The sequence below is a fragment of the Gavia stellata genome, chromosome Z (assembly GCF_030936135.1).
Source record: "Gavia stellata isolate bGavSte3 chromosome Z, bGavSte3.hap2, whole genome shotgun sequence".
Taxonomy (NCBI): Eukaryota; Metazoa; Chordata; class Aves; order Gaviiformes; family Gaviidae; genus Gavia; species Gavia stellata.
The window spans coordinates 6,820,530-6,964,708 of NC_082637.1; the positions used below are offsets into that span (position 1 = coordinate 6,820,530).

At 39.6% G+C, this 144,179-nt stretch overlaps 1 protein-coding gene across 1 annotated transcript; it reads right to left on the reverse strand.

The window, feature by feature from the left end:
* Positions 1–17,319: 17,319 nt before the first annotated feature.
* On the reverse strand, positions 17,320–101,271 carry PIK3C3 (phosphatidylinositol 3-kinase catalytic subunit type 3). Its single transcript, XM_059833327.1, has 25 exons — positions 101,204–101,271; positions 99,168–99,356; positions 98,532–98,675; positions 96,181–96,310; positions 90,203–90,289; positions 87,989–88,084; positions 81,496–81,567; positions 80,300–80,404; positions 79,724–79,816; positions 78,881–79,066; positions 77,433–77,587; positions 76,077–76,164; positions 74,801–74,868; positions 70,112–70,217; positions 69,137–69,253; positions 67,414–67,545; positions 62,956–63,084; positions 62,576–62,645; positions 61,854–61,918; positions 59,163–59,247; positions 57,974–58,048; positions 47,048–47,216; positions 40,866–40,956; positions 23,435–23,560; positions 17,320–18,109 (listed from the first exon to the last, which is right to left on the reverse strand). Exons 1-25 carry the CDS (start codon positions 101,269–101,271, stop codon positions 18,095–18,097), a joined length of 2,661 nt encoding a protein of 886 aa, XP_059689310.1. The 3' UTR covers positions 17,320–18,094.
* Between the last annotated feature and the right edge of the window lie 42,908 nt (positions 101,272–144,179).

Sequence of the window (144,179 nt, forward strand, 5' to 3'; positions counted from 1 at the left end):
TGAATTATACGTCTCAAGACCTCAGCAACAGATTCACCAAGAATCAGCATTATACATGCCGTCACCTAGTTTCTAAATGATGACCCCTTTTAGATGTAGCCAAACTTTGAGGTCATGTGAAGTGTCACAGAATCACAGAACCATTAAGGTTGGAAAAGACCTGTAAGATCATCAAGTCCAACCATCAACCAACACCACCATGCCCATTAAACCATGTCCCACAATGCCACGTCCACACGCTTCTTGAACACCTCCAGTAATGGTGACTCCACTACCTCCCTGGGCAGCCTCTTCCAGTGTTTCACCACTCCCTCAGTAAAGAAATTTTTCCTAATATCCAGCCTGAACCTCCCCTGGTGCAGCTTGAGGCCGTTTCCTCTTGTCCTGTCGCTAGTCACTTGGGAGAAGAGACCAACACCCACTGTCCTAGGTGTATTTTCTCCTATTCTTAGAAGAAAAAGATGATGCTGCTAAATAAGACTTCAGGATTACTGTTGTTGATTAATTTTTCTTGTTGCCATTTTCTTCTATCATGGCTGGTTTATTGCCTCTAACTTACAAAAAACACATCAAGTCTCTTCTTCCACAAAACAGAAATTGAGTTGCTTATGCAAAACAGGCCTCTGGAGCCCAAAAGCTCTCCTTGCATCCATTGGGTTGCTCTTTTTCTGACTTTTTTCTCCTTTTGTGACTAATTCTGGGGTATTTTGCTTACCTTCTTTCACATGTGCATGTCTCCTAGAAAACAGCTTTAGTTCACCAATTTCAAACTCCAGAGCCATCTCCTACAACTTTGCTGGCATGCCTGAGGCAAATAGTGAAGCCTAATGGCTTTTAACGGCTATTAAACCCCTTGTTTCCAAGAAGTTTAATCCATCTCATTAAAGGCCTTTGAGTTATCCCATTGGATTATTTGATTATTAAAATTAAATGACTAAGTGTCAAGCTGAACGGGAGCCAATCTTCTAAACCACTTTCAGCCCACGATGAAATTTCTGCAAAGCATTTCTGCCGCTGCCAGAAAGCCCTTAGAAGGCAACAGGATAATGGAGAAAGGACTGGAGCTGTTTGGAAAGGGAGAGTTCATCTGTCTTTAGAGGAGGGAAGCACCACGTTGCTGCATTCAATTGCTTTCGCACTAACAGGCAGAACTCAAGCAATGGTGCTCTTCGGGGACTGGGCAAAACGGACAGCAGATGCTTGCAGGCTGCTGTATGGCAAGAGCAGACATCTCCTGGGCTCTGAACTGCCACATCCTTATTATTATTGCTAAGAAGCAATGTGTGACCAGGAATAGCTGCATGCTTCCAAAGCAGAGAGATGTTCCCCAAGGGCTGGGGTTGGAGGAGCTCTGGGCTCTCCCTTTCCTCCCATAGTACTGCTCAGTGGGTACCTGCATTCCTTGTCACATAGGGAGCCTTCTCCACTTGCATCACAGCTTTTTGGGGCTCTAAGCAGCGCACAGGAATTGACTTATGTGCACTTAAATGCTAACAAGGTCTATCTTCCTTTCAACTGTAAGTACTTTAACTATGTTCCTCACCTCTCTGAGTTAAATTCTTCTCTCATCCTATTTCTTTACCCATTCTCCTGTCACCATTTCTTCATTTGAAAGAGTCCTGGATTTTTTTATTGTATTTTGTGTTAATTTAGATGATTTCACCACACACAATCTTACAGTAACACACACAGGCGAGAATGAGCCCTTGGGACAATGGAAAGAAAAGGCTATCCTAAACTGGTTGTGCTGCTAGAGAAAATCTCACATGGAAAGTCGCTATGAGTAAGATTTGAAATAGTTAATCTGCACCACAGCACTGGTGTCCTCACCTCAACCTTTAGGAAGAAACAGAATCAAACAAGTCCTTTTTCTTTGGCCCCTGTGCTGAGCCAGTAAATCATTCCCCCTGGAAGTAATGCATCATTTTTCATGTCTCTCGAACTATGTGATCTGCAGACAGTAATTTCCTTTTGACAGGGGTCTCTTTACACACTGAGAGACCACAGCACATGCTTAGAGTGGAAACCCAGCATGAGCTCTACCACCTTCAGGGGAAAACAATTCCTCCCAGAGCAGCCTCTCATGTACCACTGTGTCACTCTGGATTTTTTTGCTGCAGCAAATATTAGTTCCATATACTACAGTTAATCTGCTGAAGAGCAGCTCCACCAGTTGAAAACATTGCTCTGAAACCAAACCTGAACTAAATATACATGTACAAATGTACCTACAGTTTTGACTTCTTTCAGGAAAGGGAAAAAAAACCCCAACATCCTCAATTCCATTTGTCAGCAGGGCCAGGGTTTGCTTTCATAGCAAGTTCCTCCACAGAAAAATGATTAAAGAGAACAAAATCACTATATGCTGAGTTTCAGAAAAGTCTGTCCAAACTGTATGAGAGGCAATTGACTCACTGGAGTGTAGGCTTGCCTTGACTGCTATGGACTAAAAGTGGTTTTTCAAAGCTTTTTGTGTTCATAAATGCTGTCTGTAACATCTTTCATGGTGCCTTTTCTGCAATGTATGATAATGTGAACTCACACACAGTGAATAATTAGCAGCCAATGGGCTAAGAATAATGGATATGAAAGCAGTTTCCAAGAGGGGATTTCTCCTCTTTTCTCTCTCGACTTTTCAGGCGAGTATTTGAATAGTCAGAGACGGGAGGGATTATATCCTAAAGGTAATTAATATCAATCAGTCACCAAAACTAGCTGCTTTTGTGAGCTCTAATTACCAAGGAGTCCAACAGCTTGGTGGATCATGCCACATGTGGGGGTTCTGGCCATCTCCTTGCTCTAGCCCCTGGAGTGATGGTGGACTTTCACTTAGTCATCCAGTAGACAGTTCTCCAAGGGAAATCACAGAACAGTCTATGGAAACCAACAGTGCTCAGAGAAAGGACTTCAGCCCCTGGTTTGCAGCCTGGAGCCCAGAAAGGGAACAGACTTTGGCCTTCTTTCTTCTGTAAAAGTTTTATCGGTAGCAGACAACTGGTGTGATGTGGCTGGTGTGACTCTGCGCGACATCCGAGTTTCCCGAAGGGCGCTTTTTTGTATTTCCTCGGAGCAAACCCGTCAGATTGAGCCTGTCACAAACTGAGAGGGTCACCTGCTCTCAGAGTCCTGATTTAAGTTTCGTTGTTGTTTAAATCTAGCAAAACAGGCATAATATCATGCTCATCCTGAAGCACAAACTTTAAGGTCAAAGAGAGCAATTGAGAGATTTGTCAAAGTCCTGCCTGGCTCAGTGGGTGGTGTCGGCACCACAGACATTCAAATTCTGCTTAAAAGCCATTTTAAGCACTCAGCTTCCTACTTTTCCTTTCCCTGAGATCTCACTATTTAAATGAAAGCATTTTTTTTCTGCATCCAGCACTACTCCTTCATGTTTCTTTTGCCCCTGATGCTTTAAATGTTCTTGAACTGTCATCACACATGGTGGAAGAATATTATCAAAGCAATCAAACTATAGACAAAGGGACTTAGAATATTTACAGTTGCCTTCAGCCCTCCAGACAAAGCTCATGACAGTTTGAAGGCACAGCAAGCATCAGGCTCTGTTGCCAACCACAGGAGGTCAGTACTCACCCAGGGCAGATGGGGGGGGGGGGGGGCAAAAAAAAAAAAAAAAGCTGGACTATCCTAAATTAACTTAGAGGAAGAAACAGATGTGATATTCCATGGGGCTTTTCCTACCCAAACAAAACTAACAGCATTTCCAGACTAGTAACCTGGAGTTCCTCCATTTTACCATCTCATTCCAAAGGCTTGCAATGCAGGCAACAGCAGGAAAAAAGCAGTCTTAAACCAATACCGACATATAATTGATCTGGGTTCCTAATCACTGCTCCACAGGGAGCGGCACCGCTTTAAAAACAAGATGTATTTAATCACAGTGTCCCACTGACATCAGTTCAAAGGCAGCTTCTGCTGCTCTCATCTTCAAGAGCGAACTTTCTTGCCCAGACTTCAATTAATCCCCACGCCATCTAATTTTTCAACATTTTCAACCTTGTACAGATTCTTCGCACAAAATCCTGTCGCTTCCACTTGTTCTTTCTTCTCAGTTTGAATACACAGGTCTTCAGCCAAAAAGGAAATAAGAAAACTCTCTTACCCAGACTTTTCCGTCCCTGCACTAGAAGTCAAGACTGTAGCTGCTTTTTGATTTGCTTTATTTGTCATAATCAAAATAAAAAATAACCCCCAGGGCTCAATCTCCTCAATTTTAGTCCATTATGGAGATTGTCAGTTTTCTGGCTTGTGCAAATCAAGTTCTTCACTATTTTGCTTAAGAATTAATTTGGATGAACAATTTCTTCAGCATATGCTCCAGATTTTCCTAAAAGTGTATGATTTGCTTTTTAAATATGGGAAACTCTTCGGTCTCCTAATATACAGCTATACTCCTGTGTTTTGCAAAAGGAACAGATTTCCTAATTCCCATTTGACTCTAAGTCATTTAAGTAATTTTATTTATACTTGTATACCTTAGAATTACATGAAGCCTCTGAAAAGCACATTAATTTTTCACTTGTGCTTGAATAGCTTTTAGTATTATACATTAAATATCAATTAAGAAAAAAGTCTTAAAATACAGTATTCATCAAAAGCAGACGTGAGAATGGAACTTCCTTGCTCATCAAATCTGCCCTCTATGCAAATAATTTCTCTGTTCAAGGCATATTTCCTTTTTCTAAGATAGTCACCCATTTCTCTCATAATCTTTTCACAGGGCATTTGCAATGAAATGGATCACAAAGTGCACATGCACTATACTTCTAAACATACGACCAACTATGCCAGGACAGCTGTACTGTGTCATGTCTTCAGCTGTGACCAGTAACAAAAGTCAAAAGAAGAGTGAGGAGAAGAGTAAGAATATATTAATATTCCTCTGTTACATTCTCTCAGTTTCCAGTGACTTGTAGGTTCAGGAAATTCAAGAACTGTGGGTAATACTGTGTTTAACTGACCTTGATGACTGTTTTCTTCCATGCATTTATCCAATTGCTATTTAGCATCCTCAAAACACTGTGATAAGGAACTCTGTAGTTCAGTCATGCACTGTGTAAAAAGCACTTCCTTTTATTTGTTTCAAACCTTTGTCTTGCTAATTTCCTTTTGAAATAATCTGTTTGTTAAGAAAGAAAAAACAATCCTTTCTTGTTTACTCCACCTCTCCATATTACTCAGGATTTTCCATAGAATAGCTTAGGATAGAAGGGGCCTCCTGAGACCACCTAGTCCAACCCTCCTGCTCAAGCAGGGTCACCTGGAGCAGGTGTTGTCCAGTTGGGTTTTGTGCATCTCCACTGATGGAGACTTCAAAGGTTCTCTGGGCAACCTGCCACCAAATTTGACTACCCTCACAGTCAAAAAAAAAAAAAAAAGACAATGCTTTCTTGTGCTCAGACTGAATTTCCTGTGTTTTAATTTGTGCCCGTTACCTCTTGTCCTGTCACTGGGCACTACTGAGAAGAGTCTGATACCCTCTTCTTCATTCCCCCCACCAGGTATTTATACATATTGACAAGATCCCCTCTCAGCCTTCTCTTCTCCACGCTGAACAGTCCCAGCTCTCTCAGCCCTTCTCATAGGAGAGAGGGACCAAGCCCTTAATCATCTTTGTGTCCCTTCGCTGGACTTGCTTCTGTAAGTCTGTATGTATCTTTCTTGTACTGGGGAGCCCGGAACTGGACACTGTACTGCAGATTTTAAAGACCTCCATCACATCCTTCTTCAGCCACCTCTTTTCTAGAGATGATCCTGTGTTGGGAGTCATTTTCTTCCCTTGCTCATCCTTCTTACTCATCTTTATATTCTCTAGATCCAATATATCCATTTTGGGATGGGACAAACATATCTTTGCTTGCGTTCAGTGTGTGGATGCACATGCACATGTGCAGTGGCATGAGGATGTCTTCTGTACATTATCTGTTCCTTTGCTAACAAATCTTAATGTTCAATTGCTCTTTGACTGCTACTGAGCATGAAAAGATGTTTTCCTACTTGTTAGAACTGTGAGATCTCTTCCCTGAATAAGCCTTTTAACAGATGGGGTTGTATAATGCCAGTTTTTCCTTATGGTATTATTATTATTAGAATCACTTTCAAATGCTTCCCCCTATTCTTCCTTCAGTTTTTGTTTTGCTTTCTTAAACAAAAACTGAAAAAGGAATTTATTTTGCATTAGCATTTTTGCCCCCTTTCAATTATTTTCCTACAACAAGAGAGAAAATTGAATGAAAGGGCAGAAAAAAGAGAAGGATAAAAAGGGTAGAAATGTATGTGTAAAGATGGAATATTGAAGTAAAGTATTGACCTTACAAGTGATTTGCTTTTTGAGATGGTTACAGCATAGCTTATGGGAATGCCTTCTACACTCACATGCTGGTCTATGCAATGACAGAAGAATTCAGACACCTCTATCAACACCGTGGGCACGATTTTAGCAATATATAAAGTAAGCAGTCCAAGGGCTGAAGAATTCTGGCTTTCACTACCTACTTCTACTATGTAACTTGCTTTTCAAAGCCAGATTGGCTACCATGACCTATGACTAGATGCCTGGAGGGATCTGAAGTAGTTGGATCTCCTTGTACAAGACAGACGAGCATAGAGACTGCTTTATTGTGAGTCTTTGCATTGTTTTCTTTCTTTCCCCATTTCCAATAAAGTTTTGTTTAACTGCTGACATGCTGATTAGTGGATGCAAAATCCCATGCGATTTGATCAGAAACAGCTGTTTGTTAAGAGACAGAAGAGATGTGTCACGCTATGAATGAGTTAGGACTTGGAGCATTTTAGGATTTCATTCCACAAGGATGAGAAGCACTCAAAATACACCTGGGGCCAAAGACACAACAATTTTGTTACAACGCTTGGGTATACATTTTTGCAATCCAACACATGGCTTCTTGGCGTGGGGTCAGAAATTCACAGGGATGCGTTACTGCCGCCTTAACAATAACATTTTTCTGACTGAAGTTTTAGACAAGGCATTTCCTTCCAGCTTTATCTTACATAAAATGGAAAGTTATCTGAATATATTAACCATTTTGTTCTCCACCAGAAGTTATTCGGCACAGTCTAGCAGGCAGACTAGAAGGATTTCACTGAGTGATTATACAGTTCGGTTTAACAACAATAGTTGACAGTTCTCACTTTGATTTAGAAACCAAACCCAACATTTTTTCTCATGTTTTCAGGTAGACCAAAGTGGAACAGTGGGAGGTTAATTATCTCTAGGAGAAGGTATACATTTTCTTCAGAGGGCTTCTTCTGTGCAGCTATCTAGTGTCCCTTCTCATTTTACAGTTAATTTAACTATCAAGATCCAGCTATGTTATTTACATGTGCCTTTTCATTTGGGCTTGAATTGCTGGTTTCTTCCATAATTATTTCTGTTATAGGAACGCTCAGAGATTCTACAGCTATGGTGAGAATCACTATGCAGACATAACGATACGATCCTTGCTCAGAAGAGCTTACAAATTTAAGAGGTCAAGAGAAGACAACACAGATGGATGCAACAGATGAAATAAAAAAACATTTGGATCCCTGATGCCAGATATATAGGATTTAAAGGAGACTGGATAAACTGTTCATACATATGAAATAGCAAACAGCTGGCACGGTATCTATGGAGCACTAGGATCAAGACTGTCCTTTATTGTGCCAGCAGAAATTCACTGTAATGATTCCAAATTCAAGTAAAGCTCCTTTCTTAAATTATTTAGATTGAAAATAAATAAATAAAAAAAGAAAATTAAAGTAGCCTCCTTCCCACCCTCAATCATGCTGGATTTTACAGAATTAAACAAAATAGGAGGGGAATAATCAATAAAATCCTCAAGAGACATTCGAAAACTGCAGCATCAGTACAAATTCATGTTTAACTTCAGATAATTCATGCAAATCTCTACCTTAAAAAAGTTAATAATTTATGCCTCACTTGGCATCTTTCCACTACCAGGACCTGATCACATTTGTTATTTTAAGCTTCACAAAACACCTGAAAGCAGGTAAAGATTAGAGATCAGAGCAAGCACATCTGAAGCCTAGCTACCATGGCAATTGGATGCTACATGAAGATTTAGAGCTCAGAGCTGGGCATAACAGAACAGCTAGTTGATTTCCTAGGGCAATGTAATTATCTACTCTGTGATTTAAGCTTGGCTGATGTGCCTAGTTGTGTGAAATGCATTTGACTCTGCTCCAGTTTCTGAGAAGATGGCATTTCCAGAAAGCTAGTACTCTCTGCTGCAACATCATCCACTAATAAATTTAGGCAAAGGCAGTCTGTCTTTTTGGAACACCACCATCTCCTATGGTTCTGGGGGGAGACCTCTCGTTCGCATGATTCTAGTTAAGTTTATGGGCATTTGAGTGTCGGAAAAGTATCTCAGTGTTCAGTGATGGGGCTGTACTCCTAATACTTTACTATAGGTGAAGCTCTGAACTTCTGCAGAAGTTGGGCTCATGGCAACAACAATCTTTTCAAGGTAACCAGCTGGGTGAAAATGTGAGGTACATTGCTGTACCTATGACTCCTCTCAGAAAACGAGTGTGTGACCATACAACCAAATGAAAGCCTAAAAGTGACCTGGATGCACACTTAATCCACAACTCTCAGTCAATTCCACTACTCAGACAGTAACATAAAGTTTGCATGTCAATGACTGTGACCTCCTCTTAGAGAAAGAGATGCCTTGAACTTCTCCCCTGCCAACTAGTAGGACCTCAGAATCCCATAAAATTATCCAAACTTCCCATGATTGGCAGATCCCGTTAGGGATGCCCTCTGTTTGGTCCTTGCAAGGAACATGCCAGTACCGGAAAACGGAACTGCCATGTGTGTGTTTCAGCTTCATATAAATACCTGCATCTAAGTTCCCAGCATGGTCCATGGAAATCTACACAGTACGGTCAGCGGAACCTAGTAATTTCAGAGTCAGCTCATCCTAAAGTAGGCACATAAGCCTGGATTCAATTTGGCTAAAACTAAGTACACAGTGCCATTGGAAATGGCCTGGGGTAGCAAAGACCTCCATGGCAGGCTGGCAAATATAACATGGAAAATATGGGTAACCCATGCTCTTCTGGAGCAATAGCTAGAGTCCAGGAGGGATATTAGCCAGATCTGGGACCTACCTGTGGAATTTGGATAATGAGGTGGGATTCCTGTGCACAAAGAACCATTAAGACTGCCCTTGCTATCTCCACCCGGGGGAGTGGAGACTCGCCTGCTAACACAGGGTGCAGACAAGGAGGGGCCCTGTGGAGGCAGGACAGCCCTGCTTGTGGTCAGCAAAGACAGCAAAATAACAGGAATCTGAGGGGTCCTTGGTTTCTTTGAAAGGCTTCGTGTCCGATAACTGACCTTTGCCTCGTTACTGGTGAAATGCATATTACAACTCACACCCCTGCATATGCTAATGAAGATTATAGAGATCATGCTAAACATGTATGACTATAGCACTCGTCTCTCCACCCAAATCATGCTACATGTCACATATCGGGGGGGAACCTCGTAGTTTTGGGGATAAAAGAGAAAATGATTGTTAAAGTGGGAGAGAAGCAGCTCGATACCTGACGGACCAGTCGACGGGCTGTGTTCTCTTCCCCCACCCCAGGCAGGGACGATCTGCACCTCTCACCCTCCGGGTGAAAGTTATCCCCGGGTTCTTGTATTACTATCAAGTTTGCTAGCAATGTTAACCTTAATTAGTAGCACTATTGTAGTCAGTGAATTTATCAACAGCAATCTCAAACCTGTTCTGTCGCTCTCAATAAAATAACTGATTTTGATTTTTGTGCATCTGCTCAGTGCAAGCCCTTTTACTGGGGCTCTGATAAACGAATCAGTGAGAGTCCTGGGACTCTGAAGACAAATTCTGAAACTACATTCCTTTTAATGCAACACTTCCTTAAACAAACTTCCTTTAGAAATCCTAATCTGTGGTCCAAACATCACAATACAAAGCTAAGGCTGAGGATCCTTACCTGCTTGCTTAGCAAGACAAATGGAAAGGAAGAGATTATTCAATAGTTTTCAAAGGGCAGCAAATAACTGACCAGAATCATGTAGATACACTAATCTACAGGATTCGAGCACGCATACACCTGGCAGCTTTAATCTAGTAAGGTTAATTGCCCCAAATCTGTGTCTCTATGGCACCAAGTGCAATGGTCCCAGATTCCTTTTTCATGTTGCCATATCACAGTACAAGTACGTTGCTCAACTACTTGACCACAGTTTACACAGTGACTGCATCTTCAGAGATATTCTAGTCCAAGGTCAACACTCTGCAATCACAAAAAATAGGATAGCTGGTAACCCTACCACAACACTGGCACTTGCCTTCGCACTAGTACCAATGCCATGGCTGAAAAATGGCAAGCTGCAATAGAACTCAATAGGCAATAAACTGAGAAAAAAGAGAACAATCTTTATGACTGAACAAAAGGCTCAACACTAAAATGGCTCTTGAGGAGCACTGGTAGGTACATGATGAGAGATATTAACATGGGCAACAAATTAATGAAATAGTGGAAAAATATATGCTAAGTAATCCTTTTGTATATATACATAATGGAGATGTAGGACTGAACTGTGGGTGTCCTGATTTATGCTCATTTACAAGCCTTAAATGAGTTGGTCTTCCTGCTTATTCTATAGCGCTAACTGCATATGAGAAAATAAGCCTTGGAACTCGTAATTCTCAGGTGTTCTTGTACACACCCATTTACAATTCATATGGTGATAAACTAGAAAGCAAGTACAGTTTTTAGCTATCCTCCTGGCTATATCTCTTCATTGAATAGAAGAATTTATCTGTTGCAGCATATTAAATCAGGATCAGGTACCCATTAAGATGGATGATGCGGATGCAGAAAACATGGACCCTGATAGAAAGGCCTGACAATGTGTCTTGTGGCTATTGCTTGCTTAAGCTGAAAAACTGATCACCTTATTTTGCTGTATTTCAGTTAAGCTTTCTTTTTGTACGTACAGAACTTTAGGATTAGTTAATGAAAGGAAAGAAACATTTTCATTCTCCCTATTTTTAGTACAGCTTTCTAAGACAGAAGGATGGAGAGAACCGGCAGAACAGTGTTTGACAGGAACAGGAGATCCAGCAAGTACATTTCTTCAGGCATCTTTCAATTCTAACGTATGGAACAAACACAAGCCAACAAACCAAGGCTGAATGCAAAATGCAATCAGAACACATTGCTATATGGCAGATTATACTGGCACTTCCCAGATCCATCTGAAATTAAAGCCCCAAGCTACAGTACTACTTGTGAGACAAGTTAAAAATGGGTCCTGCACCACCGAGTTTACAGAGCTGGGAGGGAAATGAAGTTCAAAAAGTGAAAAATCTTCAAGGCCAACGGACAACAAAAGCCACAGTCAGGACTGTAACAGAGTCTCTCAGCTCTCATTTCAAAAAGCAGCGTCTGTCAAGTTAGAAGCAGAACGAGAGCTAAGACTTGTCATCTCCTCGTTTGCAGAGTAAGCACCGTGCCACTCAGCACCTTGTTATTGGCATGTCGTTTGCAACTTGGAAAAGATAAATGCAATATGGCCCAATATCCTTGAAAAGATACCACCTACAGGTTTTAGTAAATTGTGTGGACTAACCACACCACACCACACACCTCCAAACTACATAACCACTTTATTTTTCCCCATTCAGGATTTCAACAAATACCGCTCTTGTGGTAGCCAGCTCTCTACCATGTACTTCATTTCTCAAACGACCTCATTTGTTATCCCGAGGTCTGTTGCTGTGCTTTCCCTCGGAAACGAAACCGAATTAACTTCCAGCGTAACGCTGCCTTGGCAGAATCTGGTCAGAGACCTCAGCTGAATCACTCCTTTAAAGAAAGAGCTTCCTGCCATGCACGCTGCTGTCCCTGCGCTTGAGGCTGGCGAAGGAGTCAGATAATCATTACAGCATCAACCATCTCCCCCTTCACCTCTGCCGGCTTGGAAAACTCAGTATCCCAGTCAGCCACTGCATGATCAAACCAGAGTGTCAGAAGCAAAACAGTTATCCACACAAAAACGGCTTCCAGCAGGGACAGCCAAAGGGAAAGAAGCTGAAATGGAAGCTGCCTACCTGAGGGAATAGACGCTGCTGTGCTTTCATCAGAAATCTCTCCCCGGTATGCCAGTTGATGATGATGCGGCATTAGAAAGGTGACAGACGGCTGACTGGACTGAATGAGTACAGTTGACATCACCAGACATGGGAAAAAAACAAGCCAGTATTTACTGGAAGAGGGTAAAAAGCCCTGTCCCTGTCCTGGGGACACAGTGGCCCTGTCACAGAGTGCTACACCACCACTAGGAAAGGTAAGTAGGCACCTCTCGACACATGCATGCAGACACAGAGCTTGTTACCCCACCTAAAGTTCAAAGGGAAGTAGTTTGTGAAGGGTTTGTTAAAAGCAAATTTTCCTTAATTACTTTCCCATCTTCTCAGCTAGAAAGCTGTTTATATATGACTGCGCCAGGAAATAAATCTTATTAAAAAAAGCCATTTTTCTTTCGCAATACGGGTTCTTCAGTCTCTGATCAGCCAGAGATGTTACGTTAAACAGACATGGGAGAGAGAAGCTTTTGGTTACAATTAACTTCATAATCTGATTCCCAGTGAAAGAAGACACACTGAAGAAAGGACTGTGCAAGAAGTCTCCCTGTTTTATAGATCAAGGACAGACGAAGCAGTTTGTTTGACCCTGTGGAATATGTATCTATATGATTTACCCATTACATATTCCAATTAATGTCTAAGTACCTAGCGAGACGGGAAAGTGCCAGTATCTGACTGTCACTGTGAGGACTACAGGCTGGAGTAAAATGAATGGCTTGCCCACGGAAAAACTGATCCCAGAGCTCCCCAGAGTCCCCACCTTGGCTCAGCTCTCCCTCTACATCGCTTTACTTTACATGCACTGTAGTTTATGAATCCCCCCTTGAGTGAGTCTGTAGAAATCGGCATCTTCTGATCCCTTACCATTCATAAGCGGGATGGGGAAAAAATTAGGTGTGCTGGTTTTGGCTGGGGTAGAGTTAATTTTCTTCATAGTAGCTAGTATGGGGCTGTGATTTTGATTTTTTGCTGAAAACAGTGTTGATAGCACAGGAATGTTTTAGTTACTGCTGAGCAGTGCTTACACAGAGTCAAGGCCTTTTCTGCTTCTCACACCACCCCACCAGTGAGTAGGCTGGGGGTGCACAAGAAGTTGGGAGGGGACACAGCCGGGACAGCTGACCCCAACTGACCAAAGGGATATTCCATACCATTTCATGTCATGCTCAGCATATAAAGCTGGGGGAAGAAGGAAGGGAGGATGTTGGGAGTGATGGTGTTTTGTCTTCCCAAGTAACCGTTACGCGTGACGGAGCCCTGCTTTCCTGGAGATGGCTGAACAACTGCCTGCCGATGGGAAGTAGTGAACGAATTCCTTGTTTTGCTTTGCTTGTGCACGCGGCCTTCACTTTACCTATTAAATTGCCTTTGTCTCAATCCACGAGTTTTCTCACTTTTATCCTTCCGATTCTCTCCCTCATCCCAACCGAGGGGAGTGAGCGAGCGGCTGTGTGGGGCTTAGTTGCCGGCTGGGGTTAAACCACAACATTAAGACAAACATGTTTCTGTCAAGAGAAGGAATTCAAAGTGGCTCTGTTAAATTTTGCACAACATCTAATTGTGGAGAGGCTTTATTCAGAATTTAAGTACCTCCCTGTGGTATAGCTTAATCCACTTTGGAAAGGACCATCCCAGACACAGCTTAACTGATTAACGTCTGTGTGTAGATGGGCTATGAATTTCTCCCCAAGCAACACTCCTGCCATTTCAGGTTTGAACCCATGCAAGTGAACTGCATCACTGCTCGATACTCTAGAAGCAACTGGGGTTAGGTATTTTACCCTCCAAAGTGGAATTTCTTCCTCCCCAGCAGAGTCCTTTCTAAATCATGGATGCTTGGGAGGACAGGAGGACACCAATACTGCACTTCAAGTAGCTTCACTATTGCAAAGAACCATCACATCAGCTGAAGAGGTTACAAAAATCTATTTTAACACAATCCACCTGCAATCTGTTTTCAATGACTCCCTTAAGACTCCTTAAATGTAAGCGCTTCAGATACCTCATAATAACCATGGTATTTTACCATCCACTGATGATACTGGGTCTTGTGAGTAAAACCTTTGCTGACTACAAAAGGAAGGCCATTTAGCCATACTACTTCTCTTTGCTGCTACCCCACACTGTGAGGAGGCGTTAAGATTCCCATTCTCTGTTCCTCCTTCCCTTTTCCAAAGCCATTATTCCCCCAAAGCCCTGCAAAAGTGCTTTTTATTTTCGATTGCACACAGGAAGAACAAAGCCAGGTAACTGTCTGTAAGAACAAGGACATTTCTTGCCAAAAGGATACATGCCTTTTATATTAAAGCAAAGAGCCCATCCCTCTCTTTCGCACCCCCATACCCCAACCCCCCAAAAATACTACTTTGGCAATTACTGCTTCTTCCCCCCAAAAAGAAAAAAAGACGACTGTGCCACTTTCTGCTCCTGAAGCACTGGCAGTCGAAAACATCCAATGACAGTGTATAGGTAGGGGAGATAAAAAAAAAAAAGATGGCACAATTTCTTTTCTTCCTTCACCTTCAATCCCAACAGAAAGACAACCAGAGATTCCAGAAGAAAATAAAATCAGGATGAAACCAAGATGAACGTTGAAAGGCAACCACAATGTTGAATGTACCCACAAGCTGGCTTTATAATACTTTTTATCTCTAGTTATACAAAATACAACTGCTGGGTGAAACAAGCCCATGGCAAAATTATTTTTTGACTGTTCTGTTTCTTTTTCTCTGCTATGCTTCCTGGAGAGACTTAACAGAACGACTTTTGACAAGTTATTCTGCGACACAACTGGTACAGCTTGGTTTCCTACCAATTACTGCATCATGCTTTGATACACATGATGGGAGTTCACAGCCTTACTCCACATAGAAATTTGTGTGTGTATGCACCCCTGGCGTATGCATACACACAAATACATGTGCAGGGTGAAACTGCTGTCTGACATTCCCTGGGGACCTTCCTCTGACTGGGGATCTACCTTTGTGAAACATGTAGGAATTTCACCTTTAAGATTTGTACCCCTCAAGTCAACATTGGTAGTAGTTATTCAAGGGATTCAGAAGTTATTAGAGACAGACACATAATATACTCACAGTATTGACTGCATAGAGATATTGAGCTGTGCTAGATAACCCACTAAATTAAACATTCTTACTCCAGTTAGTCAAAGCTTTAGACTCACATATCAAAGGAAAAAAATCCTTCATTCAAAACAAAATAGCTTATTCCCCCCAGGTTTTTGGTTTTTTTTTTTTTTTTTACTTTAAAAAGATGATACTGGACAAAGTGCTAAGAGCCACTAGATTTTACAAAATAAAGTCAGAACTTATTTTGTGTATCAGGATTTTAAAAAAATATGTATTCATATGTGGACTTCTAAATACCAAATATTGTTGAAAATGGTTCTCAGAAGACAAGACTTAAAAGTAACAAATTTACTTACATCTAGTATGTTGTAGCAGTCCCGGTGCTGTCCTGTTCTTCATGCTGCAAGGATTCATAGGAGCTGGGGACAGAATATGCAGATCATCCCAAAAACAGTCACTAGGTCGACCAGAAATATATCCAGACAGTTTGTCAGCACTCAGCTAGTGTTTTACAAAATTCTTTGGAAAATACACTGAAAAAACCCACGAGGTCACTCAACAAGCAGAAACACAGATGAACACACAGTTTAGATTATGTTCCACTGACTCAGGCAAGCTTTTCCATTTCTGTGCCTGAGGGCCTCAATTTATAAAGTGGTCAGTGATTTACAGTGAAGTCAGGGTCTTCCTAAGCCTTATGTATCACTCAGATTCCATTTGAGTTCACGTGCTAACATTTATAACTGACTTAGTATATAGTTTTAATAGGGTGTTACATAGTCCAGCATATGAATAGGTTATTATATTCATTTTAAACCACAAGACATAGTGAACAACCATGCATTCATTCATAATGTGTTTATAAAAGTTAGATTTAACATTTTATAAACCTCTTTGCAAAGTGGAATGTGCTGTAGGATCAGGTTGAGGATGTCTTTTGGGTTTTAACAAGGAGTCATCCTGAGCTTGTCTGGTCAACTGGTGCAGAGTGGCTTATGCCCATCTTCATAATTAGTCTTGGGCAAGGAGAAGAGGAAGTTTTCTTCAAAAGAAGAGTTTTCTTCCAAAGAATTGGAGGGGAAGTCCTAGAATATATACAGTGGAAAGGGCTGAGGAGCAGGAATCAAGAACTGAGCCAAATGAAGTGTGGCTACATCATACAAATCAACAAGTTGCATGAGTACATAGGATATCCCTTCAAAACAAATTAAAGACAACAAATCTTTTTGTAGAATTTTCTTTGAATGTCTGAAAATTCCATGCTCTCAAAGATATCCTTTTAAGATACAACACAGTACTGTATGAAGAATGAGTTCATGGGAAATGGAGGCAGTAGAGAAATATATATTTTTGCCAGATGAAGCAAGACCAAAAAAACCCCAGAAGAAAATGATAATTGCTACTTCTCCAAAGAAGAGTCAACTAAAGAAAAGAGGTACTACTGTGGCTCCTCTGTGGCATTGTGTTTTGCCAGCTAACACAAGCACTAAGTAACTAAGGTAATACAATTCCTCTAAGTCACACATACAGGGCAAAAAGAGGGGCTGAACCAATGTTGTGCTTAACTAGGAAATTTGGGTAATATGCTGAAACAACTAAGGGTCCATCACAGCCTTAGTGGGTTTTCCTCCATCAAAGTTTTTCTGGTGTTTGCTAGCAAAAGCAGCACAAAGCAAGACTGACTCACAAATATCAGTCAGATTCAGATTCAAATCAGCCCTTATCATCTTTATAATCGGGAAGGATTTCTTCCTGACTTAAGATTATCATTAAAAAAAAAATACTGGAGTATAAGAGCACCCTTTGAAGAGATCCACACATTTATGAAGAGCTAATTACATCATTGATCATTCAAAACAGATTCATTATGAACTCAACATGTGGCACAAAAGTCATTTTATGAGTGGCCGTATTCCTGCATCAAGCAAACTGAGGAGTGAAAATCCTTGCAAAAAGCCAAGAGTTATGAACATAATCCTCTAGTATGCCATGTCTCAGCAGGTAAGATTACAAAGACAAAACAGAACACCTCAAGACTGCAACAACAAAGAGTTTATTAGCATCAAGAATATATAACCACTGTACAGAAAACAGTCAGAGTTAAAGTGTGGAAATACTGAACCGCTCACTGTGCATTCTGGTTGCTGAGCCTGTTAGTGATGATTTAATTGGCTGCCTACAGCTGGCTAACTTATCAGCACTTAAAAACATTTTTGTAAGCAGGGAAGAAATGATTGTCCTTTCTAAATGATAACATTGCCCAAGGTGGGAAGTAAAGGATCATACAAATTACATTTAAAATTTACTCAAGGAACAAAGCTGGTGGGAAGGGAAGAGAGGAGATTGCCATAGTTTTGGGGTTTTTTTTCTGCACGGAGGAACTGTAGCCTCACTGCTGTAACTTTGTCTGTACTCGTGTTCAGTACAGCAATGATTTATATTTTTAAATAAGAAAAATATATTAACACGTACAAGAATTTACCATCAAATCCAGCCTCTTCTAGTTATCTTTGGCTCAAGTTGCTTACTTCAACCTTTGAGGCGCAAAGGTTTTCACTGGAAAGAAAAGCCATAGCATCTGAGCCCCACGGATGGTATAAACAACCATTTTCCTTCCAAAAAATAGTTGTTTTTAAACCACTTTAAAAAGTTGTTTTTAAGCCTCCAGTGAATGGAGACTTCAAAAGTTTATCCACCTCCTGAGCTCTCAATTCTCCATGCTACCAAACCTGCAGCTTTTGCCTTCCAAAACTGTTTGGTGAAGTCCACAAGGGCTTGAGAAAGTCTCTTTCTTGAGCATTTGCTTGTTTCCACCACAGGTAGGCAGAAGGCTTATTTTCTCCAATACTAAAAGAAAACAAAAAACACATAGCATAGCATTTATTCAACTTGGATTACTCTGGAATAACAAAAGTTATGCGCAAATTAAACTCTGTGTTTAAAAACATGGTGAAATGCCTAAAGGCAGGCGATTTTCACAACCCTTCAGAACAAACAGCATGGAAACCAACTCCATCTGCCCCTTGACAAATGGTTTCATCCAATCCTCACAATCCTGCTAGCAGATGTTCCCTATTTTATTCTGGCATCCAACAGGAGGAAAACAGAAGCCCTGTCCTGAGGGAAAGGAACCACAGCTTGAAGATATTGTAAAGCCACATAACATTTACAGCTTAAACTGAGTTTGCTCCTAAGCAGAGAGCAGTCAAGCATTAGTACAACCCCAGCTACATTTTAGGTAGGACACCCGTCATCCCCCAAGCTTTCACTTTTTTTAAATCACTGCTTAATATGAGCCCTGAATGCAGCTGACTTGACTTGTAAATTTACAAGGGAAATAAAATGTGAAATTAGTCACTTCAACTGGAGATTGTTTCCATCCTCTGCAGAAATAAACAATGCTGCTAAAACAAAAATTACTCTCCAGGGAGAAATGGCTATCCAGTCTTCATTAGTATCAACTAAAATTAGTATGCATTTTTTCTCCTCTTAAGCACTATTGTACAACACCATTAACTTATTCTAAATTTATTTACTTTTGAGACAACAGTTTTTTGATAACCATTAAGAAGGAGACAAGTACTACATAAAAAGGTTTGTAAAATATCTGATTCAATAATAGATTAGAGATGCATTAGAAACTAAACTAAAGGCTTCATAACACAGCTTTGAACTGAACTCAATTTACAATATCGTTACAAAAGAACAACACCAAGCTGAAGGCAAAATATCTAGATTGCTTTATCCAAAAGCTTTACTTATGTGCACATTCGTAAAGTGACATATAGAATGCTGATACACAACAGTTACTATAATAACCAACCTTATTAAAAAGCTCTTAACTGCTGCAGTAGATAGCACAGATTCCTCGTAGGCCTGTGCTGGAGGCAGTAAGAGAATAAATATCTATCGATAAACAAGAAAACATGCTGAAGGGCATTTCAAATGAAAAATTGTAGAGCATTAGGCCAAAATCTGCTGTTCAAGCATGTGTCATAATACCTGTGTAATAGTTGTTGGTTGGTTGGTTGGTTGTTGTTTTTTTTTTTTAAGACAACTTATATTACTATTAAAAGCAAGGCCATAAGAAATTCAGTGCAGCATTATACATGAACAAATTGAAAGCTTCAACTGGCCATTGTGTAAGATGACTCCTTTACAGCAAATTCAATGATGCATTAATTGTTCATTTATTCAATGATTTACAGACTCTGTGAAGACTCCAGCAGCAAATTCTTAAGACCGCCTCAGACAGAAAGGAAAGATAATGCTTTTGACTAATGAAGTACTAAATATCACTAAAAAGTGTCCTATCTCACTCATAATATAAAGAGAAGAGACATTAATTACATTTTATTTTGATGGCATTTTTGTAAGTTTTTTAAAAAAGATATATAAATAGAGCTCAGATTCTTAAGATTTGTCAATTGCTGATTAATTTGTGACTATGCTTTCTGCATCCTCCTCACACTTACAAGCATCCAGTATTCTTTCAGGGGGAAGCCTGCAAGTGTAATTGTTTACAGGACGTGAATGAAGGCAATAATCTGAACTCCAGAACTAGCAGAAGAATCCGACATCACATGGAGCCAAGAGGTGCCTTAAACACTTACAAAGCAACACACTATTGTTGTCATTTCAGGCACCCGGTCCCAAAGGTAGAAAGGAAAGCTAAAAGCACATAGGTAGCAAATGCTGCAGCAGCACATGGGGAGAGTTCAGGGCCTCAGGAAAAACAGCCCAAAATGAGAGAAGTGGATCAGTCCCCCATTAGTGGCTGTAACATCTGCTTATTTGGTATCCAAAGTGCAATACACACTGTTGGCTTGCTTTTTAACTCCCAAAATACGAACGGAAGATGCAATCGGTGCCTGCTGCTGTATGCCTGTTGCTCAGAACACTATTCCTGGGAGCTGGAAGCCTGGGGTTCAAATTCTTGGGTACTTTTAAATATTCTGAACAAATCTGTCCTGTGATTTTAAAAGCAGTTGTAAGTGCTGAAGAAAGGTCAAGCAAGAACAAGTCTGAATGGAAAAAGAAAAGGTCACCTAAATCAAACCTGTAAACTCTGACTTACTAATACAGCTTCAGAAATGCAATAACAATTATCTGGGAGAGTCTGGCAGTCACCTAAACCCAATGAAGTAAAAAGATACGTCTTAAAAAAAAGTGACTGTCAGTATGTGATTAAAAGAAAGGTCTACACACATATTGGATGCACTTAAAATTTTAATCTTGAATCTTTATAATGGCTTTTTTTTTTGAACCCTAAGGTAGATGTTAGGCATTTTTCATTTTGTCTTAGGAAATTACTGTCCTCCATCCTCTGATCAAAGTAATCCATAATGAATGACAAAAATTTTGCAACATTTTCATATAACTGCACTCCTTTTTTTTCACATCACGTAAAAGATCACCTTTATTAAATATATATGCAGATGGAAATGGCATTTTTGCCTCTTACCCTGCACTGTAGTGCAATTCTTCAAAATAAAAATTAAGTTTGCAGGAAATAACAGATTAGTTGGAAGACCTTTAGCAAAATGGATAGCCATAAAAATAGTTTTCCTCAGTTTCCAGCAGAATTTGATCAGTCTTTTGAAGAAAGAATCAATAAAAAAATGCCAGATAATGACTGGCTTTTCAGATCAGTTCCATTTTTCCTCTCAATTCCATTTCTTGTCATGAGTCTAATACTTAAGGCAAACACTGTAATATCTTAAATCCCTGATAAACACAAACCAAGTATGTCAGATGGCTTTAAGGGAAGAATATTGTAAATTCAAAGAAGATATGCTTTTGTGAATACAGTTTTATTCAACATGAGAATTAAACATTTTATTGCCTCACTGTGGCTTGTAGCAAGACAGCATACATACGTGTGGTTAAACATTTCATTCTCTATATTAGAACAAGGGTAAATTTTAATTATAAAAATAGTGGAGACAATAATCTATTGCCACCCCACACCATTAGCAAGAATCAGATAATGTGTGAGGGTGGATGGGACCTCTGGAGGTCGTTTAGTCCAATCCCCCTGCTCAAGCAGGATAAGACACAACAGGTTGCTCAGAACATTGTGCTGTTGGATTTTAAGTACCTCCACAGATGGAGACTCCGCCACCCCTCTGGGAAACCTGTCCCAGTGTTTGATTACCCTCGCAGTAAAAAAAAAAAAAAGTTCTTTATGTTTAGATGAAGTTTCCTGTCTTTTAGTTTGTGCCCATTGTCTCTTGTCTGACTGAAAAGAGTCTGACTCCCTGTTCTTTATTCCCTTTCATTAGGTATTTACATGCATTGGTAAGATTCCCCCTGAGCCTTCTCTTCTGCAGGCTGAACAGTCCCAGCTGTCTCAGCCTCTCCTTGTATGACAGATGCTCCAAGCACTTGATCATCTCCATGGCCCTTTGCTGACTCGCTCCAGCATGTCCACATCTCTCTTGTACTGGGGAGCCCAAAAGGGGCACAACACTCCAAATGCATCTCACCCAGCACTGGGCAGAGGGGAAGGATCACCTCCCTCCACCTGCCAGCAACACTCTGCGTAACACAGCCAAGGAAACTGGTGGTCCTTTGCCACAAGATCACACTGCTGCATCACGTGCAACTTGTCCACCAGAACATTCAGGGCTTGCTTTCTTTGAAAAGCTGCTTTCCACATCAACGTGCCCCCACCGCCCCCCAGCCTGTGCTTGTGCATGGGGTTATTCCTCACCAGGTGCAGGACCTGGCACTTCCCTTTGTTGAACTTCAGGAGGTTACTGTGGGCTCATTTCTCCAGCCTGTCAAGGTCCCTGTGAATGGCAGCACATGCTTCTGGTGTATCAGCTACACCTCCCAGTTTTGCATTGTCTGAAAACTTCCTGAGGGTGCACTTCGTCCCATCAACCAGGTCATTAATGAGAATGTTGAATAGTTTGGCCTCAGTATCAACCCTTGGAGTACACCACTAGTGACTGGCCTCTACATAAGAGTGTGCCACTGAGCGCAACCTTCTAATCCCAGCACACCAGCCAGTTTCTAGTCCATGCCAGTGTCCATTTCTCTGGTCTACAGTGCTCCAGTTTGTTTATAACAGTATTATGGAAGGAAGTGTTACAGCCTTGCAAAAGTCAAGAGAAAGAATAGCTACAGCTCTCATCCAGTCCACTGAGCTAGCCATTTTATCATAGAAGGCTATCAGGCTGGTCAGGCATGCTTTCCCTTTTGTAAATCCATGCTGACTACTCCCTATCACCTTGAATCTATTCTACAGGTGCAGATCTGGAGGCAGAGAAAAAGCCATCCCTCCTAACACCAGAAGTCTCAAGCTTCTAGCTGTCACTATCCTGGGAGTCTCCATTTCTTAACTCAGTAAGCACAATGTATCCTGCTTCTACTTCAGCGCAGCTGGAGGTTCAGGCTATTCCATCTGCAAGGTCTTGGAGAAGATCCGGTCAATCCTTCTTGTCAGCCCTGATACTGTGCAGTTTGCTGACCTCCTCCCACAGCTCCTTTAGTTGGTGCTGTAGATATTCCACCACTGCACACCACCTGCAAGCAAGGAGCCCAATTCCCACTGCCCCAGCAAGAGGTCTCAGCCACCTCCCTACAGCCCCAAATCTGAAAAACTCTCCATTATCCCTCAGGATCTCCATCTGGGTTGAGGCCTCTGACATAGGGGATAGCTGCTCATGTAGCTGCTGGGGACCATGTTCTGGGGTACAGTGTCAACACTGCAGAAGATGTGGATGCCATTATGAGCAGAATTCCTGGCCCCTTCTGTGCAAGCTGCTGTGTCTGTTAACGATCAAAATAACTAGCTGGAATGCACAGTTAAGGAAGTCTAGCAAAGGTAGGAAAGAAAGGAAGTGTATTTTCACTCATTTACTTTGGGAATGAAAGCTAAGGAAGTTCTGGATCCTTCCCTCAGAACTCCAGCTTTCCAATTTGCAGTTCTTACCCTTGGTAATACAACCAATTACATCCCACTTTGTATGTTTGCTAAGGTGCTTTAAAGAATTTTCTAGGACCATAACAGCTTGCTCTCCAGTCCTGGCAGCAAGAACATGCTTTTAACTTGTCGGAAAAATGAACATCATCAACAATGAAGTTAAGTCTTGAACTTAACCACTCACAACCTCTCACGTTACTCAGCTTGCACTGTGACCACCAACTCAGAAGATATCTCACCTGTGCAAACTTGTGTATCTGCTCCACCACAGCTGCAAAGAGGGCATGGACACTTTCATCAATTAGACTCTGCATATAATGGACAGCTTCTTCATCAGACAGGTCCAAACGAAACTTGTCCTGAACCTGGAATGGGGGCAGAGATGACAAAAATTAATTCAACAATTAAAACATACACTATTCTATCTGACATAGACAGTAGCAGACATAATGATATCAGTTATGGAAATTTAGTAGAGAATCTCTCTTTTACTTCTAAGTTAACAGCAGATTACTAGAAATCTACCACATTACATAAAACACCTATTTTAAACTGTTTTGTAAAAATGAGTATTTAAATAAACTAGAAACAGTCCCCTACACCTCATCCCCCCAACTAGTAATTTCAAAGCTCGAGGCCAGAAAGAGAAAATACTCAACATTCACTAAATGAGAATGAAATCCCACTTCAGAAAAAAAAAACAACTTTGCATATTAAATACAAAGTTGGAAGAGTCTGGATGATCCTAACCAGTTTTGAAAGTATGTAAACACTTCGTTATTCTAAGCTTATTTTCAGGTAAAATTGTCTTTCAAGAACTGTAAGGCAATTAAGTAAAGAATACAAAATCACAGGAAGGGGAAAGCAAATCAACCCTGTCAAAACTGACCTTTATATGGCAGGTGAGAATTTCATTACTTTGATTATATCTGCCATCCATGTACAGTTGGTTGGAAACACTGCTACCCCTTACATTTTTTCTTTTGACAGCAACATAATTTGAACTATTGTACCAAGAACGCATTTTGCTTAGTACTTGCAATTTGTATATGAATTAAAAAGCTGAAAGCATTATAATTAAGAATACAGCAACAACATCTACACTTTCCTATTTCAGCCTTGGCAAAGCCTTCACCCATGAATATTTATAGAGGTGCAGTGGATGCCTTTCTGTGAATTCCAACTAATTCCATGGCAATTGTTCAGGACTGCTCCAGATGGCAACATCTCACAAGCACCATTACCACAGACATTCCTTTGGTAATACTCAAAAAACCTGTGTACCTAGAACTGGCAAGAGCTTAAACAGCTCCTTAGAGGAAAAAATGGAAGAAAAAGGTTTTGCTTTACAGGAACCAAATAAGTTTTGCAGACATGCCTTATTCCTCACAACATTTATGAGAGGAAGATGCACAAATAAGCATTTTGGATGATTCAAATAATCTGATGCATGGATCTGAGGAAGCACTACAGGTATCAAAACATCATTTTCTAAGTTTTCTGAAGTGCTGCCTGTGCAGCAAGGTCTGCATATGGGAATGGCAAGTGTTCAGATTCTTTCTGAAAAAAAAAGATCAAATTTTTGGGATAACAATGCTAACTTTGGGTGCTCAATTTGGAAGAACCATTTGTGCTGTTTAAGACCTCCTAGCGAGTCTATGTTCTCTCAGAATTAAGGAGTCTAAGCTCCTAGAGTTCTCTAAATGCTATCCCCAAAGTTTAAAACTACTAGTTACCTTGCAAAGTAGTGCTGATCACATGAAAATAGCCCAGCAAATTCATATTACTTGCAGAAAATTAATTGCTGCCATCTAATCACATACTTTATTCTCATAAAGATAAACCTCAAATGATGCGAGCTCTTGTGCAAACCATCATATCCATCTACTTCAGTTTCTTGCATAATGAGCTAGGTAAAATTGCATCAAAGAATTTTTGCATCAAGTCTGTAACTTCTGTTTTATCTCTAAGAATCTCTTTTACAGACTCTTTATACTGAAACAGAATGCTTCACATTCTAGGTAAATTGTTCCAGTGATTAATTGCCCTATTTAACAATTGTGACTTATTTCCTATCTGAATTTGTCCAATTTCCATCTCAAACAGTGCAGCTCATTAAAACTTTTTTACATTAAAGAACTGTCTGTCAGAAATATCTCTGGTGTAGGCAAATATCAAATGATTTAAGTTGCTTCTCAACCTTCTCCTGGATATGACTAAGGAGACTGATTGTAAAACAGAATCAAGTCTCTCCTGAACATTTTCCATGCATTCACTTTTTTGAAGCATTGACAAAAATGCGAATCAAATTATTTCAACAATGTTCTTAACAAGGTCGTATTAGTGAGATTATATTATCTTCTCTTCCCATTTTGTATTCTTTCTATGCACCAAGGATACTGCATATGCAACCACCCTCTTTATGACAGCAAAATACTCGGAGACTTCACTTTAGTATTACTCTGCATTCTTTTCAAAGGCAATGTATTCCAGTATAGTGCCCTTCAGCACTACCATAAAAAGCATAAGTTAGCCTGCCAAGTATGGAAACATAATGCTGGTTCCCTCAAAATACTGTTATAACTCGGTTGCTGATACGTTTGAAGTAAGCATAAATTGAGTTTTACCTCAACTTCCCCTCAAAAAGAACTTTGATTAATATGAAAGAATAGATTAAGCCAAAAAAAGTTCAAACTCTCAAGGAAGCAAGTAGCAGGGAGAGATCTAGAAGATATTGCAGGCTAATATTATAGAACTTTTATCTTCACAACAAACATGATGAGAAGGAAGTTTATTATCTCCCACAGACACATGAGAAGTCTGACAGCCAATGAAGCACACAGAATCCAACTGAATTTAATGGACTATTCACATGCTTGCAATTATGCACAAGCTTAAATACCTCCCCAAATTAGAGCACAGACCTATCAGATCTATTTTCACGCTCATTAGAAAAGGTGATGTAATGAGAATTCAGCAAAATTGCTAACTGCAATTTAAAAAAAAAAAAACAACCAGTGTAACCCTCTTTTACACAACTCTAGTAATCAGGCACTTCTGCGATCTTTTAATTTGTTCATAGAGGAACTTCTCAAAGTCTTGCAGTTACTGATGTTAAGATGCAGTTTCATTATGGAATTAATGACTATTTAAGTCTACTTCCCACCTTCCCCAGGAACAGACCGGCACACTGATAAACGTGGGAAGAAATTTACCCAGTTAGACCTTAAAATCAGTTTGCAATTAACAGCAGGATCAAATGCTGCCGAGTACTAGATCTTTGCATGAAAGTTTTTCAGCGCTGCAATTAAAACTGAATGCTGCAACCTAGCTGAGAAGAAAGACGGCAAGATGACAAATCACCTCTTGAGTTGCAACGGCAGCAACAAGATTAATATACATTGACTTATGGTTCTTTTAACAAAACCAATAGTAAATCTTATTTGAAATCTCCGAGTTCCAAAGTATTCTAAAAGCCAATAGTTTCTCACAGAGGAGGTGAAACTAGGAAGAGATTTTTGCATGGTGTAAAAAAAAAAAGTGAATTGGGGGGGGTCAAATTCTGATGAGTTATACAATTACCTCATTCTACACACTCAAGAAGAATGGCCACCATGAAGGCATCAAAAATGTCCCACCTGAATGTTTTACTTAAGAGTTCTCACTTTGGCATTTATATTAAGTGAATAGTTTTAGTTTAGTTTAGTCATTAGCATTTGTCAAAGAGAAAAGAAACATACTTGATGAATCCGGTTAAACTTTTGCTTTCTTTCCAGAAAGGAGAGTTTTAAACCCCACACCGTATACACACAATGATTTTAAACATCAGGTCTCAACAGTAGAATTTGAATGTTTAAGGATGAAAAGGTTGGATAAAGAACTGAAGAGTATGAAAATACTGACATTCAACTTTAAGGTTTCAAGTTGTCCACCACTTCCTATCCCCCCGCACAGTGGACAGTTTAGTAATAAGTTGTAAAAGAACAGGATTGCATAGTTACGTGAATCTGCATGACTAGAAGTGTTATTACACTTCAGTTAAATTTGAAGTGTCCTGTAAGAAAGCTACTGTCAGTTGTCATGATAGAGCTTTTCTTTTTCAAAAGGCAAAATAAAAATTAAAAGGGGAAGAGGCCATAAACCACAAGGGACAGTTCAGAAGAAAATATGGGGGGTGGGGGCGAGGGGACAAGCATTTAAGTATAAATTACTTGGAGCTGAACTGATGATGAGAATAGAAACAAAAGCTGATCATCACCTGTTACAGAATCACACAGAGGATGAGAAGTTAGCAAGGTAACAAGCCAAAAAAGGAAAAAAATATATTTTACAGTAAAACCATCAAGAAATACTACTTTGCACCATGATTATCCCATCTAAAATTAAAGGTTTATCAACTACAGTTGAAACAAACTCAAGAGAAAAGCACTACAAGAGCAGTAACTGGATACTTCGTAGCTCCCTCCCCTTGTGCAAAAACAATACAGTAACAGATATAGTGTTTTTTTGTTTTCCTGTAACTGATATACATCGAAGTCCTTCATACATTCCATTACTGCTGCCCCATGCAATGAATTTCTCAGTATCTGGAGAGATTGCAGATTAAAGCATTAACTAAAAAAACCTTTTTTTTTTAAATGCAAAGATTAACTTATAGAGCACTTATTTTTAATATGGTCTAAAGTTGTATTTAGACATTTTATGTATAATCAGATCACAGTTTGAAGACACATTATTATGCTTTCTAGAATAGTTTAAACATAAGGATTAAGATGCTAAGATACAGGAGGGTGGGGGGTGAAATGACAAAAACAGATACTAGTTTTGACTATACCTTTGCTAAAAAACCCCAAACCCAAACCACAAACACCCTGTGAGACCCCAGTCAAAATTAGAATTAACTTCTTCTCTTCTTCTACCTGCCAAAAGCAAACAGAGCATCTCAACCCAAAATCAAGTGATCACTTCATACATGTGTTGTAAAAAAAACCTGTGGATCCTATGATGACACAGCCTCATCAGAGCCAACACTAACTAGAATCCCACATCTTAAATTCTGGGGTAAGTAAAGGAAGTCCCACACCATAAATGTTGTTATGGGGAAGTAGAACACCATGATAGATGAAACTACTGTAGAAATTACAGAATCACAGAATGACAGGGGTTGGAAGGGACCACTGGAGATCATCTAGTCCAACCCCCCGCCAGAGCAGGATTGAAATTAAACCGTTTCATGGAAAACACTGATATTTCCCACCAAAAAAACAACCACCCGCCAAAACACCTGTTTTAAAGATATGAAATCTCAAAACCTGTAAACTTTATGTTTATTTACATCTGATGTGACATTTCACTAGAAAAAGGAGTTGTGAAGTTAACCGAGAGGGAAAGCATAACATCTACCAGAGTAATGGGCAGTGTTTATTGCTGCTAAACTCTCACTTCATTTTCGCTTGAAGTGTCTTCAAGGAGTATTAAAAAGACTATCGTTTTGAAAATGGTATCAAACAGGTTGTATGAAGCTGATTTCATAGAAAACTTTCAGTCAGGTCCACAGAGCTGTGTACAGTGTAAAAATGAGGATGGCAATAAAGAGGAGATGAAATTCTCAAAAAAACCCCAATCATCATCTTAAAAATTGCAGTTAAAGGACTAAGGTAATGGCAGGCCTGTGTCTTCATTCAGTTAAATGAATCTCCAGGTGTACCCTTCTCCCTTTCAGTATTTTGTATTTTTGGAAGTGTGACAGGTTTAGGATTGAGAGATGATACACAAACCCGGCCAGGAACAGTGCTAGCACAGGTAAGTGCACTTCAGTGCAAAGTTCCAAGATTTTCACTTACGCTTTCTGCTCCTTAACCACAAGACTGCCCTTTCCCTCTCAAAGAGCAAATTTGTATGGATGATTTTTTTTTTTTGTCCTCAAGTTTGGTCTACTGTATAGTATAGGCTATAGTTATTCTTGTATTAAACTTAGGATTTTTTTCTTTTTCACTAGCAAGCATCTTCTCACTGCTAAAACATTACCTAAAATGGATTAGGTACTTAAGGCTCAAGGTTAAGATAGACTTTTATGAAATTCTTGGGAAGCTTTTATAAACTTCAGGGCAGCATCTGAATCCATACTTCATGAACAGCTGTAGCTAAGTTTTTCATAATTACCGAAGAAGGTAGTTTTGAGCTAGCATATCACATGTACATAGGAGAACCCTTTCTCAATCCTGTTTAGTTTTCAGACAAACTGCAAGCCAGCCATTCTGAAGACTGGTGGCTGCACTAGTATTTATTCTTCCAGCAACATTAAGCAGCACTACTTGTGTTTTCTATGACTACTAGGCTACATACATAATTTTATCACTCCAATATGGGATTGCTCATTGCAAAGTCATCTATTTAAATTTAAAGAGAAACCTCAGCGTCCTTTTTCGTTGGGTCATAAGACGCACTGGATGTGTAAGCATCCTGACTACTACCAAAACCTGAGATAAAAATCAATTGATGGCCAAAAAAGAAAACAACAATGTTTAGTGGGGTTTTCATTATTATTTTTATTATTTTGCCTTATAATTGTTACCAGCAGTCAGCATTCAATGTTCATGCAGCAGAAATTGGCATTAAATTCTTGGCTTAACTCTTATCACATTTCATCTTTTTCAGCAAAAGACTTTCTTGCTTTCCCTGTTGCTTGCAGTCTAAACAACTAACAGTACAAACTATTCAGATGCTCTATTTCCATGAACAATTTTATTTGAAAGACTATTCTGACAACAGCTTTTGTTTTCAAGGCTTTGATTTGAACAAACTGCAGTTTCTCAACAAGCCTCTGTAGGCTTCTCTAATTTTTTTTTTTAAAATGGAAGCCAGTAAAGGTGTTAGTGAACATCTCTAAGTAGAACTTCCACGAAAATAAGGGTTTCAGCTGCTACAGTATGCAAAGATGATACTGTTCCAGCTCAGAATTTCATTATATTGGCCAAAAACTTGTAATCAAATAGACTGTATGATATAAAGCAACAGGATCACAGGGGTGTTCTCACACTCTGTTCATGTTGTGATGTTTATTCCACCTTTTTTTTGATTTTGAAATGAATTAATATACATGCAAAATCAGCAGCCTAGAAACAGAAAAGCTGGGTGTGCAGCTGCAGTGTCATTAGCTAAATGGACAGAAAGATGAACGTCTGCCTAGGCAAAATAAGCTCCATATCAATGTGACACTTTCATAAAGAATAAACCTCCCCAGAGCAGCAAGCAGATATAAATACTGAAACAAACTGACTCTGACTAAAGAAAACTGAGTTTATTTCTCCTATAAAAGTAAATTTCCTCTCAGCATTAGTAAGTCTCAGAAACATTTCCTAGCTCCATCTTCTAACAAATACTTGTATTTTCAGTCAGGTGAAAAGGGACAGATATGCACTGCCTAAAAAGGTGTGTCAAGCACCAAATTAGAAGTCCTTTCCATTTCACTAACTTGTGAACTCAACTCTCAATTATCCATTGACTGACTCCTAGGAAGGACAGAGGAGGTAGGAAGAACACAGGGAGTTTTACTACAAGTCAGATGAAGAAAACAGCACAATTAGCTCAAACTTAGAAACAAGCTAGCTCAGAAATTCTTTCTGTACCTCAAGTCACATTGTACCTCTGATTCAGCTTTTCTAGCTGTAGAACAAGAACCATTTTACTTTAAGATGTTAGAGGAACAAAACATGTCTGCTCTCTCTTCTTGCTAGTTTCTAAACATTTATACTACCCATTTTCTTATCAAGGGGGATGAGACCTAGTCAATGTTTGCACAGACTTGGAAACACAGAAGGTGCTCTCGGTGTTACACTCCATAAGAAGAAAATTCTCCACTCTGCTGAATGGTTTGAATTCAGCCTTTTCCTGTGTATACCCAAAGGCACTATCCAAACTGAATGGGGCTACTTTCACAAACAGCAGTTACCTACTGTTTGCTGGAAGCCGGGTATTTGTGCTGTCTGTGTTCACAATAACCTCGCCTGTAAATGAAACAGTTGTAGCATCTTTGCAGCACCTTCTTTAATCAATTGGCATCTGAAACACAGCTCAGTCAATTAGGACACTGTCCTTTAATGCCTGCCGAGTCCTTTGTGCACCAATGAATCACTGGTCCCTGATGTTTTCCAATTTAAAGGTCAAATTTGCTATGAAGGACAGATAGAAACCATCTGGCTTTCCTGTAGAAAAATCAAAAGCTTTTTTTGTTAGGAGGTGACAATGCTGAATGCATTAGCTACATCTGAAGAGTGATGGTCTACCTCGTCCTTACGCAAAACTGGCTGTATAATTGACTCCAGATTTTAGTCATTACTACTTAAATTTATAGCACTAGCTAATTTAAAAAAGCCCAACAATTAGCAATTAGTGTTGCAGCTGTACTGGAAATAAAAAAAGCAAGTAGCACTGGCAGAAATAAAAGTGGGGGGGGGGGAAAATCTTCATTTTATTATCAGTTATGCATTGACTAGTTAACATAAAGAGATTTCAGCCCAGCCCTCTTCCTGAAAACTGAGAAGTGGAAAAGTGTAAGTGAAGAGTGGAAAATTTAAAGGCAATTACCTCAGAGGCTACAGAATGGGAGAGGCAAACTGGGGAGAATCTTCCGCTACTTTTCAATTTCATTTCATTTTGTGACATTTTTGAGCCAAAGTGGGTTTTCAGAAAAGCCTAAATCAGAGGGTGACAGTAGGAGACGGTGTCACGAACCATGAGGTAAAGCACACTAGACTGACGGTTTTCTTTATAAATAGTATGGAGAGGACAAAAGGAGATGAAAGGATCAAAAAGACAACTAATTTCAAGCTCTGCAGTTACTTTTTCTTGGTCAAAAATTGACAAATGCTTTACTGTTAAACAAAACACCAAGAATTTGAAGAGGGTTCCTATGTTTTTGAGGATGGGGACAATTTTGAGTAATGGACAACCACCATTTTCTGGGTTTTTCTATGAGGAAAAGTAGTGATTGAAACTGGAGTGAGCGAAGCGAGTCACTAAAACAAGCTTTTCTTACAACTGAAAGGTACTAGGCAATTTATCTAGTAATACCGGATACACATACTGAAAGTGGGTAGCTGGTTTTTCCATACGCTGTCAAAGAACAGTTGTGAAACTTCAGACAGCACTGATTTAATTTCTGAAAACAAATGTTATGCAAAGCAAGTAAGAAGGTAATGTCAAATTTTGGTATGCTCTAAATCCCCACTAAAGTCATTGGGAGTTTCTGGTTCTTTTCACACTAACAGGAAGAAAACATCCACCTTGTCATGCTTCTCCAGCAAGTAAAATCAGTTTGTGTAGCACTTATTCTCTTTTGAACAAGAAGAATGTGAAAGTACCTTCACAGATGACAGGAACAGAGCACCCAGCTCCGCTCACACCATCCTGTGCCATAAACCATGTCAAACAGGTGTAATCCACACTTATTTTTACAGAAAGTTGTACATGACAAGTTCCTGTTTCAATTTTGCCTTGACACATTTCTCCCAAGACATTTCACAACTATTGGACAGAAACGACACCCAGACAATATGCTTTCAGTTAGATTTTAAGTTTGATTATACAATTACATTCTGCCAATTAGCTCCTTGGGATGTAACACTGTTACTGGAAAGCAGATGATATTTTGGCAAAAACAGTCTCCAACTATATAGATCCTGCCTTCCCTTTCGTTCCTCAGGTTAGTAATAATATTCCTTAGGAGTGCTTTCTGCACTCAGATTTTTCGGAAAAGTCTCATTTAACACACCAGTCTGAAATTCTTAAAATTAAAAAAAAAAAATCACAATTCAAATCATCCAATGCCTCACTGCAGAGGACATGTTCCACATACTTTCTTTCATGATCTTATTTTGTTTCACGATTTGTCTGAACATAAGTCCAAGGACTGCTGACTTCCAACCATCTTTTCAGTCTAACTAGTGAGTATCCTGTTGCAATACACATATGTATCACAGAAAGTGATAAAAGAGAGCACAAGAAATCAAGCCATACAAAATGATAGTAGTGTTCTTTATTCTAGTTCAATTTAGTCTAGCCATCATTATCATATGATATATGCAAATGTTATTTTTATTTAAAGTACGTATATGATTACAAAAATTAAACCCTCATTCTGGCTCTAAAAACTCGGTAGATTACTTTCTGAAAGTTTAGAAAAAGGGAACACCAAAAAAATATTTCCAAAGGCAGCTTTACTCACTAGCATGTTTTTACATCTTGCTGTATTTTTCACCAGCGGGCAGGTATTTCCTGTAACATAAAGCACCTCCCCTGCCTACCAGAAGTGAGGAGGACACATTAAATCACTTTGTGAAGCTAAAGATTAGACTGGAACTTGAGCTACCATCTAACATAGCAATGTTTTCACTTTAAGGAATCAAAACTGTGACCACTAAAGAAAAATCTTTCTTTAGAATAATTTATGCCTACTTGGTAACAGCGATGTACCTGTACCTACTGGAAAATACCAATATCAAAGATTGTGCCAAATTGTTCGCCAAAATAACTGAAGCATAATACTCCCTTCAGTAAGCATTCCCTTCTTTAAAAACAAGAAAATTTTTTTTCTACTATCCAAATTTCCTTGTCATTTAATCATAAACTAGTATTCTGATTTAACACCAAATTTAGATAAATGTAACCTATCTAGTTACCTCTGTGAGACCAGAGCCCCACTGGCTCACCAGCCCTCTAAAGCAAAAATGAGGGCTCTACAAAAGAGAGAATGAGCATTACTACAGCACTGATAAGGAAAATGCCAGCTATGAACTTCCACCTACACTATTAAGGAGGATACCTTCTAAGATACAGAAACATTTGTAAATATCCACCTTTGTCTTGATGAAAGTGATATCACAGTTGAAATGGCTATTGACTTGACTCACGCATCAAAGGTAATTTAATTTTACAGGTCAGGCCAAAATGGATCTTTAGCTAATTTAAGTCTGTTAAAACATATATGGATTTTTTTGTTTAAAGCTTTAAGAAAAAAATAAAAATCAATTTAGATGCTGAAAGCATTTATTCAATTTTCCTACAGTGAGGTACAGTATTATCTTGTTAAATGACTGAACAAACTTGCCACTCAGCCAAAGAGATGCAAGACACCTTGCTCCTTTTTTTACTAGTACTAACAAAGCTCATAACTGATTGAGACAGGCTAATGGGCATTTAATATCTAAAACAAGTTTTCTAACAAATTATTTAAAAAAACAACAATGACCTATTCACCATTCTACAATGGGTTAAGATGATTCTGATCCTCATCCATTTACAGCTGATTTGCTGGTTTTTTTAAAGCAAAAAAGTAAAACCAAAAATTGAGAACTAAAGAAAACAACTACTGTCATAGGAGCTTTGAACATAGTTGTGTGCATCCAGTAGATCATAATGTCAACGACTGCTTTATGGAAGGGCCCTCTGTTCACCTACTCTTTAGAGATCCCATTATGATGGATTATTTTTGTACAAATTCCAGGCATATATTCAAAGGACAATTTTTGAACCAAAAGGACCAAACCTGAACAGTTAACAGGAGTTAAAAACAGCTGAGCTGTCAGAAAAAATGAGAGTTTTATATAAAATAACAACACTTGGAGGAGGGCTGAAAAGTCTATGAATTACAAACAAAACATTTATGAACAAGCTGAACAATTTGGTTATCTTTCTGACAATACCTTACTGTGTGGGTTTTGTTTTTTAAAGGAACAAGCACACTGTAAATGAACTTATAGAACTTGGGAAAGTAAAATCTTTTCCTCTGAAAACATCTGAAAATGTGAAAGTGATTGGCATTCCTTACCAGAAATACCTGCCTTACTTGCCAGTTCTAGCTCTTTTGACATTTTAAAGCCTCTGTGAATAGACAGACTTGAACCTACCATGAGGGTAAAAGCCACAGTTCACCAAGCTGCAGTATTGTCAGAGCTCAGTATCCCAATAAACAACTGCTGCATTTGATATAACAGTGATCTGTCACATAACAACGAAGCTTAAGTTCTTTTCATGCAAAGGTGGCACTATTATTTATACTTTATAACGGAATTTAGAAGTAACCACATTGATTAATTCACAGCTCTTAGAACTTCCTTTTGGATTTTGCTTCCTTTCATGATCTCCAATCGGATACAATACAATCGTGCTTTACATAAACTTGATTTTTAACTACTGTACATCAGTGAACTGTAACATGCTTAACAGCTGCACAAAAAGCTTGTTGGCTTTCAATTCTGTATCTTGATTTGTTATTTCAATAAAACTATACGGGAAATTTATATAGAGTAAGAGAGTTTTAGAAGTGTCTCAAATACTCAAATGTTACTACACCAAAACAATCCTTTACAAGTATTTTACAGAATCTGACATCCTATTATCATTAATTACAGAAAGCAATATACCCTTGGACAGCGCTGCTACAGAGTTCACCAACATAAAATATGATGCCAAGATACTAGTAAGTAACAAGGATATTGCATGTTAATTGGCAGTGAACACTGGGAGACTCAGTTTGATAAAAAATGTCAGAGCTCACAAGAGACCATTCAAGGCAAGAATGAACACTATCACGTCAACCAACAGTGAACTCCAGGAAGAGATGAGTAAGATTAAAATATGCAGCAAGTCTCAAACTTATTGTTGCAAAAATGAAAGAACCAGCACTTCTGGAGTTCAATGAAACCATCAGTTTGATCTCTTGATGACTATTTCAGTCAAAAACAAGCTATCCAAAAATTAACACCTGCACTTTCCAAAATTAGCCCCTGCACTACCTGTAGATACATACTTCAGTTTCTCCCAGGATTTACTATGCATCTATTTGTAGACTTTACAAAAAAAAAAAAACCCCAAACTTCCCTCCATTTTTCCAATAGGTAGCCAGAACAAAACATATCATTGTTACCAAGATGAAATTCATAGACACGTCTTGCAAGCATACCATTAGAATCTTAAAGGTCCTTTCCAACCTAAATGATCCTAAGATTATCAATGTTAACCTAACACTGTCAAGTCCACCACTAAACCACGTCCCTAAGCACGTCATCCACACTCTTTTAAATACCACCAGGGATGGTGACTCAACCACTTCCCTGGGCAGCCTGGTCCAACGCCTGACAAACCTTTCAGTGAAGAAATTTTTCCTAATATCCAGCCTAAACTTCCCCTGGTGCAGCTTGAGGCCATTTCCTCTCATCCTATCACTTGTTGCTTGGGAAAAGAGACCAAAACCCACCTCCCTGCAACCCCCTTTCAGGTAGTTGTAGAGAGCGATGAGGTCTCCCCTCAGCCTCCTCTTCTCCAGACTGAACAACCCCAGCTCCCTCAGCTGCTCCTCATCAGACTTGTGCTCTGGACCGCTCACCAGCTTCGTCGCCCTTCTCTGGACACGCTCCAGCACCTCAATGTCCTTCTTGTAGTGAGGGGCCCAAAACTGAACACAGGATTTGAGGTGCGGCCTCACCAGTGCCGAGTACAAGGGCACGATCACTTCCCTGCTCCTGCTGACCACACTGTTTCTGATACAGGCCAGGATGGCGTTGGCCTTCTTGGCCACACTGCTGGCTCATATTCACAGAATCACAGAATCACTAAGGTTGGAAAAGACCTGCAAGATCATCAGCCAACTATTGAACAACACCCCCAGGTCCTTTTCCACCAGGCAGCTTTCCAGCCACTCGTCCCCAAGCCTTTAGTGTTGCATGGAGTTGTTGCGACCCAAGTGCAGGACCCGGCACTTGGCCTTGTTGAACCTCATACAATTGGCCTGGGCCCATGGATCCAGCCTGTCCAGATCCCTCTGCAGAGCCTTCCAACCCTCAAGCAGATCAACACTCCCACCCAACTTGGTGTCATCTGCAAACTTGCTGAGGGTGCACTCTATCCCCTCATCCAGATCATTGATAAAGATATTAAACAAGACCGGCCCCAGTACTGAGCCCTGGGGAACACCACTTGTGACCAGCCGTCAACTGGGTTTCATTCCAGTCACCCCAACCCTTTAGGCCCGGCCATCCAGCCACTTTTTTACCCAGCAAAGAGTGCGCCCGTCCAAGCCATGAGCAGCCAGTTTCTCCAGGAGAATGCTGTGGGAAATGGTGTCAAAGGCTTTGCTAAAGTCCAAGCAAACAACATCCACAGCCTTTCCCTCATCCACTAAGCGGGTCACCTTGTCATAGAAGGAGATCAGGTTAGTCAGGCAGGACCTGCCTTTCATAAACCCATGCTGGCTGGGCCTGATCACCTGGTTGTCCCGTACGTGCTGCATGATGGCACTCAAGATGATCTGCTCCATAACCTTCCCTGGCACCAAGGTCAGGCTGACAGGCCTGTAGTTCCCCGGATCCTCCTTCCAGCCGTCCTTGTAGATGGGCATCACATTTGCTAACCTCCAGTCCACTGGGACCTCCCCAGTTAGCCAGGACTGCTGGTAGATGATGGAAAGTGGCTTGGTGAGCACTTTCGTTAGCTCCCTCAGTACCCTTGGGTGGATCCCATCCGGCCCCATAGACTTGTGAGTGTCTAAGTGGTGTAGCAGGTGGCTAACCATTTAACCATTTCCCCTTGGATTATGAGGGGCTTCATTTTGCTCCCCTTCCCTGCCTTCCAGCTCAGGGGGCTGAGTACCCAGAGAACAACTGGTCTTACTATTAAAGACTGAGGCAAAGAAGGCATCAAGTACCTCAGCCTTTTCCTCATCCTTTGTCACTATGCTTCCCCCCTGCATCCAATATAGGATGGAGATTCTCCTTAGCCCTCTTTGTTGCTAATGTATTTGCAGAAGCATTTTTTGTCTTTTACGGCAGTAGCCAGATTAAGTTCTAGTTGGGCTTTGGCCCTTCTAATCTTCTCCCTGCGTAACGTCACGACATCCTTGTAGTCCTCCTGAGTTTTCTGCCCCTTCTTCCAATGGTCAACTCTCCTTTTTTCCCCCCCTTAGTTCCAGCCAAAGCTCTCTGTTCAGTCAGGCTGGTCTTCTTCCCCAGCTGTTCATCTTTCGGCATATGGGGACAGCCTGCTCCTGCACCTTTAAGATTTCCTTCTTGACTCCTTTGCCCTTCAGGGCTGCCTCCCAAGGGACTCTGTCAATCAGGCTCCTAAACAGGCCAGAGTCTGCCCTCGGAAGTCCAAGGTAGCAGTTCTGCTAAGCCCCCTCCTTCCTTCTCCAAGAATCAAAAATTCCATCATTTCATGATTGCTATGCCCAGGACAGCCTCCAACCATCACATCAGCCACAAGTCCTTCTCTGTTTGCAAAGAACCTTCTGTTACGAAGTTCTCTACAAAAATATAGTTATTCTCATCATCTACACCTCAGAATCATAGAATCATTTGGTTTGGAAGGGACCTTTGAAGGCCATCTAGTCCAACCCCTCTGCAATGAGCAGGGACATCTTTCACTAGATCAGGTTGCTCAGAGCCCTGTCCAACCTGATCTTGAATGCTTCCAGGGATGAGGCTTCTACCACCTCTCTGGGCAACCTGTTCCAGTGTTTCACCACCCTCAGTGTAAAAAATTTCTTCCTTGTATCTAGTCTGAATCTACCCTCTTTTAGTTTAAAACCAGTATCCCTTGTCCTATCGCTACAGGCCCTACTAAAAGGTTTGTCCCCATCTTTCTTATAAGCCCCCTTTAAGTAGTGAAAGGCTGCAATAAGGTCTCCCCAGAACCACCTCTTCTCCAGGCTGAACAAACCCAACTCTCTCAGCCTTTCCTCATAGGAGAGGTGTTCCATCCCTCTGACCATTTTTGCAGCCTCCTCTGGACCCACTCTAACAGTTCCATGTCTTTCGTACTGGGGACCCCAGAGCTGGACACAGTACTCCAGGTGGGGTCTCACCAGAGCAGAGGGGCAGAATCACCTCCCTCAGCCTGCCGGCCCTACTTCTTTGGATGCAGCCCAGGATACCGTTGGCCTTCTGGGATGCAAGCGCACACTGCCAACTCACATGCAGCTTTTCATCCACCAGTACCCCCAAGTCATTCTCTGCAGGGCTGCTCTCAATCCCTTCATCCCCAGCCTGTATTGATACCAGAGGTTGCCCCGACCCAGGTGCAGGACCTTGTACTTGGCCTTGTTGAACCTCATAAGTTTCACATCGGCCCACTTCTCAAGCTTGTCCAGGTCCCTCTGGATGGCATCCTGTCCCTCAGGCATGTCAACCGCATCAGTCAGCTTGGTGTCATCTGCAAACCTGTGGAGGGTGCACTCGATCCCACTGTCTATGTCACTGATGAAGATAAACAGTATTGGTCCCAATAATACGGACACTGAGCTGCTGACCACTACTCTCTGGATGTGACCATCCAACCAATTCCTCATCCACTGAACAGACCACTCATCAAATCCCTATCTCTCCAAATTAGAAAGAAGGATATTGTGGGTGACCCTGTCAAAGGCGTTACAGAAGACCAGATAGACGACATCTGTAGCTCTTCCCTTGTCTACTGATGTAGTCACTCCATCGAAACTTGGCAGGTATTGAACTGTATTGTTTTTCTACGTTAAGCCTCTATCTCCCATGTTCTATGAGAGTAACATATTCAATCTTCACAGGGCATTTAGGGACAGAGGTGATGTTCAAATATTGATATGGAAAAAGAATTAGCTGTCAGTTTCTCAGGAAAACAATCAAGTGGAGGGAGGGCTGTCATCCTTACCACAAAACACAGCACTTCTGGCTAGCCCAGCCTTCCTGGAAATGAAACTGAATACCTACATGAACTCTTTCTATCAATTTGAAACCAAGAAACTCTGAACAGAAATGCTTGAAATTCTTGCAGGCAAAAGGAATGATTTGGTCAGAGTCACAGTTTAGTTTTCTTCAAAGGAATTGTATTAGAACATGAAATATTCAAGATTCTGAACCTCTGTTTTCATAGCTTGTTGAAAACACTGAAGAACAGCCTATCTTAGAGAAAATCCACTGCTCAAATAAAAATTACACTGAACTGATTTCCATCGGATACACAGGCTCCACAAAGTCTTTTGTGGAATTAAAACAGATAGCCCTTCACTATAAACCAGGTTATGAAAAAGCCAACATTTGTCTAAAATGTAAGTGTAATGAAATCTAAAAATAATGGATAAATGTTCATCTAATGTCAACTGTTGTTGAAACATAAAATGGAGAAGAATGATTCAGGCTGGTGCAAGGGGACAAAGGCAGAATTACAGGACATGAGTTTGTTTTCACAATAGACAAAAATTTCTTGGTGATGAAGATATACCAGTCTACTGGTTTTAAATCTTCAGCAGACTGGTTTTATATCTATCAGTAGACTTGTTACAGGATTCTAGACTAGATGGAACAATCTTTCATGACATAGTCACTTATTGAAAGTTTCATAAGGTAGGGTCACTGTTCTTCGCGGAATGCTAAAATACCACTTGGAACAGAGAGCTAGAGCAGACTGTGCAGTACTGCATGGAAGATAAAGAGCAATTCTGTATTTATGGGCACTTGCGCTAAGCGATCTCAAAAGTATATTCTCCTACCTTTAATTTCAATGATTCTAGAAATTGCTCAAAACTTATAAAACAGGAGCAAGTATTTTCAGGTCAGTTACAAATAAGTCACCACAATTGCCTGAAAATTTCATGACACCATAACTTGGGTTACTGAAAGTCAAGGAAAACTTTCCAGTTACCTTTTTTACAGTCTTGTCAGGTTCAAGAGCAATATCTGGAATGTTGGCATCCACCATGAGGGAAAATAAGTTCAAGATCAAGTTGGAATACCTAAGCAGAAGAGCAAATTAGGTAAAACACTTTGTAAACTGTACAAAAGACATTTTGTAAACAACTTCATTTAAGAACACATCATCATCTTAGTGTGAATTGGCAATGCTTCAGAGGAGATGCATTCATAACACTTTAGTTGAACATATTTATGTTAAAAACATAAAAAATACCCTATATCAGCAGTGAAAGTTTAACCCTCAAATTGTCTCAAACTGCCAAAACTGAACAGACTGCTCTGGTTTTGTTATAATGTTCTAAAAATTGTCAGAACATTTATTCAGAGACACATCAAATATAAACTGTGATTTCATATATTACAAGATTTAATGCCATTTTTTACCTCTAGTAGGACAAATATATGGTAGAATATTGATTCAAAAGGTTTTTTTTTTAAAAAGGATATCAGTGATACAGCAGTACTATATAAATTAGCATTCAAATAGCTGAAGTCTTCACAATCACAAGAAATGATTTTTCAAGTTGTTGCAAGGGCTTTTGCCAGAACAAGTTGAATGTAAGTGATTTAACCAGATCCAAGCCTGCAGTTGCTCAGTTAAGCTGTAATAACATTGGTAGACATGCTACATTTATGAAGTACAAGTGTCATTTACAACCATTACAAAATACAAGACAGAGTATAGCTTTCAGTTTTAACGTGGTGCTGGAAGTACTCGCGAATCTTTTAAAGAACACCATTTTGTCCTAGCAGGAAATTAGCTGTAAGTTGCTTTCAAGCTGTTCAACATAAACTGAAACTTCCTATCCTCTGTAAAGAGATCTAGTCCCCTTTCAGAGACAAAGTATGTAATTGACTTCAAAATCTGAAATACTGCTTTGCTAAGAGCACTAGGGGCTTCACAGACGATAGAAAATGAATTGCTAGCAGCAAAACTTGTTTATTAGCAAGCTGCTGAACATATAAGCTGACAATTGCAAGGAGTACAAAATATTTTAACTACACAATAGGACTGCTTCATAGCAATATTTTACAAAGTAAATACTGCTGAACAAAATAAAAATTCTCACTAGAAAAGCGTAATTCCATCAAAAACTCTTGACACTTCATTATTATCTGGAACTAGCACTACCTAACACATTCCAATGAAGTTTTAACTCTTTATAACGCAAACATTTAAAATAAACTGTTTGGGCAGAAATCTTCAGTGTCTAATTTGTTTCCGCTGTTCTGCTTCACTTTCCCAGGGCCAAGGTGCCAGAACCAGGAAAATTACTTTTATCATAGATTAGAAGAAAGAAAGAAAGAAAAGTTACACTACCATTTTGTTTCAGATCTGGCTAAGAAATCTGGCGGTCAAGTTGCTTTGGTGCCAGGAACAGACACCACAGGTTTTAATGAAAACTTCTTCTACTTGCCTGAAACAAGCATGTATCACTTTAAACATGCTTAAATCTTATAGCTACATTCTCTCAAGTCTCTTCCTAGGTCATTGGTAGCTTCCATTGGTAGTTCTTCCTTTGAACTGACCCAGGAGTCCAGAATCTCAGAGTCCCTTTTGCTCTCGAACCACATAGAGGATAAGAGCTTATGAGCACTACAGGTTACTGGGGTTACTTAAGTGATGGAAGTTTGTAAAAGACATTTCAAAGGTCTAGGCATCATTGCTACATGCCAGTAAGAGCTGGTTCTGTTCCACACAATGAAGTCTTTTGATTCTCGGTGCTTAAAGTAAAAGCACTGGAAGCGTAAGATCTTTCTGAAGAACCTCATTAAAAAAAAATTCAAGACAAGGTAATTTTGGGGCAAGTATGAGGGGATGAGACAAAAATTAGGAAAGAGCTGCTCACTGTACTACCTGCTGGTCTCTCGTCTGCCCCTCACCCCAACATTTCTTTAACTCAGTAATCAACTAGATGGTGGTCTAAGGATGAATAAGAGCTTATTAAGTAAATTTGTTAGCTGCCTCTAGGATCCTTGTCACATTTCACAGATTTTAGAAGATTTGTTAAAAAACTGGGACTTGACAAGAGAGGTAAGAGCTCCTTACTTTAGACAGCTGGCTGTCATCCTTCCCATAGGCAACATCCTTGGCAAATATGCCAAGTTATTCACAACTGGTTAACCGACAACCCAAAATCCATCCTAGCACTAGACATTTTACTGAAACATCTGAGTTAGAAATCTGACCTGTAAAAAACAAACACTTTTGTCAGGCAAGTCATACCACTCATCTTTGACATCTACATTACAAAGGCCTCTGGTATGGCTAGCCTCCATCCACAGCCAGAACAAACTAGGAGCTCAGTTTTTCAAGGTTTAAGGAGCTTCAATTAAGCACCTAAAAACCTGACCCTAAATCCTTCTCAAGTGAAGGTGTTCTTTGTTTTCCTCAAAGCTCAGTACAAATTAATTTACAAAATAAATGAGCACTCAGCTGCACTGGAGGTTGATTAAACTTATGGTTTTAACACAAAGTGCTGAAAATAGGGAGGTTCTATAAAAATTTAAGAAATCCAACAGAATAACTCTACTTCTACATAGAACAGGCCTCATATATACCAAGAAAGAAACCCACATCAGACGAAAGTTCAAATTCTCACTGCCATCTTTTCTGAGAAGAGCAACTTTTGTTTAAGTGCTTAATATCTCATCAAATATATGCTTGATGCTAAGCACTCCTTTATGTATTTTTCCAACATTTACCAGCACCTTTGCATATAGATGTCCTAAACCAACCGAATATTTAGGCTGTTGACATTACAATACTCAAATTCAAAGTCACAAACTTGCACTACAAAGACAGGACAGGAAAGTATACACTTATTTGCAGTCCCAAATTAAAGCCTTGTTTACCTGGTCTAACTCATAAATTCCTAAGTTTAAAATGTGATCACCTTTTCTGCAGTATAACTTGGGACTCCCAGGACTCATTTCTTCTCTTCTCACGACTACGTATACTCCCCAATCACAATCATGTCCCAGTTATCTATAAATGAACTATGGTATTTATTCTTCCAACAGTATTTCCTTGCAGATCCCATCCAGTTTCACCTTTGCTCTTCCCTCTTGACCATCTACCCCCACCTTTTCAGAAGACTATCTGGACCTTGCATCGCCTAGCTACCACCTTTCCAAAGAATGGGCACTTCCCAATGGCCTTCACAGCTTTCCACTTGTTGCCTATAGTTTTTTTCATTTGGATCTATATGACTCCTCTGTCCACCATACCATTGTGAACAGACTGGAAAAAAACACTCTGGTCCAGCCAGCTGGAAATCCCCATCCATACAGCTCAAGTATCTCAGCCTAAACTACAGCTTCTGTCTCCTGTTACTTCCCAATCCTTTGTCCCTACCTGTGCCTACTAACTCAAATGGAACACCAAACTTCTCACATGACTAACGCAGGGGAAATCCGTACAATCTAGAACATCACTTTGGGAAAAACTTTCAAATGTTGATGCTGGACCTGAACATTTTTAAATAGGCTCAACGTGTATAATGAAGGTGTAGAAGGCTGCTACAGCCCAAGTGAGGATGCAAGTTCTGCTGCCAGCCACAATTTGCCCTGTAACACATTCAGAACGCAGAGGCTGCTCCTTCATTAGAGCACTGCTGACAAACACATATGACTATTGTTGTAAAAAAAGTGAAAAGCATCTCTCTCTCCCCCCGAAAAAAACCAAAAACAACAAAAAAAACACACGCCAATGATCATATGCCAAACTGCTTCTAACCTAAAACAATGAACAAAACTATTTTTCCATTTATAAGTTTTAAATTGTTTTTATTTGTTTTCACTATGCAACATCCATATTCCACCAGGAATCCTGAAACAGTGATACACAGCACTTGAAATATGTAGAGAACTGTTTATACCCCAGGGAAATAAAGAAGAAAGAATAAACCACAAATTGACGGAGAAGACAGAGTTTGCATTTTGTCTTAGCAATCAGAGGTTATGATTTCACACCACTTGGCCGGAAGAAGTATCTGTGAACGGGTTTGTATCAACATGCAGAACTGCAGAACTAAGCCATTCCACCTCTAATTATTCTTTTTTCAGTAAGTAAGTAATCTTAATCATTTTCAGTTCTAGCTGCTTAAAGTAATAGTTATAGTAATACCAATATTATTCTATGCTATCTTTGTTGAAAGCCTTAAAGGTATTTACCCAGAACCATTTAAAAATACTTTCCTATTAAACTGAACAAATATTGGAGAGATTATAATTACAACTACAATCCCAGACATTAAAAATGAAACTATGTTGATTTACAGTTTCGTTTTATACCCAAATTACTGCTATACTCCATGCTTAATGATGATCTTTGTAGCAAATCATTACCTAAAATTGATGCAATGGATAATCCTTCACTGACGCAACAGTCCTTTCCATTGAAATAGCTAGGTTTAAACTATAAAAACAACTCAACTATTTCACAAATAAGAAATACAGTGTTACAAAACAGTTTTAAGAAACATTTAGAACATAGAATATATATTAGCCTTCCTGGTTGTTCTCTGAAGTCATTAATATTGTTTGCTGATAACATGCCGCTGTTTTTTCACGCTGCTGAATTGCTTTTAATCCATTAATAATGTCAATTCATAAACGAACTCCCTACTCTTTCTGCTTTTAGTAAGGAGAAAACTACATGTAGCATTTTTATTTCAAATCATTGACTGCCTACTTTTGTTACAGGGCATCGTGAGAAACAAGGGTTAAAAGTAAGAAAAAAAAGTGTAGAGAAGATACTTTGTAACAACTGCACCTGCTACTTAGACATATTAGAGATAAAGACTGTCTCCACTGAGTCTCTGCTGATAAAGTTTGTCTTCACTGACTCTCTGCTAACTAGCAATAATGATTAGCGCAAGGACGAATCGTAGAAAAATAGAAGACCGCCAAAATAGTGCCCTAGAGTTAACTTGTCTCATTATAATCTCATTTTAATACTAAAAAACACACCTCCTAGCTAGAGAAGCCCCAACCCAATTTAGCCCCCTACTCTCTGAGCATGCGTGGTGAATTAAAAGAGAACTGTAACTTTAAGATGAAGTAAGAAAAGTATTAACCAATAGTTATTAAGGAGTAGCAGCAGTAGGCGTAACTAACTTTGTTAACTGTTTTAAATACCTGTCATGATTTTAACCCTGTGTGCAAGCTTTGTGGAGAAATCCCCGTGCACCCGGCGCCGCAATAAACATGCCTGCTTTATAACTCTGTGTGAGTTGTGAAGTTCGTTTCCGAGCGTCACTTTTCATACTACATGTACTTCTCACATATGCTTTTCATATTACTAATTTTTTCCCCCATATTTGGAGGTTTACATTATGTGATCTTGATAGTAAAGTGAAATGCTTTCATCTCCATGGAAGATGTACTAAATCAGTCACTGGACAGTTCAAGAGTGCTTACCTGCGTTCTGTTCAAACAGAACAAAGCTGAGCTACTTGGCTCAGAAAGTTGATGGTAAGTGATATGGTCACTGCAAAAGAGTGAAGCTGATTCCAAGTCTAAAGGAGAGATCTGTTGGTCTGTAAATAAATACAGTCTGAAGAGGTTTTAGCTGTCACAGTTCTGGGTATCTACAGAAACTGCTAACATACATGATTGTCACGACAAGTAGCTAATTTTTGTCCCACAGGACCTGAACCCAACTAAGCTTATGCATGCCATCTTCAAGCCAAAGAATTTGATCATCACTAATCTAAACTGGAGGAGGATAAAGCAGCAAATGAGTAATGACAAGGAGGATAAAGCAGCAAATGAGTTAAAAGAACAGTTAATTGATAATCAATAATCACAGAAGAAGTTGCTTAAGGGCAAAAACATATCCAAAAGGCAAGATACAGATTAATACCCCACAGGAGTTACGAAAAAAAGCTATTTAGATTATTAAGCAAGCAAAACTGGGGACCTTGACTTGAAGGACAATTACATTCAAGCTCCACATTCCACCAGTGCTGTGATGTTTTCATTCCTTTGTTTCGTACCAATTCTTGTGTCTACGTTCAGGCTTCAAACAAGTTTTGAATTTTCAACAGAAATATTTTCTGATTCATTTATTCCTCTCCTGCTTTACGCTGGCTCTAATAAATTTTAGCATCAAAATAGTATTGTTACCTGCGGAGATGGAGAAAGGCTGTGTAGCACTGCTTACGGAACTCCTGGTACTGTTCACTCTGCGTGCCTCCCATACCTTCCACCATCTCCTTATTCAGCTTCATTGGGGGAGGTAGAGGCTTAGGGTCCCGACCCAAAATGTAACCAAAGTCAATGTGAAATAATTTACCTGTAGGAGAAGGAAAGGTAAGCATAATTACTGATTTCAACACTTCATATAGTATCAAATCTTGATGCAAAACTTGGAAAAAAAAATCTTTAAGTGCAATCTCTAGAAGATGCTAAGCAGCTCTCAAAAATACAATTCACTGTTTCCTGTAAGGCTTATAACCATGTATTTTATACCTTCAGCTGCCAATTTGAAATTATGGGTTTAGAAAAGTAAAGCTGATTTCAAATTCATTAAAAGTACTAACAAACAAGATGAGGTTTTTTGCCTTTTTTTTTCTTTAAACATATGGAGTATATTCACAAAGACTAAATCAATCTTGAAACTGGTCAGTAGATATTAAATGCACAGTTACACAATAGATAATACTAATTCTTTATGCCACCTTTAGAATTTTTTAGCAAATTAAGAAATTAATACACACATTGCCTTGCTTTTAGTATCCCATTTGGTTCCTGTGGCATCAAATATGTTTAGTTGTACGTTAAATTTACCAAAGGGAAAATAAGACTCATGATCCTAAGAAACCCCTTTTGAAGCCACTAAATACTGAAGAAGATTTCAAAGCTGTTTCAAAATTCTTTAACAGTTGTTTATGTTAAAATTTAGCAAGTTTTCAAATACTTTGAAGAAACATCGCTACAATTCCATCTCTGAAACTGTATTTCAAATGTGCCAAAGTGTCTTTCACTTTTTCAGTACTAAAATGCAAGAGTTACATCACTCTATCACTACCCTTCCCTTCTCATTTAAAGTGTTTCTGCAGCATTAACTTGAGAAAAACTATATACATCTCATGCTTCAAATGCACAAGGCAACTTCCCTTCCTATCAAGAACTTGTGTGCAGGCATGCTGTTTACAATATTGCTCAGACCTTTATTGCGGAGTATTCACTGCATTCCCTTTCAATAGTACTGAACCATAGGTGAGATGCAATAGGTGACAAAATAAACAACTCAAACACCAGCAACTTCAAAAAATCCTACTAAAACATTTAGATAATCTGAAGATCAAATAATATATAAATACACATACAAAAATGTTGTCAACAGAAATCAAAATAGTACCATTCATAATTCTTAGGAAGCCTGTTTCTAGCAACATTCTTGACTCACTTCTTACATGGAAAATATTGACCTTATAAAGCAAAAAAAGCTTTTGAAAATGTTCTGTAAACAAATTTTCAGTTTGAAATGCATAATTTAAACAATGACTTGGGTCATACCAGAGCTGCATTACAAAAAGATGGTAAGAATTCAAATATGCCAAGAAGCATTTATGTAAAAAAAAAAATATAAAAAAATATATAAATGAAATCTGATCAGTGATTTCCTTAGGACAGAGAGAAACCATCTTCCTGAACTCCGCAGTAATGAGGTATCAGGAAGTAAATTAAGAAGTAAGGTGATGTGTGTTTGAACTGTTAGGTAAGTGAAGTTTTGCATCCAAAGCAAAGCTACCCAGTGATATTAATAAATTTAAGTCTTATATGACTAATTTATAGAAGAAAATGAAATGTAGATACAAGATGGAAGATGTTTTAAACAAGAAGGTAGAAAATTATTAGCAGGATTGTTATCTAGACAGTCACGGATAGCACAGAACACACGCGGAGTCTTGCATCAGAATTATGGAACTGAACAGCACTGTAGACAGATGTTTGTCAAGGGGTATTTTAACCTGCAGCATCTGTATTCATTTTAATATTTTCATAAGCTTAGGTGCTCATCACTCTTGGAAAACATGGAACAGACAGTGTTTTTTAATTAGTAACCTCTCTTTGACCATTTCATTGAATAATAATGTTCTATCATCAGAGAAGGCTGCTTGAGATCTGTCATAAGCACTCTTCAACCCAAGAAACAAATTCCATCACAGTCAATTTTCTAAGGGAGATCACAAGGATGTTTAATAAGCAGGCAAAGTATTTGCTAGTTGATAAATGCCACAACCATTACATTTTGCATACCTAATTGTGCTAAAAAAACAACTCCCTTCCTTCAATAGTTTTTTCAAGGAGTTACTTTTAGAACTCATTTTCGTACACTAAGTTTTTGAAGTAGGCACTTTGAAATAGACACCCCCCACACCACTAAGTTACAAAAAAGTTTAATTAAAAGGTTTGGGAGGTCTGTTTTCTATTCACTTATTCAAACCTGTCACCTTGAAGAGTCAAGAGACAACATTTTCAATAAAACAATAACTCTTGTGGCAGTAAATAATTCTTGTTTTTAGTTTGCTCTGGAGATAGGGAGTAAGAGGTAATAATAATTTAAATTGGTAACAAAGATGCATCTAAAACATTCAAAAACATTTTAATAGCTGACTGATATATGTTCATATAAAGTAATTAGATATGAAATAGTTTACTTACTCATTTTTAGGAATGAAGTATAAAAGAAAGTGTAAGATAAGGCCATCCTGCATTAACATTATAGCTTCCCTAGCGACACTTGAGAATTCAACAGATTTTTAGGCTGACTCAAAATGTCAAAAACTTTCATTTAAATACATTAAATATATTTAATATTTAATATTTTTCAAATCCATGTATTAAACGCAGACTTAACTCATTTTCATTTGTGCAGCTCCTCCAAGATCAATTAATCCAGCATACCACATTACAGAATGCGGACAGAAGGCTCCCCTTGGTGCTTGCCTGAAGCCGCTACACCGGTAAAGACTGACCAGCCAGCCTGAGGGAGTACTGCAGTTGTAGAACATTCTACAGAGAAGCCTAACTTATGTTCTCCTCGAGGACTTAACTACAATTGGAACAAACGAAGAACAAGCCTGCTTTGGACAAATGAAATTGTATATTTAATACTGAAAATTAGGTGAAGTTTATATTATTAATATTAATGTCAACAAATAATACATTTATCAAGTGAATAAACTTGATGACTTGTAATCTTTTAATACTAAGATAAAAAGTTTCAAGTATCTCAAATGAACATCCTAAGTAAAATTTGTATCAGTGTATAAGCACTGAACATCCCACTTTTACGATATTAATGAATGCAATCATTAGACTATCACTCAGTACAAGCTGTATTAAAAGAACAAGTCTGGAGAAAGTTTCTGGTACCTGTTTGACAAGGTGCAGTGTCAGAAAGAGTAGCAGAAAGAGCAGGATACAAATAGGAACCTGAACACTCCAGCTCTATGTAAAGCAACTGTTGTAGATTATATGAACTTCAAACAAAAAAAAATCACTTTGATCTAGAAATTACTGAAGACATAATTTTAAGAGGAAAAAATATATTTAATCAGAATTTTTATTCTGTAAGAATTGACTTTCACTGTGAATAGCACATTGACTCCTAACATAGCCATCACTCCTGATTCACATCTGTGAGGATGGAGGCAAAAGCTGCCAGTAACTTACGTATTTTTTTTGGCAACTTAAACATGTCTTTTCTTCAAGAGCACAGCTCCTCAAAATGCTACTCATTTGAAATTTGTCAGTCTCAGATATGACAATACTTAAAAAATAGCCTTGTCTACTAATCACAGCTGAAAAACAGTCTACAGGAGAATCAGCATCTTATTTGGGCAGGTGTTAAGTTGAGTTTTTTAGTTCTGGAGTGTCACAGTTTGTATTTGGATGTTCCTGAAAATTATGTAATTTGGTTGATAGGAAATATTACGTTCTCAACTGAATTTAGAAGATGACTCTTTAAAAAACTTTACTTCATAGAATCACAGAATGCTTGAGGTTGGAAGGGACCTCTGGAGGGTATCTGGTCCAACCTCCTGGGGTCAAGCAGGGACACCCTGATCAAGCTGCCTTGCCCAGGACCACGTCCAGGCGGTTTCTGAGTATCTCCAAGGATGGAGACTCCATGACCTCTCTGGGCAACCTGTGCCAGTGCTCCATCACCCTCACTATGAACAGTAATTCATACTCATAGCGTGGTATTTATATACATTTATCATCTATCCTCCCAGTAAATTAGACTGCCTGTGAACTTTGTGTAACACCACATTTTCTAAAGGCTTGAACTTCCATGTTTTATAAAACAATTACATTTCCTTCCTTCAAGATACAGTGTCAGTGCCACAACACATACACTTTGATCTCTTAGACCGTCTTGTTTTTACCTGAGCTTCTAATATTTCTTCTTCAGATTTATTACATCTTAATTTAAAGGGCTCTTAATTATTAGACATGCTTTTAATTTAAAGACAAAACTGGACTTCTTGTTTTGGCTTATTACTGTTCCTGAAAGACTTCTAAATCATATGGGTGAGGGGTTTTTGTTTGAGTCATGTTTTAAACTAAAAGACAAGTTACTCAAGACAACAGGTGAAACAGATTTCATCTTCTGAGCCTCTTACATTCTTCTAAGGCTAGATATAAAGGCCTTGGATTTCTAATATTTAGACAACAAAACCTTTAAACACCTATTTAGAAAGTTGAGTTCCCTATAAAAATGGGGGATTTTAGGCATCTGACAAAAGAAAACATAACAATTCAGGGAACACCTTAAGCCTACAGGTAAGTATGAGTGAACTTCCCACCCTGTTTTGAGGCCTGAGCAGGCACCTACATATAGTTCAAGACACACAGCTTCAGACAAACATTTCTGATGTTGAAAGTGGCTCACTCCTCAAAGTCTGAAAGATGACATTAGCCTTCTTTCAGGAAGCAGAAAAAATCTCTGCTGGAATGACTTCAAATACAGTCTCACCTTAAAAAACAGTGCCTTAAAAATCACTTTCCACTCCCTGTTTAAGCTATTTTACTGTAGAAAAAGCAAGACACAAGGCATTTACTGACTGGAAGAGGATGAGATCTTTCCAGGAATATGCAATAATGCAGCATGCACATACAAAATTATTTTGTTCAAAACCTAAAAGCTGATAGTGTTGTGTACTTTTAAGCTTTTTTTTTTTTTAATTTTATGAGGTTGACTACATTTTTCTACTGAACACCTGGTTTTCTAACATATGGAATAAAGAGGACAGGCCCTTGGAGAGTTCAAGGAAATGGCATCAAACACGGCAAGTTTCCCTGACTAGCAGTCAGGGCATGAGGGATTTGAAAGTCCATCTGAGTTCCTTTCAGCCTTGAGTGAAATGGTCTTTGATTAAGTGAAGCATGGACTTACGGAGACTAAAAATTGATATCTGGTGCTTGCAATAGCCAATAACATCTGACTGCAACCAGAGAGGCTGATTTGTCCATCACTTTTATTGCTAATGCCTACATTTTAGTACAGGAGAAAGTTCCCATACAGCAGCACGGAAATTGTCTTATTTCACCAGAGGACTGTTAGAAAAAGCTACTGAAAACCTGCACAGAGGTGTGAAATCCTTAAACAAAATGTGGAAGGCAAAGCAAGTTAGATGCAATTACTAAAATAAAGTAAGTCTGGTGGTAATTGTCTTTTAACAGGTAAGAAAGCCTTACAAATTGTTCCAAACTTATCTGTTCCCACTTTTGGGAAGAGGGGAAGAAACCCCAACCAATACACAAAAACCCTGAAGCTCTGAATTTCAGTATATTTTCTGTAAACTGCAACTGCCGCTATTATTTTAATCTGTCTCGTAGAGAAAAAGTACAATTTAGTGACTATTTTAACTGAATTCCTATTTTAGATTTGAAGCAATAGGATAAAAATTCCTCTGATGAAAGCGTGTGGATGGATGGAGTGGTCTCCTGGCTTTCCCAGGAAATTCTGATGCTACCGTCAAAATGTCTCCATTGCTAACAGAGCATTGCCATGGTGAAAAAAATCAGAATGCCTCTTTAATTGTCATCATTTTCACCAGCTACATGTTATAACTTTTCTAAGACTACACAAAAATGGAAGACAGTAGCATGAATTGTTAAGGACTTGCTCAGGATACAGATTTTAAACTCAGTATGCAGAAACAGCTGGAGGTAAAGTTTATCATCATCTGTATCATGGATAAGGACCCAGCTTGTGCTAAGCATTGTAATTTTCCCCCGCCTCACACCTCAAGCTGTCCATTCTCAAAATACACTCCATGCAAGCACAGTATAAGAAAAACAACATGTCAGATATGTATTGTTAAATGAGAAATACTGTTCAAGATACCTGTAAGAGAAAATGTTTTAGCAGACCAACAGCTAAAAGTTTATATTCTCTCCAGTAGGCATCACGGAAATTGGAGGTGCAGAGAGAAATCTAAAGGATAATAGTATGTGTTAGTTTTAGTGTGGGTTGTTTTTTTTTTAAAAAAAAGGATGTTCCTCTATCAAGACCAGTAACATTTAAAAACATATTTAAAAATTCCACTGCATTTTACGTGTGACAGAAGTTTGCAACACTAATAAATGTATTTATAAGTGTACTTATCTAAGCACTGATACAGGAGGAAAAACTATAGGATTTAAACTCTCCATTTTTGTCATCTTCAAACCTGCTTTGGGGTAGATGGTTTTAACTGAAAGTCACTGGAAGTACAAACACATGGTGTCATCTCACATATGGAACTGTTCAGATCTTTTTTGCTGTCTTACCTGGCAACCCTTTCTAACTGAGACTGACGAATAAATCAGATGTCAATTGGTGCACTTCACACTGAAGATAGACCACAGCCCTACCTCTAAGCATTAAATGAGAAGACGGTCCAGTTCTTTCACCTATCTCCACATGATGCTAAAAGCAAATGTGGCTTTCAGGTTCTGACCTGCCCTCAGTAATAACCTAAATTTTATCCACATAGCAATCTGCACTACTGCTACAGAGCAATTTCAGGTGTAGAGTTCAGATCAAAGCACCTGTATTTAGGGAACCTATAATGGGAACTTGGATTTATATGTAGGTCCCTAGAATTTATTGAAAGTTTAAGCTGGTCAGTCACTAGGATGAGAATTAGTTGCTCAGACACATGTGCGGTGCTACTCAAGAATGCCATTTGAATGTCTCAGGATATCCTAAAATATCTTCACATAGCCTGCAAACAGAACAGGACCTTTGTGAAGCCTTTGTCTGTCTATAAAGCAAGTTGATGTTGTTAAGAAATCTCAAATGGGCCTGGAGACTTCACTTGTCTATCAATCACAGCCGAAACACCATCTAAGCTCTCATGATCACTGTACTGACTGTCTTAAGACTTTAAAAGGCTTAGCGAACACGAAGACATCCATATCTGGGTGTTACATCAGAAGATAGATTCCCAACTCTATAATCAAAAACAGAGTGGGAAACAAGTGCAGAAGAAAGTATTTTGAAGGGAAGGCATGACATAATTGAAACATACTAGCATAAAACATATTACATGAAAGTTAACTGAACATGCTACATCTCTTAGATCACAATCCAGCTTCACAACCATCCAGCTCTTCCTTCCAAGGCAACAAAGGGCACATTAGATGGTAAGTCAGATACTGGCACTAATATATAAATCAGTCTGTAATCCTACAATGAGATACTGATGTTTACTTAAAGCTGGGTATTCAGCGGCAAAACAGTGTCTTGTTATTTACAAGTCACAATAATATCTGCTGTTATAGATTTGGAAACAAGAAATTAAACCATACAGCAACTGATAACATATTTCATCTCCAGGGAAGTAAGAAGTTGAAAGTTCTCTTAGAATATAAATATTCCTGTAACACAGTACCGACTACATAATGTGACCTTCAGGTTACAAGCTAAGGCACATTTGTGAAACTGATGCAAGTATTCTTGTAATTTTTAATGTTACTGATAAATGACGATGTTTTGACCAAAGGTTCCCTATATCTGCTTCCAAACAAACTTCTACAGCTGCCCTGGAATGATAATGGTACAGCATTTAAAAATCTGAAAATCTAGATTTCTTGTTTAAGACTACTTTAAAAAGTCACCCTATTTCTAAAATTAGAGGCATAAAACAGTCATGAAAGACAGCAGAAATTATTTCACCCAGATAACAGACATTCTCATCCTACAGGGCAAAAAAACCCACATTTCTAACATTGAGTGGGAAACAATTTGTTTTTATGAACTGCAGTATCTGTTGCTTAATATTTAAATTATACCATATCTATTATAAGCATAGATGTCTGTATGTTAGAAGATGATGCAATAATTCTATTGGAAGGAGTCCAACACAGATGTGGCTACATCCACCAAACTAAAAGGTAGAGCTGAAAAAGGTAATGATATATACTGCATATAAATTCAAGAAAAGTATGTGAACCCACAGCTGTACTCAGCACTCTTCACCCTATTCGAAAACTTCAATTCATTAAATAAATATCATCAAGAAAGGATGCATATAGTGTCATATAATTTTGAAGAAAAGTACTTATAGCTTCCATTCTTCAAGAGAAGAAGGAAGTTAGTTTTTTCCAACTGAAGTCTAAGGGATCTAGGAAGAAACAAGCCTCTGTAGCAAGCCTTTGTTGTATTTGGAACCTAAGAATTTCTCTTGATAGCTCAAAAAAACTTCTCTCTCTATATGACAGAGCACAGGTAGGAGATAAAACCAATTTCAGACTCAGAATGTACCGTGGATGTGCACTGCCCTCTGCTGTACTGATTAAATTCTTCCACTAATCCAAACAGCCACTGTGCTGTTTACTTTTGAACATAAACAGGTAAGATGCACTTTACTCCAAATCAAAACACTAAAATATTACTACTCTGAGCATGTAAGCAGTGCCTGCTATGGAAAGATTTATACCCTTCACCTTAGACAAATGATAAAGGCCTCTCAAGACAGATTTTTAAATGCCCAGTTGTACATTTCTAAGCAGGTAAGGAAAAAAATACACTTGCTTTAGTTGTCCCCCCAGGTGCTTAGAGCAAGACCTTTTACCCTAATCAAGGTTGATTTTCTACTCTTTCATACAGAGTATGCTGATTCAAACATATGCTTCAGCCTTATCTGTAAACTAACAAGCCTTCCACCTGGATGTGTCTCTTTTCCCCAAGTAAGATTTTTTTATTTACATGTTTCTCATACAATAAACATTTCACTTTACTATAAACACTTAACCACAACTCCTAACTCTTCATCATTATAATGAAGGTATTCAAGGAATCAGAACTCCGATCGGAAGCTGTAGTTCGAAAGTAAGCAAGCAAGCAAAAAAACCCCCAAAAAACAAAAGAACAAACAAAAGCATTTCTTGTACGGGAAAAATTTTTTGGAGTTGTTAGCACTTTGTGACATTCATACAGCTATACACAAACTCATTTTCAACTAAAACACTTGAATTTCCCTCTACCCCAAGGCATTGATTGTAATAGATGAAGTAGCTTAATTTTCAAATCTTTCATTTCCTCTAGTAGAGAAAGCTTCTATTTATTTAGAATCGCTAGAATTATTCACTCTACCAGGTCTGTTATTAATGCATACATATGACAACAAAAAAATAACCAAAAAAATTAAAACAAGTTAGGGAGAGTCCAAATGATCTTGAACTTTCAAGATACAAGGGTTGTGATGCAAACTAAAGGATGTACGATTAAACAGTAACTTCCACTACTTTCTCTCGCCCACCTGCGAATTTGTAATGAGCAGGACACTAAGGAGGCTATTTCCTTCTTTGTTTTTAGAGAAGGCTTAAAAAAAAAATATATAAAAATATAATCTCAACTGGAGCTGAATGGTCCAGCCAGCTCAGTTAGGCTGATGTTGAAATACTTGGATTTTTGCTGTACAGTGGTTTGGTTTCATCAAGAATACAAGATTCACAGGGAGTAGAAAATGCTGAATTGAAACCTGCTCTGACTGGTCTTATGTGACATTGCCACTTTTGGGACATATCATGTAAATTTCTCAGAAAAACATACAGACCTGGAAAGCTCACAGAACTACTTTATTCAAAAGAAAGTCAAATCTGAGACAAGAATTTGTGTGAACACCTCAGTGAAGTCATCAAGATTATACCTAATTCCATATGACTACTGATAATCCTTGTCTAAACGTCTACTGTATTTGGAATAGCGTACATAAAAAAAGCAGAATTATTTGATAACTATTAAAGTACAACTGGCACCCAATTAGTAGATCTTGAATTTGCTTTCTGACAGCATGTTAAAAAAGCTACTAAACAGGAATGTAACAATTTAATGAAAAATTAAATGGTTTGATAAAGAACAATTAGGATAGTTGGGGTTGAAGTCACTTTACAAATATTTTTTATGCACCCTTTTTTTCAGCTTTGGACCAAGAGTTCTGAAAAAAACAATTATGATTTTAGCCAAGTTTAAGGTAACATTGAAAAGTTTCTTGGTCTTAGGTAAAGGCAGTCAAATTTTACTATATACTATGTCCATACTACTTTCAAAAAAGGTAGCATCACTCAAGAAAATTCTTGTGTTTAACAGAAAACAACTTACAGGTCCAGCTGTAGAAAAATCTGATGGTAGAACACAGGACTGTAAAATAAGCCAAGTGAAAACTATACAAAAACCCCACTGTTTATAAACATGTCTGTGTTTAGGTGAAGTTAGACTTCCATTACCTACAGATGTATAAACGGCTCTTAAACCAACATCAAAACCACATTCAGATACCCATTATGTCTTGCCTACTAATGTGTTTAGAGAGGAATTAATCTGCTTGCTTTCTTATTCTTCAACTGCCACTTCACACTAATAGTTTAAACCTAATCTCTGATTCACTGGATCAAATATTACCTTAGACGAGACAATATAACTTTACATTTAAAAATATATTCTAAACTACAATACTCAGTAGGTTATACTCAAAAGAAAAATGAAACAAAATTGTACCAACACATTAGAAATTAAACAAATAACGTTATACTGCTAAAAAAAATTACCTGTTTTTGTTAGCAAAAGATTATCCAGATGTCTATCTCCAACTCCAAGGATGTACGTAATTACACAATAACCAGCTGTAACAAGTAAATTGTAAACATAAGTACCTTTCCTGGAGAACAACAAGTTCCACACAATTAACAACAGTATATGACATTATCTTAGTTCTTGTTCACAAGTAATAAAAATACCATAGAGACTGTGGGCAGGGGTGGTGCTGGTGAAGAATAAACAAGATTATCAGCAGTATGAAGAACATTTGAAGTAATAAGGTAGAACTCTGAAGTTTATTCAGTACTGCCTAGATTTTCATTTCTTACTACACAATTACATGCTTAACACTAAAAGCCTAAATTAATTCAATATTGGGATTAAGATACCTCAAAGGAAGATGAAGTATTTTGAGCAAAATGAATGTACACATTTTGAACTTAAGATCTTTTAGGACAACTGTAAACAAGCATTAGACATTGATATGAATCTGTACGTATACGTCAGCAGTATTTACAAGCTAAGTAGTAAGCCAGGCAGTGATAAATAAATTAGAACTAATGCAAACTGGTTTTATTCTTACTGTCATCCATTAACCAGTTTAAAGCAGTTCTAAAGACTGCGCCTCAGAAAGAGAAGGGGAAAGAAGATACTGTGGAGCAACAACTGATTTTTATTTTTTTTTTTCAGAATGAAGTTGCTTTTAATTTAATGAACAGCAAATGTGATATTTTAACATAGCCATCAGTTTACTGAACAAGAGTTCAGTACACCTCTTTTTCTTGTCATCCAAATGGAACAAGAAGTTGAATGTAGCCTCACCCCCAAAAAACCTGATGTTTTAAAAACACATTAAAATTTCCTACCTCAAATACAGATGACTTACTGTTATATATATATATATGCTTTACCTCTCCCTGAATGATAAAGACCCCAACTCATGACACGGAGGGGGCAGAGGTAAGATTATTGCTAGAAAGCAAAGAGTATTTAATTTGTCTCCTATAAAAAGCAGAAAAAGAGGGCTGAGGAGAGGAATTGTGTATGACATGCCAGGCTCAAAACTATTCTTTTCACAGGGATTCTGACAGTATGTACATGCACAGTGCCCTATCTGCAGTCATCTAAACTGAAATGTCTTAGTATCTCATCTACCCTGTCCTTTACACTTCAGATATGAAGTTACTGACTGTAACCTACCACAGCTCTTAACATATGTGTCCATCACTTCTGCACTTATTCCATGAGGGCCAGTCTCACTAGGTGCATGTTTTCTGAAGAAGTTCTGGAGGGGAAGTCATCAACATATTTAGTTATTCCACATGATCTGAAACAGAATCTTTAGAACTGGTAGAAAAACACATTTAAATCAAGACCATAAATGGCCATTATTACAATCTGCTAAACTAACAATCACTCCCAAAAAACCTAGTAAGATCCAATTTAATTTTGTATTGCTTTATTTTCTGTCTTAATCATCATATTTTCACACTCAATAGGAACAGATGTGATGTTCAAACTGAAGAGCAGTTTTCTTCACTAACAGCTTCAGAAAATTAACAATACATTGAAAAGTTACTAATTAATAACTATGAGTGCAAAGTATTTCCACAGGAAACTGTTTATGCCAGATCAAAAAAAACTAGAACAGGACTAACAGTTCAGATTTATAACTGGTATTTGGGACACACACTCTTACAAGGTTTATCATTATGTGTCTCCATATTCCTCAATACAACTAACTGCTACCAAGTTTAAAAGGAAAATCTAAGTGATCAAATGGAAATTTTCACATTTCCTGTGAAATGTGGACAAGAAGAAAACTGTGTCTTTCTTGACTGAGACAGAAGATGGGTAAATTATATCCAAGCCCAAGTACAAGTTTCTTCCAGTAAGCAAACACAAAGCAAGCACCAGAAGAGAAGCTTGGTAGGCATCTGGATGATGGAAGTGACCAAAATCCTAATGAAAAAATGAAGGGAATCTTAAAATAGAAAAGGAGATACTGAAGGAAGGTACCTGCAGGCTATTTAGGAAAGTTTTGCTTGAAAAGCAGTCCTGTTACATGTATCAGAATTTTAAGGACTGGAGAAAGCTTTCATTTTCTTTACTTACAGAGGAACATGCCCTTCTGAGGTATGTTAAAAAAGCTGACAGTATAAAGAGTATGTTAAAAATTTCCTTCCACATTTCACTTAGGGATTTCATTTGACTGGTTAACAGGGAACTAGAGAGATCTACTTTCAGTGCTCCAAAATTTTACATGCTGTGTGTAAAAAAAAACCAAAAAACCGCAACACCAGAAAAGAACCCACCAAACAACAACAACAAAATCAAAAAACCACACACAGACTTCAGACCATCCAAATGCTAAACTGTAGAGTGTGGAACAGAAATACTTCCAAAACATGAACTGTAATTTCAAGATTGTTGACAGAAGGTAAGTAACATACAAACATCAAAACATCTTTTCTTTCCTGCAGATCTGCATTACCAGCCGGGATTAGATTACTTGCTTTAAATCTTTTCAGAACTGAACCATTTTTTAATATTTAGATGCAGTGCCCATCTTTATTAATACAGCTGGGACACCCAGAATGAACATTTACAAAAAGAATAAACCAAATTTTCACAACACCTAAAAATTTTCTTTTAGCTTTTATTTCCTTGGCCTACAATGCCCAGCTACTTTATCATGCTTTGGCATAGGAAATCTGAGCTCTAACATATTTTGCCACTGATCTGTGAAGTAATCTTAAATCCCATTCTTTTGGCATCTTGTCTATTTAGATTAGCAATTCTTCACAGGAAGAATTGCTCCTTATGTCTGCACAGCAACTAAAACAGTGGGGCACCTATTTTAGATTGAAATATGATGTTATAAGTAATTGCAAAATGACAGTTTCACAAGCATTTCCAAATATATTATTTTATAAAAACATATCATGGACAGGAATATGAATAGTACATTTCCAAGACTACAAAGGATTGCCAAGAAAACGCTTTATAAACTGTGTGATCATTGGATGTGTAGACATAGCTTATCACAATCTTTACGGAACAGAAAGTTTACAGTAGTTGGGAGCTATTTGCTTTGGCTCCCAGTTACTGAGCTACGAACAAATGCAAACTTCAGTATCAACTACAAAAAAGGGAAATAAAGTACTGTAACAAATCGAATCCAACATAAACATGCTGTGTTTTCATTAAAAACTTAGCTTAGTAGATATATATCTCATATGGCAATTTTGTATGTTTTTATCTAACTATTTATCTCAACCAGCTGAGCTCTGCTACCTAGCTTGTATGCTGTGCTTGAAATTAGCATGTATTTTGTGTATCACTATTCAATTATGTGTCCCGACTCAATTCCATGACAGTCACAGAAAGTTTGCTAAAAGTAAAAATTAAAAGGAAAAAAACCCCACACAGTATCTATACATTCACTATGGCAGGGAAACAGACTTAGAAATTATATGACCAAACTATTTAGTTGTTCCATAAAAAAAAAAATCATTAAAACATACTTTGACATGGTATCAAGCCAGAAGTACTGTGTGAAAGACAGAAACATTTTAAAACAAAACAGTACAGAAAAGTGTCATGTACTCAGCATTCATCGTTACAGCAAAGCCAGAATTTCAGTATCACAACTAAATTACACTTTAATTATTTAAATGGTATTACTTTTAGGACATGAGATACTCACGCGGTGATTTATTTTCTTTAAAGCAAAACTTCTGCTGTAAATACCCTTATGTTTCAAGCTGTAATTTGTCTTCTAACAATAGACACAAGAATCAGCTGAGAGACTAAAGACTTGCATGAGATCTAAGCCTGCAATTTATATTGTTTGATCAGAAGATGACTTAAAAATCCCCCACCACATACCTGTATACTTTCCTCAGTAGCAAGAACTTCTGCAACTGGTACTGACTGAATAAACTGCATGAAGCCTGTGACAGAAAACAACCAAAAAAAATTTCCAAGGCAAAGAACTTTCAAGCTACTATAATAAACATGCGTTATGAAGGGCAACACTAATACACACTTTCATTCAACTGCTTTTCGTTGGCAAAGAAACATGTTTTGTCCCAATTTTCTGTCTTCAGTAGTTTTAAAACAACTTGTCATTATCACCAAATTAGCTTGCAAAAAATCTATTGTTTCAAGTTTTCATGAGACGAGAAAGATAAATCAATGGCTTTCTAAATATTTATCCAGAATGTATCTAAAAGCACAGCCAAGTTTGATTTTGTTTTGTTTTGTCTTGTTTTTTTCCTCCATTTCATGCAAAGATCTATAAATAGGAGTGTTCAAAGTTCTTTGTCTGAGATCACACAGCAAGCTAGCAGCAAAGACAACACTACGGATTGTCACATACTCCAAAGTCCAGACCGGACTTCCTTTATGAAGGTATTTGAGTCACCTATGGTATACTGTGCTCACTCAGGTTGTTTACTTCCTTGACTTATATTGCAACAAGATTTTCTTAAACATTTGAGCTCCTTTTTAGAATGCTGTACTAAGCAAAACATCTCATGAAAATAGCGTGTCTGTGAACAGAAGATTCCTCCCAACACTGCATTTTTAGGAAATAAAAGTATTCATACCATGTTTTGTACTAGTTGCCAGCACTTTATAGGGTGTCAGCTTCAAATCCAGATTCTCTTTTCTTAACAGCTGGGAAAAAAACAACACACAAAAATGCAAAGATCAATGCAATAGAAAGGCAGCTTCTATCTCTAAAAGGAATGTGTATTGGACATTCATCTCCACTGTTCTTCACTGAAATCAGTAATGAGTGAAAGCCTGTTCACCAATTTATTTAGTAATTATACACAGGTTCATTGCCTGTCTATGAAGAAAAAACATCTGAGAACCCTGGAATGTATTAGCAACATAAGCTGCATTAACAGTTTTCAACAGTCTTGCTCTCGAAAAGGAAAATCAAGAACATAGAAGGACAAGGATGCAAATTAATAATTCTCACCTTATCCATGAGCGAAATAATCTGAAGAATAAGTTGATCTTGACGTAAGTCATCACCATGCTTAAAAATTACGGGATATTTGCCTCCATCTTCTGTCTTGAAGAATAACTGGGCAGGCATTAAGGCACTCTGGAAAAGGAAACTTATTCTACTAAGCTGGTTCACATCATTGTTCATATTAACACGTTGCTACAGTGGAGTTTAAAATATAAATCCTTGTTTACTGCATTGTAAATCAGAAGTGAATTAAGCAAATATCAGGTCATATGATTCAAGTATCAAATTCAGTTACAAAAAGATTTAGAATAGTCCTATTTGAATACCAACAGTGCAGCAGCGAGCACCAGAACTCTCTTCATATTCCTCAAGTTTGGTAGAAAAGAAGCAATTCTAAAGCTTCTAAAATCAGTTACTCACTGTCTTGGACTCAACAGTTAGAACATACCACTTTCAGTTACAAAAAGTGTGATCTAGGCATGTTTTTAAAAGAATACCTTAAGGCTTTCCTTCTTTTTTAGCAAGGAGTCTGAATGATACATTTCCCCCTGGACCCTGCTCCCCTAGCAGCTGAAGAGGAAAGGACAGAAGGATTCAAATTTTGTCTGTATGCATGTAATTCCAATCAACATAGATGCACTATGCAAAAGGTCACAACAAAACAAATTTAAACTGACCAGATCAAAAAGAGACACAATTATAGGATAAACATCAGAGAAATGCTAGCGGCAAGACATCTTAAACAACTAATTGCTTCCTTAATCTATTTAGTAAAAGCAAAAATGCCTTTTTACATTGTTGTTTGAGCAAGCCAATTTAATTGCTTGCAATTTCTCTGCATAAAAAGGGTTGAAGGGGATCAATTACCTACATGAATGATTTAATCTATTGCAAATGACCAAGTCACTTCCCTCAAAACCCAAAACAAAAACAAAAACCCCAATCAAGGATACAGAGTTTAATATTTGAGCAGTTACATTAGATTTTCACATGCAATGAATGTTTCAAAACTATTAAGTTTCATAAATAAAGGAAAAATTATTCTTTAAGTAGTCCTACAAAAGCAGCCATGTGATGTCCAAGAGCACCATAAATTAGTCAATCTTCCCTCTTTGGGTTTGTCTGTTTTCTATCCCATAGTGCAGAATGAGACATTAAATGGAAGTCTATAACCTTTCAGAATCAGGAGAATTGAAACCATCTCCGATTTTGAAACAAGTTACATCTCATTTTTGATCCTAAATTTTCTACATTGCTACAGAAGACCAATATGTAGACGACTATCTGACTTCAGTTCATCCTGATCAAGTTAAGCTATTATTAAGTGAAGAAGAGTACAAGGACCTCGTTAGGTCATGCAGGGAGGGAATTAGGAAGGCGAAAGCCCAGCTAGAGCTCAACCTGGCCACGGTCGTGAGGGACAACAAAAAAAGCTTCTATAAATACATTAACAGCAAAAAGAGGGCCAAGGAGGATCTCCATCCTCTACTGGATGCGGCGGGGAACCTTGTCACGAAGGATGAGGAAAAGGCTGAGGTACTTAATGCCTTCTTTGCCTCAGTCTTTAACAGCCACACCGGGTATCCTCAGGGTATCCGTCCCCCTGAGCTGGATGACAGGGATGGAGGGCAAAATAGGCTCCCCATGATCCAGGAGGAAGCAGTTAACGACCTGCTATGCCACCTGGACACTCATAAGTCTATGGGGCCTGATGGCATCCACCCAAGGGTGCTGAGGGAACTGGCGGAAGAGCTTGCCAAGCCGCTCTCCATCATTTATCAACAGTCCTGGTCAACGGGGGAGGTCCCGGATGACTGGAGGCTTGCCAACGTGACGCCCATCTACAAGAAGGGTCGGAAGGAGGATCCGGGGAACTACAGGCCTGTCAGCCTGACCTCGGTGCCGGGGAAGGTTATGGAGAGGCTCATCTTGAGGGCGCTCACGGGACACGTGCAGGTTACCCAAGGGATCAGGCCAAGCCAGCACGGGTTCATGAAAGGCAGGTCCTGCTTGACCAACCTGATCTCCTTCTATGACCAGGTGACCCGCCTAGTGGATGAGGGGAAGGCTGTTGATGTTGTCTACCTGGACTTCAGCAAAGCCTTTGACACTGTTCCCCACAGTATTCTCCTAGAGAAGCTGGCGGCCTGTGGTTTAGACAGGTACACTCTTCGCTGGGTAAAAAACTGGCTGGATGGCCGAGCCCAGAGGGTTGTGGTGAATGGGGTGAAATCCAGCTGGCGGCCGGTCACAAGCGGAGTCCCCCAGGGCTCGGTTTTGGGACCGGTCTTGTTTAATATCTTCATTGATGATCTGGATGAGGGGATAGAGTGCTCCCTCAGCAAGTTTGCAGATGACACCAAGTTGGGAGGGAGTGTTGATCTGCTTGAGGGTAGGAAGGCTCTGCAGAGGGATCTGGACAGGCTGGATCGATGGGCTGAGGCCAACCAGATGAAGTTCAATAAGGCCAAGTGCCGGGTTCTACACTTCGGCCACAACAACCCCAGGCAACGCTACAGGCTTGGGGATGAGTGGCTGGAAAGTTCCCCTGCAGAAAAGGACCTGGGGGTGTTGATCGACACCCGGCTGAATATGAGCCAGCAGTGTGCCCAGGTGGCCAAGAAGGCCAACGGCATCCTGGCTTGCATCAGAAATGGTGTGGCCAGCAGGAGCAGGGAGGTGATCATGCCTCTGTACTCGGCTCTGGTGAGGCCGCACCTCGAATACTGTGTTCAGTTTTGGGCCCCTCACTACAAGAAGGACATGGAGGTGCTGGAGCGTGTCCAGAGAAGGGCGACGAAGCTGGTGAGGGGTCTGGAACACAAGTCTTATGAGGAGCGGCTGAGCGAGCTGGGGTTGTTTAGCCTGGAGAAGAGGAGGCTGAGGGGAGACCTTATCGCTCTCTACAACTACCTGAAAGGGGGTTGCAGAGAGGTGGGTGTTGGTCTCTTCTCCCAAGTGACTAGTGACAGGACTAGAGGAAATGGCCTCAAGTTGCGACAGGGGAGGTTCAGGCTAGACATTAGGAAAAAGTTCTTCACTGAGAGAGTGGTGAAACACTGGAATAGGCTGCCCAGGGAGGTGGTAGAGTCACCCTCCCTGGAGGTATTCAAGGAGCGTGTGGATGTGGCATTGTGGGATGTAGCTTGATGGACATGGTGATGTGTGGTGTTGGGTGGGTTGTGGCTTGTTATTGTTGTTGTGTGGCGTGGGTTTTGTGGTTGTGTTGTGTGGTTTTTTTTTTTTTTTTTCCCCCCCCCCCCCCCCCCAGGTTGGACTCGATGATCTTACAGGTCTTTTCCAACCGTACTGATTCTGTGATTCTGTGATTCAGTCTTTTTGTCAACATACTTCCCCTGACTTAAATCATATTCATGCTAAAAGTTGACTCAGGTTTGCAAAACCGTGTTTTCATTAGAAGATCTTTCCAACGTTGCCTCCTGAGGTGCAAGAGCAGGGAATTAAAGCGTACTCTTCAAAAAGACTAAATGCTATCTAAAGAAGCAAGCCAAAGCTAGGGAACCAAGGGATCATATGGTAGAAAACCATGGAAAAATGTTCATCTCTGATTTTAAAGTAAACACAAATTGTATCACAGTCAACAAACAGCCTGTCAAAGTTTGAAACTACTGGGCAAAATAAAATTTATGATCTAGTAGAAATAATGGATTAACACTGGTTGCCACAGCAGCTTGACCGTTTTTTAACTGGCAGAGGATGCCTCCTGGACATAGGCCTGACTGGTAAAGCACATTTTGGTCATCTTAAAATTAGATCACAGTCACCTATATTAGTTGAAAGTAAATTTATAAGGAGGTCCTACATCACTGGACACAGGCAATAACTTACATTCAAAGTAGTATAGGAAGCAAAATAACCCCAGCCCTTTCAACAGCATATTGACTGTTTAGTAACTAGATTAAGGGATGGCTATATGATCACAAGCAACTGCTACGGATTGGCTTAAGTAGTAACTAACCTTAAGGATACAGGATCTACCTCTCAGTCCACTGCAACAGAATGAAATGGACCACCCGATTTCTTTCCAGTCTCTAACAATTTAACAGTTTTATTTTGCAATGGAATAGATGCATGCATCCAGCGGAGATGCAGCGTACGTGACATGGTTTGTATGATTTTGATGCTAAGTGGTATTCCCGTTGAACACAGTCTAACTAAGGTTCAGAGAAATTCTGAATCAGGAAGCATGCCTCCAGCCTGGAGACTTCATGAACTTTATAAACTCTGTCAGTCTTATAAAAACTGCTTTGAAGTTTGCACATTAACTTGAAAACAGAGTTTCACAAAGAAAATAAAGAGTTGTTTAACCACTTTATGAGCACATTACAGTTACATTTTGCCTTGACTATGTCAGCCCCTTTAAATCTTTCACCTGATGTTTTTAAGCTTAGTGCTCATAAGAGTTCTTTGTATTTCAGCTATTCAGAAGATCTCATTTACCTTGAAGAGTGTGGCTTTTTCAGGGATTATCCCTTTAATTTTCACCTGAGGTTCCAGAGGAAGTGGAATAAGTTCCATATCTGCTAAATTCATCTTTTCATTATCTGCTAACAAAGCCTGAAGCCTCTCATTCTAAAAGAATAAAAGAATAAAAAAATTGTTAAAAAAAAACAAACCAGAAAACACATATTAGGTATATACAAACAGTTAAAAAGTCTTTTAATAAAGGATATAGTAATACATATCCAATTTATTAAATTATTTATTCTTCCAAAGAATCAAGGTTTCACTTTTAAAATCCAGTGAAATAAAAATTCTCTATTTGCAGTAATCTGAGTAAGGAAGCAGATAGGCCAGCTAGTTTGAGTTTTGTCAAGCGATTTTGTAAGTGCCAGATATAATAGTCTTAGAAAAATTTATTTCTAAATTGCCTGCACAGCAGCAGGATGGTTTGTTTTCTATACCAGTATCAAATGTTAGTTCTGTTTCAGAAACTTGATTCAGGTCCTTCGCTCTGATCCTTAAATCCCTGAACTCAAGGAGATCCCCTACCACCAATGAACCAAATTGACAACAGCTTGCATAAACATGATTTCAGGGCTTGCTCTACGTCCTACATCTGCAGTTACCAGAAATACAATACCAGTCAATTTTTGACTACTTTACACTTGGTGTCCTATATAATAAAGGTCGAATACATAAAAGTCTCTAGTCTTTTCCCCTACTGAAAAGAACAGGCATAAACAGAGACACAGCAAGGTAGCCCACTACTGTTAGGAATACTTCTAGGGGTTAATTGCTGCTAGCTAGATTTTAATCCGAAAATCAAAGCCATGTGTTTCTTAGTTTTACAGAAATATCTTGGCAATTATAAAAGAACACTTGACAGAACGCTATCAATGCATTGCGCAAGCAGGAAATACATTCTTATGAATTGAAAAACCCTCCTCCTCTTTTAGTGATTATAACTTCATTACTGATACATAGAACATTCACAACATTTCATAAAAATGATGCAACGCTTAAGTGTTTCATTTTCTTGCACAAATATACCCCACAGATTTAAAGAAAGAAGGTGACCAAAATTATTACACTGAAAAATCCATGTTTAAAAATACTGATGCGTGTCAGAGGCAAAGAAAATACACGAATAGAAACCCCTTTGGCATTCCTGCTTCCTCCACATACCCATCTGTCAATGTCACTTAAAATATTTTAACTAAGAAGAACAAAGCTTCTTAAAATGTACCTATGATAGATATCGTTTTCCTCAAGATGCAACAGAAGGCAACGTTCTGCTAAACACACACCTTAAGAATAGTTTTGTTGCTCTTGGAGCAAATTAAACCTTGCTGCTAGTCAAGTTTCATTATCTATCTTGGCATAATTCTCACACCACAGTAACCTCTGCTCCCTTCCTATGTCCCCCACAACTGGTTCGATGTTATATCATCAACTATTCAATTATTCTCATACCTTCTTTTTGCCAAAATATCCCAAGATTTTTCTCAAGGGCCTCTTCTGTTTTTCATCTACAAACTTTCAGAACACTTTGGAACTCTGACCCATCTAAACCTCTCCAAAGTTTGTTTAAGTTAGCTAAAGTTATTACAGGACAGATGGACAGCTGTTCTAAATCTCAGTGCGAAGAATTTGTACTGAAAAGCTAACATTCCTTTTGTCAAATTCTAGCCAGAGATAAGTTTTCCAATCCCTCAGTTACCTTTTTCTTACGATTCCCACTTTCACGCTGCACTGCTTTCATTACATGAACCAGCCGATCTACAAATGTCTGCTGGGCTGCCAACAACGAACGCATAACTCTGACAGACTTATCACCCTAAGTGAATTAAAAGAATCAAAATTAGTTCTTTGTTCTATAATAATTTTATCTAGAAATTATTCTTTTATTCTCAGACCTTTGGGCTTTTAAGTGGTAAGTGAAAAACGATCAATTTCCCGTCAATTCGAAAGGTATTTTCTGTAAAACACAATCAGAATCACTGTAGCTGGCAATCAAGTACCTGACCTACCAGTGCACTTCAATTTGCATCAACAATTTCAGCGGTGAACAGTCATGCATGACAAACCTATTCACACAGCTAAAATTAATTAGTAAGGATAAGCACATGGAATATTCTTAAGTGTAAGAGTCCGATTTGAGTAACATCCCTAAAAGGGGAATTAATATGAAGTGTGAGATGCACTAAAATCACGAAAGACTGCACATCTGCTATAAATTACAGACTGCAATTCCCAAAAGGGGTTTTTTTGTTGTTTTTGCTTCCCCCCACCCAGTACTCCAGCACCTATCTGCTGCTGATACACAGAACAACACTGTTTGTGACTTCAAAAGATAGGTCTCTAGTCCTTGCAGTTCAAATTGAGACAAGTGCTTCCAATAAAGAAATAGTAAATAAAATAGACTGATTACACAAGGCAGAGGATTTTAGAACTGGCATGTTACTAACAAGAACAAGCAATAAAACAGAGGAAAAAGGTCTCAATAATTGGGTTTGGTTTTTTTTTTCAGTAGTTTCTTTGGTTTGCCACAAACTCAAAATTCAAGCAAAAGTGGGAGCTTTTTTAAAATTGTGATGTATATGACATAAAAAACCTGTCCTCCTTCTAGACACCTGTGCCTACTTAAAGAATGATATCCCAAACCATTAAGTATTCCGTTACACAGAGGCATTACCTTCAGCAAAGCCTGACTAAATCTTCTCATCACATTTAAGTACATTTCGTGAGTCTTTGGGTCCCTCTGCTGAGTGTCTTGGTCTTCACACTCCACTATTACATACCTGCAGCATAAAAACAACCCAAGTTATGTTGTACTCTGGTGCTACACAATTTCAGTGGAATACAGCAGCCCTGTATTATAGGCCTGGAACTAAAAATGAAGTCGATCTTTGAATGAGTTATCAACCAACAGACCAACTCTTCAAAATTGCATAGTCAAATTCCCACTTGGATCAGGAGAGCCTATCAAAGTTTCTGAGGTCTTTCACTTACAGTGAAGTGGCATCACTTAAACAGGAAAAGTCAGAAGTCCAAATTATATGAACACTCCAACCAAGCAGTACACGGGGGAGGAATGGGCATTCTACTTTGCTGCTATCCTCTAAATAATGTAGTGTCTGCAAACTTGCTATTCGAGTACACCTGCAAAAACAAGAGGAATCTCACCCTCCCCGTTCCCTATTTTACCATTAACAATTGTGGAAGAGACAGTATTGGTCCTGAAGCAGCTCTGCAAAGCCTACATTCCAAATAAGTTTTCATCTCTAAAATTATGATTTGAGTACAAGATTTAAACAGTACAATTTGGAACAGTTATACTGTAAATTTAATTTATGTTAAGCAGTTTTTTTCAAAGCTTTTGTGCTTATTTCTATTCACAGCACTAATAAGCAAAAGCTAGCTATGAACAGGTCTTCTTTCAGTTGACCAATATATCTAAGGGAGCTGGCAGAAATGCTCACCAAGCCACTTTCCATCATCTACCAGCAGTCCTGGCTAACCAGGGAGGTCCCAGTTAACTGGAGGTTAGCAAATATGACGGCCATCTACAAGGAGGGCTGGAAGGAGGATCCGGGGAACTACAGGCATGTCAGTCTGACCTCGGTGCTGGGGAAGGTTATGGAGCAGATCATCTTGAGTGCCATCACACAGCACATACAGGACACCAGGTGACCAGGCCCAGTCAGCATGGGTTTATGAAAGGCAGGTCCTGCCTGACTAACCTGATCTTCTATGACAAGGTGACCTGCTTAGTGGATGAGGGAAAGGCTGTGGATGGCGTTTCCCTGGACACCTGGACAAAGCCTTTGACACCGTTTCCCACAGCATTCTCCTGGAGAAACTGGCTGCTCATGGCTTGGACGGGCGCACTCTTTGCTGGGTAAAAAAGTGGCTGGATGGCCGGGCCTAAAGGGTTGGGGTGACTGGAATGAAACCCAGTTGACGGCTGGTCACAAGTGGTGTTCCCCAGGGCTCAGTACTGGGGCCGGTCTTGTTTAATATCTTTATTGATGATCTGGATGAGGGGATAGAGTGCACCCTCAGCAAGTTTGCAGATGACACCAAGTTGGGAGGGAGTGTCGATCTGCTTGAGGGTAGGAAGGCTCTGCAGAGGGATCTGGACAGGCTGGATCGATGGGCCCAGGCCAATTGTATGAGGTTCAACAAGGCCAAGTGCCGGGTTCTACACTTTGACAACAACCCCAGACAACGCAACAGGCTTGGGGACGAGTGGCTGGAAAGCTGCACAGCGGAAAAGGACCTGGGGGTGTTGATTGACAGCCGGCTGAATATGAGTCAGCAGTGTGCCCAGGTGGCCAAGAAGGCCAACAGCATCCTGGCTTGTACCAGAAACAGTGTGGCCAGCAGGAGCAGGGAGGTGATCGTGCCTCTGTACTCGGCTCTGGTGAGGCCGCACCTCGAATACTGTGTTCAGTTTTGGGCCCCTCACTACAAGAAGGACATTGAGGTGCTGGAGCGTGTCCAGAGAAGGGCGACGAAGCTGGTGAGGGGTCTGGAGCACAAGTCTGATGAGGAGCGGCTGAGGGAGCTGGGGTTGTTCAGTCTGGAGAAGAGGAGGCTGAGGGGAGACCTCATCACGCTCTACAGCTACCTGAAAGGGGGTTGCAGAGAGGTGGGTGCTGGTCTTTTCTCCCACTTGACAAGTGATAGGACAAGAGGAAATGGCCTCAAGTTGCACCAGGGGAGGTTTAGACTGGATATTAGGAAAAATTTCTTCAGCGAAAGGGTTGTCAGACATTGGAACACACTGCTCAGGGAAGTGGTTGAGACACCATCCCTGGAGGTATCTAATAGATGTGTGGTTGAGGCGATTAGGGACATGGTTTAGTGGTGGACTTGGCAGTGTTAGGTTTACAGTTGGTCTTTCTGATCTTAAAGGTCTTTTCCAATCTAAACGGTTCTATGATTCTATGATCTCCTAGTATTACCCCGTAAAATCATATAACCCCATGATTCAAAAAAAGAAATTAGCAAGTCAGTCGATTTTCAAACACTGCATTTGAATTCAAAAGTGACTCCACACATTCAAACACACACACTTGGATTTTACACTGACAGCTAGAATTACCCATTCCTTATGCACTTGTGCAGAATCTCTCTGCAACTGAATGATTACGGGATAAGACAGAGGTCTGTCATTTGCAGCTGATCGGATTTGACTAGTCTTATAAATAAGTACACACAATATAATAGATACATTAAAATAAGGCATATGTAACTTACTCGTGAGTATTATCTCAATGAAATCTGTAACTAGAGATTACCTCTAGAACTTTGCAAATATATTGTTTTTATACCGTACCATCACTAAAATGACAAAATTAGATTGCAGTAATGTGTATAAAAGTAAGCCCGTATTTACAAAGTCTGTGCACCAAAACTTCAAGGAAAACTAAATAATGAATTGAAATATGCCATTTTCATCTTCATTTGTTAAAAAGCCCTAGACAGTTTCTCAAAGCTATCTTGAAACAAGGAGTAAAAATAATGCTTCATACTTGGATAGATGTCTCATACATCCGAAGAAGAGACAGAAAAAAGCAGTAGCACTGACTTCTGTAGCCGCTGTTACAGTCTAAGTATAGGATAGCTTTACAATGACAAGTGACTGAGAAGGGAGGTTTGATTTTCAAGGGTTATTGTACTTTTTCCATTGATTATTTTAGGTGCATGCTGTGTCTGGATAGTTGAAACGAGCAATTGATCAGCAGCCAAGAGGATTTATGGCTACGTCAGCTCAAACAGTGGCTGCAACATTTGTATTTTGTCACTGAGAAATTGAGATGTCTGGAAAGAAAACAAAGAATAAATTGACTGGGTTTTTTGTGGGTTTTTTGTTGGTTTTGGGGGTTTTTGTTTGGTTGGTTTTTAATCTATAAGACAAAAACTTCAGCATTCTGGATGTTTGAACTTCCTGTAGACTGAGATGTTGCCAAAATGTAAGTGCACAGTTTCTATCAATGTTATAGAAGTAAGCCAACCTACTAACCCTTATCATAAATGAAGAATATTTGATTAGGACAAGCATTTAGCTTCTACCCACACCAATTAGGCTTGCAATTATTTTAATCATTTAAATTTAACAGCACTTTTTTCTGAAGCCAAACATTATCTTTGGCCACTGCAATAGAAGTATGTACATTAAGGAACTGTAGTTAAAGTCATGCACTTACGTATTTTATATTCAAGCTACTGAAAAAGCAATGAAATAATAAAGCTTAAAAAGACATTTACAAATGGAATCACTCTCAGGGTAGGTTAGGATTCTTATAAGAATTTTATAAGAACAGTTTGGAAGGTTTACATCACATATCAAATGCCATTTCCAATTCATGGCTTATCTGTGGTTAATATTCATATCATATTAACATATGATAATGTGTATTAGTATTTTTTATTATTAGATACATCTACAAAGGATACAAATGAGAATCATTTGGCAAGTTTAGCCATGTAAAAGGCATCTAAGCTCTCTATTTTAAAAATGTGAGAGTATATCTATTTTAAAATGCGAGAGTATATACACAACTAAATAGCTGTATGTGTTGTGTATATGCATGTACACATTAATATATACCCATACACACACTTTCAGAGAGTACAGCTCTATTTATCTCCACTTTCTTCAAATGAGATAATTCTATCTGCAAATGCTTACTCAGAAGGCATGCAGATGACTAAAAATTAAATTAGATGCCTAAACTAAAGTACTGAAGTGAGACAAGATCCTTCACAGAGTAATCTTACCTCTCCACTACCTAGATGAACTATTCACAACTAATTCCCCCTTAAGAAAGCACACATCTGCGATGACCCTTTGTTTGTGCTCATAACATAACCACAAATGGAATCTAAAAAATAATTAGGTTAGCATAAAAAAATTCAGTGCTTTATGAACCTTCATAAAGTACACTCTGATTAATACTAGAGTGCATAACCTCAATATTCCAGCCAACACTGTCAAAAACTATAAACACAAACCAAACAGAAAAGCAGAGCCGAAGATGAACTTCATCTCCTTCCCACCACCTTAAACAAATTGAATGACAACTTATAAGCTATAGTTAGGATTTTTTTTTCCTTTTTAACACTGTACTTAGTGCCCCACAAATCACCTTCCTTTCTCTAACAGTAAAGCACATTTGTGAATTTAAAAAACCAGCACCCTCCTTTTACTAATTATTCTGCTAAAATGCACATTGTTTTAAATCTACTCCTTCATCCTGACAGAAACTGAGATTCTCAAGTTCTCAAGTCATCTTTTGCTGTGCATCCTTCTGGGCATTACAGCTTGTATTTCAATTAGACATTGATACAGTACGAATAAATAGTTCTAACATACCAGTATAAGTAGTTTGCCAACGTGGAATTTTTGCATGCTCGTGATATCAAGAAAGTGCAAAGGTCTTGCTGGAAGGGATTTAAGAAAAGCAAAATTAAGTTATAAATAAGTCCGAGCCCTTGGGAGAGAGATGAAGTTAAGGAAAACCCCAAATAATTGCAGGGCATTTTGAGAGATACATTCCCTTCTAAAAGCTGAATCCAATCCAACCTAATATTTATATCATATCAGTTTTAATATTACTCCGAACAAATCCAGCAACAACACTACAAGTAAAAACAGGTTTGCTACTTCAGGAATATATTTACCAACATGTCAGAAGTACACAATCTTCTCCAACAATAAAACTTTACATTAAAGTTTCTATTTATAACATATTACACTTTCCTCCTATGCAATTATCCTTTGTTGTAAGATTCAGCCTCGAAAGGGGATTGCTACCCTGTTTCGCATCCAGAAGATCTGAAACTCATTAAAATTTTAACATAAAGAACAAATCTGTAGAGGATACACAGTATTTAGTTACTTTTTCAAGGTTTAATATGCCAACTAACAAGAAATCTATGTATCTTTACCGATATACTCCATTTGAGGCTTATTTTCTACGCAGTACTAAGACTCAAAGAGGAAGATCTGCAACAGGGACTGGATCTCTAGTTCAAAGACCTATTAACTGCACATCAGATTAAAATCAGATTCCCTCCAACTGTCTTTTCCTTGTATCTTTCCCTCCCTTCAGTCCCATTCTTATTACTCTTCTACTTGTGGTATAAGTTAAGTACAATCTTTGGTAGATGTAAATCAACAGTGTCTCACTTAGGTCGAAAAAGATAACACCCAAGTCAAAGAATATGGCTACAGGAAGAATAGACTGCCGAGATTAAGGCATTTGGGTAACTGTCTTCCATTAAAAAAATCTGCTTTAAAATACCTCAAACACATGCAATTATCAGTATCTAATCAGCATGTGATAGCCTTTGCAGTAATTTTCTCCTTTAAAGGAGAGTAACTTTATGAAAAATTCAATGCCCACTCCCCTAGTTTTGTATAGTGTGACCACGTACATAAATACATGGCCTGTAAATAAAAAAATCAGTTAATCTATTGCTATTTTCTTAGCATTTAGTTTACATTTATATTCTTTGAGCACTTTAAGTATTCAGCAAGATACAGTAGAAAGATTCAAATATTCACAAACAAAAACCCCAAAACATTACTAAGTCACTAAAAAGCCTCAAGTATCAAAAATGCAAGGTAAAAAAAACATTTGACTTACATCGAGGTTTTCATTGTCTGCAAGCTCCTTCGTCTTAGAAGTAAGAGGTGGTGAGGAAACAGGCGGAATAGGACTCATGATCTGGGAACTACATAAAGGAAAGCATGTAATTGGCAAGATTCAAAGTTCTTGCTTGGGGGATAGGGGGCATGTATGGAAATAGCAACGCATTTCACTTCCACAGCATAATAAATTCAGCAAACTGGACGAAAAGTATCTTTGAATACAGTCTCTCATCCCTGATTCAGAACAAACTACACGAACAGCACCTTTGACAGCTGCAGTTCCTGAAAACGGCAAAAATCTGTGCCTGGATAGCTATGCAGTTTATGGCTGTGAAGGACATTTGCTTACATCAAACTTAGGATTTTGTTTCATCTTCCATAAAAAGTAAGTAGACATAGACAGGAATTTAGCAAATCTGCATTTTCAGGATAAGCTTTTTTTAAATATTCTTATGATGAAATTGCTAATACACAACACCTGCAAGCACTCGTCTCTGGAATGCAATTACACATAACAGAGTAGACAAACCCAGTGCTTGCAAGGCAAAATTATCAGACAGTAAATTTACCTGAAAGGAAGTAATCAAAGAGCTCTACTAATGTCTAAGTGTCATTGCAGCTTCTAAATACACCATACATCCCAGGACACCCACTCTACAGCTTAGCAGCAAGATCAATGAAAAGCAGTATACTTGTAATATGAAAAGTATACCCTAGTGACACAAGTGATTAGACATTGAAGCTTAAGACTACAAATCCTGGAAATTTGTACGAAATATTCACAGGAGACTTTGGTTAACCAAGTTTGTTTGCACCTTGCTTAATACCACACTAATTAGATATTTCAGCCTTTCTTTTGGATTCCTGCGAGAATAAGAAGTGTGCTCCCCCAGCTCCTTTACATTCACAGGACTCTCCCTACACCTTCTTTTGCAGGAGCAGGAAGAAATTTCTTTCCATTTCAAACCAATCGGACTTTTAGACCCATATTCTCTGATGAAAGTGGGAAGCGGTGCCTCATACAACAACTTCATTGAAGACATCTAACTTCTGCAAGGACAGAAGGAAGCAATGCCAGTGTTTTTCCTGCTTTCCAGAAGTTGTCTTCCTTTCATACAGTAAGGTCAAAGGCCACAACTTCAAGATTAAGAATGTTTGCTCTGCAAACTATTTGTAGTCAGGAAATACATTCTGTGGAAGCTCAAGGGTTAATTTATTTTTTTTAATGTCACTGCTTCAGATTATAAAGTAGGGTGTTGAATATCCAATGGTCCCTAAAAAGGAGAAAAAAATTTGAGGGCTTACAACATTACATGTTTCTGGTTTTCTACTGGAAATCTAAGCTTCTTACCTGTCTATTTCTGCACCATTAGTTCCAGACGTTGTCATGCTTTCTGACATTGAACCTTGACTGTCCTTCTTGCTAGGTTCCAGTCCATTCTTTATGTCATCAAAGTTTTCATATTTCAATGCCTGGACTAACTGTAGCAGGTACATCAGCAAGTCCTCATGGAGGAAAAAAATCAAAATTAGTTGAGGGGGTCAGTCAAAGCTGACTAGGACTCCGCATGTTTTCAAAATTCTAACTTATAGAAAAACTTAGTCAGGATTTAGTGACCTATAAAGAAGTGGAAATTGGGGTCTCCCTAGCAAGCAATATGCAATATAAGAACTGGTGCAGGACGGAGTTTGACTCCCAAACAATACTAAGTTACCACACTACTAATTTTTAGTTACTTAAAGGTAGTAAGTGCTAATTAAGTAAGTATTTAAGTGAATTACTACTTTAAAGTTCTCTTTAGTTAAGCTGCTCTACTTGCTTCTAGCATCCACAAAATAAACCTTTCAGTTTGTGGCTCCAAGAAGAAAATTCAAGCATAAAATTTGGACCATGGTACCAGGAATTCAGATTCTCTCCTCTTACGCACTTTTTTTTTTGATCCCTTGTGTAGCCAGCTGGGGATCAAAAAAAAAAATCATGTATCTGACTATTTTTGATTAAAAAATAGAATTTTAATCACTTGCTGTTTATAATGAATTTGTTCCCTCTACTATTCAACCTGCTCCATTTAGATGCCTTCAACTGTTCCATAAAAGGCACATTTTCAAAGTCAAAGCAGTGTGACCTTGGCTATTGAAGTGGGCTTGCAAAAATTGCATGTATTTATGCTCCCTACTTTAAACTCTATTGATTGCCAAGGATTCAAGAGTTATGTTAATACATTCAAAGTATTTTTTTTCACTGCGAAAAGAAAATAATATATAAATAATTAAAATTTAACAGATTAGCATCTATTAAGTATGCTCTACTCACAAATCACAGCTCATCATATTCTAATCAGTATACAATTAGAAACACCTTATTTCCACAGATGCTTTTCTACTCACTTTCTTTTGCTAAAGAGTATGATGATATACTGCTTCAATTTACTAGGTGGATTTGTTGGAAATCTTTTAGTAGACTATTTAAGTTCAGAGCATTTCTATGCAGGTTAATATTCAAAATTTATCACTGGTTTCTGCAAGAACATATGGTCGTTTCACCTTGTTTGACAAAAAAACAGCTATCACTGGCTGTTCACACTAAGACAGTTATCAATGAGTGCCACTTAATAATGTGAAGACTTTGCTCCATAAAGAGCTTATAGCATCACAGTGAATTTCATCTTTTTTTTTAGTTTTCCATCACTATTATTCACTTAAATGCCTTAAAAAAGTAGCAAACATTTCAAGTGCTCAATGACACTAAAAGTCCTGAGACCAGCTGACTTTCACATGTACCCGCAGACCAATGAATACCTCATCATCAGCCTGCTGAAGCCTGGCGACGGCGTAGCGCCTAACCGTTGGGTTGGTGAAGTGAGATGACAGAAGTTCTAGAGAGTCTTCCACATCCATGGGCTTCCACTTGCCCAGTAGCTCCAGTGCTTGCTTTGCCTCTTGTGGTAGGTCCCAGTTGACACATTTTAAGAATTTTGTCAAGGCCTAAATAGAAATTGGGCAATTCACCAGTGAAAAGCCAGGCTGAACAACTGATTTCAGAAATGAATGTTTCACACTGACGTAGAACTAGATTCAGACTATATTTACATAAGCACAGACCTGAGGAACCTTACTGATGTAAATGACAATACAATATTGGATTGTTTTAATATGTCCCAAAAAACTGCAGCTGGGTTATCTTGTAAGTAAAATGTAAAGTCAGTGGTTACTGCTCTACCACAATTACCACTACATAAAAAAACACCCACTGCTGGAGGATTATTTAGTTATTTAATTTACTTTGGGCTTTTGGTGTGCTACCACTTATCCTGGTAATGCTAACCCTTATCTAAAACAGATGAAGCTCCTCTTTAATAACTTTTCTTTGCTGAAGACAAAATTGGCAACATTGGTATTTTAAGCTGACAGTCAGGTGTTTGTAGAAAGACTACTGTAATAATAGCCAGTTCATATGATTTAAGAGGAAAAATTACAGCCACCAATTTTTAAATCAGTAACATTGTAGAAAAAGTTAAAATAATCTTGACTAGCTTTTACGACACTGAAGCTCTGTATCTCTGCAAGGACAGAACATTGTAGAATGAATGCCAGATGAAGCACCTCTTGCATTAATAAGTCCTCTCAAATGATTCAACTTACCTTCTCCTGATTGGTAAGGTAGTATCTGAATTTCCAAACTAGATCCTGTTCCTCATACGTTAGCTGCTTTGTCGGTGGATAACTCACTATGATCTATTAGATACATCGTCAGAAAGTGATGTTAAAAGCATGAACAGGCATAATCAACAAGTTAACGTCTGTGACAACACTGACAACACGCAAAAATAGCTAGGAACAAAAAAAAACCAAACAACTTTTCAACAACACAAAGTTCTCATGCTATCTGGGTGATGTTCCTCAGTTACGTGGTTGATAGAACTGGCAGCGTAGGCAAACATACACAGCTACTTTAAGACTACCTTTAACACCTACATGATACATGCACAATACGCATTCTTATCCCTCCCAAACTGTTTTACAAAAAAATGAGCAAGTGCCTTCTGCTCCTTTCTGAGTTGGGCCCGTGTAACTAAGCACTTGTAAGAAACACTTGACATGTCTTCATTAATGACTTTCTTTAAACTGAAGTGAACTGTATTTTCCTTAAATTGTCACCATATATTAATACCAATCTACCTAATAAAACTGAATTTAGCCATCATATGACTGACTTACATTAAGCTGATCTCGCGTAGCTGCATTAGGCTTCAGATCATGATCAGAAGGTCCACTTCTTAAACTTCGAGCAAGCTTGTGATGTTTGCTCTCTACTAAGTTCTCCTAAATGCACAGGGTAAGTCAGTATTTACAAATACTTAAACTCCAGAGAAAATTACTATTGCAATGAAACCATCTAGCCAAGACTCACCAGTATCTTGAACAATGCACGACAATTAAAATTCACATCTAAAACTACAGCGTCTTCTGAATTTTTTTTGTTGTTTTAGAAGAAACTCCTTCAATAATACGTGGAGGGCTGTTGGGGATTTTGAGGTTTTGGTTTGGTTTTTTTACTTCACACAATTTACAAACCCTGTCTTGCCTTTTGGTGAATTACTGCAAAATGCAAGCGTTTCAGTCAAAACATCTGTGATTTAGACAGCACTCAAACGTGCTAGCTGCTTTATGAACATTTTTAGGATGTTTGCAGTATGAAGCTTTGTATGCAAGAAAAACTTCTCAAAAAGTTTTCCCACTGTTAATACCATGTTAGCAACAGTAGGAGCCACAATAGGAGCCACAGTGTCAACGAGATTTCAGCAGCCAAGGCAGTTTTCAGCATTGTCAGACTTGCTCTTGCAGTGTTAGATTACACAGTGCTCAAACAGTGTTGCCAGTAGAAGCCCACTTACATTAAGGTTCCCAAAGCTGCCAATACCAGTCCCACTGAATTGGCATCCACAATAATGGAAATCTTTTCTAGAACTGTACTTAGGCACTGTCTACATGAAAGACAACATACAAGAGAGTGTAGGGAGAAAATATTTTAACAGACAAAATGACCAAGAGTTACTGCACCTTCCGTTAAATTTCTGTTCTTCAGCTCCCTCTTACCTTATATTCCCACCCTCTGACCTCTTTTGCCAACAATCCCCCTTCTCTATTTTCCTACACCTCAGAAGCAAGCACATTAGGTATGGAAAGGAAGAGACGAACAAAAACATTAAATCAAATCTTGTATTTTAATCTAGCAGCAGCAAAAAAAAAATTACAAGTCAAATCCACTGATATTTCTCAACTGGTCAAATACCTCTTTCCACTGGAATTTAAAAATATTGAAGACAGCAATATAGGCAAGCTTTCATCTCCATTTATGAAAACTTCAACAAAAATACTATAATACAGATTGCATTACATGGAGCATTGCTTACCATAGACATTTGGGGATCTGGAATCTTAACAATTTCGGAACTTGTTAAAATTGGAGATGACTCATCACCATCCTGAATGACAAAAGTTAAAGGCATATTAAACATCTCAAGTTTTAGGAAAAAAACATGTCATATTAATGTACTGTGAATTATACTGCAGTGAAAGAATGATGCAACTGCACCTTGCTGACTTTTGAGTTACAAAGGGGAAAACAGAAAATAAGAAAAGGATTCTTTTTCTTGTTAGATTTTGCCAGATGATAAACAGGGTAGCAAGACAGATTAAAGCTCATCTGAGGAGATGCAGCTTGGCAGCTCACTACCAAGCTGGCACACAGTGGAGTGGAGAAATTTGCTATTTTCATTACATGTGTCCTCTGGAAGCACAAAGAGAAACCAAACTGAGGTCCGCATTTCCACTGAAAACAAATCATTTCCTAGAAATAACAACCATGTTACAGAAAACAGCTCCTAATAGCTCAACATACAGGCTCTCTGAAACACAGACAAATTTAGGAAGATGTAAGTGTGCCTATCTATCACAGGTTCCACATGGAACGTGACAGCCTCTTCTAGAAGTCCATACTGCGCTGCTCTGGAGCAGTATGACAGGAGCCTGCTAGTTTTCCTTAGGGGAGTCTAACCCGCTGCTGCATAAATAAGGGAAAGGAGAAGCTAAATGTTTCCTGTTTGAACCAGGCAGAAGGAAAAAATACAATGCCTGCCACCACATGACAGACACAGCAACTCTGTTTCCCTCTTCCAGTCACACCCAGCCATTTTGTTTTGGGTTTTTTATCTTAGAAGCATAACTAAACATTAATTGACACCACCTACAGAAGAACATTTCATTTAAAAGGCATTATAAAAGAGTAAAATGGAAAAAACAACAAGACAACACCTGCATGATATATGCTATGCTGTATTTATACTTATTCCGTTCTCATTTATTTTGGAGTAAATTTCAGCTCAGAATAAAGTTGTTTTTGACATATCAACAATTCCCTCAATAATGTAAGTTTTGAGATAACTTGCTCAGGTTTGCTTCTGCCCCCACCCTCCTTTTTTTCCCCTCCTGCTTTTCCAACCACACACACCTCTTGGGATGACTTTGCTCTTACACTTTTCAGAAGTAACTTTCAAAGAAGTGAGGAGCTTGTATCCAGGGGAAGAACACGTCACCAACAGGACACAGGAGTTAAAATTGCCATTAACGTTTCAGGAGAAACATCTTTTTCCAGCTACATAATTTTTGTGTTGCCAACTACAGTAAAAAATCTCTTATTATCAAAACGCACATTCAAGAAGACACTTCTATTACATTTATTGGTGTCCTATGCCTTTCTGAAGTAACGATTTTACAGTCTAAATAATGACAGTAACTATACACACATTCTTCCTAGTTAAGGCAAATACACATACAGTCTGGCTGTGGCTGATGTTGGTGCCAGAACATGAGCAGTATTGCTTTTCCCACTAGTCTTTAAAATAAAGTATGCATACAAACACTGAGGAGGACAAAGAGGACATTTGCTTACAGTTTCTCTGTTTTAAAAACCATACTGCCTAAGTAACGAACTTAGCTTTAACTTAACTGTATAGAATTAATAGTATTTCCAAAGTATTTATAAGATAATAAAATACTACTGCATCACTGTAACAGTAGACTGAACTGAGTTGGAGCCACACTGACAGATCAGCACTCGCATTGCACTAAAACCTTTGCCATCTCAGACAAAACTTTCAGATCATGTTATACTAGTTGTACAAAGTCAAATTACATAAAAATCCAATGGGAGGGGGGGGAATCCCTTCTGAAAATAAACACATCTCATGATAAGAGATGACAGACCTATTTCTATCTACTAACTGGTTATCTTCCCAATCAAAACCGTAGTAAGGCTGCAATTTGACTTGACCTTTATAAAACAAAGGATTACCAATGCCCCAGTGACAAATAAGTTTCCACTCCATTTAGACCCTTCACATAAAAGCACTGTAAGAAAAACTTGACACAGGAGTGGATTCACTAGAAACTAATTAACGTTCAAACTCCTACTGAGGCATTTACAACATCCATATCCCATGTGGATTCTCTAGGGATAAGTAGTAATAACACCCATACTACTACATTTTTCTCCCAGTGAAAACATTCAGATAAAATAGCTGTAAAGGGAAAGGGTCTGACAAAGCTTTTAGGCTGGTAAAAATGGAGCACCTACCCCGCAATCAAAAGCCTATGACAGCTATTACCAACTCAGAATTTACTAGGATGAGAATGACAAAAGCACAATTGCCTAAAATTTGCTTACCTACCAAACTAAAATAAAAAAAGCACAAAGCCTTCCAGTGACTAATGTCAAAATGTTTCTAATACCCTTTAAAATCAAGATCGGGGATTTTTTCCAAGACTAGTGTTAAAAGAATGATTTCTAAATTCATTGCTGTCATGGGTCTTTTTTTAACCGTTCAAAAGAAATACTATAATGACTGTTCTTTAAATTCCTCTACTCAAATGCAGCTAGATTATGCTGAAGAGCCAAGCTGAAAAACTCTAGTTATTCAGCTCAAGCTCTAGGAAAATTTTGCTCCCATTCCATTTTAGAACAAAGCCTTAAGCTTCAACCAAAACTTGCTATAAAACCAAGCTTTGCCAAAGCATTCATGGGACAAGTTACTGTGTCAGGAGTTAACATTTTCAGAACAAACTATTTTGTGAAATCCTCAAGAAGGCACAATGCCATTAGTTTGTCTGTGAAGGACATCAGTTGTTTAGCTTTGCCTCCCAATTAGATTAACACACGGCTCTAATTCTCTGTCATACTTGGAGAGCATCACATGGATCACTGTGATCCTGACCATACAAACTTACTAAAGCATGCCAATGCCTGGGGCTCAACTCTGAATTAGCATTTGAATTTGGTCAGGCGCGTGCTTTTGAAGTGTCTCTCCTGATCATCCCCATGTAGCGAGCTTTGGTTCATATCATGGAAGTTTTAGAAACACTAAATATCCTCCAACTGCCAACAGTCATTCAGCTCAGGGGATTTGATTAAACCTAGTTCCAAGCATAAGAACACAGTGCAGACATTGGGCCTTACACCTCTCCGCTCTGTAAATCTGCTCCTCTTGGCTGCATTACCTGCTAGCACAGCCAGAACCTGACATGACCTGCTGTTTTGCCACCAGGAAACAAAAGCAACATCAATACTAAACAGCATTAACTTGCTTTAAACTACTATGTTACAGAACTTTAGAGGTATTTCACTACATTAACGTCAGCGTGTGTGACTTTATATAAATACTAGAGACCATTTAAGAAAGTCAACAACATTTGCAGAATTTTCTGAACCAGCAAGGTGATTCTACAATTTTCTGAAAATCAGTTTCACAACATAAATAAATAAGGAGGTTCTATTTATCTTATTCTTTAGTCAAAACATCATTTCAAGTAACACCAATGGGATCCAACTTCTCCCACACAAAAAGTAAACGGACACCCAATGCTGTAGACAATACTTTTGCTTTCTTTCAAGCCATGAAAAAGGCTCTGATAATCAGACTACTTTTTTTTTTTAAATAAACTGCATGCAGCAGTGCAATCAATTTATTTATTCAAACAAAGGCTTCACTCAAAAGCTGCACAAAAACACATTAATGATAAATGCTGGTGTTATTTACACTTGGAAAGTCACACTGAATTTTTGACTAAATGGAGAATCAGAAGTGATGCTCTCATTACTAGCAGACTGCTATCTGTCACGTCTTGAATGCTGTATTAAAATTAAGTTAGAGAACATGGAAACAGCCACTGCCACTTCATTTCATTGTAATTGAATGTTGAGTCGAAGAATCTCAAATTCTATCAGCCACTGTTTAACAGGCTAGTTCTTCGTAAACACTTGAAAACAAATTTATCAACAAAACTGTGACAAGTAATCTCCACTTCGACTATCGGTCACAGGCAGGTGACAACAGAACCTGCTTTCATTAGACTCAACATACTGGATTGGTGATGCCGGATATGTATAGCGTACACTGTAATTGGAAGGATGACAAAACTGAGAAGACAGGCACTAATTTATGTACTGTTTCATACTGCTGCCAGAAAAGGGTCAGGAACTTGTTGAAAAGCTACTTCATAACAACAAATCCCTCAAACTGCAGTTAGTTATAGCTTTAATATGTACTATTACACATTCAATTACTTTATTTCCACAAGAGTAGCCAATTCATAGTTATTTTGTTCCATGCACTTTTAATATGCTTCAGACACATCTATTAAAAAATAGATGCAGGCTTGAAGTCTGATCCTTCTTTCCCTCACCTTGCACATGTTTAAAACCATAATGATGACAAAAAAATTGTGTGTGTAAATCAGGAATAATTCATCTATAATAGCAGGTTTCTGGACATGAGAGAGAGAAACTGTTTTTAGGAATGTCACATTCAACCACAAAAATAAAGAGCGAAGAGGACACAAAGCCACATGGTAGCCATGCTCATCATCTTGCACCTGTGGTAACTACCAAACATTCTAATGTCAAGTTTTCACTCTCACACAGGAACAATGGCTAGTAAAATGTTTCAGTATTTTGATCAAATTCCACTATGGTCTCCAGAAAAATATTTCCTTGATTCCCACAGAAGTAAATAACTTCATTTTGTTTCGTGGAGGAATCTGACATATTGTAGATTTCATTCTGATCTGCAACACACAAGGAGTTTTGTAAAAGTAAGATCCTCTACAACAGCTGGTTCTAACAGAAGTCTACAGAAGCACTATGAGACAAGCTATTCTAAAGGCAAAAAGATTTGGAAAGGTGGGGAGAGGTTCCATTGTCAACTACAGTCCACCAAAAGAAATGCTGCTTAGACACTCAGGCAGGAAGCTAAGCAAGTTTTTAACCTAGACAACTACCTAAGGCACAGTTACACTAAAATTACCGAAATTCACAAAAAACCCACCACACCTAAAAAAACTCCCACCCCAAAAAAACCCGAACACACAAACAAAAACAACCCCAAACAAAAAACCAAACATACCCAAAACAGAAAAAAGAAACCCAAAACACACCCCACATACTTGCCTCAGATTGTGGGAGGCAGACACTAAGCCCATGTACACCCACATGCATTATTTTTATATCATGTCTGCAAGACACAGCTCTTACAAGGGCTTATAAAATTTCATAAACAGCCACTCATTTTTGTTATGACTACAGCAATTTGAAAAACAACCTTAAGAGCTTCTTCTATACTAGCATCTCTGTTAAAATAAGTTCTAAGACTACTGTTGTTAACAGTTTCAGATATTCAATACTTTAATTCAAAGGACTAGATTAATAGCATTTGAACAGTTCTTCTTTCAAACATTCACAAGCTTTAACTTGCAACAGAGCACACAGTTGAGACAGATTCTAATCTGTGCCTTCTCAGAATTTTTTTTTTATGGAATCCTGCTTTTTGCGATGTATTACTCTATTTTTCACTACCTTCTTCTAAAATCTTAAATTATATCACAGTTCTCTCCAGAACAACTGGTAATGTTGTCACATGCATAGGAATACTTGTCATCTATTTTCCATTTTATTAACATTTTGCATACTGAATTACAGTTTTAAAATTCTCAGAATAGATGCTGCTTAAAGTTAGCTCCTCTGATCTCAACAGGACTCCAGTCTCTTTTTCTACCTTCTTTCTCTTTTCCATAAAGCTGCATTATTTAGTAACTTTCTGACTTCTTATGAATCTAAACATGCCAAAAATTTTAAAAGGCAATTACTATTTTTTTTTAAACCAGATTATAGATCTGCTGCTTTTTGTGTTTCAGTGGGTCTTTCTACAACGCAGAGGTCCATAAAAGTACTGATAATGCCTTCCAAAGTCACACTGATGTCTGTTAAGGTCACTGTTAATCCTTCATTCCATTAAATTTGAACTCAAAAAACACTGAAGGCACTGCTTTGGGGATCCATTTTGTGAACAGAAAGAAAAGTTACAAGACATTCCAATCCAGAAGTCTTTTAGTTAATTGACTTCCAAAGTATTTTCAGCATGAAAGACTAAACTTTTGTATTTGTTCGTTCTAGAGAAAACATTCACCAGCAGAGTTCCTGTGCAAAGTTTTAGTAACTTATCTTTTATAAAGTTACCAATCAATACAGGTTCATTTCTTCCTGATACAAGACATAATTTTACATACAGCTACTCTGAAAATACTGCTGGATGACTGAAGGAACCATAAATCAGGAAGTTTTTAATCACTCACACTTACTAAATTCTGTAATCTTGAACTGTATTACACGAATGATTGACTTCAGCAATTTTGTTGCATCTCTACTATTTGATTTGTATGTTCATAAACAGTTGCCACTGACAGCTGTCTGCCACTATCCTGCAGCAGAATATTTCACCTCAGCAGAAAAACCCATCCATTTTAGGTGCATATGTTGCTTTTTAAAGACTACCATAAAGCCTGCAGGGCACATACCTTTTCGTAGTAAACTATTCCATATTCTTTATCATCACACTTGACGCAACGGAATTCAATCATCAGGTACATAAAATTAGAACTTCGTTTTTCCCTCTGAGAAGAGAACAACACAGATGTGTATCATATATTAAAGTGCATCAATCTTCAGCATTCTCAGTACAGCAATTACCCTACTTCCTTTGTGTTTTAACTGATTAATTAGATTATCAGTTGTTGTAGCAATTATTCAGTTAATCATTTCACAGCACTACTTGAGACCATATCACCTTCTTCCTGACATTCTTACTTCCACACATTCCCACTTCATGATAAAAATCCACATGTAACAGATAAAAATCACATTGTTTTCATCAGCAGCTTGCAACCATGGGCTAAAGGTCCGAATAAAAAGGCAATGAAGAATTACCAGATGACACCTTGGGTTTTTGTTTTGGGTTTTGTTTTTTTTGTGTTTTTTTTTTTTTTTAAATCATTACACACAATTATGCATGTCAGAGTCAAAAACCAGAAGACAAAAAAATATCACTTTTTAGATAAACACTATGAAAGAGACAAATTAAACCTGGACTATAAGATTAGATTTGCTGCTCATTCACTCTTGGAGGAAGGTTTGCTCATGTATGCATTTTTTTAGAAAAAGTGCTAAGGATTTTAAAATCTAGGAGGGAAACAAGAAAGAAGTTACACATATCCACCACTAGGAACATACAATTAAAAAAAAATTAAGCATCCTGTTTAATAATGAGCAACTCAAGTTCGTTTCATGGATTAATAATGGATTGACTTTCCAGCCCAGGTAAAGTGGTTCTGCATTTAAGGCACAGCTCTAGGAATCAGGAATGTTTAGTTTTCTGTATTTTTACAGGAGACTGAGTTCTTAAAAACTATTCATAAGGGATTATAAAAACACAAATTTAGGTTAAAAAATAATCTGATTCCCAGAGGTCTAATTATAAATAAGACAACAAAAATATCAGAGTGCAAAGCAGAAAACAGAGTTCTGTTGTACAAGATGAGTATAATCAGTGAACAGTTTGGGAGTGATTTTGCTCAATGAGGGTTAACACCTCATTCAGGTATTTAACTACCATATTTTTATTATTTTTTTTTAAATTATATTCATTCAAATCTTACAAGTGTTTTTCCTCAGCACCAAAAATGAAAACCAATAAAGCTGAACAAGTCTAAAACCAAGGAACAGACTGTATGTCCAAAAAGCTTCCCATCACAATCTAAATAAATCCTAGAGTTAAGTTACTCATACCTAACAGAATTTGTTTCAAGTTATTCCAAATTACTAAGAAATTCTGTCTTCTGTGATCAAGTTAACTTGAAGCTGAAAACTTATAAGACAGCTGTCTGTTCTGGCAGATGAAATGCTGGACATGAGCCGGCAATGTGCACTCGCAGCCCAGAAAGCCAACTGTATCCTGGGCTGCATCCAAAGAAGCGGGGCCAGCAGGCTGAGGGAGGTGATTCTGTCCCTTTACTCCACTCTGGTGAGACCCCACCTGGAGTACTGTGTCCAGCTCTGGGGTCCTCAGCACAGGAAAGACACAGACCTGTTGGAGCAGGTCCAGAGGAGGCCACAAAAATGATCAGAGGGATGGAACACCTCCCTGTGAGGACAGGCTGAGAGAGTTGGGGTTGTTCCACCTGGAGAAGAGACGGTTCTGGGGAGACCTTATTGCAGCCTTTCACTACTTAAAGGGGGCTTATAAGAAAGATGGGGACAAACTTTTAGTAAGGCCTGTAGCGATAGGACAAGGGGTAATGGTTTTAAACTAAAAGAGGGTAGATTCAGACTAGATACAAGGAAGAAATTTTTTACAATGAGGCTGGTGAAACACTGGAACAGGTTGCCCAGAGAGGTGGTAGAAGCCTCATCCCTGGAAGCATTCAAGATCAGGTTGGACAGGGCTCTGAGCAACCTGATCTAGTGAAAGATGTCCCTGCTCATTGCAGAGGGATTGGACTAGAGGACCTTTAAAGATCTCTTCCAACCCAAACCATTCTATGACTATTATTCGCATTATTGCCAAAGTAAAAATCAACTCTGGAAGCTTAAAGAATTTTTTTTCCTTTTATCATATACACTGGTGGTTGAAGAAAAACAGGACAAGTACTTAGAGTTCGTCTCCTAAGCAAGCAAAGGTTCCATATTAGCAAGAGCCAAAAAAAAAATTACCAATCTGATGTTCGATGACCTACCTCATTGATCATTTCTATTTCTCTAAAGGTCAGTCTGTCCAGCCAGTCCACTTTCACCATGTGACCTTGCCGATGAGACTTGGTGAGCTGCATGAAAAAACACAATGATAACATTTAAATTGCTCAGAGCAATAAAAAGAATATCTACGATTAGAGACACTGACATGAAGTCAGGGGAAGAAAAAAAAAGAGGAACTGGGAAAAAATGCTTGTACAGTACACACGCAGTAGATCCTTGTAAACAGCTAAGTCATGCCATAAAAATAATTCTAGTATCTAAACCACCAATCACGGCAAAGACCAAAACCTTGTTCCAAGCACATCACCTTTGCATTTTTAACACATTAAAAACAGGAACCTATTTTTAAAGCAAAGTCACATAACAAAGATATTTCATTTTTTGTGTTACTTCGTTTCATACAGTAAAACCTACCAAGCCAAACAAAAGAAGATATTTCAAAAACTATCGAAATCAAGTTAGCCTTACCTAAACAAGTTTTCAGACTGGGACTTACACATCGCAAAAGGTCAGCTGAGGACTTATAGCAAGTCATAGAGAGCTTGTTCTCCCTTTCTTTTTAATCTTCTGAAAAGTAGTTCAAGTTTTATTCCTACATCTACATATTGCTGTAGTAATAGCAAGGAAGTTGAGTTGTTTAAAGGACTGCCTAGCAGTAGAAGAGTGGAAGAGAAGATATGAGCCATACTACCTGTAGTTTCAGATGCACTGACACACACAATAGTTTATGAAAAATTCAGCAGACCACCACACAAATATGAACAAGAATCATCTTTTCAGCTCCTAAGAAATCACAAGTGCTCCTCAAACAAAAAAAAAAAAAAAATCACTAATTCTTGCAGTATGCAAGAAGCGATGCAAAGGACTAGAAGACATCAAGTTCTTTCATGTTTTAAGGAAAATCAATATCTGTCTAGAAACTGGCTAGTGAAGAGACGCTCAAGATTATTCTTATTAAGGGAAAAGTTACAACTAATACTTCATCAGCTTTGTTCTGTGGTCACGCTGCACACCCATGAGCATTTAAATTTGAACAGGCCATACAGCCACACCAACTGCCATTTCTTGCCCAGCTGACAGCTAGGGGACAGGCAATATACAAAGAGACCTACAAGAGCATATGAATGAAAGGTATTGTATGCAGGAGAACACAACAGCAGCGTACTGCTTCCATATAGAACTGGAGATGAGATTATGACAAAAAAGACACAGAAGACAAGACCTGCTATATGCTGGGAGTTGTCTAGGTTGCATAGTTTGTCAGGTACCTGCACTAGACTTTTGGTAGCACACCACTATAGATACAAAAAAAAAAATCACTTGGAAGAAAAAAAAGGTTAAGAGTTTGCACCAGCAGTACTGTTTCATTATTCTCACTCAAATCCCCAGTAAACTGATGTCTTCGCAGTACGGGCAAATATTATTGTGCCCCAAGGATGACCTGGACTAAATGCAAACCCCATCACGATGCACTCTGAGAACAGCATCAACTTCACGGCCAAATAGAGATCCTGATTGATCTGGAGAGTACCTACATGACAAACTCACAAGAAGCCAAGCTTCAGAAATTATGCAGAATCGAATAGCTTTGTACATCTCTTAGAAGCAATGCTGACATAACAGGCAAATAATTGTCTGGTCTGCAAAAGACTGTAAACAGCCATTAAAACCATTAATGAAATGAAATTTCAGTGTTCTGCAGTCTCCTTGCAGGTGTTCTTTTATCAGTGGAACTGATCTGTCAAAGACCAGCTTGTAAGCATTTACCCTTGTCTTCTAACACCTTGATCAACTGCCCCTTCATATCCAGCAACAACAGACCATCTTGCTGGTTCACTTCCCATAAAGTGACTTCTTGCTGTTTCAGACAAGTTCATTGGAGGGGTTTTTTTTTTCCCCTCTTATTCACCTCCCCAGTGTTTAATTTGGTGTTACGGTCTAACAAGACTTTGGATACTCGTTCCTACCTCTAAGCAGGAAACAAAACCCCCAATTGATTTAGCCTCCTTGGAAACAGTTTATGTCAGAAAGAGTTGAAATACACTACAGCCCACACACCATGGCCTCTGCACTCTCACAAGATCTGAATTAAATTTTAAGGCAGATTACTTACAAAAGCAAGCATGACATTTAGCTCTGAATGCCAATGCTTGCTCATTTCACAATTATGTTCTTTAATTCAGCTTTTCTGGTTCTTGGTTCCTACTACGTTTACTAGAGATGAGGTTTAAAATTTTCCATTGAATATTAATCCTCAATTATAGTTCAAATATAAAACTATAACTATAACCAAAAGCAGTCACAATTTACAAAGCAGTGAAAAAGCTATTCACTTGGGAGGAAAATCCTGCCTTTTGTTTCTCCAGATTTGCTAGGAACTGGCCATTTCAAGAAGCACTAAATAGTAAATTAGCCATGAGCACCTCATGTCCTTTGTTCTGAACTCATTCCATGAAACACAAAAACATAATCCCATAATGACTATGAGATTGTTTGCTTAAAGCAGCTGATTCACCTAACGTTTCTTTAAGCTCTAGACCACAGTACAGCTTGACAGAGGTAGTAAGATTTTGATGCAAACTTTGGAAGACCACTGCAACTTCTAAGAATTAACCCTGTTCAGTATATAGTAGGGGCTTTTTTTCATTTGTTTTGTCTTCAGTAAACTCTGGGACAACTAATCGTCAGATTAGCTTCCATAAACATCAGAAACTTAACAGTACGAAAGGAAAAGGAAGGGCGGGGTGCAGCAAAGTATAATCCTTAATAACATTTCAGGATGCTGAATGTAACCAAAGCACAGAAACCCAGTCTTTGGGTTCTTTCAACTTATCAACAGGATTGTAAACAGGAGCAGAATATAGTAATAATTTTTTGCTATCTTACATTCCGCAGCCACTTCATCAAATTCTATCTCAGCAATATTACAGAGGCAGAATGTGCCAGGCCTGTACTAAAATGGTAATACAAGACTTGACCTTCGCCTCATATATGGCTTCATAATATATTTCAAAGGTAGAGAACGAGGAGCATGCAGACCACTTATAATCCAAAATGCTGTTCCAGGCAGGCTGGACATTATCACTTAATGCATTCACAAATGTCCTATCTAGGTCACAGAAAGGTCTTCTCATTCTCAGCAATTAAGAAATTCCTTACCCTTACATGTCCACCATTTTAGCCACTTCTAAATTACTCCCTACTTTTTTTTTTTATTTAACAAAAATATTTTTTTCTTACTCAAGGCAGCCCTCTTATTTCCACTACCTTAAACCAATGCATCAAAATTTTCAGAATACTACATATTCACATTCAGCATCGATACACAGAGTTAGGATAGCACTTATCAAAGCCTTGGCAAAAAAATGTTATTTAGAAAACTTGGTCACAAATTCTTAGTTCATTTTCTAGTTCACTGCACTAGAGAATAAAGAAAAAAGTCATTCTGTATGTTTTAGAGGAAAATTATTAATCTCTTAAACCTGCAAACCTCCCTTAGAGAGGAAAGAAGTCATAACAGAGCAACTAGTTAGGCCTGCATACAAGACCGAGAAGATCTGTAGGCATATATATACACACACATGAAGAACCATTCTCTTGAATTAATATTTAAAGCTTAAAATAAAAGAGAAGCTAGTGCCTCCCCTTCAGGGAAATAAGCATTCATCACCTGCTACTAAATAAGAGACATCCCTGATACTATCTCACCATTATTATTATCTAATTACATTTAGTCAGCAGAAGGTGTGAGGGAAATTAATGGAACAAAAAGAACTTAAGAGTACTTTTTGTTGAAGTAGAATAAATTAACACACCACTCATGGGAGAAACATCTTAATGTCATTAATATTTGAGCAGGCTAAGGTATTCCACACTCATCCATTAATATTCAGCAGCAGCAATTCTACAAGCAACATTCATGTGTTTTGTAAGAGCACAACAATAAGGCACCTCAACATCAGAGACTTGCCATAGTATCAATTATTGAAGGTAAAAGGATGCAACCCTCCAGCAGCCAGGCATTGATTTTATACAAATTCCCTGTAATATTAAATATGACAGACACACACAAACTCAGAAGCATGTCAAGAAAATAAGAAGTTATCTTTTAGATGGAGCAAAGGTCCTTGAGCAAGCTCTTCTCAAAAGTTACTTATTATCTGGAGGACTCTAATTTTGCCTCTGGTATCAGACGTCAATCAATAGCATGACACTTAAAAATGATACGTCTGTCCAGTAAACAGAAAAAACTCAAACCAAACCAAGAATAACAAAGTCCACACAAACTCATCTTGTATTTAACTAGTCCTGCTCCTCTTACCTATATTTAAATATACTTTCACATACAGTAGCATCAGGAGGCATTCAGCAACTGATGAGTAAGTTAGAATAACTGAAGCTGATTGTGCTCAAACAATGGCTGTTTAGGAAGGATACATCACAAGAACATCATCTGCTGTGTAAACAGCTGTGCAAGTGAAAGCTCTCATAGGCACACTACCCAGAAACCCTATACACTTCGCTAGCATCTGACTGTAAAATGTTTTTATAAATTAACATAATGAAACATCAGTGAAAACACTCTCATCTTTCAGAAATTAGTATCTCCCAAAACAGCTTTCAGATGAGAAGAATGGTGGCAGTGATGTTATTAGCTTTTTACTAGCCATTAACTAGAACTCTCAATTGGGATGTGAAAGGAGAGTTCTCTCCTCTTCCTCAGAGGCTTTGAGCCCTCATCTCCCATATGACAAAAGAACAGGCTAGAACACACCCAGGTATTTTAAGACTGAAATACACTACATTATTTGCACTTCTTGAGCTAGGGAGCATAAGACAGCGAAGGGAAGATGAGAAAAAACACTGGTAGGGTATGGTCATGTTTGCATAACAGAACTGACATGAAAGGGAAGGCTCTAAAACCCTTTCTCAGAGACCCACTGCCTACATCACGTCACCATTTGATGAACTATAAACAAGCCTTGATATTTAGTGTCTGTCTACAGAGCTTCCTTAGGCTAGTGGGAGTTTATTCTACTACGATCAAGAAATGGGGCACCACCACTGGCAGAAAATCTTAATGAGTTTTCCATTATAAATTCAACATGAACTAGACTAATAAAAGAGAGACCCTAAATGAAAGTTAGTTTATTGCTGTGATAAATCTCTAGAAAAGAAAATGGACATATTTATGGCACTGGACCTGTTTTCACTGGGAGTTGCACAAAGGTGAGGATGAAAACTAGGAGACCAAGATTACGAAGAAAGTACACTGAGTAAGTGGGTTGAGTGATTTGGCAAGCTTGGGGTAAGCTTAAGTGAAGAATAACAGAGATCAGGTAGTAAAACAGTTGAAGAACTACCATCTGCTGATCAATTCCAGAAGTAGTTTTGATGGCAAAAATACACTCTGCCATCAAGTTGGGAGAAGATACTAATACATACACATATTCATGAGCTGAAATGAGTGAAACTTTGGTGAATTTTTGCAGTTCTACTCAAATTCTTTCTAATGTAGAGGTATGTCATACACATCTGAACACTACATCAGACAGCCTTAAACCTAAAGGATGGCTACTGAAAGAAACTAGACTGTCCTCCCAAGTTACTGTTAGGAGCTGCTCTTACTGAACCTGATGGCATTTTGGCTTCAAGCATATTCGAGACATGTTCACATTTTCATTCTTTACAAAGAATTAGGATGTTAAGTTGTTATAACATAATGCTATGTATATTAAAAGGTATTTATACATTACCTTTTAAAAAATACTTTAGAAGCAAATGAGTATGATCTAGTTTACCCATTTGTAGACAACCCGTGAAATACCTAAACAATCAAAGGAAGATAGCTTTCAAGTGAGAAAACAATACGAGAAGACTGTTTTCATTAAAGGCTGTCTTCATTTCACTCCAATGAAAGTGCAATCTTTTCACATACATCTTAAAGGTATTCCATTACCTTTGCCAAGCGGCTCATTTGATCTTCAGAGGCTGTGCTGCTGGTTCTCCCAGGAGTTTTGGTGGGCTCTGAGCCATCAGCTTCTACGTTGGGCCAGACTTTCAAATCATGCATTCCTTGACGAAACATACTGCAGGGAAAATGCAGAATCGCTTCAGTAAATTCAAAATAATACAGCTGTCAGGAATCAAAGTACAGCAGCAGCTGCAAGAAAATGAAGTAGCTTCCTTTGCCAAACCTACAAACATGCACTGCCACGCATAATTTAACTAAACTGCAAAAGTGCCTTGCACCTTGTGCCCTCTACGGCCTTCACTTTTATTGGCACACAGAGTTTGGAAGAAAATGAGTAAGTCTGAGATAACTTATTTGGCAAGTGGAAGAAAAATGGGTAATTCCCAAAGTCAGTGGGGTGGTACAAACGCAAACTGAGGACAAAGCTTGACCTTCATAGTTTTATTACTTGTAATGAAGCAGAAAGTATTCCTCTTGACTTGCAAATTATAATACTGACTTTAGGTCTGCCAGCCTGAAAAAAAAACATCAACTAAAAAACTACCTAAGTTTCATTTGAAGGCCAACTGATAAAAAGCAGCCTTCTGAGCTGCCAAATAAAAAAAACCCACAACCCTTAACACATCATTTTCTCCATCTATGCTTGAAATTGAATTGGTAATTGAAACCGTGCAGTGAACAGAACTTTGCAGGGTAACTGACCACACCTTTTCTCTGCAAAACCCTGCTTCCCTTGTATATTTGTGCTGATCCTCCTATAAAAGATGCCCCAAGAAATCAAGTGCATTACTTTTGCCAATAAGAGGTGATCACTTAATTCTAACAACTTCAGGTAAATACAACTGGAAGGAACGCTTTAAAAAGTTAACCATTAAAAATGAGAAATACTGACTAGAAGAACCATCTGACCTTGAATTTATGCATATGTTGTGGGATACTACTACAAGGATTTCCATTTACAAGCAAACACAAAATTTCAAAATTATTTGTTGCTTTCTGTCCATCTACTTCCCCCAGTCCCCACATGCTGGAAATAAAGATGATTTCATTTATAAATTGTATCTTTTCCTAGGAACTATGCTCTCATGCTTTAAAAAACTACCAGCAGTCTTTGGGGCACAGTCCAACTGATGCAATTTCATTTTCTGCCCTAAGACAATGTCAATCTTTTTGTCAAAGCAGTATCTTCAATGACAGAGATACAACCTCTGTCTACAGTCATTTTCTGCATTCAGTATCACTAGAACAGCTTTTCTAATGCTAACCTAAACTTTTCCTGCACTTCAGTTTAGCCTTATTACTTCTTATCCACTGACAAGACAAAAAAAAGGCTACTTGTCTCCATTTTCCAACGCTGCCTACATACTAGAAAAGTGTTCCTATAGTCTTTTCTTCAGCCTCACTAGTCTTTACTCCTCCTCCATCACACCTGTTTGCTAGACAATCAATGATATGGACTCCCTTAGACTCCCAGCAGTCAGCAACTTGCTTGAAGTCAGTTACATAGAACTGAACATAGCCCAGCTGAGTGGCCAAGTATGGAGAAGGAGGATACAACATTGTCCCTGATGCACATACTTGTAGAGTGTTCATATATTCAATGCTGTTTGCACATTTCACAAGAACATCATGATGCTGAATCATGCAAAACTTAAGATTCACTCTAAAACCCAGATCTTCTCCCTCTGTTTTCCTGGGCAGCTGCTCCCCATTCTGTATTTGACTACAATCAATTGCAAAAAGTACCAGCGCCTCATAGTTTTCCTTCAACTGCATCCTATTTTTTCAGTCCCCTTTGCACTTAGTCAAGATCCTTCTGATGTACTGTCACCTTCCCGCACACTTGCAATCCTTCCCAGCTTAGTGTTATCATCCACACATGTACTAAACCCACCCTCTATTGGAGCACAGATTATTAATTTTGAAAACTCCTGATTTACTGAGTTACACTTTATTCCTTATAAGTAATACTGCATTAGCAGCCCAATCGCAAACCAATTAAATCAATTACGTTAAGTAATCAATACTGGCATCCATGCATTACAAAAGTATAATTATGAAGTGATTTCAGCATTTGCTACCTTAAAATCCGAGATTACAGACCTAAAAAAAAGGCGAAATTTTGCTGTTATACAAGAGAAGACTTTTTTTAACACTGTAGCATGTATGAAGTTACACTGAGGAAGAAATAGAGTAAATCATCTATGTATCCGATTTCTCAAACATGGAACTGTTAACCTGGTTTAAAAAGTTTTATAAAATCTCTTCTAACCACTGCTACCTTACTATTCACAAGTGATCTTCAAATCTGTACCATAGAAGAAAAAACAGTATACCCATATTTCCCAAAGAGTGAGACCGTTGTTCCTCCCACAGGAACTGCTTTACCAGGTCCATATACATCCCAGATGGTCAGAGCAACCTGGGCATTGCGAGGCAAATCTGGATACTTCACAGGCAGTTTCAGCCATTCATTCCAGCTGCAGAGAAACACTTTTTATTAGTCACAAAGCTTTAGAATTCAAGTTACTCTGTATATATAACCCAGAATCTCCTTAGAATATGAATTTCTAAGGACAGATGGACTACTTTCCTCTGGGCTTTAACCATTCAAATACTTGTCTTGAGGATGATTAAAAGGCTAGAGACCAAAGGAAAAATACTCTAGCTTGATGACTAAGTACCAAAGATCAGTCTGTCCAGTAAACAGTGTGAGAGAATTTATTTAAGTAGTAAGCCATGCCCAAACACACAAATAACACTTTCATTACTTACCTATTACACAAAAAGGTTGGTTTTGTGCTGCCAAGGCAACACTTAATAACCATATAAAGACTTGAAGAAACAGAAGTTATTTGAAGAAGACAATAGAAAACAAATCTTTTTGACACAAATAAAAAAACACAGATTTATTTATAGAAGTTGATGCCCCAGTAACTAAAAGGAATATGAAATAAAAGGCAGTCACTTACTTCCATCTAGTGCTAAAAGCTTTGTAGGAAGTTCTAACTGGAAGAGCAAGAGGCTTCCCTTCTGCAAACACCTGACAAGTTACATACAAGTCAGAGCAAGTTTCTTGATACAGTCCTGAGAACTTCAGCATGGGATCTTCTAAGAGAGCTTTGTAACTCTTCTGTTCTCTTTTCCCTTCCAGACTTCCTCTATGGGGGGGGGGGGGGGGAAGAGAAAAAATGAATAAACCAAAATTTTTTTATCCACATTAAAAATCCTATTCTATTCCCATACCTTATATTTAGATTACCCAGTACTGAGGCTATCCTCACTTTGCATTACTAGCTAGTAGTGAAATCCAAATATTGGAGAGGAACTCAGGATGCAAGTGATGAACAAATACAGAATTTATTGCTATACTGATTTGGGGGGAAGCAGGGAAGGGAAGAATTACTTGTTTGTCTTTTCAGTGGAGATAACTTCCTCTAGTACAACCTGTAGATTCTCAGACAGCATCAAATGAGGTAGCCTAAGCAGGGCAACAATGAGATTACATATGCTGCTAATAATATAGAAACCAAAACAAACATCAGATTACATATGCTCCAAATACTATTTGAAAAAAAAACCCAAAACCAAAAAACCCCACACATGATAAGAAAAGCCTTATTTTTAAGCTGTATGAAATGTGAAACCTATGACTGGCTTTGGATGCCAGTCATCTCTCAAATCAACAAAACAAAGCTCAACTAAGCAGACTGCTCAAATCAAACTTAATTAAATCCCTGCAACAATTTGCAGAACTCTAGTGTTAGAGTAAATCAACGGAATTTCTCAGGCCTCAACTATCCCACGGTGAAAACAATCATGCCTTTTAAATATCTGACTGTGGATACACATGTGAAAACAAAAAAGGAATTGTGGTGGTGATGGGAAAACACGTAAAATCAATCTTCCAGTAAACAAAAATCTATCAGTACCACAAAACCACTTCAGAGTAGATGAACAAGTTTCTTGCAAGAAACTAGCGTAGCACATTCCAGGATGACACACACTTGGATGCACAAAAAAAAAAAATCCTAGTTATATTTTTGTTAGGCGGAATGATTTAGCAAAGAGAACACGTGCATCTGACTTCAGATACCATCTTCCATTCAGAAGTTAAACAAGCCCCAAATAAGCCTCCCCAAGTTAGTTTTCCAAAAAAGTGCAATATACCTTAATGTAGCAACATTAGGTATACATTTTAGAATCAGCTATGTCCCTCCTACACAAATGTAAACATCCCACTGCTGTAATGCACAAAAATCCCAAACTTAAAAATTAAAAAATTAAAAACATGAACCAGCAAGTTCATCAAAATGAACCACCGGCGTGTGATACCAGCTTCAACAAGAGTGCTTGCATACACCCAGTTAAGCACATACTTACATGTTGCAGCAGCTGGATCTGCCTACAACAAAGAACCCGACTAAGAGCAACTTGCTTTCGAAGGAGCACACAAAGAAGTAGGAAAAAGAGTGCCGACAGTTCACCCCCTTCCCCTAACACTGAGGAGTGAGCTGTGACACCAGCAGTTCAGAGGTTACCAGAGACATTAGCGCTGAACTGACAACAAGCCTTTGCCTTGAAACACCGCCCTGCACTACGGGACCTAAGGCCATGAACGTTTGTAACGCGTTTAGAGCAAAGCTTACAAGCCTGGCCCTGCTGCTGGCGCCGCGGCCCCGTGCCCGTCCCCCGCCCACAGCACCGCTCGGCGGCGGGGGACGCTGACAGGACGCGGCCGCGCTACCTCCGCCCGGCAGCCCCGAGGGAAACAGGCGGCGGCATCCAGCAGCTCCTGGTGTTGATGAGGGGAGACAGAGCCAACACCGCCGCGTAACCGGGCTCCCGCGGGGATGCCAGGCTTTGGGACCCAGCGCAGCTCGGGTGAGCGGGCGGGCGGCCCAGCCTCCCCTGAGGCGGAGGGGACCGGGCCGCTTCCCACCCAGCCCCAGCCGGCCGCCCGCCGCGGAGCAGGGGGACGCTGCTAGCCCCGGCCCCCCTCACTTACATCTTCAGCTGCACGTTGATGTCCAGATCGCAGCTGTAAACATAATAAAGCTTCTCGGTCTCGCCCATCGCTGCTGCTGCCGCCGCCGGTCCCCGCCCGCCGCCTCAGCAGCGCCCGAGCCCTCCACCACAACAGCCCACGGGCATGAGCGCCGGCCGACCCCCCGCCTGGGCCGCGCGCGCCGCCTCGCTCTGAGCATGCGCTGCCACCGCCATCTTGCTTAAGGGAGGAACGAGCGGAGACGCCACCGCCTCACGCTGTAACGGCCCTTTACCAAGATGGGCGCCAGCTTAAGTCAGCCGAGTGGGCGGCCCCAAGATGGTTGCGCCCACGTCTCCCTCACCAGCATGACTGCCGCCGGCTGTACGGCACGCAAGATGGCCGCTTCCATGAGCGGCATGGCAAGATGGCCGTTGCTCCAGCTGGGTGCGAGATGGCTGCCTGTCCCGCCTGAGGGAAGAGAGGGCTGGGCTGCGCGGTAGTTTTGGGGCCGGTCTTGTTTAATATCTGTATCGATAATCTGGATGAGGGGATAGAGTGCACCCTCAGCAAGTTTGCAGACGACACCAAGTTGGGAGGGAGTGTTGATCTGCTCGAGGGTCAGAAGACCCTGCAGAGGGATCTGGACAGGCTGGATCGATGGGCCGAGGCCAATTGTATGAGGTTCAACAAGGCCAAGTGCCGGGTCCTGCACTTGGGTCACAACAACCCCATGCAACGCTACAGGCTTGGGGACGAGTGGCTGGAAAGCTGCACAGCGGAAAAGGACCTGGGGGTGTTGATTGACAGCCGGCTGAATATGAGCCAGCAGTGTGCCCAGGTGGCCAAGAAGGCCAACGGCATCCTGGCTTGTATCAGAAACAGTGTGGCAGCAGGAGTAGGGAGGTGATCGTGCCTCTGCACTCAGCGCTGGTGAGGCTGCACCTCGAATCCTGTGTTCAGTTTTGGGCCCCTCACTACAAGAAGGACATTGAGGTGCTGGAGCGTGTCCAGAGAAGGGCGACGAAGCTGGTGAGGGGTCTGGAGCACAAGTCTGATGAGGAGCGGCTGAGGGAGCTGGGGTTGTTCAGTCTGGAGAAGAGGAGGCTGAGGGGAGACCTCATCGCTCTCTACAACTACCTGAAAGGGGGTTGCAGAGAGGTGGGTGTTGGTCTCTTCTCCCAAGTGATGAGTGACAGGACAAGAGGAAATGGCCTCAAGTTGCGCCAGGGGAGATACAGACTGGATATTAGGAAAAATTTCTTTACTGAGAGAGTGGTAACACAATGGAATAGACTGCCCAGGGAGGTGGTGGAGTCGCCCTCCCTGGAGGTGTTCAAGGAACGTGTGGACGTGGCAATGTGGGATGTGGCTTGATGGGCATGGTGCTGTGTGGTGTGGGTGGGTTTTTTTTTTTGCTTTTTTTTTAGTAATGGTTGGACTTGATGATTTTACAGGTCTTTTCCAACCTTAGTGATTCTGTGTGATTCTGTGATTCTGTAGCAGCCTGCAGGGTGATGTGTCTGAAGGTGTCAAGGCTCTGACTCCTGCTCAGCTTTCCAGCAGTTTACCTAATTTTCACAGGCTGCGATTCTCCACACCGCAGACAAATCTCTCATCTCCAAAACCCTTTTGTGCCCTGGAAGGTGGGTGCTACTTCTGTGAGGCTTACAGACACTATTCCTTACGTTTTTCCAGGGGTTGTCACACACTGGGTAATTTTGTTTTATGCTTTATGTTACTGACAGCTGGGAAGAAGGCCTAGTAGAAATGGCATTTGTCTTCTGCCACCGTGCAGCAAATACTGTGCAGGATGCGGACGTTACAGGCTGATCGCTGAGTTCATCGTGGCGATTTTATCATGAGTCTCGCCACGTTTACTTTAGGAGTAATTTTTTGCTTATTTGTTATGTTTTTCCTGAAGCCTCAGCTGTCAGCAGCAGTTGGTGATCAGCGATCATCACCTAACCGAAAACAAAATGGCAAAATATAAGTACAGAATGACTCTACATCTGCAACAGGCAACCGAAAATCACCCACAACTTACGTATTGTAAATAATCGTACAATTTTAAACAATTCTTAGTGTTTCGAGGGTTAATAAGGATTGCAGGCACTTTTAAGTGACAAAAATACACGTCATTACTATCCTACACTTATTTTGTCTACGTAGGCAAGGCAGCTGGAACTGACTAAAGAGGAGGTTCGTGGTTCATGATCCACCACAGCCGCTGAACTTCTCAGCGCTGCTGAAAAAATGTATAAAAAGTGCTGTTTTGGTGTATCTCGCTGTACATACAGCAGCGCTAGTCCTGAAGGAGCATCAAGCATGCTTGTATTAAAAAAAGATAATTGTCGTTTGGAACCAGCACGTTCTCCTCCATTTTCACAGCAAGAACAGTTAACGGGTGAATGTGGAAGGAAATGTCATCAGATAGTCCTCTTCTCTTGCAAGTCAGCAGCAATGGGGGAAGAGGCTGAAGCAGGGGAGGAACTTTTCTTTAAGGAAAGGACTATTTCAGCTCAACATTATTTTTTTCCCCTCAGGTGCTGTGACCAGGAGGTCTTTTTTTTCCTTTTTCTCCAGAACAGCTAGGCAATTAGAGAGGGCCATGACCCAGAACTATATATCACTAAGACGAAGCATTTCTTTTCCAGCACTGCCAAGCTGGCATGTGTCATGAGTGCAAAACGTAATTTAAGCATCATTAAATTAACAAATTCCTTTGCACAGATGATGTTAAAGTAACTTTAAAAAAACCACAAACCAAAAAAACCCCGTGATCTTTTATCCAGCCTTTTCTATCTTAATTTGTCACTTTTTGCTCACATTTACAGTTTCTACAGCTCTGGCAGCTGCCATTCATTTATTGCCTGCCTCATAATTTTTGATGGCTTCTGTTTGTTTGTTAGTTTGGTTCCAGCCCAGTTTTTTACATAAAATCTCTGCTTTCCATAGCAAGGATAAACAAATGTATTGCTCTTCTTGGCTGTGGAGAAAAAATAAAGCATAAAACTGTAAAAATTTAAAAGACAAACCTCACAATTTTAAAGCTAAGCAATGTATACCTCTGTGCATACACAAATGGCAAGTACATTCATATGTGTGTACCTGTTTTGGTATTATTTTGTCTCAAGAAAAATTGGATCCTTTTTCATTTAATGGAATTAGTAGTGTCAGTTAAATAATCTCACCATCGATTTCACCATCACAGAGACATTTTTAGGTCATTATTTAACTTTTGTTTATTTATCAGAAAAAAAGCTAAGGGAAAAAATTATGGAAGACCTCTGCAGTTGGCATTAAAAAAAGTTTTTGAAGTGATATGTTTCCTAACTTTCTCAGATTCCAGTATGTCTAACTAAATAAGTAGATTATGTCTGTGGGAGGCAAAAGAGGAAAAAAATGTTCAGGAAAGAAATTTTTTATAATAAAATTGTAGAAAGATGAGATTTCAATCAAAAATTTCACTTTCTCATATTAATACTTTCTCATATTAATAACCTTACATTTATAAGTTCTCCAATACTGCCATAGAGGCAGACAGAAAGAGTATTTTCCACCTTGAAGGATCCTAAAGTACCTCGAAACCGCTGTCTGTGATGAACATACCATGCATGTCTGGGAATCATTGCCTACACTACTGACACGGATCTTGCCGGAGGTGACAGATGCCTAAGCGGGTGCAGTGTCTGTACGACATGCCACGCTGCTACAACCGAGGTAGCACACTGAAGCCGAACAAGGCCATTTGGTACAGAGCAGATGCAGAGCTAGATAAGGCCATTATCCCATTTACTCTCTGCTGCCACTTCTGTGGATCCTTCAGGGCACTCAGCATTCATGGCAACATCTATACTCCTAAAAACAGCCACCGTAGGCTGTTGCCCCTGAATCAAGAAGCACGTGTGGCTCACATCTACCCTATCTTGACTTGTCCCCTGCAGACTGGTCCATCTGTATCCCAGCTGCAATAATATTTGGTCCATCTCTTCTCTAAGCTTCAGTGACCACTCTTGTGGCCAAAAGACACGATTATTTCTCTGTGTGTTTTCAATCTCAAAGTGTCTGATGTAATGTAAGGGTTGTTTTGCAGCCTACAGGAAGGTTTTTACAGCATGACATCTAGGGCACGGCGTGAAGGCACGTTGTGGTGGCCAAGTGTTTCTGGCCTATTGAAGTAGGGCAGGATTATTCCAAGTGCTGGGTATCAAACAAGGCACATCCGTTCTCCTATTGCCAATCTGCAGCACACCCATAAGAAAACTCTCCTGGCAACTCTACTTGGGTTTCTTCTTTAAGGAGACTGATAAGTGTATTCCAGAAGGGAGTCGGGAAGTGAACTAACACACACACTGTATGGGCAACTGCGTATATGTGATAGCAGGAACAAGTTCTGGAAGCGAACGAGTGGCAAGATTGCTGGTGCTCCACGTACGTTGTGAAGCAAACTCTGACCTTCTTCATGCCAAAAAGGGCATCTGTACCTTCTAGACTTGGGGTGAAACTGAGAGGGATCTGAGGGACTAATAGGCCTTAATGGTCACCAATCTCCTCTGCTCATGGCACAGGACCCCATTTCAAGGAGTTCCATGTCCCAGCAACACCACAGATACCAGTTTCCTGCTCCACCAGGAGCCTGGACCCAGCCTTGGGCTCCACTGAGCCAACCCCCGCCCTTGGGCTAATGTCCCATCCCCATGGAGGTGCCTGATGCCCAGGGCTGGAGCTGCCCTGGCTGCCCCCCCATCTGCCCTGCTCTCTGGCTGGGGCAGTGGGACAGGCCCTGGCTTTCTGCTACAGCATAGCCAAAACACACATTCCTGTAGTGCCCTAATGTTTACCTGAGTGTTTGATCTTGAAACAGCAATTTAACTCAACACATGTAAGCATTTACAAACTTTTTGAAGAAAGGTATGCAAAGAGAAATCTATTTTTTCTCGTGAAGACTACGAGTGACGAGCTACGCCTAGATTTAGTTAGTTACTGATATTATGCCATTCTTGTCATTGGAAAACCTATAGCAAGCATGAGATTGACACTCTTCATTGCTTTGCTCATGCATTAAAATCTCCCCCATCCCTTTTCTGTTTTTCACTCTGATAGTTTGTCAGGTCCCAGAAGCCTGATGAGGTGAACCATCGAGAAAACAGTGGGAGCAGCAGAGAGTGCTGCTGCCGACACGATTCTCTTTGGAGGGAATGGAGCTATTTTTCTTGTTTTGAAGGAAAAGTATCACTCGCAGTTCATATCCAATTGATAGCCACAGAGAAATATGTAACCTCTCAATCCTACTAAGAAATATATACCATCTTCCAGAGGACGGCATTGCTTCCTCATACACCATCTATTTTCTGCTAGTGGGACTACCACGATAAGCCAGAGGACTGATCAGTTCAGACATTCAGGCAGGTCCCATGCTGTTGGTAAAGACTTCCAGCAAAGTTGCTGAAAGTAGCTGTGTTGTCAGGTTTGCTTTGTTTCATCTTTTCTGAATGTGGACATCTGTCCACTAGACCGGACTGAGACAACTAAAAACTACATATAACCCATAGTACATCTGTCAGATGGTAATGACTTTTGGTCACTAATGAACTGGAACAAAACTGAATTGGCAAACACCTTTTTCCCTCTAGTAATATCCCGAGAAAGACTTTACATGCAGGATGTACAGAAGAGAGAATTTCTGCTGTTCGGATACCACAATGATGGGCAGGTTTTTAGAACCACAACGGAGAGATGGTTAACACAATGGTTATCATATTTCCTTTAAAAATGGATAAGAATAGGGTTTAAGAAAAGAACACACCTTTCCTTTCCTCAAATATATTTTTTACATTTATTTATAGGTGCATTAAAATGTCATTGTTTCATATACTGTAGATACTGAATAATTTAAGTATCCATGCAGAACAATAGTTGGCTGTAAAAAAACCCTGTTAATTTGGAGTTAAATTCAAACCTAGTAGTATCATTTGGGTCCAAAACCTGATCCTTCTCACAATTCTAGCCTTGGAACAAAGCTGTCCCTGTAATGTGCTCAGAAAACATTCAGATTTAGACCGTATGGAACCGGGAGCAAATGTCCAAATGCTAACACAGAGTGTTCGGCCAGCAGCATATACCCCTGTAGAGAGCTGAGGCTCTCACAAGGGTGGTCCTGTGGATGCTCATCCAGATAACACAAAGCCATGCATAAAGCACAATTTGAAAACAGAGAACACCAGTAACTTAGGTTTATGGAATGATGCTTTACCTAATATGATTCACTTTCCGGCTGATTTTGTATCTTTCCATAATTAACAACTGATAGATATAGAATAGAGTGCTTTGAGGAAGAAGTCATCTGGTCTTCTACATTTCTACTGTGCTTTGCTATTACAGGACTTAGGTCCTGAACAATACAGTGAAAGGTACGATATTTTCTAACTGTCTAGTGTGTGTCAGGCCTTTACTCAGTAAGTGACACTGCCACTGAACAAATTTTCCAGGTTCTTGTTTCCCCAGCCTTCTGTCCAAGCACAACAGCATCTTTCTTTCTGCTCAGAGAAACCCAGGACTTGCAGGCGTCTCTTCACATGTTCAGTCCCATCTTTTACTATTACCAGCACCAGCTGTTTCAGTCTGTGTCATCGAGTTCCACTTTACAAGCAAAAAGGGTTTCAGCTCCACGAAGACCACAAGAAGGTTGTCCCAAAACACTCCTGGTTAGCAACCACCTTCTTTTTTTTGTCTCATCCATAAGATCTGTTTACACTGAGCCTGATCCAGACTGGTGCTGCATTCATTTCTGCTTTTTTAAGGAGCCAGATCCTCACAGTCTCATCTTGCTCCTGGGACAGATGTCATACCCGTCAGTAAGCCCCTCTCTCAGTTGCCACTGATAGAGATATGGTGGAGAAGATGGCCATTCTGGTTGGCCATACAACTCAGAGTGCACCAGGGAATAGGTAGACATGAACAGGAGTATCATTAAATGCATTCTTGATAATATTAAAGGATTTGTTCTAATCCATTAAAACGAGGTATAATTTTACCTTTTTTTGCTCAGTACCTTCAGGTTTCATCACATCAGCTGAAGATGAAAGCACTGGGCTTCTTGCAACATTTAATTTCCATTGAAATGACAACAAAGCTGTGAACTTCCCTTTCATTATAGAATCAGCCTCTGCAATAACCCTCTTTGGAGGAGTCCCTGAACTCATTCATCCCTATATAACTTGAGCACAATAAAGTTTCACTAGGGAAGAGTTTGGCCCATTAACTTTAGTTTTCTAATGCTGTTTAGTCAATAAGCCATATAAATCCCAAAACAAAGAAGGAGAAGGAATAATAATAATAGGAAACATGAAATGTCAACACAGCCTGTTCAGAAGGAGGGAAAAAAAAAAAAGCTAAAGCAAAACACAAATACTGGGTCATCATCAGCTAGAGAAAATCATTGTAAGTCCAGTGAAATCAATTAAATTATATTGGATTACACCAGATGAAGATGTGGTACGTAATTTTCAGTTTTTTCCAGCTCCTCCTCCCCCTTCCCCCATCATAAAATTTGTTTTAAAAAAACCCAGTCTGCCAGATTTTGCAAGTTCAGTAGTCTGTTAACTGAGTAAGTAAAGATATAATGAAAGCGGTAAGTGCTGAAACATCACACATGCAGTACATATCTCCAGCCAGTCCAATTTTATGCCTAAGGAGACTGGCAGAGTTCCTGCTGCGATTCAAATCTTATGTCAAATTTATAAACTTGTTTTCTCCATTCTCCTCTCCTATCCCCGTGCCCCATCAATCAGAGCTTATACCTGCACAAAAGGCTGATCCATCATTAAGGAGGCAGGTTGCAGCCAAATGTAAATTTGCACTTTTAAAAAAAAGGAATAATACTCGTGCTGCAGGGCAGGGTCACCCTCTGACCCTAGGCAATCTGCCTCTCAATCTGCAGAACACAGGCTGAAATAATGTGTCCACCGAACAAGCAGTAAACTTTTCTGCTTCTGCCTTTTTGAAGATTCTTGGAGTTGCTGCGTCTGCCAGCTGACACTCTGTCTGTCTTTTAAAATATGAAAATCTCCTCCATATGCATTGAGCTTAGTTTTCTACTTAGCATTTCAAGAGCCCTAAGGACCTTCAGGGGAAAAAAAAAAACATATTCTGAATTTTCAATTTTGATGACAATTTGCTTTCCCTACAGGATGTGCAGAAACACCTTGAAAAACTTGTCAGCTGCACTAAAGGAAATCTTCCTTGCCATGGGAATGAGGGCACATCACTTTCAACTAACTTAGGGAAAACAAGTTTGACTCTTTTATAGGAGTGGGTCATATTTTCACCTGCACCCTGTGCTTCCCCGAAGTAGCTGAGCATCTCTTTTAGGTTGTTGCAAATAAGAAGCAACAGTAATAGCAACTTTATAAAAAAAAATACGCAAATGTATGTTTTGGCCATGCAAGTAAAGACAAAATTTAGTCTGTCCATCCATCCATCCATCCATCCATCCATCCATCCATCCGTCGTCCATCCATCCATCCACTTACAGAGGATTCTGTTTTCATAGCACCCGAATCCAAATAAGGCTTCAGATCATAACCAAAAGATTGTTAATTTCTTTAAAATTACATTGTTATGTTAGGATACATAATTTTACCTTGTCTAGACTAGCCTCACCTTGCTTTAGAGTCAAGAGAAGGAGACAGTAACATTTAAAAGCAATACAATCATGCTTACCTTCAATAATTGTGTGAGGCTGGGATGTACTACTGTTTGCAAACCCATTTTTCTCCAAAAATTGTAAAAGGAACGTAGATGACCTACTTGTATTAAGCACTGCTTTTATAAACTAATATTAAATGAGGTGAATCCCACCCTTAAGCTGAGATTTATGTATTTTCTCTGTAACCACCAGATCACTAAAGGGCACATTGCAAGTGTTAGTTCCCTTAAGCACCAGACACGTCCAAATTGTTCAGAGTGCACTGGGTTTTGTTGCTTCCATGCCACAGATGGGAGATGCTGAGGTACAGGGAATATAAAGTTCGATGTTTTCTTCTCCAACTGAAAGTAATGACAAAACCATAATTGACCTGAAAGGGCTCAGGAACAAGTTGTACGGCTGACTGCTCAGAAAACCCAAGGTTCCAGAATTCCGGATGAAATCAGTGGATTTCAGTATTCTGGATGCTCGGTATTCAGCCTTCATTAGCTCCTGACAGATGAACCATGAGCTGAGTTAGGAACAGGGGAGATAAGCCTTGATTTCTGGGCTTGTTTTCCAGCCATTAGACAGCACTTATCTTTAATGTGAAGCTCCTAGTTTTAGAGATTGGACTGATGGCAATTGTTTGCTTTGATTTGGTTTTTTTGGTATTACCAGTATCTCCGTGTTCTACATGGGCTAGACAGGACTGCAGGAATTCTAACATCATTTAGTATTTCTGCTGCTAATCCTGGTTTAGCCTTGACACAGACAAATCTGGTATTAAGCAAAGGAAGATGTTGCATAAACACGGTAAATGCTGCCTCTTTTCCTTTCAGTGGACTCAGAAATTCACACCAGAGCAGTCAGTTAGAATACACAATTTATCCTACAGACTATTTAAATGTTTTAAAATGGAAGGGTTCATTACAAATGCTTTTGCTAACCTTTTGTCCAGGGTGAGATGCAAATACAGCAGTGACTGATAAAGACAGACATGTAAATGAATATGGATGTTTGCATGAACTGTATTTCTTTGCTGTTGTGGAACAAATTCTGCTCTTAGTTCCATATAAGCATCTGCTATTGATTTCAGTGTAGTTATGAGTATGCAGCTGAGGACAGGATAAATCCATCCATCCACCTATTGACCACATTTTTTATTATGGATTCCATTTCCATATAGAAGTGAAGCAGGCCTTGATCTCAAGGGCAGGCTATGCGGCATCATCGCTGCAGCCCCATGACACAATATGGGTATATGCCTCACTCCAGCGGCTGCTCATGTTGGGTGCAGAAAGACTGAAGTCCCCCGTGCCTCTCTGCAAAATACTGAGGGCCAGCTAGACACCAGCAATTAGAAGTTTGTTATTTTCTTTAAAAAGGTATTTCATAAATAGTCTAAGCTCAAAAAGCAAGTTGAAAACTCATAATCAATTTTGTCATTCTTGCTTTTCTTTCTTACTTGTAGGAAAAAATTAATCACTTTTCTCCCACCCTCTGATAAGACTAGGCTTTTGCACTCTATTAACCCCAGGGGCTAAAAGATAGACTGTTTTCTAACAGGTGAATTAGTGCTAGATAGCATTACCACAAATGCCAAGTCATTAAACATGTAATTGGAATTTTTTTTTTTTTGCTATCTTAACTTTTCTATATTATAAAGGATCTTTACAAATTAATGACAGAATATGAAGCTGCCCTGAGAGCTATTTGCCCATTAAAAATAGGCATGAAAAGCTCCCATCCCCATCACATGAAGAACTATCCCACCAATTTCCAATTACTTCTGCCACTGACAGTTCACTGGACTGTTAAGTTATATTCTGCACCATGCTGCTTAATGTGGTTAAGTCAGGCAGGTATTTGCTACTCTTCTTTTTTTCTTTCTTCTTCTTCTTTCTAATTTTTTTTCCCCTGATTGTGAAGCAATTAAGCTATGTCACTAATGAAAAAGCAGCATTTTAGTACTATAAAGGCACAGTTAATTTAAAGATGAATCCCTCGCAATAACTAAATAAATCCTCATAGCGCCCTGGTCCAAAAATGTTTCTGGAATTTTATTCAGGATCTCAAATAAAAGCCTTTCCTATGACACTCACAGCTATTTTGAGGCAAGAAGCCTTAGTAAAAAGACATAAAGAACTTTCATCTGTGTCGGGTAATGATAATATTAGTAATCATGGTAATAAGATGGAGAAGGATTCACGGTGGAATTTTTTTTCTTCCATTTGATGAAAACCTTCAATTGAAAATGCAAGAAAAGATTGACAAATATGATCACTTACGTCAAGAACTGAAAACAAAAAAACTAAGGCTTTAGACGAGTAAGCAAAATACCACTGATTCAGAGCTCTTTGATGTTCTACGATGGGGAAATCTAAGTGGCAGCGTGCACTAGCTTTATTATGGGATGATGGAGCCTTTAAACAGAGATGTTAATGGTATCACTGGGAATTGAATAAGGCAATGAAGCATCCTAAGTTCATGGATGCCCCTGTCTGAGTTAGAGCTATTGGGGCAGTTGTGTTCTCTGCGTCCTGTGTGATTTTACTCCCCACATACAACCTCCTTGAGGTTCTTGCGGCGTAATCTAATAAGGCATCTGCTCTCTGTAGATTGGTGATTAAGTAACACACAATTCAGCAAATTGTTATATTCAATCTCTATGATTTAAGTGGGTATATTTATTAAATAAAAAGTAATCCATCTCAGCATGGACAAGGGTAAGAGAACCAAAATGTAAATGGACTTTATCAAAACATTGTGTCGAATGTGGATCCCTTTTGAACCTGTTCTGTGATATCATCCATAAGCTTTGGAGGAAGTTTAACCTAGCCATTTCTGATCTGAATAGAGAGATCATCAGTTATTACTGAGAAAGGGGAAAGACCTGGGCTTTCTAGAAGTTGTGTGATGGTAACAGGAACTTGGAGGCACTAAGGGCCACAAAAAGACAAATCCAAAACAGAGTGGGTACAGAGAAGGACTATTGAAATGAACAGGGGAATAGAGAACCCATTTTATGTGGAGAGATTAAAAGAGTTTGGGCTTTTAAACCGAAGGCTGGGGGTTATTACAGGTTGTTATTACTATTTAACTATCTTTCCTCATGAGGGAAATCCCTGGAAGGAGGAAAAGATACTCAAGTTAAAGAAAAACAATGAAAAATGCAGATAAGTAGAGATAAATTACATAGCTGGGTACAGCTGTCCTCTGGACGGAGAGTGCTGGAAGTATCCATATGCCACTTTGAAGCACCCTCTTTGAACTTCACTATATGTTCTGTGCTATCTCCTTATCATATACGCTCCATATATATACTTATACGTGTGTCCTAGTAAGTGTCTTCTTTAGAAGTCCAAACTCCAGTAAGTCTCTCAAGCAGATTAATGCTGGGATATTGCTGGATAAGGTGATGTTTGTACTGGAAACAGCAACTCATTCCATGCTGGCCAAAAGGCAGATTTACAGGCCTGATGCTTTTCACTGGAACTGCTACATCTGCAGCCTGTTTCGTTTGCCAGACTTTTCCTTTCTTCATCTTCAAATCTCTCACTGAAGTCCGCTTTGATATTTTCAAAATTTACCTTGGCTCTCTGATTCTGAGGATTTAATTTGGCTTACCCAACTAAACAGAAAAAAATGACCAACACATTAATACGGTAAAATGCATTTTCTCCTCTTATTGCTTTTCCTTTCCTGATAAGTTGTTCTGACTCCTTTGGCTTCTAAGATCTGAAGGCAGAGGTTTGAGTTCAGATATTCCTTCATTTTTCAACCTTGTGCTTATTTACACTGGTGTGTGTACAAGGTGGAATGCATTGCTAAACCCAGGGGACATGATTTAACACCCCTTTTCAGCATTCAGAATGATTTACCAAGGCTAATAATTTCAGAGATGAAATGAAGAATTACTGTTTTAAATGCCCGTGTTCGGTTCAAGCACCCTGTTGCTGCTCTACAGAGCTGTATACAAATAGTATAATATAATAATGAGCAGAAAACCTCCTCCTTCAACCTGTAAATTAATAGTTGAAATTTACTCTTGTGCAGAGAGCCGGTGTCTGGGCCAGTTCACACCTGGCATCACCTCAGGGCTTCTGCGAAATTCAAGTGGGCCACAGGCTTTGTGCTGGGTTTTTGAGCAAGGCTATTTTCATTCTGCAACGAGCAAGTGCAGTCATATGTTTCAATAAGGGACTTATCCGTTAGCATGTGAAAATGTTACTGCTAATTTTACACCTTGAAAACAAATCAGGGTTTCACAGTTCGAAAGCAGAAACCAACCAGCTATAAACCGTCAGATTGACTGTGATCTCAGAATTGAATAGGTCTATTTGTTCTAACAAACAGTTAGGCTATTAAATTGCAAAGCCTTCCAGTGTTTGTCCAGGTAAATAAGGACACATCCAAATTGATTATCTGTTGTTCGGAGGTAATGATACGTAATAAACTATTCGCTCTGGGTAACGTAACAGAAATGTGCTTTAGCGCACAGATGTGCAATATCTTCCAGTGTAAGAGCAGGATCTCCCCACTAGTTTAGCTTCAGGCCAGGACTCCATCGCACCCTCCTGCCCCCCATCCCTGCGGGCAAAATGCATTCGCCTGATAAAACAAACATGTACATTTTTCTTGCTCGATAACCTTATGCGATGCTGCTGCTTCTGCTGATGAGGATTCCTCAGAAATCTGCATGTGGGTACATCTGCAACTCACAGAAAAAGGCTTCAGGGATTTAAGGTTGATCCTGTTCTTTTCAGTGTCATTATACTCATTTGGAAAAAGAATGTCTGTCATCACAGACGTCAGATCCACGAGCTGCCCAGCAATAAATCTTGTGCTCATGTCAAAATGTCTCCAGCAGAATTTCTAGGATGAAACTTCACAGCTCAACATTAGGCAGCAATTTATGATATATGATAGAAGCAGCATGAGCAGTATTCTAACAGGAAAAGGGGTAATCTCTAAATTTTTTCAAATGGGAAGTAGTTAAATGATTCTTGCTTTTCTCAGTCAGGAACTTAACTGACTTTTTTAAATTGTCATAGAAGAATTCCTCCCATGCACTCATTCCTGGTATCTCCAGAGTTAGACTATGAGTACATGCAGATCTGGCTGGAAATCTCTGGTGTGGAGGAGAGGGAATAAGCAGCTGGGACTGAGAACCACGGACAGAAACATTTTCCAGCAACAGCAGGACCTTCTTTATGGGATCCTGCTCCATCACTTGTGACAAACACCAAATTGAATGTTTGTGGGGACAAACTCTGAGAGGGTAATAACCCGTGCTGAGGCAGTGTGAGAATGATAAATGTTTTATTGTCTTTATTTTTCTCACATCACTTGCCAGTTGGACTTACAAGGTGAAATTAGTAACCTTCCTTGATGGAAGTTGTCTTGCCAAATTTTAACTGACTGAAGTATTGAGTGGGATAGTGTGCATAACTAAAACACTTGAATTGAGGCACCTAGGGATGTTTATGCCCAGGTGGGTGTTTAAGCTGTCCTTACAGCCGGTAAGGAGCTATTCAGCGCTGCCAGTGGCTCCTAGGGAGCTATTGGAGTCGTCCTGGTGCCTACTGTTGGGTGAGCAGCGTCATCCCCTGGCTCCCCAGACTGCACTGCCAGGTCTCCCGTGCACGTAAGGAGAGCCTAGGCGTGCAGGGACTCAACTCAGACTGTCTCATTAACTGCTGTTAGTACCCTCTGGCCCTGGGCTGCTGGCCAGGGGGAGGACAGGTCTCCCGAAGGCTCTTCCATGCCTGGGGAAGCTTGACCAATGCTGGAGTTCGACAGCCAGGAACTGAATCGTGGTCCAGGGACCTCACCTGACCTGCATCGATGACCTCCCTCTGGAATCAGGTGAGAAGACAGATGCCTTAAGGAGCGTTTTCACTGAATCTTGTAAACACCTATTTTAGGATGATACAAAATCTAATTTCTCCCAAACGAGTATTTAAAGGTGACTAGCTATGACTTACATAACTGACATTTGGAGCCTTATGCTAGAAAAGAATCACACAGATTTGGTGGAAAGGAGGAGCTCACCTCTACCCGTTTGTGCTGCAACTTTGCTGATATCAGGAGAGTAACACTGTGGGTACATTTAACCAACGTCCACTGAAACAGAAAGCAAGGTAACTAATCAAACAAGCGAACCAGCCATTATCTCTCAGTGATCATGTAACACATGGCAGACAGTATGCAAAGGGGAACACACAAAGAGAGTTATTAATTTAAGACAGACAGATAGATGTAGCAATACTTTCAAAAGTAATAAATGGCTCAAATTGAAGGCCAATTCTCAAATGCATATTCAGAGACGTATGGGTTGAGCTCTTAATGAAAATATCTTTTTTTAAAAAAAAACATAAGGAAATGAAGGATCATGCATTGAAATTTATTTTCCATCTGTAAAAGGAAAAAAGGCACAGCTGTATTTTACTTGAGCCCTTTTTTCTCTGAAGTTGCTCAATATTGCAGTGGTCCCGGTAGAACTGAGACAAGGTGGGTAAAAAGACATGATTTTATTTTCTTTAAAAAAAAGGGAAGATTAATAAACGGAAGAGTGTTTCTTTTTATTTCATTTCAGAAAATGAAGAGACTAGTTCATCTCTAAAAGATACAGAAATCTGAATCCGAAGATCCTCCAAAAACAGAAATGCAAATATTTTTCTAACCACTAGATGGTACTTAAAGAACAGGGTTGAAATGACTTCCTCTACTGTGAGATGTATAGTCAGGGTACCTGTGTCAGAGGCTTAGTGAAGTCGAGGCTGGTTTTATTTTCCCCATATCCAGGAGGGAAAAAAGAAAAGAAAAGAAAAAAAAAAGACTAAATCTCTTCTGTGCCTTTTTTGACTTAAAAAAGAAAAATGGACATGGCAAAAGTGTTCCTGATTAGTTTGGTACAAAAAGATGATGCATTCTTTCTGGATGAATCAGGAGATATGAGGTTCTGTCACTCTTTAGATATAGACCTGAAATACTAAGCTTAAATTTATAGTCTCTTGAATGAGCCACAGGACTCTCTTTACTCATAGAGTAGAATTGGGTGCAGTTCCAGCAGTTCTTCTGTGTGATCAGTTACTTTATCACCTTGATCAGTTCGGAAGATACAATAACTCTGTTTTTTAATACATCCTCCTGCAGTAGATCCTTTATCAACCTTTGGATTTAATCATACTTCTGGGGCAGGAATCCTCTCCCCATCTCTCTCTTTCACATGCATGTAAACACTTGCCTGCACACCCATAAATGCCTGTGTGTTACTTTTTGACTTTTTGCGATTTTTATATTTTCTGGGGGAAAGGCTGGAAGAGACAGGGAGCAGGATCTAGAGAAAAGATAGCTCAATTCCAGCGGCTCCTTTTTTCCAGCTCTAGTTTCCAGAAAGGGCAATCTATTTCCAAAAGTGACTAGGGGAGAAATTTCTATCTATAGGAACCATATTGCAGTGGATACCTGGAAATTTGAAAATGTACCTTAGCTGCAGGTTTTGGACTTTCAGTCCAACTTTGAAGCATTAGGACTCAAAACTGTTATTCATTCTGTGCTGGGTGACCTCTCCCATTTCATCCCAGGCTCAATACTTTAATCTGGTGCTTTGGTTTGAGTTCATTCCCCACATAAATCAGTGAGATTTTCCAGGAAATTGTGAATAACAAATACCTCCCTGTAGTTCCTCCCATTGAACACCCTGCAGTGCAACTGGGAGCATTTCTTCTTGACCTCTTTTGCCTATAAACTGTCCCATGGTATGCAGATCAATACTGTGGCTTAATGTACATGGAAAGGTTAGCCTGATTCTTATTCTTTTTTTTAAAAAAAGCCACTAGATCTTTTCTAAAAGTATCTCAAATTATTTGTCTCTGAGGTATTCTGTGCCATTAAGCTCTAAAACCTCCAAATATTCATTTGGTATGTCTTATCCAACAAAAAAACCCAACAACAAAACCAAACAATCCTGCTATATCTTTATACAAACAGCCATGAAGGACATTAAGGTTGGAAAGGTGCATCTAAAAATGTTATAAAGTGTTAGATCACCCAGAGAGTTAGTAAGGAATGGTGTTGTTACCAAGGCCTAACTTTTCTTTAGGAAAACGTGAGTCTCTGTCTGCTTCTTCATATTTCTTTGCTTGTCCATGACAAGCCTCACCACAGAAAACCAACAGCTTTGGGCCTGATCTAAAGCTCCTTGAGCACAGGACAAGTTCTCCCTGAGGACAAAGTCCATTCATTAGTTTCATGGCAGCCCCTGTGAGCAGGAACTTTTTTCCCAAAAACAAAGTTTCAGGTATAGCTCTAGCATTGATTTCATCATTGAGATTTGCTCTCACGTAATGGCTTGGCACCAAAGGATTTGGCTTTGGTAATGAGCCCATATGCGAAACCTTTGAATGTGAGTTTTACTCTGCAGTTCCTGAGTTTGACCAGCTGCTGGCTGGGAGTTACTTATTTTCTAGAATCAAGGTTGTTCAGAAGTAGACTTCTGGGCACTTTTTATTTTGTTCTGTGGTGTTTTATAAAGATGCATTACAGCATCTTCAGAAGTCACACATTGGTTGCGTCTGTTGGCCAAATGTGTCCTATAACACCAAGGGCGTTAAGGCATAGGACCTGATGTAAGCACCCTTGAAAACACTTTGCTCTTTCTTCCAGTTGGTATCTTCTATTTCATTAGTTGCAACTTGCCTCCAAGTCCCTGAAATTCCTTTCCAATTTTTTTTCCAGAGCTGCATTGCTCCTAGCTCAGCCATGAAAGTATTCACCATCTCTTAGAGCAAATCCTATCCTTTCCTGTCTGTCTGTTGTTCCATCTGTCTTTCTGATCTGCTGCTTCACTGTCTGGAAGGGAATACCTTTTGGGTTGTTTCATATACATCTTGCAACCACTGCAGAGCTTTTCTTGAAGGGGCCAAAATCACCTGTGATGGTGAAACTTCACTGACTTCAAGGTAGTTATGCCAGGGATGAATTTGATCTTCCCTTGGGACCACTCCGAATACAAAATGTGTATCTGTGCATATGAAGCGTCGGAGGTGGGGAGTGGAATCAAAGGTAAGGTTTTGCAGAGATTGTTCCAGGACAATAGTAAATCACACACTCATTGCTGCACTGCACAGAATACACTAAAGGAGAGCAAGAAAAATGAAGGAACATGCAATTCTGCCCACTTCAGCAGTTAGGCTTTTGTTAGAATACTCTTAAGCAATTACAAAGCTGCCAGGACTGTATTTAATTAAATATATAAATATCTGTACAAAAATAAAACCCAAGCAACACTTACATCATGCCTACAAGGTGTTATTGTTCTGTTTATTTTTTACAGATGGACATTTTGTCAGGGAGAAACTTGCCAAGTGCTGGGAGAGAGAGAGGGAAAGAGAGAGAGAAGGAGGTGGAGGGATGTAGTGAAAAGAAATGTTGATGCTACAGGAAAAATGGCAGCTCTTACATTTCAGAGAGGCAAACACTACAGTGCACATGTGATAAGGAAGTGTGACTTGAGTTCCCTACTTAAGGCTTCACTGAAATTGCCCAGTACTTACAGGAAAACAGATGACAGATTAATTAGAGATGGTGTGTATGATTTATCATCTATGGTCTTGAACTTACTGTAGCTGATTTGGATGACCAGATGATTTTTACTAGTAGACTAAATATTTTTGGGGGGTAAGCATGGGGGGAACAGAGCTGAGTGCATAAAATAACTCTTATTTGCCTAGAATCCTGAATCCTGAATCTTTAGCACCTAAAAGACAAAAAGCATGCCTGCAGATGTTCAGGTGAAGGGAAATACAGCCAGCCAGCACCTATGGCTCTGCTGCTCTTTCTGAGACTGGTTTTGCACACCAAGAAGCACTTACCTTAACAAGGCACACCCAAGAGTGTATGGGACTGCTTTTTCTCCTAATGGAAGGAGAGTCCAGCCATCATAGGATGAGAGGAAACGGCCTCAAGTTGCGCCAGGGGAGATGTAGATTGGATATTAGGAAAAATTTCTTCTCTGAAAGGGTTGTCAGGCATTGGACCAGGCTGCCCAGGGAAGTGATTGAGTCACCATCCCTGGAGGTATCTAAAAGACGTGTAGATGTGGCGCTTAGGGACATGGTTTAGTGGTGGACTTGGCAGTGTTAGGTTCACGGTTGGACTCAATGAGCTTAAAGGTCTTTTCCAGCCTAAATGATTCTATGATCTACAATTTCATGAGCACACTAAGGCTTTGCCTACAGGCCAGGCACGTCCCTGAAGGGCCGTGTCCTCATGGGGTCCTACGGGCTGCTGAATCCTGCCAAGTGGAGAAGCTGGCAAAAAGTTTTATCCTGGGCTATTTTGGCTACTTAAAAACTTGTATATATTGTATAAAAACTTTTATAGTGAGACCAGGTAAAAACTTGTATATAGTGAATTTTTTAAACGGCAGTTAGCATTGGGCAGGATAACTCAGGGGCAAAGCAATACAGTATATAGTTTATATCCTCTTGGTTACATTATCTCAGAAATATGAATGCATTCACACTGAGTGATATTTTCTGAAATGTTAGTATGCTACATGGAGGCAGCCAAGGCGTGTTTCCTTCTCAGCTACGAGTAATGTCCACATGGCAAAACGATTTTTGATGGCACTCAAATCTAGCAGGTACTGTCTGGAAATCACATATCCTTCCTCAGCATCTGCTCAGCTGTGCCCGTGTTGTGGTGATTTTCTTCTGTCCTAGGTGGGGGACCAAGTCTGTTACTGCACCTCACTGTTCACGGCCTCAAGAGATTCACCTACAGGTGTCACGAGTTTGTAGTGACTCCCAGACACAGGACTTAGTCCTTAACTTCAGCAAGAGAGGTGTTTTTGTCTAAATGCTGTCTTGGATGCTATTACAAAGGCAGATGATCACCCCAAACTGATACGGCTGTACGTGAGGTTTTCCCATCCTTTTACGTGTGCTTCATGTCCCCTCATGACCTACAAGAGTGTGAACCTGCAAAAGAAGGGGTTTTTTTAGAGCAGGGGAAAAAGTCTGCATTGTTACCTGGGGATGTGCCTTTCTCAGTCCCCAGAAGGGGGAAAAAAAGACTGGTTAAGATGAAATAACAGCTGGATTTTTCTTTCACTCCCTAAAAGCTGTGGCTATAGCTTTCAGAAAGGCTAAAGGAATTAAGTATCCATTTCTTTTTCAAGTGAAAAGTCCCAATCTCTGACCTAAGCCTAGAAGGTAAATGTTTTGCTTTCTGTATTTTAGCCTCGGAACTGATCATGTGTTGGGTTTATCCATGCTCCTTTATTACCTGAACTGTCCTGTAGTATTCATTATCTTGGTAACAGACTCTATGTTAATTTACAAAGAGAAGAACTCAGGGACATCCGTAAGCTCCCGCACAGAAGCACAGATGAGGAAACAGCTTGGCATTGGGTGCACTTTCTGTATTTTCCTCAGACTATCTCAGGTGGTGACTGCAAAATGAAAATGCTCCACTGATAAACACTCGTGAATGGTAGGTGAAAGAAGCTCTCATTTCAGGTGCAAATCCGATAGCTTCCCCCGCTGTTGGAGGGAGGGGATTAATTCCCCTCGCCAGGCGCTTCTCGTACCTCCACCCACCCCCCATCTTCAGGATCTATATCCGAACCCTCCATCCCAACCAAAAAGCTGTATCTGTCCCTTAGTAAAACATCTTTTATTTGCCAACTTGTTTTTCCCACAGACTCCCGCTCCCTTTTGTGTTTGCGCTAATGTTCCGAATGTCTACACCGCGTAGCCGATGATTATTTGTGAGACAGAGTGAGTTAATGCAGATTTGCAAGCTGTTCCCATTTGTTAAATGTCAGAAAAACACATGCAAGTCACTGGCTTTAGCACTTAGCTGCCAGCTGGCTCTTCTGAAAGGAGGGGACAAATGACAGTCTATCAAACAGCATGCTTTCAAAGAAAGAGGAGACCTGTTCCAGAACTGCAGCTTCAGAGGCTCTTTTAACAACATAAGCAAAACTGGGAGCCAACCTCATTTTTTCCCCCTGGCTGTAATGAACACATAGCTTAGCTACAGCATTCCCCCACCCCCAGTAAAAGCGAACTGGAATTACAAAGCTTATGAATAAAACAAGTGACAAGTCTTTTTTTCTTTCCCTCTCTCTCTTGTTTTCCTCCCTTTTTTATTTGTTTTTTTAAATTTCTTTTTGGCTCAAAAGGAAGACCAAAAATGTCAAAAGGGGAAGGAGCGGGGTTCTGAGAGCGGTCTCAAATCTCAGAAGAAGATTGTGGGAAATTGTGCCAAATGGAAGTGTTTATCCATGGGTAAGTGCCCAGTGTAGATTAACATATTTTAATTATGGTCTCCGGGTTTGCTGCGCTCCCCGAAGAATACATGGTTCAGGCCTCACTGGTGAGCCAAAATTGTCAGGGGGGGATTATTTTTGGTTGTGCATGCTGATGGGGATCTCTGTCCTCACAGTGCCCAAAGAGCCGAGACGTGCCTTCCTCCTCGAGCAGATGCTGCAGGAGTTGCGGCGGTGATGGTTTCTTCGTGCCACCCGACATGCTCCAACCCTGACCTGGAGGCCACCGCTCCTCTGCCGCCGCTGCCAGCGCAGAGGCCCAGGCGTATCGCTGCTTTCCCGGGTGATGTCCACCAGGACCTCCAACATCACCCGCTCATTAGGATGTCTCTGAACAGCTGTCATGTGGTGCTGACTTTTTGTCACGCTTGACAGCGGTGAGATTAAAGCAGGTAGCCGGAGGCTGAAAAACTCTGTGTTTTGTTATGAAGCCCTGAGTCATCTAGTCCCCTGTTATAAATATTAGGTGTCAGATTTGGATTCACACTGAGTCACTCATAGCCTTGGGTAGATCCCATTGCACAAATGGTCCAATTTATTGCAGCAGGACTATTTGTATACAAGATTGCCATCATTGTCAAGATGTCAAAATCTGGCCTCGTATGTTTAATGCTTCATAATTAACAAGCTGTATTGCTCTAGTGAACATCTTCCAATTATGCAGTAAGATTTTGAAATAAGTGGTCAGTTCCCAAAGTTTTCTCTGGTTTAAGCTCAGTGCTGGTTAAGACAGGGCTTTAGGAAGAAAGAGCGTTGTGTAGAGCAAGATTTTTCTTTTCTGCCTTCCCTTATCTTAGTCTAAGCTGAACATCCAGGATCCTTCTTACAGGGTAAAGAGAGAGAGACAAAACTACGAAGAAGGTAATTCATGCTCCATAGGTTACAAAAGAAGGGTCCCTACTCCTTACCTCTGTCACTGGAGGAGCCCAGATGACTCCAGATTCAATGCTACCCAGTGAAATGGGAAAAAACTAGGCGAGATGAAAGGTTTTCTAACTGCAAACACTGCCTGCAAAGCTCATTGCTCTGTTGCTCACAAATGAATCTCAAGAGCAGTCCCAAAGAAGGACTTTGATGCCAAACGTAGTCTCCAATTGTCATCCAAACCACACCTCCTTTCAACTGTTTAATCCATGGGAATCATAAACTCTCTGGGTGTCTGTGCTTTTACCCTGAAAACATACCCTGAGCGTGCTTAAATTTGAACAGTGGGGTGGGTGGCTAATTCCTGCCTAATTCCTGGTGAGATCCAGGAATTAGGTAAAGTTAAGCCTCTGAATCTGATAGGTACAACTTGAACCATCCCTTACTTCAGTCAAGGCCCCTTTCATAGATAAAACAGGTCTAGCTATTTAACCAAAAAGTGAGATAAGCCAGGTTCCAGGCTGTCCTCATTCAGATGAATATGAAATAAGAGACTTCAATGGCTCTAAACTTCTCATTATAGCCTCAAACTCTAGACTTTGAGACTATCTGGGGAAAAGGGCTATAAAAGTTACTGTTCTGCAGCTGGAGGAATCTAACCTCATTTTGGATTTTGAGTGCTCAGGGTCTTCAGAGCTATGTCCACAGAGATATTCAGAGATATTTAGGCACCCAACTGCTATTTGTCTCAGTGCCTTCATCAAGAGAGATCACAGTCAGCTTGGATGTAAAGAGTATGAGAAAATGAAAGCACCAAGCAATATCAGGCTGTAGAGAAAGGACAGTTGTTATCTGAAAATTTCCTGCACATTAGATTCTTATTATCTTTCCTTTTGCACCATAAACTTTTCCATGCAATTGTGCTTGGGATCATTCAACTGAAAAGAAAGGCTCCCCTGTCCATCTGCCTGGCAAGCCTGTCCAAAGGTACCTCCTTTTCTCATTCCCTCCCTCGGATCTGGCTGTTGAAGCTTATCGAATTTTATGATACAGTAGCCTTTCCAAACCTCCAAAGTCTGACTCCGAATAGTGAGATCACTGAATTTGTTGCAGGTTAGCATATGGCACTCCTGCATTTTTTAGTGGCTTGAGAATATTGTTAGGGAAAGACCGAATTCAGCAGCCTGACAGAGCTGAGGCTGCTGCAGATCCACGTCCCAGGTCCAACCAGTAGAGAGACTGAGCATGTATTCCCGGTAGGCACACAGACACATAAACACACATATACAGCATACATATTCATATATAGATGTATTGAGATCCATACAGATCACAGACGCACAGAACACTCTCACAAACACAGTCAGCACCCACAGCCTCATCCTGTCGCCTCTCTGGCTGATCAGTGTGAAAGTCTGTCAATGCAAAATATATACATATGTATAAAATACAGATCCCCCAGTAGCGGGGCTCAGACACTCAGTCTGCCCAGTAGCTGCCTGTGGATCCCAGTCTCCTCCATGTTGCTGGCACCTGGACATAGGAGGCTCTGAGGCCGCAGCCCCACTCCAGGGGATACGGGGGTACAGACACCTTATGCACACATACACACTCACTCACTCACTCACTCCCTCTCTGGATCCAGAAAAGAGCCCTGACCAGTCCTGTTTACACACAGCTGGCCATTTTATCCCCTTTTCCCTCTCCCAAACCACTTTGATCCATCCCTTTCTCACCTTTTTTTTTTCCCTCCCCTAAGCATCCTGTAATAAGTCCTATTCAATCCCAAAACACTTTTCCCATGCACCCCATAATGTATCCGTGGGCAGTGACCCCTCTGTCCCTAAGGTGCTCCAGACAGCACCGTGGTGGGGTGATGCTCTCCCAGGGCAGCCCTGGGAGGGGCCACAACAGGGGCACATTTCTCTCCTGAATTTATTTGGGTTCCCTCCTCCCCGTTGTTATGCTCTGTGCTCCTCTGTGTGTGTGGAGATGAGCCTTTTATCTCACAACCTGACAAATACCTGCTTTCTGTGAGGTTTTTTTGTTGCCTGGGTAGATCCTTCTCTGTCTCCAAGGCGTATAAGCTCTGTCATGCTCATTACATGAAGAGCATTGGGGTGAGTAAGCCCTTTCCCTTCATTTTCTTGAAGAATGTGAGGCTCAGACTTAAGTAGTAAATGCCAGTAACAGCAAAGATGTGGTTCATGTGGGAAGATGGTGAGACGAGGCCAGTCTAGTAAATAGAGTAGGGTGTATCTGGAGAGGCTCTGGGAGTCTGGTCATCAGCTCATGGAGTTTTAAGCATGTGAAAGTCAGCATCCCCACTTGGCAAAAGGGGATAATAGTGCTAGTTTTCTCTTGGGCATCATAGGCTGTAAGTAATGCTAGCAAAATACTTCAACAGTTAAGAGTGTCTGACATGCACAATGGGATCTCATTTTTAAGCGCACACAAGATTCAGATTTTCAAGGATGCTTAGATGAAAGATCAGCAGATGCCAAGGAGGGTTTTCAAAAGTTTTTATGTATTTCATTCCCATAATTTCAGCCGGAGATAAGCATCTCTTCTTAACTTCAGTTACCACTTATTTAAGTATCTAGATGTCTTTAAAAACTTCTCTGAGAACTTCTAGATAGAAAGTTCTTCATTTTAAAAATGAGCACTAAAAAACATTTCTGCCAGAGCATTTAGGCGTTATGGGGTTGGCATCATAAAGCAATGCTTATCCTTTTTCTAGGGAATGGTTAGTCCCATAATTACAGGACAAACTGGATTTTTAGAACTGAACAAGGACACACTAAGCATGGCAAATGACTGGAGAAGAGACAAAAGCAAAAGCTATACCTTGCTTTGGGATTCATCCTGAGCCCTGTTTTATCAGCATGGCAGATGTACTTTAAGACTGGGCAGTGGTAAAGTAGGTCTTATGAATGGAAGCATTATTTTCTCATTTTACTACTTCCTGGGTGAATTGAGGAAGGTTATCCTGGGCGTTTCTGATCACGTTTGGTCGATACACCCCGGAGTGCTGTACATTGAGCCAACTCTGAATGAGGAGGCTGCAGAACCTCAGTTTACCAGCACCAAGCTGGGATGGCCAGTCTGCTCCCGCAGCCAGAACTAGCATCTCTTCAGGCGGTGATGCTGCAGTGCAGACACTCAGCTATTTTGGAGCCAATTTAAATCTCTATCGCACAGTGATGTCTTATGCAGAGCAGGCTTATGCTTAGAGGCTGATCCGGAGCCAACAGAAATGGATAGGATGCTTTTGACTGTGCTTCAACGAACTCCATCTAAATCACAAAATTCTCCCCACCTCGCTTCCCTTCCTTGAAACAGGGATAACAACCTTTTCTTAACATGGTACTCATCTTGCTCAACACAATAGATCCCTAATCATGCAGGGAAGAAAAGAGGAAAGGGGAGGGAAGGGCAGATGGTATCATACTAATGCAAATAATAAATAATCAGATTAATCCCTGCATCATGACAAGAGTTTCATTAGGTGCAGAACTAGGGAAAAACACTGCTGCATTCCCCAGGAGCAAGTCAGAGAGGGACGTGATACAAAGTGCTCCCAAGCTTTTTTTTTCCCCCTTCTTTCCCCCCCCCCACCTCATTTGCATTTGTGTTATACTGAGGGTAGAGCAATGTGGGAGGGCAAAGGCAGAAAATTATAGTGCTGGAAATCAACTTCTGCGTTTAAAAGATTTTTGTCAGCATCTCACGAGCAGGGTGACCAAATGCTCACATTGTAGGGGTCTTGTTTTCATGATCTGCATCCATATGTCAGACACTTAATCAGAGAGGCACAATTGTGGACTAAAGCAGGCAGATCTGAAATGTCAGTGCTCAGGTAGGAGGAAAGCCCTCTTCCCCCTGACTTCTTTAGCTGAAATATTGAGCACTTGCACTGCTATTGCTGCTTCTTGGTTGGGCTGTTTCTATTTCCGCAGTGTCCTCATGCCTGTCATTGCCTGGACCTGGTTCAATAAACACATTAGCCACATCTGAGAGTACAAATATTTCTTCAGAGGCTTAAATGTCTATTTGAACATGTGATTGCAGTAACTGCACGTGCAGTCAGAGTCAGCCCTATATACAGCATCGGTACTGACATGTCCAAATTTAGGAAGATCACACATAAGAGGAGGAACTATGCTGGTGTCAAATGATAGGGAATACTGGCTGTCCGCATCAGCAGGTCTGCCAGAGGTGGTCCTGTAAATAACATCAGCGGTTGGATAGGATTGCCAGTCTCTTGATAACCCTCCGTGTAGAGGATGCACATCACTGTCCAGCATGTGGCTGTGCTTCTCCTGAGCACGGCTTTCCTCCTGCTTGCTCCCGACCGCATGCTGGGGGTATCACCTCTTGCCCTCTTGATGTAGCAGTGGCACCAGGATGCCGTGCAACAAAAGGCCCGTGGTGGCATTTGTTGGTTGATATTGCAACCCCAAAAGTCAGTGTGGAAAACCTCCATAGTGCCGTTCTGCTGATGTTGAGCCGGGGACGAGGCATCAGGTTATTCCAAAGAAGGGAGTGTTGTTCAGAGGATTCCCCATTAGCAAACACTGATACAAATGGAAATTCAGCTGCACTCCTGAAAAACGGGGTTTCTTCTAGTGCAACTGCTGCTAGCCGATAGACGCTTTCACAAACAACACGAATTGAGCGAAGTGAGTATTTAATATGTGAAGGGTGATTTATAATGTGCTTTACAGAAAAGTTTTCAGCGAGTCTGAATTCTCTATTAAAAGCTGTTTGCTTCATTACAGACTTACCAAAATAGGCAAAGAAAATATTCCTTGCTTATCCCAAGACTCCTTAACTCCTGACAATTTTAATAAATCAAGGAACGTTTGTAAGTACTAAATGTTAAATGTGTATTCACAGTTAATTTTTAATCAACTAACAACGGTGATGTGTTAATTGAATGCCATTAAGAAACCATAACTTGATGCATTAGCTATTTTCCTATGCAGAGGAACTTTTCCCAAGGCTTTCAGTTGTTGCCCAGGCTCCTTTTGAAAAAAGGAATTTTAAATGTGTTTAGACCTGGACTGTTCAAACCCTAAAATTGACCCAAGTTCACAGGGTTCACTGAGGTTTGTAGTTTTATAAACTTGAGCTGAATTTTAAACAAGCCTCGGCTAAGTTTCAAGTTAACTTGTGCCTTAACCTACAAAGTGATCGTGTAGGCTCGACATGTAGACTCCTGGCTTCCGTATGAATTACTTAATTTTTGGGATGTCAACCAAGTGATCAAAGAGAAACTCAGAAGGGTGACATTCACCCATCCCCGAGACCTGTGAAACTTGCTATTTTTACATCCACCTTATCAGCCGGCTCCTCGTCAGTGTGAAGTCAATAGAGCTATGCCACTTTTATTCCAAATGAGGACTGGCACTACAGCCTTGATCACGCATCTCCGTGGCCATAGTGCAACTAGCTGAAGAAGTTGCTGTTCCCTGTCCAACCCCATCTATTCACTCCTGCTCTTGCTGGCCTGCTGGATGGACTGTTTGCATCATCTGTTCCTCTCTCTCTAGTGAAAATGAACTAGGTTAGATTAACCAGTCTAATTAGGAAGTCTTTGCTAACCTGGCTGAACCTGAGTGATAATAGGCAACACTCACATAAACAGCTAAGAGAGCAAGTCTCATGGGATGACAACCCCTGGTAGAGCAATTGGGAATGGACTGAGGCTACTCCTTTGGCCAGCTACGGTACAGATAAAAAAGAAGGTAATGGAGGCCCCAGATTCTCCCCTGTACATAGTCCTTGCATGGGTGCTTTACATATTTCACCAGGGTCTGAAATAAGTCTGATCAGAAATGCAAGGAGGGAAGGGGGAGGAGAGATGTGAGACAAAAACAGCCAAGTTATAAATATCTCTATTTTTAGATACTCAGATGAAATTTGCTATGGGGGTTTTTAGTGATGGTAATCAGGAGAAGAATGAAGGGCATCAGTAAAGATGATTGAAACCTATCCAATGAAAATAATCTACTGCAGTTGGCTCATTTTCTTTCTGATGTTGTGCTCAATGAAATGAATTTAAACTGTTTATTTTACAATTAACATGCAATGTGCATTTCCGAAGTAATTTATGAGAAACAATTTTCTTTTTATGTGGGGCTGCAGCAGACAGAGAGCAGAGCTTCAGTTCACAACGGCAAGGTGAAGTTCCAGGGAGGGGGAAGGTGCTTTCTCATGTACGGTATTTGCCACTTTCCGTAAAAGTTGCGTGCCCTTTCACAGGTCTTTGCCACAATAACCTCAGGGTGCCAGGAGTGGGAGCTGGAGGAGGAGGAGGGATGCTGGCTTCATGGGCACCTGGTTCTTGCGATGTTGTAGATAGTATCATCTGGTCCGTGAAAGTCAGAGGACAATCAAGGCAGACATTTGCTTTTACATGAGCAACAGGTTGAAGCAGATATGTAGGAAACAGTCTGCCTCATGAGAGGCCAGAATCATACAGAGCTGAATTCCTGAGCAATTTCTGCCCTTTACAACGAGGTCTCTTCTGTTGTGCCCCAGCTGCAACGCAGTGCTCTGTGTGTGACTGGAAGAGGCAGAGGTAACACTGTCCTTTCTCACAGTCTCACCTGTAAACCCCTTTCTGCATGCTGCATTAATAACTGTTATCCATCCCCATTCTCCAAAGTGCTGTCCACAGCACGGATGAGCTGATGATCTGGGCATTATCCTGAGATTTTGGAGTCTAAGGTTTGGTTCCTTGCTCTGTTATATATTTCCTTTGTGACCATGTGCAAGTTGTCTACTAAGGGAAATAATGCTGGGTTGTAAAAGGATCTAGAATCTCGAAGATAAAGTCTTAACAAGAGTCGGTGGCTGGAAGCCAGGCAAATCCAAATGGGGAAAAAGGTGCACATTTATAGTGGAGAAGGGAATTAACTCTCAGAACAAAATACAGAGATGAGGGGAATTCTCTTGCTTTTGATGTCTTCACTTCAAGACTGAAAAGTAAATGTAGCCAAATACAGGTTATGTTTAAGCAAAACGAAGCGTCTGGTTTAGTACAGTTATAATTATGTGGCAGTAAATAGCTGATGATATCCAAGTCATTAGACTATGTGAGCTAATACTCTTTTTCCAGGCCTTCCATTTCCTGAGCCTGTAAAGTGGAAGAATTTTTGAAGGACTCTGGCCAGTTCCCGAATCAATAGTTATATTAAGCAAATGGGACTCCATAGGAAATATCTGGTATGGAATTCATCTCACGTCACTTAAGTTGACTAAAAGTAAGTCACCTAGTAATTAGTTATCAAGGTTTTTACTAAAGTTGATGGCACACACTGGCACATGCCATGAGTCTTTCAGCCTGATGATGATCTTTTAACTGGATGAGGTTGGATGAGATGAATTCCAGCCTGTACACTCCTAGCTCGGATGTTTAGCAGCCGTACTGTTATCTTCACTCTTCTTGTCTCATAACACCTCTCCTTATATTTATCACTGTTGCAAGACAGTCCTACATTTCATATCCACCCCAAAATGACTTTCACTTTTCCAAAAGCAAGACTGAGCCTGCGGATTAATTGCCCTCTGAAGATGTTTACCTCTTTCTGTTATCTATGATAGAGCCTAGATGTCTAACTCAGACTTAAATTATTTTCTGTCCTGAACTGTACAGCGTTGTTAGCAATTGATAAAAACCTGCTGCGTTTCATCCTAGCTGTGCTTGAATTTTAAGAGATGATTTTGCAAGGAAATCTGAGATTCACCCAGATGAGTGGAAACATGCATATAATGAACAGAGGAGGGAGAAGAGCGTCTCATGTATTCTGTTCCCACCTGGAGTACTGCATCCAGCTCTGGAGTCCTCAGTACAAGAAAGACATGGACCTGTTGGAGCAGGTCCAGAGAAGGGCCACAAAATTGTTCAGAGAGGTGGAACACCTCTCCTATGAGGAAAGGCTGAGAGAGCTGAGGTTGTTCAGCCTGGAGAAGAGAAGGCTTTTCAGTACTTAAAGGGGGCTTATGAGAAAGATGGGGAGAAATTTTTTAGCAGGGCCTGTAGCGACAGGACAAAGGACAATGGTTTTAAACTAAAAGAGGGTAGATTGAGACTAGATATAAGGAAGAAATTTTTTACAATGAGGGTGGTGAGACACTGGAACAGGTTGCCCAGAGAGGTGGTAGATGGAAACATTCCAGGTCAGGTTGGACGGGGCTCTGAGCAACCTGATCTAGTGGAAGATGTCTGTGCTTATTGCAGGGTGGTTGAACTAGATGACCTTTAAAGGTCCCTTCCAACCCGAACTATTCTGTGATTCTGTGTAACTTCAAGTGTCAAAAATTTATAACATTAATGTCTGAGACTCGTCATGGTAGACTGACACCTCTAGAATTGATGTCAGCAGCCTCAGATGCCTGTCTCAACATGAGGTCAACCACTGTGCAAATCAGACTAAATTCACTGGCTTCACACACCTTTCTGCTGATCTGCACCAGATAAGGTGAGGCATTGATTTATTTGGCTGACCAAGGAATTTGGAACTAGGGACCAAATTCAACTTCTAGCTTCTTAGCCAGCGTGCTAAATAAGAAGTAATCCTACATTGGCTGCTTAGGCAGGGGATAAAATAGGCACCTCCAGAGGGTGATTCAACCCAAAAAAGATCAGAGTCACCTTCTCAAAGACTATCTTCCTCTCTTTCTCTCTCTCAACTGTAGAGAAATTCAAGGGTGACCAAGTCCTAACTTACAGCTATAAACTATATGTATAAAATTAGAGAGGATGAATCTGTGCTGACAAATCTTAAAAACGAAACCAACTGGAATTTTGTTCTGCATCCTAGTTATAATTTTGTTGACATTGCTGGAACCAAGATGTATTTTAATGTTTATTCAAATCTCTCTATGTAAAGATATTTATGTATTAATTTGTATATATTTATATGTTTATTTATATGAATATTTTTATACTCATATAGATAGTCATATAGATCTCTTCACCAAGCAATTCACTAATTAGGTGCTGTCAAGGAAGACCAGTATTTAAAAAAGAATAATTTGGGATTTGGGGAAAGTTTGCATGAGGTTGCAGTTTAGGCCCCAATCCTGCAAAGACTTTCTGTGTATTAATAAAATTACAGCGCAATTCATGGTAGCAATTATGTAATTAACCTTATCTATATAACACTAGATCCCATCATGCTAACTGAGATATATATGTATGGTATTCAGCTATAAGTCAACTGTAAGTCATATTGGGGAAAATCATACAAATATACGATGACATGGTCCCTTGGTGTGGAAATTTCCAGTAGCGTTTTGCTGAGGTTGAGCATGATTATTTTTGTTGTATTTATTGGCTGGTCATCCTTTTGCTATCTGAGGTAGCAAATGATAATCCAGCGTATCTGCTGACAGAGACATTTAAATGTTTTCTCTTTATGAGCCTCCGTGATGTTTTCCATTTCAGAATTTTAATTGATGTTCTCCCCTCCAGGCAATTATCTCTGCAAAACTCTCCACATCTGCAGCCTTAAGTTCACAGACTGCCCCTAGGAATGGCCATGTTTCTCCACCTGGGCGACCTCTGCGAGAAGCAACAAAGCAGATTTCCAAACCAATTCTCTCATTTTATCTGCCACCTCACTTCGACTCCTCTATGGTCTACAAAGGAAGGGCAAAACTCCTTCTTCCAGTCCCTGAGATGCAGTTTCTTTTCCTCCAGCATTTCTCTGCTCCTCAGCAGCAGATCTTTTCTCACTGGAGAGCATGCTTTCATGGCAGCCATGTGTGCCTAGAGCTCATGCAGCTCCTAGAGCAGAGTGGTCTGCTTTGATTTCCTCACTCAACAGGAAGAGGCATCTGGCTCTACAATGAGGGGAAAAAAAGGTCAAGCAACCACTTGTTGGAACATCAGGAAAGGATGTGATTTCAGGAGTTTGCATTTCATCCCCAAACTAGCTATTTTGGCCCCAGGTATAATCTTCACTGATGCTATCATGCTTGTGTTGATGTAAACCCAAAACACAATGCATTTGGAAAGGGGGGTTATTTTCCTCCCCCAAAATGAACAGTGGAAGTGCAGCATGCTGCATGTCAGAGGGGAGATAGGAGCACTCGAGCCCAAGATTCAGGATCAGAGAGTATCTGGCTCTATGTAGTGGGTAGGATATAATTTGATCTGTACAATCACTTCATGGTAACACAGCGTGGATTGAAATGTTTCCACCTACAAAAGCAGTATTTAATACTGGTAGGTCCTGGTATGCCTGAGCATTTCAAAACACATGTTAAGGGTCCATTAAGAGTTAAGCAGATGCCCACCTAACTGTATGGGAATTTTCCACACAGCTCAAGGTCTTTCATTTGTGGAATAGTACAGTTATGCTGATGACAAATTTTGGTTATACCCAATCCTCTTCCATGTGCAGGGGAGTAAATCAGGAGGAACATGAAGCAAACAGCAAAGGAATATCTTTTTTCCAAGGAACATTGTGCTGTATATTCCTTACCCCAGAAAAGTCAGGGATAAGCAGATTTTACCTTGGTTTGCATCTTCACCAGGAAAGCTGTGGATAAACCACCAGGTTTCACTGCCCCTGATGGGAAGAAGGAAAAATGTCTCTTCTTTGTATTAGATTTTCTAATATTGGTTGTCTGACAAAAGTTATTTTGTCCTGGCTTCGTTCCAGTGAGATGAAGCTTGGGTTCATTATGAACTCTTTTCCTGTGTCCCTTATTCTTTGGCAGTGATATTAACAGATACAAAATACTGTGGTTTGAATTTAAAAATAACCTTCTGTTTTCATCCACCTTTCATGCTTGAAAGGAAATTTGTAAATTGTCAAGTTGACTTAATTTTTCCTCTGGACTTGCACCTATTTGCTGTAATAAGAATTTCCCCCTTGGGTTTCACTCATCTCCAGTGTGTGGCAGGAAAAAGGGATTAGGATTGTATTTGTCTTCTTTCTGAAGCCAATACCCTTTCAGCAAGTCTGCTATCAGTTCTGGCTGCCAAAATGCCTTACCTGAGGGTCAAGTATTTTTTATTAAGTTAACTTTTGCCTCTGCTGACTTTCAGTATTCTATTTACTTTGGAATCCTCACTCCTTATGGAGCTTACTATTGTTTTATGTGCACTCAAACCTGTATTATGCTCTTTGGTTCCTCCTGCTAACCCGGCAAAGAAATGGGGAAGGAGTCTTGGGGCTTCTTCTTCCTCTAGTAATGGCCGATTTTAATGAGTTTATCCTCTGATTTGGAAAGACTCTTAACCCTTTGGCACCGAGAGATGGGATTTCTTGACACTAAGTGCTCTGCAAATGCATTTTTGTCAGAGCTATGGACTATTGGTACCTGGGGGGATTTACACAGTACTTAGCCGTCCCATTTATTTGCAATACAAAATAATGTTTTGTTTACAGCATCCTCCTCACAGGGCATTAATCATAAGGCACCTCATTCCAGCCGCAAATTGTCAATAATCCAGGGGTTTTTTTTACTCTTTTTTTGCCATGGTATAGAAGATCTCTTATGTCTTGTGTTAACAAGAAGGATGTGCCTGTGTAAAGTTCTATGTGGAGTTTTTTCCAAGGTGACTTGCAGTTTTGGGAGGCTTGTAAGTTCTAGCTCACAGACCGCAAGGTGTACATAAACTGGATGGGTACCATTACCCATCTCTAACCATATAGTACTGTCATAGGTTGTCAATGAAACATCTGTCACAATAATTTAGAACTTGACCATCAAAAGGGCAAAAATTGCTATTGGCAAAAATACTGACATCTATTGTTTTACCCGAAAAATCAACTATAAACTATTACCTACTATAGCAGTTATCTATCGTGCTAAAGGACATCAGACACAGTTGAGCAGTCATGATTTCTTCCAGGAGAAGGCTGAGTTTTACTTTCTTTCTGGCCAGTCAGTTGGAATATTTTCCTGCTATATAACATCACTTCATCTACTGATCTAAAATATATCAATACAGTATACAGACAGGTCAATGTATTTTGATATCTTGTGTCTATAATTTTGACAATGGATTAAATAATAGAATTTTCCAAGTGATGCACAAGAAATATTTGTATTCTTTTTTTGAAGGTGAATGAACTGATAGAAGGAAAATCGATGTTGTCTAACCTAAGGGGATACAGTCTGGGTAGTATCCCAGGGGGCCATTCAGGTACCTAAATGTAGGTATCATTTTATACTCTTTTTGGCACTGAAACATCCACATATGTGACACTACCAGACTCAACCAGGCACCTGGACCACTTACTGGGAGCCCTCACCTATTGTATTTTCACCTCAGCAATACATGTACTATGGACTTATCTATACTTAGATCCTTATTTAGCTTTTCCTCCCAACACATCATCAAGTTGGCACGTGGGCATATAGGAAAACAACCTTTAAAAAACAGCCAACAACCAACCAAAACCATCCATTTTTCTTTTCTTTTAGGACAAGAAAATAAATGAACTTGTTACTGGATATGGGAGCTTTCTGGTAAATTTACTAAAGAAAGAAACTATTTTCTTCTCCTTAAAATTTCTGACTTTCCAAATCAGAATAATTTTTGTTTATTTGATATTTTTGTCATGGAAGTTTTACTAAAAGTGTTCAGCTGTAATTTCATTTTCCTAATTTTATTTCTCCTTTCTCCTATGGAAAAATGGGGCAGAAGATAGGAAGAAAGGGATATGAAAAGTGGTGAAGGGAGAAAATGTCCACTTAAAAAAGGAAAAATTTTGAGGAGAGACAAAGCATTATGGGGGAAAATAGTTTTCTCCAAAGCCATTCCCTAGTTTTGAAAAGGAGGCAGTTTTATTAAAAGCATCTTTTTTTAAAAACTTTCTGTCTTATTTTACTTTTCTTTCACTGTTGATTTCAGCTACATCTCAAAACCTTCCCCGTGTGTTACCAGTTGATGCAGTCCTGCTGTAGTGTCGAAGCAAATTGGGCTTGGATGGACACTGACTACTCTTGCTCATCGTATCTTGTCTGATGTGATTCTACTGAGTAGGTCCTTACATAGCCCCAAGTCTTGCAGACTGCTCTTGCAGACTGCTCTTCACTGCAAGAGGAGCGGTGAATTAGGCTGATAGAGTAACAAAGTGTCTAAATTGTAGCATGCTGTACTGAAAAATAACAAAAATAGTGATTATCATTGCCCAAACCAGTAGTGCTTTTAAGTGACAGGCTGAGATATCTAACTTTGGAGAAGTTTTCTGCCTGGGTTTAGCAGCTACTCCTTCTGGGTTTGGAAAGACCGATAGCTTCCAGTTTTGGGGCTTGCTGCTTTATGCAACATCCCCAACCAGGATCAATCCCTGCATGTCAGCATTTCCACAGCCTGACAGTAATCAATGTACATTTTAATTGGATCAAATAGTCTTCTTTTTTTTTTTCAATTTATGAGTGACAATTTCTCTTTCTACGAGATCGAGTTTTACATTCACCTGTTCGGGAAGCACGACGTCTGCTACCCGGCATGTCATACAGCATCAGGATTGTCTACTCTCTTGCATGAGGTTATTATGACAGGTTCCTGTGTTTTTGTGGCCTGGCTCCATGAAGCATGTCACATTTGATGAATGTCTGACAAACGTGAGTTGCTATTTGTGGGCTTGATTTAGATGGGAAGGAAGTTTTGCTGGGAGAGCTGTTCCCCCTGGATGTGATCTGATTCCAAACCTTTCAGTTCAGGACAGTCAGTCTGCAACCCTGACTGAATGACGGGTCGATATCCAATAACTCATGATCAAAAGCTGAAGTCTTCTTAGTCAGCAGAGCTTGGGTTTTCTTCAGGGGATGAGAACACTGTGCAACCACTCTGACAGAGATGCTATTTCCATTTTCTTTTAATCTGAGGACACTACAGGCAAAGCTAACTTGGCATGAAACATTTCTTACATTAATTACCACAGCAAGATAAAAAATAATAGAATATATATTTTGGGGACCAGGCAGTTAAGATCAAACCTGATTCATTTTAGGTCAAAGCTATGCAATTAGGGTTGGGTTTTCTTTAAGATATGTGTTTTCCACTTAATTGAGCTATACTATCTGCAAGTTAACTTTTTTCCTTCAACTACGTGGAGGAATATTAATAAGGCATAACAGAGTTTTTATTTTTTCATGACTGGGTTGCTAAGTGTCACGTTCCTTTAATGCAGTGACTCGGGGAGAAATGACAAATGGATCTAATCTATCGCCATTCACCATGGTATCCAGGTACAGAGCATGAAAATTTATGATGGTCAAAAGATTTCGCCATAAAAAACCCTGCTGTCTGCTGCCTAGTTGCTCCAGCTTTGGAGATTTCTCTGTCTTCCCTGTTGGTATGAGTCAGGTGTCAGACCTGACTTCAGCTTTGCTTTGGGGACAGGATCGTTCAAAGGTGTATGACACGCAGAGTGTCTTCACATTTGGCCAACATCTTCCTGAACTACTCAGCCCATATTAATCTTAAATTGCAGATTTGCCTTCTCCTTTCATGATTTGTTTATTTTATGGAAGACATCTTCTATTGTTTAATGATCAAATGATTTTTCAAGCGTATCATTTGCAGTATTCAGCATTATTTATATAAATTTGTCATTTCTCTGATACTGCTTTGTTAAGCTCATCTTGGAGAATTTGTCCACGTGTCTGCCAGCTGAGGATAGGAGAAAAGGATTTTGAATAACTTCTGTCCTTCTGAGGCCTGGGCCCTAAAAGGGACAGCAGCACCATGCAGAACTTACGTGTGGCAACATGGTGATGAGGCAAAAAGCCTTGAGGGTCTGAAAGCAAAAGGCAGACAGCGCTAGCCAGAGCTAAACACAATGTGGGGAAATATTTAATGACCAGTCTTTCTGCTAACTCGGAGGAAAGTGCCAAATCACATCCTTAGTTAGCCAAACATTGAACCTACAATTTAAATGTCCCTGTTGACCAAAACCATTCCCTCTTTTTAACAGATGGAAAGGGACTCCATTAACAGTAAATTTTTTGATCACCAAGTTTCCAGGGTACGTTTGGGATAAAGGCAGTTCTCCCATGAGAAGGAGAGCTCATTTTGTTTGTACCTGTAAACAGGCCATGGTCTGACGTTGTTGAACAGCTAATGCCAAAAGCCATCTAGCTTTGCACCTCGTCCTTTACATTTCTTCCTGTTTTTAACTGTTACTCATTTTTACAGCACCTCAGGTGTGTAAGGTTTTCTGAGCTATCATAAAAGCCAAGCGGTCCCAGTCCATTAGTGACGCGTAAAAGCTGTTTGCAGTTTTATGTCTGCTAGTTTAACCGACTTTTCTGCAGACTACCACATGGCGTTCCTTCCATTATATCACACTGAGGTATAGCAAGAGAGCATTCAGCGTCAATAGGATCAAAGCACAATGAGCAAGAGCCATATGAAAACTGCAGAGCTGCTATATGAAAAGCATTTCCCTTTTAAGCTGGTTTTAAGAGGTTTAAGACCCTCTCCTGCCTCTTGTTGTTAAACGTGGGCCCGAATGGGACACTGCAGTTTTGCATAAAAATCAGAAAACCTCCCAAAGAACAACAGGTATCGTATTAGAAAGAAACCTACAGTTTGCTCCATAGCTATTCTGGCAGAAAAAAAATGGTAATGGATAACAAAAAGAGATGTATTATATCTAAAGCGAATGAATGATAGAGAATTGGGCCACTGATGACATTGTCTCAAATCAGAGCCATCTGCCTGGCTGGGAAGATTGGAGTCAACAGACAACTCTCCAACGGGGAAAGGAGGATGACATGCAGCTTAATGACTGTGGCACAAGACAGTCCTCCAGTTGTCTTTTACTTAGAGAAAACTGAGGTCAATCCTGTCAATAACAAGCATTAAATTGTCAGTCTTGGAGACCCTAATATGTATGAGAAGTCCCAGAGATCATACCTGGGTCCATGGCGCTATATGGTACCCCTACAATTAAAGAGGTCCAAACTACCTACTAAATAAGGAAAAAAAAATTATATTCGTAGAGTAGTTATAAAGATCTTTAAGGAAATACTTAACAATCAGGAAGGCAGTCTTCAAATAATTTTAGATAGTTCTCTGAAAACATCAGCTTAATACTCAGCAGTGGTTGAAATGGTTAATAACATGTTAGTAACGAATAGAAAAGGAAACGGTAACTGAATCGAAAAATCCTGTGGTTGCAGAATGTTAATAGATCTCCCTGACAAGTTCTGGGCAGGAGGGGAATTTGTAGGCTACAAGTCTAAAATGCTGCATGCTCTTATGCTGTTTTACTTATGCACTTAGCTGAGAGCACACTCTACCATTCTAATTCAGCAGCACAGTCTTGGGAGTAAAAATTTGCCTGATGAAACTCAGTTCACTGATAGCCTCGCACATAAAGACTGCCTACAAATATCAGCACAGTAGTAAAAAAAAATCAAGAGAGAGGAATCATTTGGGTCAAGTCTTGCATAACTGAATTAGCAGAATAGGATTCAGCTGTGGAAAATGTAAGATGAATATTTTGCATTTCAGTGCCACTAAAACAGGCAGAGTAGGCATTTGAAAGAGAAGTATCAAGAAATATGCCTTGATACAGAGATGAAGAAGATTTTTCCTATCATGTAGGTAGATGGTAGGAGCTCTGAGTCTGGTTCTCAATCTGTTATGACAGTTTACATCACTGTTGCTCCATTTACTCCAGATTTACGCTTCAGTTAGCCTAGACAAGCATGAGGATTCCCAAAGTCCTATCTGTGTTACTAAATGTTCTCAGCATTTCTGCATTCACCCATGTGTGTCTGGTGCATATCCTGTGGTTCTGTGGGCTGAGATGCTTTAGTGTTATTTCCCATCGAGATGTTTCATTATTTATCTGTCCCTGGAGGAGGATTTGTGGAAATGGCATTGGAGAACTGTCAGCACTTATATGTTCTTGTTTGCATCCTCTTGGCAAAGTGAGTTCCAGATCAAGCAAAGCACAGCTCAGACTTGAATTCGTATCCCAGGTAAGCATATTTACAAAGAGCAAAAACTACACACTTTAGGGTTTTACATGCATTTGAGGGGTGGGAGGGAGAAAAGCAGAGTGTGTAGGCTGCAGGCTCATTTTTGTTTAAGAGCACAGTGGAAAGCTATGATGAAGGCTTCCCTGGGGAAAAGCAGCAGGTGACACATATGTTTCCTGTGAACATCTCTGCAGTAAGGGTAAAGCAAATGGCTTTTACTTTTCCTGGTTCATTTTGGTTTGCATCTCATTCTGACTTCTGAAAGTTCAGAAGAAACCTCAGGAACTTTAAAACTGTATAATTAGTCTGGACAAAGTGTAGGAAAATCTCATCTAGTGATAGGTACTGAAACAGAAAGGCTAGATGAGCAAGTCCTTTTCATCTTTCACCTTGTGGCAAGAACACTTAGTACAAGCTGAGAGATTTGTGATCCATGTTTCGTTCTCCCCTTGACCTATCCTGTAACTTTGGCCAAGTGCCTCTGTGGACATTTCCTTTCTCATCTTTTGTCTCGCTCGCCTGTTTAGCGCTTCAGGGATGCTCTGACTCATGGCATGTACAACTCTCACCACAACGGTTATGCTAGAGTTTGGGGAACCAGTCTCTCACATCCCTCGACACCGTTCAAACTCCCTTAATATCCTCACCACATAGGATGTATCTCTCGAGCTCCAAACTGATGAAACAAGTAAAGCAACAGACATTTTGCATATGCTGCAATTTTGACATTTATCAGGAAATTTACTTTGTAACGAGGGTGAACAAAGACTGACCTTCATAATGGTTATGAAGCAAAACAAAAATTGGAAATTTCCTCCTGGGTACTGTCTGAACCGGTATTACTTAAAGTCCAGGTATCTGGGAAATGGCTTATTAGTTTATGTATTTCCACGGGAATATAGCATATCTGTAATCTCCTAAGGATTTGTAACCATCTACATGTAGGATTAAAAGGAGAGAAAGCATCAAAGCTGAAAGATAAGCATGTTGCAGTACAGCATGACCTCCCTGAGCCACTGGCAGTCTCAGAGTTGAGCTGAGTGATTTTCAAACGGAGAAGACCAGCCTCTAGAGACAGCCAGCGAGAGATTTCAGAGGAGACTTTCTCTGGCAAATAAGCTAACTCTGGTGGAGTTCCAAAGGGAAAGAGCTTTGCCTAGTGATTTGGGGGCAGAAGATGCAGGAGATTCGGATTCTGTTTCTGTGCTGGTGACCTTGAGTAAGCAGCTGAGCCTCCCGAGGCCCGTTTGTCCAGGAAACTTTGTAAAAAATGCTGTTAATAAAGCAAAAGCAGGAGACAAAAAGCCACACAGACTATAAGCACAAAGGACAAGATTCAGACAGCTAACTATGGCATTGCAGTATCTGAAAAAATAGATACCTGACAAGGAGGAGTGCAATCCAGGGTGGGATCCAGCTCTGGATTCAGACCCCTAGGTTGAAATGTTTCCATATGTGCTGTGGTTGTGTACGTCTGTTGCAGTCAGTACAATACAACCAATGGAGTCTTAAAAGCTGTTCTTTGAACTAGTTGACACCGTTGGTGTGAGCTACAGCTAAGGATATGCCAGTATCCACTTTAGGGTGGGTTGAATAGTGTTCCATATGCTACTGACTGAATCACCGCTGAGTATAATGAAAACTTAGGCTGCTAAGCTCAGTTGTAGGCATTTCCAGCTAGGCACCAAGCATGAAAGCCTAAATCTGGCCTGACATGTATCCCAGGTCATAGTAGCTGCTCACTGACTAGAGGGAGACAGTTACCTCTGGTCTATGATCCATAAGTCAGCTAAGTGGGAATAACCAAGAGCTAGCCAAAAGGAAAGCTGAGATGCAGATCATGTCTCCGAGGTTTCATCCTGTCAGCCCTGGGTTTGCAAGTTGCCCCTCTTCACTCAGGATGTCCCCCTTGGCAGGGGGTTGAGAGTGACTTCCCACTTCCAATTTGTGAGAACCTCTCCCAGGAGCCAAACGCACTCTTTTGTAGGCAGTGGAAGACCCCAAACTCCATCAGTGAATCCCTGGCTTGAGAGAAGCTGGTGATACACGCTTGATTTCTGTGGGACAACCTCTCCACCTTATGGATTAACTTAATGGCAACACTAACAACAGTCATTTGGTCGGTGTTAGGAGCCTGATCTATCCAATATTGCTGGCAGCATGTTTTATATCATGTAATCTATTTTGGCTCAGAACAATCAATACATTGCTCCAGAATTTGCTTAAAACTGTTGGAGTTGAACCAGTCATAGCAGGTGTAGAAAACATTTGCAAAACTTCCCCTTAACTTAAGAGACTTCCCTCCCCCTGCACCCCTTCATGGAAAGCAATGAAGATAATGGCTAGATTCCTGTCTCACAGGTGTTTAATGAGGTTAATTGCCCCTTTATAGCCAGTTTGAGATCTTTGGAAAATGTTACTGCAGACCTAGGCATTGCGTTATTATTCTTTCTCTTCCTTTTTGAAAGGGGAACGTACCCTTCAGAGTGTTCTGTTTTGCAACTGTATTATTATGGTTGTTGGTGTATAAAATTGGTGCTTGGTGTGTATAATTTATAGCCGCTGAAAATGATAAATAGCCTGAGAAAGAGGAGTGATTTGTGTGTTCAAGTCCTAGGAGTTTCAAGAGGAAAGTGAATTTGTTTGGGAAATTGTCTATAACTTCCCACAAACTATTATTTAACCTGCTTCTTAGCAGTGATGTTTCTACTTACATTAATGGAATTTAATTTTGAAGGCATCCTAGCTCTGATCGGGCTGGTGGGGTCTGTCCAGGCCTGCTGCAGTCAGTAGGAATAGAGGATCTTGAACATCTTCCAGAAGAAGTCTAAAACTCTATGGGTTCAGGTGTCATAGGCATTACTGGTATCACCAAGATCTTTTTGACAGAGATAAACTAGAAATGAATATATTTAGCTTGGAAAAGGTGACAAGAATTGTATCTATTAGAGGAACTTGTCTCCTGTTGGAGTCAACTAGACTCAACAAGGCTTTAAACAGTGTCCAGTACATTTATATGTGGGACTAAATTAAAAGCTTTCCTGAGAAAACAGGGAACTGGACTGGATTCTCTCCAGGCTAGATTTCTGATCTACATTGGATACTGGCCCTTACATTCATGTTTAACGGGCTGGCTGTGTTATGTTGTACTTAATAAAAACTAGAGCTGCCCGAGTAATTATTAGCACATACTGTATTTGGTGATTGTTGAGGAACAGTGTCAAAAATGTATTAAATCATGAGTCAGATTAACTTTACTAGGTTCTTTAAGAGGTATTCCAGACTAAAGAGGAGGAAGGAAGGCAAGGCAAGGCAAGGCAAGGCAAGGATTTAACTAGAAACTGTCATCAGTAACAAGTAAACATGCCATCGGTTTTGTTTCTTCTATTTTGGAAATGTCTTCAAATTCCTGTGCACTTTCATTGTTATTACTGTAACTAAAACATTATCTTAAGATTTTGGATTTCATTGATATTGATCTCATAAAATGCTGAGCATGTCTATAACGTTAATGGAAGTTGAGACTATTCAGCAGCTCACAAGTTCAGGCCCAAAATGGTTGCATTTGGTTATATAAAATGCATCAACCTCCTAACCTCATTTTACAAAAGTTTCACATTGTTATGGAATCAGCTTAAATGATTCTGTCTTAATGGAGCTCTTGAGTAGTGGTTACCAGAAGCTCTTTCACAGGTCAGCAAAACACTATTATGTTGATGGCTCCTGCTGACAGAGACTAGCAAGAAACAAGTCTTCATAGAAGATAAAATGCATATTTCATTGGAGGAAGTAGAAATGTTATTCTGTATTTCAACTTGCTCAGACCTACACCGCAACATTTAACCTCATGGTAACTCTGTTCTTCCCTCTGTAAAAGCATGAAGTATTCACATAAAAAGCACTTGTTTTGTCATGAAAATGGGATGAATATATGAATCCAAAAGAAGTTTTCTAAACTTGCCAGTATCATTATTTGCAGAACTCAGACATTTCCAATAATAAGAAAAAAATATAAGGGCAGCTGCATCAGCTTGTCAGCTGCAATTGGTATAAAAAGAGCTTCCTACATTATCCTGTTAGACCTTGTACATCCAAATCATGTATAAAACCAGCTACTGATGTCAAAG

What these genes read in the sequence shown, in the direction of transcription:
- PIK3C3 (XM_059833327.1), bottom strand. Translation starts at nt 101,271, where the DNA reads ATGGGCGAGACCGAGAAGCTTTATTATGTTTACAGCTGCGATCTGGAC. An exon ending in GTGGGAATCGTAAGAAAAAG is followed by an intron (nt 67,546 to 69,136) that starts GTAACTGAGGGA and finishes TTATTCTTTTAG; the next exon opens with AATGAGAGGCTTCAGGCTTT. An exon ending in CTGACAAGACTGTAAAAAAG is followed by an intron (nt 23,561 to 40,865) that starts GTAACTGGAAAG and finishes CCCCCATTCCAG; the next exon opens with GTTCAGGACAAGTTTCGTTT.